Raw genomic sequence first — 117,835 nt, forward strand, 5'->3', positions numbered from 1 at the left:
AAGATTAAGAAAATACAAACACTTTACTTAGGATATGCCTCTAATTTGTACACACAAGAGCTACACAACTGAAAGGCACTTCTGTCAACAAGTGCTCCAAAGTAATCAGTTCCAAAATTGAATACGAGAAATTGATGGTTGAAGCATTCTAGCACTTGTTTTGGGCCCCCCAAGTTTTTTATTCCTTAAAAATCACATATTTACTTAAAATCTCAGAAAGCCCTTTGCAGGTAGATGCTCTGCAGCAGCATGCACACCTCACAGAGCAACTCCATTACAAAGTTCAACACAGAGGACACCTTTCTGTACAAAAACAGCACACACGCTTTATGTTCTCGTTACTGATCAGGGATCGTTTTGAGTATAAAATTAGTATTAAAGGATAATGAGTTACTCCTTCGGGAAACCCAGAAACTTGAGTTACCTCTCCAAAAAGAAAAAACAAAGAAAGAAAGAGGAAAAATGGAAGACTGCCTTCTGAGTGACTGCTTCAGGACAGGAACTAGGAATTCGTTCATTTTAACAGATGAACACAGTGACACGTTCAGATGTCAGCCAGGCTCACTGCCACACACAAGGAGGAGGCTGTGCTCCCACAAGGACAGCCTGCTCCTCTTCGAAGGACTCTTTGAAGAGACAGACAGAGATTGCATGCACAGGATACATGGTTTATTTTTAATCCCCACCTTTCCTTTTTTTAGTAACAAGATGGTAACCATATAATTTTACGGTCTCCTCCAGAGATAATACATATGATTTCCTGTTCCATAAGTGACTGAGGGATTACTGGGTAAAAATAAAAACTCTTGCATATTGCAATTACACTGATGCAACCATATAATGCATTCCATACAAACCCTAAGACAGGATCCCTACAGAAAGCAAACCAGGGACTGCTCTGAGCAAATTCACCTGAAAAAGTTGCATGGATCTTTCCCAAATTCTCCTCTGAAGGTCAGGCTCCTGCAGCCACCTCAGGATGAAAAACCAGGAAGGAAGGGACACATTACCAGGGTGATATCCCAGACTCTGACAGAGGTACCACCTCCAACTGCAGTACCTAGCATGGGTCATAGCTCAGGCAGGCAAGACATGGAAACACCCAGTGTCCCAGCAAAATCCCAGACTAAACAGCATTCAACTTCGTTTTAATCAGGGCCATCAAAACCTTCATTGTGTTCTGCCTGCTTCTTTTTTATTACAAGTTAATATATCTGTGTACAAAAGCCTGGACTGGATGAAGTCTCCATGCACTGAGCCTGGCTGGTGATTAGTGTTCCCTGTGGGCATTTAGGTTTGGATTTAGGAAGTTTAAGAACCACCAAAACTAGAAATTTTTCTATGGGAGCATTAGCACTGTATTATCACTGTAGTATTCCAAGGGCTTCTTGGGTAAGAGAGACTTTTTTAGCCTGGTCACAGAATATCAGCAATGGATGAACACAAAGCCCTTGGGGGGGGGGGCTTTACCTGTGTTGACTTTTAAAAAAAAAAAATGATAATAATTAAAAAGAATTGATTTCTAAGTCTGTCAGATCTCCTATGGAGCAAGACTGACAATGGTTACAGATGGAAAAGAGCCAGTAAGTCACTGAGTCTAGACTGCTGCAAGTTCCCAAAGAGTCACACTAAGGACAGGCCAGGACTTGGACTGTGGCTGATCTCAGCCAAAAGGGCAAGAAGTGGTGATGGGATGAGGACAAAAGTGATCAGCAGCTGCCTCTGTACACTCTACCAAGGAGAGCCAGGGCAAGCCTCCTCAGAGTAGAAGTCAGAATTTCTCAGGTTTGGCAGATGGTGTTTGATTTCCTATTATTACATAATCCTGAAAGGTCTGTCCCCAGTTTTCTGCTGTCCTAATAACGCCGTTTTGCATGTTACAAAAAACCTGAAGCAGCATCAATAAAGTATTCTCACAGGGCCAGTTTGCTGACACACTGTTCATGCTTTTGCAGTACACAAGGTTATCTTTAATGGCAGAAAATATCTTTTTATTGCTCCCTGATGACTTGGAGGAGATAGATCCACTGACCTTACCGCCCATGCAACTTGTGCTCTGGCTGAAGGATGTTCTAAGCAAAACTTTTGCTTCTAAAGGAGGCTGAGCTGTCAAGAAACTCAGAAGCATCTCAAAAGAAAAAAGAAATTTAAAATAATGTCAACATGCTTTGATTTTCAAACTTCATTCAGAGCTTGTAGCCCCATTCACAGGGCCCAGAGTTCATGACTTCGTTATTATTACAGCACAACCAATAAGCATATTTGTACTTCACAGGGAGCACACCAACAAAAAGGACTTGATGAGAAGTGTGCAATCTCAGACCTTTGTACCAACATGTTTGCATGGTAATAAGCACTTGTAGTGGGGTGGATAGCCAAAAAGCAGTAAGACTTGGTCCCCCAGACTGAAAAGACTATAGTCACTTCAAATATATGAATGTGAGTAGGACTGGAGTCACTCTATACTTAAAAACCACTTCATTGCTGGACAGGTGTTCTGCTTATGAAGAAGCAGAACCATTTCCAACAGGTTCTTGGCAATACCAAGTACTTGCAGGTAGGCCAACAGACATAACAAAAAGGAGATTGGAACTCACCCAACTGGTGAAGGGGCTCTCTAGCAGTGCAGCACTCATCAGGAAGCAGCCCAGGTACAAGAGATGCTCTCCCTTCAGTAGCTGGCCCTTATATGAGCCCAGGGCAGCTCCCACCTGGGTCCACTCCTGCTCATGTGCAGAGCACAGGTGCAAGCAACGTGCCTGTGCTCCCCAGGCCAGCCACACCCCTTCACCAGGTGCTCAATCACCAGCTCAAGCCCTGACCTAACAGTTCCCCTCCAACAAGTAACTTAAAACGATGGAAAACCTACACCTATTTTTTATTTATTTATTTATTTATTTATTTTTACACATGGGTAGTACCCTTTTGAAGCTATGAAAAATGTTGGGTTTCTTCTTATTGTATTACAGCATATGAGAATTCTGTTTGAAATATTTAACATGAAATGACATCATTTAAGACAAAATGAACAGAAATAAGGTTGCAGTTTTAGTGAGAGGAGGGGAGCAGAAAGACTCGTTTTCAGACACAAAATCTCAGCTGATGTAAAAGTCGCAGTGTCACCACCCAGGAGAGCAGAACATTGGAGAAAGTACAGAAAAGGTCTTCTTACCCAAATCCCCTGCCAACTGCAAGCATGCAGTTTGCCACATGCAGGGTGGGGGTAACACTCCTGTGCACTGCCACGAGGCGTGCAGCTGCACACACACTGAGCACGAAAGACACAAGATTCACCAATTAACTGAGGAACTGACAGCAACAGTTGGTTAAAAAACGTATCATAGAACGTCACTGATCTGGCTGATTGACATTTAGTAACTCGTTCATTGAGAGGGATCTATGTTGTTAAATCGCTCTTTCTGAGAATATATTTTTATTTGTGAAAAGTTTTGGAAGCTGCTGAAACATTCTGTGTTGATGTTCTTTTGAACAGAAAGCCATGTTTTTAAGACGAGTGGCTTTTCATTTCCGAAGTTAAGCTCCTCAAGAAAATCAAGAATGGGAAAACACAAAAAGCAAAATAAAACATCACCGTTCACTCAAAACCATTCCTAAAGCCACCACCTTTCAAAATACAATACTTGGCTTTTCAATCTGACTTGAGACAAGAGCGTTTTTAAGTCCTGAAGTTTTTCCCCAAGGCAGAAATGATTTTCCCTTTTCCTCTACCCAGAGGGACCAGTCAAGAAAGAACACTCTGTTTTCTACTACTATTTTTGTCCCTCAGCTTTTCTTCTTTCCACCTTTTTAATTATTTTCTCTTAGTTCCTTTCTGTATTCTTCCCATTTCTTTTCTAAAATGCCCTATGTACTGTAAAACAGAAGAAACTTGAGCTGGAAAGCCAAGATTCTTTGCTCTTTCTCTCCTCCTTTCCTCTGTTATTCAGAGGGAGTATGAAAAGAGCTATATTAAGCTGAAATTTTATTCTGTCGTCCTCTATTCAACAAAAGATAGTCCACTAAAGCCACTAAATCACAGATAACACTTCTTTGGGCAACATTATTAGGAGCTGACAGCTGGTGATGGATGAAGATCTCATCTTTTAAAGAAAAAAAAAATACATTTAATTTCCTTTGTACATAAAATAGAGAGCACAGCATTGTGTATCTAAAGATAAAAAGAGACCCAGCGTATGCAGGGTGCCATACTTAAGGGGATATAATAATGGGGCTGTGTTTCAGAGCTTCCATTTTACAGGACATCTTCAAATTAATTTAGAAACCACCATTCTTCAACTCTCAATAGACAGCGAACACTAAAAAAAGCAGAGGACATTTTGCGATCAGCTCCATTAGAAATAAGCAGCGCAGAGCCTGAGCTGTTACTTTTTGGAAAGAACACTGGGAGAAGGGAGGAAAAGAAGAGAATGCATTTAGAGGACAGACTGATGGGTTTCTCCCTGATTATTCCTGGGATTAAGCAAGACTCCTGGGAGCCAGTGGGCCTCCCCAAGGCTGACAACGGAACAGATTTGATACAGAACACGCACAGTAGAGCCCGTATCGACGCCAAGGATTTCATCTGCCACCTTGAAAGATGGCTAAATGTTAAATTAAGTACAGCTATTTGTCCATCAAGTAAAGCACCTCAAGCCCAACCCCAAGTATGCTGGGTGAAAGCACATAAATTCCTCCAACAGAGACAGGTAATACACAGTGCTGCCTTATTGCTAGTTTGTTTATTTTTTCCCCTCAAATGACCTGTGACCACAACACATTCTACTCTTCACATTTGCAATGTATAACTGTATTTTACGCGGCCTTACTGAAGCACTAACAGCTGCTCCTTCAGTTGAATTTAATTTTAGCGCACCTCCCAAGCAGGACGGAGTTGGTGAGGATGAAACTTTAATTACCTGTCTGTGCTAAGGAGGACTTTAACTGCACATGTTCAGCAAGAAAATACAGTCAGTCTGATTCCAGTGGTAGGAAAGACTGCTTTGGTTCTCCTGGGGTATGGAAGAGTTTAAGAAAAGCATCTGTATGGAGTTCTTGTTTCTATGTCCAAAATTTGGATGTATCTGGCCGCAAGTCCTCATAGGAAAAGAAGGCCCAACATTGAGCAATGTGAGCAATTGAATACAAATTTGTAGCCAGTTAGGCTAAAATACAGGGGACATTTACTGAGAACCTTTCTCCAATGAACGATGAAAAGAAACTTTCCACTGAAAACACTGAGAAAAAACAGCCTTTCCAAAAACAAAAGTTGATGGAAAATTACGTGCTCATCTTCAGGTCAAAATGGTTCTTCTGCTTTCTCTAAGACTCTAGACCAACCCTTTCTTTCCTTCTTATTTTTCTCCAGAGCACATAAGAAACATTGCTTGAATTGAAGGATAATACTTATGTTTTCCTCTTTCGTACAGAAAGAAAAGCCCATGGAAAACACTGGAAATCAACATGCAACTTGTCCTGGGCTTGTGCTGGAAATTCAAACACAGCAACTTAAAGCAAATCCAAGATCATTGAGAATTACGAGAATCTATGTATGTACCTCATAAGGTGAAACATACCACTTTCAGTTTCACTTATAAACTTGTACACGCAGTTGAGCAAAAACTTCCACTGAACACTCACCTTTAAATCACTCCAGGCTGCAGCTTCTCTGTGCAGAAATGGGTTTCTCCCAGTCTGAGTGCAGAGCGCTGTGCACATGTTGCTGCCAACACCAATCAGTGTTTCCAACCCTCTGTTTCTCAGCCTTGCTCCCCACCTGCTGATGGGGTGTATCTAAGACATTCTTAAGAAGTTTCTGCAATATGTACACTGGTTTAAAAACTCCTCCACTCATCTCTCATTAGGTCACTCCAAAAGTAATGCCTATTTGTTTCCATGCATACTATAACAAAGAGCACAATAACGCTATTTAATAGAGCAAATTCTCAGCTACAAAACACTGTTTTTCAACACAGTCACCACCATTAGCCAACGAGCTGATTGAGAAGCTCTTCATTTTGTGGTACCACAGCTGTGCACAGCCACCCAGAATGCAGCTTGTCCTTTTCACTGCTGTCCCCACTGCTGAAACAGTGCTAACAGCTGGGAACCATCCAGTTGGATACTCACAGGTGCTACACTGAGCTCACAGATTCACAGGGGCTTGGAAAGGGCCTCTAGGGGCCACCCACTCTAACCTTCTGCTAAAGCTCTCCCGGTCTGATATTACAAATATGCCCTTGGAAACTATAAGAAGTACAGCACCTGTGAAAGTGAAGTAGGGGAACATCGCAACCCATGAAATAAAATCAAAAGCCAAAACCAGGCCCTAAACCACAACTTGAAAAGTGTTCTCCACAGAATTAATTGCAACCACATCCCCAAAATGTTAAAGTAAGATTACTGATCCCCAAATACCCCTTGTATCAATTTCCTGAAAACACATGGGTTATTTTCAGTGTGTGATTTAGCCATGAAGGAACGTGATACACATAAGGGCTTTGTGAAAGAGAAATATCTTTTCTTCTTCCCATGAAGGAAGAGGTAACTTTTCCTATGTGCTGTCCCTAGAAAGCTATTATTTCAGGGGTAGTATTCATCCATAATGTGAGCCAGTGTTGCAAGACTGGGAGCTACTGATTCCTCACTGTCTGCAAAATAAAGGCAACTTCAGTCAATGCTGCGAAAGGAAGACACTTCCTCTGGAAAAGAAATAATGAATCTGAAGAATCCACATAAGATGGGCCTATACCACACAATGTAAAGAAGCAATTCCAGTGGCCCAGCTAGTACCTTAGCAGCTGCTAAGTAGGAGTTAGTAGGAGCTCTAGCTCAGGGAAGGCTGTCACTGCACTTACTGCACTCTGAGCAATCAATCTTGCTGCTGCCAGTGGAGCTGCACCAGAATTTGAATTTAGGAGCTGAAGAGATGCTTAGCAAGCTAGATAGTTTGAGTTGCTCAGTATTTGTCCTATTTTATATCTTACTTGCCTGAGAACATCATATTAACTTTTAGGTAAAAAAGAATGTAGAAACAATGAAATGTTCCTTCTTCTCCAGTTGTAGCAAAGCTTAATGTCCCCATATTCTAGGTTTTTATAATAATTTCCTCATAGCATATACATTTGCCTTGTCTTGTACTGCTCCTCTTGGTCCTCTCATGGTTATTTACTTAGAAATAAAGGTATGTATGTTTCTGCACAGGGAAACACACAAACACACAGCTGTGGCCTTATTCCAGATAAGATAATGCATTCTGATGGTCTTCACAACTCTGTCAGGAGAAAGCCTGAAGAAAACATGGGTAAGACATTTTACTTACCACTTGATGACTTGCTTCTCAAATTCTTCAAAAAACAAGGTAGATTCCTCTTCCTGAGAGAAAGACTGGACCTTACCACAAGAGACTAAAAACTACACGTTGAGGGAAGATTTACATGAGCACAAGGAAGCTACCCCTAAATAAAGCGTCCAAAAGGACATTCGGTTGCATTTGACAAATCCCCAGCGGAGAGAAAAACCACACATTTGTGAGTCCCCAAGGTTTTTACCTATAGGCATCACTGAATACTCTGAATCCAGAATCTACTGTTAATCTGTGCTCTAGTGCTCCATTCCTCTGAGGAAGCATGTCCTCCTCTAATAGCAAATAAGTAGCGAAGACAAAAAGACATTTCAGAATAATTCATCAAAAGGTAAGCATTTTTGTGCATGTGCACAAATACACATGTAATCATACACGTAAGATGCGCTTTACCACTACACAGTGCTTCAGGAAGATGCTGCTGCAATGCTTGCTCACATGAAAACTGCACAGGTCATGGTAACTTAAGCTGAGAAGCTCCAACACAAAGATTCTGCCTGCATACAGTGACAGTTAAACTAATAACAAAATCAGCCCATAGCTAAATAAACGCTACTTGACCAATTACAAGCTGACATTGCACATGCTCCTGTGCAGACAAGTTCCTGAAAATGAAACACAATAATATTATTTAGCAAAAAACAAGCTCACTGTTTCTGAACAGTTCATATGCCTGTGGAGTCCCTTCTAAGCTTAAGAGCTTGAAGTCACCCCTTGAAGTCAAGTGGCTCACCAAAGCTGCACTTATCTGGTCACACACATCAAGATGACAGCACTGTTGTTTTCACTGTGGCACTGAGAAATGACTCTTGAAATGTGAACTCCTGCCGAAGCAACTCACTTTTGAACTTCAGTTGTCAAAAAACAGTGAAAAATGAAAACTGTGATATTCCCAAAATCAGCTTTTTTAATTGAGAACTCTCATATACAGCCTGTGGATATCTGTGCAAACATATGCAAACAAAGAACTTCATACGACATAGTGCTTTTTGGTTTGATCTCACATTTGGTTATATACACAGTGGCATGAATGGCTCAGGGCAATTCCTTTGTCCCAAATCTGTTTCTGATGCTGGATTAGAAGATAAGGTAGTCCAGCCTGAGACTTGGTTCTTTAGACAGCAATGCAGACTTGCTCAATCACTCTGCCTTGAGACGGGCAGCCTCCCGCCGCTGTTTCTGAACCGTCCTGGAGTCTTCCCCCAGCTGGGGTCCTCTGATGTTCTCCCAGTTATTCAAGTCAGATTTTTCCAATTTCTGCAGATAAACATCAAACAGAAGTGTCACCTTGTAAGCATTATGATTTAAAATATGCATTCATCTGAATTATTTTCTATTTGCACAAGACACAGCATCACCATTGAGGTGATGAAATGCCACCAACCCTCCAAAAGTTGTTCAACAACAAAGAGAAATAATTTGGAAGTATTCATATAGCTACCTAAATTATTAAGGTGGGCATTACCGCTACTGCTTATCAACAGATAAGGAAAGGCAGAACAGGAAAACCTACAGCATCTGAATGTGACTGAAGGCATTTTTGTATTCATTCTTTCTTTGCTCACCTTGTTTTCCAGATCAGTTCTTCATGTGCAGGTCTGCCTAGTGCTGAGTTGGGAGTGATAAGCGTTAGTGTAGCTGCATTGCTTTTAGTAGTCACCTGAAGTATTCTGTCAGCACAGATACAAACCTTGCTGGAAAAGAGGAATCATCCAGCAAAATGAGAGACAGTAACAGTGCAACTCCCTCAATTCCATGCAGTTTTAAATGGAAACTGGAGAGAAATGCACAACACCTTCTGCTGCCCAGCTTTATATGGTACTCAACAGAGACAGGCCTCTCACAAAGTCATACATAGGATGTGCTTACTGGCCAAGTAAAAACTAGTTGGATTTTAAATGATCTCCTTACCTACTCCTATTATCCCCACTCAGATGAGGCACTCACCACAGTCTTTATCGAGCCTAAGAGGAGAGCAAAAAGGAGGAAGAGGAGCTTCACCCATCAAGTGCTGCTGTTGAAGAAGCTGCTGCTGTCAAAGTCAAACTTCACCTCCACAGTCCCACTGCAAGATGCAGAAGCACCTAGCAGGTGCAGACCCAGAGCCCAACCTCACCCAATGCTCTGTAGATGAGAGCTTGCTCTATCAAACTGTGTTACTGTGCATGCGTGGCCCTCACTCACAACCTTACACATCTTACAGCTAGCTGCTTTTGATTTCAGATGGAAGGGATCTGAGCTGACCTAGGAGAAGGAGAGTGCTGAAGGAAGGTAGGCATCATCCGATGCATCAGCAGCTATCCACTGCAAATTCTGACTTTAACACCTGATTCAAGTAGAAGTTTCAAGGAAACTAGACTAAAAATAACCTTGTGCTCTAGCAGATGGAAGGCATGCTGATTTTATTAAGCACAGAGGTACCACACAGCTGTGAAGTTCTAAACTATTCCCAAGGGTGCTCAGTTCACCAAATCTGAACAAGAAACGGCATTTTAAATATATACCACAAAGTTTGTAGTACCCAAAGATACACTATATAAGTCTATCAGGAGAGAGATGCATACTGGAGAACCTTACCAAAAGTTTGTATTAAACTTCAAAATGGCTTTTCAAAGAGTTTTATAAAACTCTTCCAATGGAAAGAGAAGTACCTGGAAAACACAACATGATGTACTGACAGAACAAAGCTATCACAGCTCTCTGCAGTAAACTCAATTGCCTCAAACTACAGAACAAATGAGATCTATGTAGAATTCTTTTTTTTTTGTCAATTAAAACACAAAGAATTAAAGAGTCTATTGAATGCAGAAATAAACATTTTTCTTCTTTAATTTCTTTCTGTTTACATCAAAGAAGGGAAAGAAGTTGCCTGTTCAGAAGAAGTTCACTTCTTTCCCTCTTCTGATTAGGTGCAGCACATGATACAAAGCTTCTTCAGACTGCCCAAGCCATGCCGTGCTGTGAGAATTCAGGCACAACGGTGGTGTTTCTTCCACGTGAAGTGAACCTGGTTGGATTTGTTTTATTTTTTATTAATTTCAGTCCTTTTCTTTTTAGTCACCTGTACTGTGCCCACCTCATTTCACCATAAAGACGGTAAACCACTTCCAGCTTTTACTAAATTCATACAGTCTGGCAGTTTTAAAAGTGAAAAGCTTTTTCTCCCAGTCAAATGTACCTAAATAGTCAATCATTGGAAACTACAATGAAATGTAATCAGATCAGACCAGCCCCGTTTTCTCTGCTCATCTCAAATAGCCCCAGGGATAATGAAAATTAGCTGTTTAAAGTAAGATCAGTGTAGTCCATTAAATCTACTGATTCACTTCCTAAATCAGCTAAACTGCCTCTTAAAAGTACAGGACTGACAGAAGCTGTAAATCCAAGAAAAAATGCAGTAATGTAGGCAGGCATGGTGAACAAAAAAGAACGTTCAACTCTTTGCCACACAGCTGACTTTTAGAACTTTAGTTAAACAGCCTTCCTGGCACCAGTGCACCACCGAGGACAGAAAGAAGCCTTCATTTCTGAACTGCTGGTTCAAATATCTGTCTGCTTGGTTAATAAGCAAAAGCCATAATCCTCTGTCAACCTTGCAGCAAAATAAGTTTTTTCCAAAGAGTTGGAGTTCTACTCCTGAAGGATCATTGTCATGCCACAACAAACCCAAATTAGCCAAAATGCACTTAGAGCCTTGCTGCAGTGATGGACTTAATTCAGAGTTGCCACTTGCAATAAATGTTTGGCTGTAGTCTGCTTCCTACATGTGAAAGTCCTGTTTATTGCATAGCGCGTTGCAATAAATTCTCTGACGAGTGCCATAGAAGGAAATGACTCTAATTCAAAGAGACAATTATTTCCCATTATGATAGTAAGCAACCCCATTTGCAGATAAAAGCTTAGCTAGGGAAGAACATTCTATGGCTGAGAGAAGCAATGAAAGAAATGCATTAAACCTGGCCATTCTTGCTAGACTGTCAAAACAGCTTGAGGTCCATGAAGGATAGATTGAGGAACTCCATTCTGACACAGGGATGCAGAGGTGCAGAATTAAGGATAACACTATATTTCCTGTCCTGTGAGGGACTGAAAGCCTCAACTTTACCATGACATTGCTCTGGCCTTATTATCATTTTTTTCCACAGCACTTTCCCAGAGCCACGTCTCTGACATCTCATTTTTGTAATAAAATCTCGGTTTCACTCACTTTGCTTAGGATGTGAGAAAATTTTATATTTAATTATTTGTGATTTAATTGTCTATCCCTGATTAGCATCCCTCACATTAAAAAGAACTACCTCTCTTTTTTTCCAACTAGAAAATGTTTAGTTTTTATATTATTAATACATAAGCACATTAGGAAATTGAATGCTATGGCCAGAATGTTTTTGTTCAGTAAGGCAAGAAATGTGGAGTTTTTCCATTTAGGTCTCGGCAGGTTTGGTTCTCTTTTCAGCTTTGCTGAAGACTGGCAAAATCCACACAGATGAAACCAACAGAGATCTTTTTGCTACCTTCAGTAGGACTCAATGCCATTCAGCTACAGCACAACCAATGAACTTATCATGAGCTTGGTTATGATGCTCTTCCCCCACAGGTTATTTTCCCCTTAATTTGGCAATTCAGCACTGTGTGGCTGTGCCCCAAATCAGAAAAACTGAACTACATTGGGACATACTGTTTACAAATTAACTCTATTTAAGCATAAGACTATGCAGACACTCCAACTGGCATGGCAGAAAGAATCATAGGACTGACAGCAAACAGAAATACCTTTAGTTGACAATATTGTAAAGGATTTGTACCACAGACTTGCAATCCCAAATTGTCTGTTCCTTTTTTTGCCCCCAATTTGAAGAATGAGAAGTGCTTGTTTTCGTCTCAGAGGTATCATCAAGTTTAATTAACACTCGCAGAGTGTCCTCATAATCTTGTATGAAGATGCTACAGTGATACAAATTAATAAAATAAACAATTAAGGTAGTTGGTTAGAACTATATGTATATATATATACAACTTTGCCATGACTTCCTCCTTCACTCTTAATGTGAATATCTTGGAATTCACACTAAATCTCACAAAATAAATTGCTATTTATGCATCACACCCACACAGCACCCAGGATGGCCTTTGGGGTTCAAAGAATTTACAGAGCACTATGGATAAAGTCAAGAGTGCTCAAGCTGCACAGGTCATTTGCTTTATCGTTTTTTCCTTCATCAAAAATGAAACTCTGAAACACTCAACATATAAAGAACAGCACAGGTGCAATATTACACCTGCAAGATCAAACGTCCAAAATTCATCAAATTCCACAGTCAATTAACCCATGAAGTACATTTAGAATGGCTTCCACTTCCCTGGTATATGGAAGTTTTATTAAGCTACGGTTAACATGCACTTGGAAGTAAAAAGCTGCTCACGGAGGTTTATTTTATGAACTCACACTTTGGGAGACTTAGCCAAATTAACAGCAGTGAGAAATTTCTGGATGTTAAGTGTCTGATCTTGCCAACTGTGCATCATAATGAACTCTGCAAACGTCCATCCCGGTTTCTGCAGCAGTACCCTCTAAAAGAAGAACAGACACTTGGGATGTGTGCAAGCTCTTTTTCAGCCATTGAAAGCTGAGCTTGGCTGAAGGAGACACAAGATCTTTTGCAGTGCAAGAGTGCAGTAGGAGCAACAAACCACACCTGAACCTTCCAGGTCTGTGGCTAGGAGGAAGAGCAGATGGATTTCCACAGCCTGTCCCTTTCTGGAGCCCACAAATGCCAGCTGAATTTATAGGGTGACAACATAGAGAAGGTTTCTTTCAAGTATCTTATTAAACTAAAATATACTTTCAAGTGTGAGCTGTTTTTTCTGTGTGCATCTAAAGTTTGGTAAAATATATCTGTCTAATGATTATTAAAAAAGTATACTCTTGAACATCTAAACCAAAAAGTATTGTACCAGGATCAAAATACACTGGACTTGCAAGTCACAACTGGTGTTTTTCCCTCTGAAGAGATCTGAAAAATAGGCTTTTACAGGCTTCTTATGTGAGAGAAAAAAAGCTGTAATGAGTATCAGAGGGAAAAGGCTAAGAGACTACCAGAAGAAGAAATGATCAGGTAACACTGTGAAACAAACTGAAGTGTGTGGATGTAAGAAAAGAAATAACTAGAGGAGTTTTACAACAATAATGTCAAATTAAACTTCAATCCAAGCCTTCACATGACTACCTCAAAGTAACCACACTCTTTCAAATCAGCAGCCAACTACATTAACTAGTGTAGCTCTCCAAGCTGCTGAGTTAAACCCATGTCACACACAGCACCGTCCCTATCCTGGCCTCTGCCAGCTCAGGCAACACACAGAGTTGCTGTTCTTTACAACTTCCTTTCCTTTCTATACCTTCCTGCTGATTTTCAACACATCTCTCCTCCAGAACTCGCTTGTCAGTTTATATGCTGAAGCAGAATGCTTTTCTCTTTGGAAAACTAGGGCTTTGGCCAGCTGTTTGCAAAGCAACTTCAATCCTTCCAGCCAAAAACAGTTTTTCTAATGACATCAATGGCAACTTTTGACTTGTGTTACTGGCAAATGTTTGATGAGGGCACTGATATGGGTGCTGGTCCCTCACTGTACTGCCAAGGTCAGTAAAGATACTTTCCAGCAATACTGCTGGTGGCATAGCAAACAAGTAACTTGAAATACTCATACCATTCATTCTAGCTGAACTTCAAAATGTTGTACCTGAGAAGGACTGAGGCACCTATCTGAACTTTCCCAAGAATAAAGAGGAAGTTTTAGGAGGTAAAGTCTGGGGTATTACTTTGCTTGGAGCGGGTTCCTCCATTTTCCTGTTTGAGCTATAAGATAGCACAGGGAATGCTGCCCACCCAGTGACCTGCTGGGAAGATGTCATGAACAGGATGGAGCGTCATGGATCAAAACATTAACAGCATTCCCTTCAGCATTCTAACTTACTCTATGGTAAATATATATATATATATATATAAAATGAATGGCTTCTTCTTGGGCAAAACTCAGCTCTAAGCAGACATATCACGACATCAGAGGTTAAACAGGGAATGTGACTACTCAATTATTAAAACCTTTTTTATTTCATTAAAACCTGTCCAGTATCCATGATCAATCTCCAGCATCAGCTCATTCTCCTGCTTGAGCAATACATCTTTTAAGACACACAGCATTCCACTCTGGCAGTAACTTGCAGTGCATGGTACATTTGTACTGTGCAGTTTGAGCACTGAATAAAGATGGTCAACAATAACTTGAGAAGCAAGCAAAGGCCACGTGAGAACTGCACAGCAATCTTCTGAAGTATTTCAAACAGCTGGGGGTGCCTATATGGGCATCATCTGGCAGTCACAGAATATTCCAAATAGTTTCTAAGGAAGCTCTTATCGCATTGACCTGGCAATGAGGCTTTTCATTGGCCACTTCATGTTAGTTTTGCTTTTCCTTTTCTTTTTTCGTCCATTCCATAAACTTCTGCTTTGCTGTACTCACTTCAGAGGCAGTAAATGCAAGCAACGTATAAAGCCTCAACTGCATGGCTAAATTCCCATACACTATATTGAAAGCTACTTTAGAGCTATTTTATACCAAAGATCTAGCAGTTCTCCACCAGGGGCCCAGTAATGACAGATGTGCTTTACATTTCTACACAGTCAGCTCCACAGAAGAATGCTCCCAGTGCTGCCTGGTAGAAGACAGCAGCGACCCCCAGGACCATAAGTGAACAAATTCAGTCGTGCTGCGTGGATGCCACTTTCCCTACTCCTATTTATTTATTTATAAACTTCTGGTGACAGAAAACACACAGAGTTGTCTTGTCTGTGGCAGTCTCTACGGCAAGCTAACACCACTTTGTCCTTCTCTACAAAACCAGAAGTGATGAGGGCTTATAGTGAAATAAAGAGTCTCTGTTTCATTTGATGTTTGAGTAACTGAAATGCAAACAGCTTCATCCAGTGCTTATCCAATACACAACCTGGAAGATGGGCAGAACCTGTGGTTGTCCAGAGCAGTTTTGCTTAACAACACTCTGACAAAGAAAAAATGGGAAGGGGTTAAGTGGGGAAGGAACAACATCTCATCTCACTTGGTGTCATAAACCAGTGTGGATTTTCTTCCCCACTATTTTTAACATCTCTCAAACAGCTGAAGATGCACAGCCACTGTGAGCATTTAGCTCCCAGACACTGAAGTAAATCGATCAAACAGGCCAATCCGTTAATTCTGAAACAATAACAACAAAGTCAGTAATCCTCTGGTATCAATAATGGAACAAACAAGATGCTTGCAGATTTCAGCCTCTGCTATGGGGGAATTATTTTCCAGTACAGTCCTCCCATCCGTATCTCTAACGTATCTCCTGAATACTCTTAAGAGAGAAAACACTCTGGTTATATTCCCAAACCACCTCACCATACATCTGATTTTGATTTTTTAACTGTCCTGGATAAACATTTTAGCACTGCGATTATAATTCCACTGCTATAATTCCCTAGACAGTTAGATGTCCGTTCAGAGCTCATGCTGACCTTTATTTGATCTGCGAAATATTCAGACACATTAAGTCAGGAGAGCGGTGTTCTCTGACTACCACACAGCACGGTACTCACTCGTCCTGTGTCAAGTCCAACAGCTCACAACCAGTTAAAGGAAAACTTTAAAATTTTGCAGTTTAATCTTCTGTAAGACAGACCCTTTTTTTGCTGTTATGTTTAAACGATGTTCCTATCAGTTAATAATGGCCCTTGCTTCTAATAACCTTGTTTCAGCAGAGAACTAGTCAATAGCTAGCATTTTCTTCTAATGAAGGTATTTATATACAACTAGCATTCCTTTGGGTACCTTTAAAGGCATTCAAATCTTTAAAGTTTCTTTTGAGTGCACATATGCAGCCTTTTCTGCAACCTATTTGATTATTAAAGTCCCGTTCAAAACGTGGACATCAGAAGCAGATACGGTGCTTGAGTATGAGCCTCATCAATAACACACTTAGAAGTAAAAGTCATCTCTTCCTACTATCTGCCATTCCAGTTTATATTTATAAAGTCTGAATTAGCTCTTTATGCCACAGTACCACCGTAGAAGATCAATCTGAATTATTCATTCACTGACTCCTAAATCTTTTCCAGAGTCGCTGCATTTCACAGTTCACTCCGACCTGCATTTCCAATTTTTTAGCAGATAAGTGTGGCTATTTTAATGAGCACTTCACTCATCTGATGGGCCCAGCTTACCAAGTAATGCTAAAGAGGTCCCAGCACCTGCCTGGCCACACTTTGACTACTTCAATACTTCGGTGTCACTTGTACATCAGTAATGATTTTACAGTTCTTTCCAGATCACTGAAAAAAGTACTCAATATTGCCTAGATATGTCAACTTGTCAACTTACTTAAAAGAAAACTCTGTGATGTCCTTTTATCAATCTTCTCTACTTTCTCATTTACTATTTTCATAGCAATAATTTTACATTATTTAACCATACTACAGTACCCCCTGGTTAAAAACATCTCTGATTTAAGCTCAACTGATTTTTCCATCATAAAATTATAATATTGTAGGTTATTAATACGTTCCTTTTAAGGTTGGTTGTTGGTTTTGTTGCTTGAAAAACCCTAAACAACAATTCTTTATTTCAGGGTCTGATGTGATGAACTGAAGCAGGATTGTGTGTGCGTGTGTGTGTATTGGTTATTAATATACAGATGGTAACAAATGTACAGAAGGTATAAGTAAATATAAATAAAGGAAAACTCACCAATGGTGGTGCCTTGGCTGAAGAAGCTGGGGCAGTCCTCACTGGTGAGCGATCTCCAAGAGATACTGCTTCAGTGGGAGTCAGCCCTTAAATGAGGTCTCAGAGGGGATGGAGTCGAGCTCCACCCCTCCCGGGAGCACAGCTACATCACTCTCACCTGTGCTCCCACAGTTGACCCCATACTTGCCTCAGCTGATTAATCAGAGGTTCAGGCTGTGATTACCAATCTCCCATACAGTGTGTGTGTACTACATCAATATTTTCACAAAAGTATGGAAATAAAATGCCAAAATAAGGAATGCAATTTCAGCATTACATTTAAACAATGACAAGGAACATATTCTGATTGTTAGATACCCACAAAAAGCTCATCACAATAATTGCTTCTTTACCCCTCTCTTGCAAGCAGCATTTTATGCACTTTCAAATACAATACTCCAGACTTTTGTCACAGGTCAAGAACTTGACATTTTTTACAGTGTGTTCTACAAGGCACAGCTCAGCAGCAGAACTACATTTCCATTAGTACCAGTGTCACTAGTGGACAGAGCCGTGATTTATTAGGCAAAAGGGAGCAGCAAGGACTAATTGGCTGGATGGGGACATACGAGTGTGTGAGAGGAATGCCTAAACAACAGCGAACACACGCAAAGGTAGGCTTGTTCCTCTGGCACAACCTCATAACAAATGGCATTACTAACAGATCTGACATATAAGAAATGCAGGATGTAATCCAGATGCAAATTCAATCTCACTCAAATCAGTACACTTTCCAGAAACACTCCTATATGAAAAAAGGTAAACTTTGTTTCGTTTGAGAGGATAGCACTTAGTAAACAAGAAGATAAAAACATCTTCGTTAGTTTCCTTGCTGTAAGTTGATTATATCTGTGATTACATCTTTTCTCATCACCACCACACTGCAGAAAAAGTGCACACTTCAACAGGCATGAAACAAGAGCACTGTTGTTGTCTTTTGTGAGAATCCAATAATGGTACACCCTTAAGCAGGAATTATTACATTCTAAAAGAATCCAGTATGACATGTAGACTTTTGTAAGGACAAGAAGATAACTTTAAAAGTCAGGGGGAGGGGATAAGTGATGAACATTTGCATGCATCAAGCAATCATAACTCAAAAGAGATGATTGTAACAGTAACAGCTGCAGACATGATGAATAATGCTAAGAATATCATAAAATAAGGCTTCATGTATTAAAACTGCAACTCTTTTTTTTTTAATTGCCCTTGATCTCTTCTCACGCCATATTTAGTAACAGCCACCACTGCAATCCACCAGTGTGACCTATATATAGGGTGAGATGTTCCTAAGAGCTGGACCACATGGGGTCTGCAGAAAACTACTCTCCTAAATGTCAGTGGTAACTTGGTGATTGGTTAGATTTTATCCATCAGAATAGAGAGGCAGTAAGTATTGATTAAAACTGTCAAATACTGACAGAGAGGCCGTGAAGTACACGCTTGACTGCCAAACTGCTGGTGGTTCCACCAGCTTCATTGAAGCAAGGAATGAGTAAACCTCTTGCTTGCAAGTCAGTGCTCACAGTAAAGTACGCGTTGAGACCAGAGTCCAAAACAATGATCCGGATCTCTTCTAATTATGTGGAAATTCACATCCATTTGTGTTCCTGTACTGGTCTGCCCTCCCTGGAACACAGGCACTGCTTTGGAAAAGTTTCAGCATGAGAACTCTCAGTGGTTTAGATTAAGAAAAAATAAGATTGCTACTGTCACTTCTGTCCATCAGGAAGGAGCCTCATTACCTGAGTAGGCTTGTAATACATTGTTATGCCAGCCACATCCTATTACCATTGATTTCTCCATAAAGCTGATGCAATTATGGCCATTTAAATATTATCCTTCAACTATTTACTTATCTTGCTGGAAAGATATCTAAGCATATCTGAATACAGATCAGTTGATTTTGTGGTTAGGCAGCAAGTTAAATAGAGAGATGCGGTTCTTTTTTACTGCTTGTGGCTCTTCCATAAAAACGAATCAGAATGGACAAACATATATTCTATGGAAATGAGATACAGAGTAATTGCAGAGGCATTCAGAATGGAGTGGATATCTATGTTTTGAGTTTCCACTTAAGTTTTCCACATGTATTTAAAGATCAAAACTTTTTATTTCCCACACCACAGAACACAGTTTATTATAGAACAGGGCTGGCCCCAAATTATTTTCAGTAATAGTAGAACACTGTCACCAATGGCAGGCAGGCAGATGTTCTGCAAAATTACATACGTAAAAGTGCAAAAGCTTGAGCGCTCTTTCATAGAAGAGTAATGGAATAGAAAGGTTTTATTAGCAAGACCACGTGCCACCATTCGGACACGTAAGTGTGAGAGCTATGGGTGCAATCAGGCTTTTGAAGGGCTTGTGACAGGAATGTTGAATGCTATATTCACTGGAAAGACCACAGTGACAAAGTGATAACTGGACATCTGATCCATGCAATTTTACAACATTAAAAATCATCTGAAACAGCTTCATGCTTTGCTTCTGGATACAAGGAGCCTTTTTCCAGTTCTCCTAGCAAGGCTTTCTTCAGGCCTGAAGATTTATAAAACTCTAAATATTAAATTGGCCAAAACAGACATTTTGGAGCTCAGTAATGTTTGAAGAAAACATATCGTGGAGGACAGAAGGAAATACCTCTCTATAAAATTTGCTGAAATAGTGAAAAAGTAATCACAGTTGTTTGAAAGCTATACAGAAGTTTAAGAAGCAAGAAATGGTAAGAGGCAGCACATCAGTACATTGCTCAGGCTAAAGATCATCAAAACTTATGCAGCAGAAGTGTTGACATACACACATGGCACCTAAGCCCAGCATCAGCTCTACTTTTATTGACCAGGTAAACCACAGACATACTGAAATTCATTTGCAGCACTGTACTCGGCACCTGGACATCAAAGTAAAGCTGTGTTCAGAAAGAAGCACTGCATGTTCAAAAATCTTCCTTTACATAAAACCTTGTTTTTATTGGACATCAGTGAGTCAAAGGCAGATGGCTGATCTAATTTTAGATAGGGACAGACCCACCCCACCAACAGCTAGGGTAATAAAGGGTAGCCAAGGTTATGAACCCCAAGCAACAGATTTATTTTACCTTATATTCAGACTCCAATGTCACATTGTTCTGCTTCAATTTTTCCTTCAAAGCAGGATCAACCTGTAAAACAAATATATATATATACACACACAGATATATACACACACACAAAGTTTGCTTGTAAGATTTATTTTTAAAACAGATTTAAACCTCAAATAAACTAAGTATTGGTACCTGTAATCCCTCCTCTCCTCTAAATATGTGCTGTCTGTTCAGATATCAGTATGATGAATATAGTGCAAGAACTGGGCTGAGAAGAGACAAGCCAATAAACTTTCATATCAAAACCAGAAGCACATCTGTAATTAGACCCACACATGCATGACATTAGATACTTCCACCTGAAACTGTTTAGATTGACAGTTTTCAAGGAAACAAAGCCTTAAAAACCAACGAAGAAAAAACTGCTATCACATTACATATTTTACTCCTTTATGGCTGTTCAGTGAACAGGCATATAACACACTCTGCTTTACAAAGCCTACATGAGTCAAATTTCCAGCTTTCTGGTGAATACTCTCCTCTTTCCTAGTTTTGATTCTCTAACAACAATGTTGGCAATCACTGCCAACCTACAGTTAGTCAAAGAATGAACACCCAAAACAGAAATGAGTGAACAACAGTGGATAAACTTCATGCAGTTGAGCTCAGGGGGAGCTGTGCTCATCCCTCTCCTTGCTAAGCCTTTCTTAAAAGGCCTAAGAGCAGAAACATTTTCATCCTTAGAGTGTTTTATCTTCTTTCTCCTCAACAGAAATCAACCAAATGTGCAGTACTCAAACACAGCCTTTAGGGTAATCAATTAAAATATCAAATCTACCACGACAAATCATTCTCATTTTTAGATCTTAAATACAAATGCTGTTAAACAAACAGACGTGTGAGGGGACTAGAAATGTATTTATTTCTACAGCTACGGTTCACTCATCCAACTATGAACAGTTCAATGAGCGTAAGTTGTTATTCTTAATTTGCTGCTTCTTGATGTGACTGAAAAGTGCCCAGTTATCCTTACCGCTGTCAGCTTTGAATCTAAAAGCAGTCTAGAAAAGAAGGAGGGAATACAAGTTAGAGAACTTATCTGGCTTCCACCTTCGGATTCCGCCCTATATTGGCCTCCTACACCAAATAAAAAATGAGATGCTATGTCTGTGCCTTGCTATTCAAGGCCTGCACAGAACTGCCCTTCACTGCAGACAGATTGCCTCTCACTCTGCCTGCGACTGTGACCTCCAACAACAGCCATGCCTCATTAGAGCAGCGAACCCATCCATCACAGGCGCAGAAGCGGGACCTTGCTGGGCGGCCAGGCACACCATGGAGCTTGTGTTTGCCGAGATGAGAGCAACCGCAGACCTCAGTGTGTTAAGAACTAAATGCAAACACCATTTGTTACGCTTAGTGTTCTCACAGCACACATATGGACAAGAGGAAATAAATGCTCCAGCAGGTGAAAAAGCAAGAAAGAGGGAGTTTCATTTCCTCCTAAGTTCTCCCTTCAGTTAATAAGAAGACACCTGAGATAACACGGTTGGAGCACCATCTTTATTTAATTAGCTGCAGCCATAACTTAACTCCTACAAGGTAAAAAGAAACGAGCAGTGAAGGTCCTTCTGTCCTCATACTTCCTTCCATATTTATGCTTTCCTCTAAGAAGGAAGAAAGCTGGCTAAAGCAGAGACATCCCAGAACTTGTAAGTGTTCCACATTGCCTTTGTAATACTGACAAAAATGCAAAAATGAAAGAGGACAGTTTAAATTTCTCAGAAAAAAAACACACCACTATTTCATAAACAAGAATCAAAGAGAAACTGCTTCTTTAGATGCACAAATTTTAATCAGTAAATTAATTTACCGAAAAAAAAAATAGCAGTTAAACCCTATCTCGAGGGCAAACCATGCACACATCTCGGCAAGCACTTAATATTTGCTTGACAAGTCGACAGAAGACTTAAGTCCAACCTGCACAACATGGTATTTTGCTTGAAGATGCACAAAAATACCAGGGAGCAAAGATGTATTTCCTCTTATCTTCACCTTTCATATTCCCTACTTACTTACCTACGATGTATAAATGAAACACACTTGACTGCACAGAAGTGGAGTCACACGTGCTCTAAAGCCTTGGCTGTGAAGCCCCACTTTGTAGTTGCCAAATCTAAACAGAAGGTCACAAATAATTTTTAGAACTGACAGGGTAGTTGAGGGAAAGTGTGCTCCAAAGCTCTGCTTTCCCAGCATTTGTACCGTGCTGCATAATCCTTCTGACAATACAGTAAGAAAAAAAGGGAAACACAACATTCCTATTGTCATTCTGAACAGGCAAAATAACCATCAGCATGAGCCACAATCCCAGATTATAACCAGGAACTCTCACAGAGTGCGTAGAACCAGAGAAGTGCCACACATCACACACCTTCCACAAGAGCCAAGCTCAAGCACACACATTTTGCTTCATGTTGACTGCTGTGCCAACACACGTGCTGCTGAAAGAGCTACAAGCATTCAGCCATGTGCCAAAATGAATCATCAGCTATGCTGTGAATACAAATCCCCATTGATAAAGCTGAAGGGAAAGGGAAAAGCCCAAATGCCCTCACAGCCTGGCACTGGCAGTAACCTCTGCACTATCATTTAGGAGGCAGGCAGAAGCAGAAGACAAAGTCCTCTTGCACCAACCTACTGCCTGTCAGGCCACATCTCTGATAACTCCTTTAAAATCCATTTAAATCCAAGCTCTGTCACTAAAAATGGAATTCAAAGACGCATGTTGTTCTTTCAATTATGGTATGACTTTCAATTATTGCTGGAAAGCTACTGAAAGGCACAACAGAAGTATCTGGACAGCTTTCATGAGAAGCCATCAGCAGGGCTTGGATATCAGTACTAAAGATACCATTCCCCAAAGTGGATTATCCCCATACTATTTCTGTGTAGAGCTCATAGCAACGTGAGCGAAACATTCTCAGAGTATTTTGCTCTATACAACTTCATTTTGCATTACATCACTTGGAAACAGAAGGGCGGGTACACAGACAAATCTCAGCAAAAATTTTTAAGAGCAAAGTTATCAAACTATAATTTTGTCTTATCTCACGAAGTAAGCAGCTATTTGAAGCTGTAAGCCAGTCCCCAAAATCCTTTTAAAAGATGGCCCACTCCTCACATTAAGGCTGACATTCCAGCCTTTCAGTTCAAACCGGCTGATGTATGTTCCTCCAAGCCTGGCTCTGGGTGCAAACCAGGAGCATCTTCTCAAGGCAGGTAGGAACACCTCAAGCCCATGACCCCTACCAGACTGGGGCCTTCTGCAGCATGCTGTGAGAAGCTGCCAGCCCTCTCCGTGTTCCCTTGGGTAAAGGGTATATTTTATTTGTGACACAAACATTCCTGGCATGGTTATAAACCTAAGAGCACTGCTACTAAAAATTCTCTAGCTAACAGCTCTGTGGTGGTCCTCAGTGACCACAGTTCATTTCAGTTTAGAAGCAAATATTAAAGACTGTGACTGAAAGCTGTAAACATTGCTTATTTTACCTCAAGGGTACCCAAAGGATGGCTCTGACACCAAGGAGCCCAAAGAACACCACCACTACCCTCTGTCAGTGCATTAAAGCAGGCAAGCAGCTTCACCTCTCCATTCAGTCTTCAGACAGGCATGAGTTGATCCACGTTCTGATTTTCAAGGCAGCATCCTGTCACTCACAACAAATGCACACCCGGGTGTGTAGTTCAGACAGCACACCTTCACAATCGTTATCCTCTATTTACCCATACCTTCTCACTATTTGTAGGCTGGGGTTTTAGGGCAAGCCAAGCTGTGAGTACAGTACATCTTTCTAAAAATGTGGGCTCCCTCATGCTACACAGCAGTGCTGTCAGGGGACAGTCGTGCCATGAGGAGAGCCCTGTGCCTAAACAGGCCCCTCTCACGTCAGCCATACATCACTGTCCAGGGCCAGACCAAATATTTGCACACCAGCCTCAGAAAACTTTCCCTCTAGCAAACATTTCCAGAAGACTTGCCTGCCCTGAAACTAGTTATTTTTACTAAAACATGGGTATTCTTTCTTACCCAGTTCTCCACAAAATAATATCCCACTGAAAGATTTCAGCTTTTACTTTAGAAATGGGAAGGGCAATGGATAGGATTTAACGAACATGAATTATGCTTTTTTACCTTCCCCATCTGCTCACACCAGCATAAACAGATGGGCCACTATTCTCCTACAGCATCCACAACACAAACAGCCCACAAAATTGACTGCTTACACAAAATCCTGCATTTTGTTCTCCACACCCATTTTTTAAACCTAGTATAAGGCAAAAACCACCAGTTCAGGCTGTCCCATAGAATACCATCTTCAAATACACAGATTATGTCTACTCCTCTAGATGGAAAAACAGCAGCCTTAAGCAGAACAACTTACATTTTCCTTGTGGAAAGACCCCAGTAAGTTGTTACAGAAGTCTGTGTCACAAATATTCCAACCTGTGGCTTAGAAGCAGCCTGGGCATCTGTGGATACAAGATGACACATCTCAAGACTAGGGCAGAGTCTGTAATCTACAGCTATGTATTATTCTGCTGAAGGCTGTAAGAGAGAGAAGGTCAGAGCATCAGCAAGAGCAAAGGTCAAGGGAAAATATACTATTACATGAGACTGCAATTCCAGCAGCCTTTAACTACATCATTCCAAGTTTGTAATACACAGAAAACATGTATGTAAGGCTATTGCTCAAGCCTGGACAGGAATACCTCTGCGTATGGAGGCGATACTGAGAACCAATCTAACTCAAACTCACATCCTTTGACTCTTTCCTAAGATCTGCACAGAACACAGACAGTTAAACAACAACAAAAAATATTTAATCCAGCCTCTGACAGAAATCAATGCAGACATTTCCAAAGGAGCAATATTAAATCTCATTACAGAAACAGTTCCCACAGTTTTGGTACACAATGTGCCAGTGGTCTCTCAAAATCCAAATCTTCGATTTGCTTCCAGATGGAATAAAAAAACCCAAAAGAACAATAAAAACCCAAACGCCTACAATCTCAAGCTCTGGACCACGCATTTTCATATAATAACATAAGGGCAATGCAAGCTGTTATCTTAAAAGCTAATACGGAGACCAAACCAACCCCTTCATCAGCAAGCACTTAAGCACATCTAGATTTCTTCATATAAAATCATCATAGCTAACAAGAGCTTTCTAGCTCTGATTTCTGAGAAAAGAAAAAGTACTCAAGCATTTAATCAATGAATGGTATGCCGTCATATCATGCCTGATTTGCAGGTGCACATTTATTTGATATATAAAACATAAATTAGCACCTTAAACCTTGGCTTTGAATATGCCACCACAAATTTCATTTCACAGTAAAATTCAGCACAAAAACTGCTCTTTCTGGTACAAAACTCTGGAAACAACAGCAAAACCCTTCAAGTTTCTGAAAGGTCCCTGCAAGAAAATGAAAATTTTGCTGTGCACATGAGGATGCATCAGCCCTGTGCACAGACCCAACCACCTCTTCAGGACAGAGCTTTCTGGTATGGGTTTTCAAGGGTGGCACTCCCAAGCTTCACCATACCCTGGCTGGCTCCCCTGTAGCCCCAGAGTTCAAAGGGAGGAACTTGCCAACAATCGGGTGCAACTTCCCCCAGTCTCTTTTTTAGTTTCTTCTGAACAAGAAACAAAAGTCTAAGAGCTGCCAGGTGAATTGGAAAAACACGTTCAAGACCTCAGAGTAAACTATGCAAGGAAGACAGAAATGGCTCAGCCTGCTTTTACTAACAGAGGATTTAATGCTTTAATCTGTCACTACAGGAAGGGGTGAAAAGCAAAGCAGCAGCGTGCTCCGGCCTCTGGGCCAAAATGTGGACACTTAACCTGGAAGAACGTGCTTGGAGAATTTGCTGAATCAGCCACCACAAAGCATTAACAGGCAAAACAGCAAGAAGAGCAAGATATCTGTATCAGAAATATTAAGAGTTTCTCAAGGTGCCTTTGTGAAGCCTCTTTAGTATGCAATAGTCGTCCTGCTACAGCCACTTAAACAGTGTGAAGTACGCGATACAAACTAAATGCCCTTAAGGTATCAGTCCAGAAAAAGGAAATGTTACAAAAGCCGTACTTAAAAAATTCCTTTTCTCCTCAAAGTGGCTATAATTTATGAAAAAAGTCATAAAATCTACTAAAAGATGTTACCGTATTTAATATGAGTTTCATCACACCTTAACTTACCCACGAGCACTTTACAATACCTCAACAAACATCCAAAATTCCCTATCACGCTTCAGCTGTTAATAAATAATCTGACATTTGCAGCTTTGAATGCAGTTTCTGCCATTTTGGTTAGCCTGCCACTACGTTGTTTATCAGTGAATCACTAAGGTTAGAAAAGACCACTAAGCTTATCTGATCCAAGCAACAATCCATCACTTACACCAGCAAGAAAATACACGCTGAAGACTTTTGCTGAGTCCAAATGTTTATCTGTATAAAAGAAAAGAAAAATATTTTGCTGGGTTTTAACCTCAACAATTGATTTTGGTTTTGTTTCCAAATGCCATTTTCATGCAAAAGCCTCAAGACTGTCTGTAAACACTGTAATGATGTTGGCATTTTTTTAATGGGTATGTTAACAGGAACAACTTCCAGAATTCAGTGTGAACTTCATGCAATTGCTTTGGTTCTCTCCAACCTCCATCTCTGCAAACAAATTGCATACTGAAAAAACCTACCACGTTCTAACAACTGCCATCCTAAAGATCTGTTCTCTAAAGGAATTACTGCCTTTATAACAGCTTCCCACACTACAGTAAAAGATACTTTCCACACTGACATCTAGTGAAGTTTTACAGAAAAAGAAAAATCCCGTTCTTATACTTGTACACAGCTTACTGCCTTTCAAATAACCTATATTTTAATTACTGATGCATGCACTAAATAACTAGAATTTGTATATCGTGCACTCTTCTTCTGAAAGATATTTTGCCACAGTTTACCTGCCAAAGGCTCAGACAGTCTGATGGGTATATTAGAGGAATGATAAGACGTGGAGTAATTAAAATTAAACATGACTAATGAAGTTACCGGCTTTCCATTATGCCGGATGAATATTTGTAGTTCCAATTTGCCATCAGATATTCCAATTAATTGGATCTTCCTACTTACTGTATTGTTTCAAATGTGACATATCTATTTATAGCAGAGAAAAAACACAAAAGCAGCATGTAATGCTTCCAGTACTAAAAAAATATGATAGGACTCAACAACAGCTGTGCAGAAGGCAGTCCCTGAGCCCTCTGGCTACTATTGTACTTATAAGGACTAAGCATCCAACATGAAAAAAAAAAACCAACCATAAGTTCAATGGGAATTATGAATGAGAAAGATTTTAATTCATACACTGCAGATATTAATAGGGCAAGTTCTCCCTCTCTGCAGTATTGCAAAGCTTGCATTCCTACATCCTGTATCAGTGAAGAAAGAAAAGTTCCTTTGGGAATACCTAAACTAGCAGCCTCCTGCTCCCATTAAACACAGAGCACGGAAGGCTGTGTAAGAACATACATGTTCTCTGAGGGTTCAGATGTGGATGGGATTTAAAGAGACCTTATGAACTTCTTGACCTCATGGCCACCATTCCTCCTGCACCAGGACAACATACAAACTCAAAGACCTGCCATCCTGCAGCTGCACTCCAGGGAGGCAAAACACCGCGTTACACCAGCTACAGCATTCATCTCGGCACTCATTACTGTTCTCATTTTTGTGTATCATCAAAAAAAGGCACTAAGCACAGCCTGACGCAACACACAGGAGGCTCAGTGCAGACTCCATGGAAAATATATCACAAGCAAAACTATAAACGGGTTGTGTAGTAACAGATACTTGGAGAGATACAGATCGTGTGCTTTCTCATTAGTGACTGTACTCCACATACGAGTTTGGGTTCTGCTGTTTCAGTCACACAGTAGCTAGCAACAGAATCAAGTGAGCTGAGTTTTTCCAGCCTCAAAACACAAAGGACTCTTAGAGTCCACACTTAAAATGGGAACATCTCCAGGTAAAGAGTCAAGAGCAACAAAAAATCCTGGTCTGGGACCTCAGCCCTTGTGCTTAAGCTTCAGTCTGCTGGTCCCACTGCCAGGGCCTCACGAGAAGCCTGCAAAGTTCTCCTGGTGCTTGAGGGAGCTGAGGGGAAAACAGCTGAATGTTATGTTAAAGCTACCTGAAGCTATGTTACACACTTGCAGTCCCTCCAATTGCATGGTTAAAATTACCAGTAATTAACTGTGCCAATGTGACAGGAAACAACAAAAAAACCAAACCAAACACCACCAGCAAACAAACAGAGCACTTAGTACTGCAAAAAATGTAAGATTTTGAAATCTATCAACATTTTATATACCAAAATTAGTTCCACTTGCAACGGCACTATAATGAGTCTCCCCACTTAAGTCTTCTCTTCATCTGAATCTAATCTTGACAACAGAAAAGAAACACCATAAAGAATTATGAAATGGAAAAATGGCTTCTGTTTCAAAACGAGAAACCCAGAAATACTTGCATTCTATCCCACATTTTGTCACAGAGAAGCTCAATAAGCTGAAATAAAGCTGCCAGATGTCCAGCTTTCCCCAGACGTAGCCCTTTTTTTTCCACCCAGAAATTCAATCCAGACCCAAAAAAAAGAGAAAGATTTGGCCACTTGCCTGGAATTTCCAGATGCTGGGCAGCACAGTCATGCAGTAGCTCTGACGCAGTTGCTAGTAGCTTGGAAATCCTGCTGAATATACAAGCACTGGGACTCTCAGCCATACAAATAGCGTTACCTTGTGTGCAACCATCCAGAACATATGCAGCAAGCAGCCTGTACTGAGAACTCCCAAGTAAGATATGCCAGGTAGGACAGAATTTGTGTCCTCATTTTCCCGGACAGAAACACAAGAGCCCTCACATGAAGTATTCACTACGTGGCAATCTTCTAAGTGCACCCACACAGGAAAGCTGTAACAACACACCAAGCCACCTGACATTTACTAGTTCAGAAGAGGCAACATAGCAATAGCCACTCTGCTGGCACACACATCTCAAGATACAGAAGGAGATGTACAGGCACCTAGCACCTGGTTGTGCAGAAAAATCCACAGCCTGAATTAGACTTCTGAAATAAAAAAATAAATAAATTAAAGAGAGGAAAAAAAAGGCAAGATGTATAAATCGCCTAGCAGGAAAATTCACAGTGGGGAGCAATTAGAGCAACAGTAGCTACAGAGCGACAACAGCAAAGGCAGAGGAGTTTCCCCAGAGAAATGAAATGTGCCTTTAAACTCCTTTCCGCACCCTGGGTGAAGATGTGCTGACCAAACCAGAAGGTACCAGAAAGCATCCCTAGTTCTGCAGTCATTCTGTACGAAGCCTTGGAGGCTGTACTCATCAGTTCACTTAATGGAGATCACATCTCACCTAATATAGATCAAGGAATATATTTAACCAAGCCTAAAAGATTTTCTATATACTCTGCAAATGCCAAGCTATACAGCACTATAAAACCCCTGGTACCAGAGAGTTTGGCCTAAAGCAGAATATTAAGCACATGCAGGACCTTCAGGGCAGCAGTAATAAACATCCAGGCAGCCACAGAACAGAGGAATCACAACTTCGGATCTAGTCAGATACTAAGCCCGTGAATCTTTAAATCAATTATTTCCAATCTGCACTAAAAACATATCACCTTTCTGCTTCTTAAAGAGACAAGCCATTTCTCATTCAGCAAAGCTCATTAAGGTATCCTTACAAAAAGGTGTAGCATAGCAAACATCTAGCATGGATGATGGGGAAAAAAAATGAGTATTACCAATTAATATTAGTATCATCATATCCCAAGACTGTTCCAACTTTCAACAACCATATTGTGATTCTGAGAGCCCACATATAGCTCAGGTTAATAGCAGAAGTCTTTTGGTGTTCATAGGTCTCCTGGTACCACTAGGACTAGGCTCCCTTCACCAGAGTCTCATTTTCCTTCAACTTGGTAGGGATTATGTAAAAGGTCAGGTATGGGCCATAGGTTATCTCCAGGCTGTCCTACAGTGCTTTTAGCTGTCAGTGGTGGCAATAAGCAGTGGGTATAGGTGACTGAAAACCATCTGAAAGCATGCACACAGAATCAGCCTCTGGATGCAGAGACAAAAATCTTATCAAACTCGGGACTGGATACATATTTGGCTTCTGAGTGGTTAAAATGCTAAATGGAAAGGATGTCTGAAGAATGAAAATTTACATATCCGTCTGGCATAGCAAATTCAGTAAACACTGTTTAGAGATGAAGTGGGAAAGTAATCTGAGCTGCAGCAAAATTGATTAATTTCTCCTGTAGTCGATGCAAAATACACGAATCCAATGCTAGCAGCTGAACCTCAAAGATTTCCAAGAATAGCACAGATAGACAGCTTATTTCCATACAGTCCCTCTGCACTGAACCGAAACAACAGAAAACTGATGTCTGAACATCTGGTACCACCACAATGCAGCTCTGCTACCTTTCATTTCTGTGCCATATTGCAAGGCAGAAATTACTGCCTTGGACGATTCTGAACCACAGGCAAAAGATGTAACAAGCTTCAAATCCCCCTGCCAAAATGAACCAGGCTGCTTCACTTAACATCCAGTTCTAAAACCCTCCACTAAGCAGGCCATGCTTGAAAGCAAGGTTTACTTTAATTTAGCAAAAAGTGCCCCATTACATAACGAGAAATGACTGACAGATTATTTTTTCCTCCCTACAAGCAGCCATAAATGTATGCCTGCCAGGGCCTCTAAAGCATCAGAGGTTTCAGTGCATTATTTTCTTAATTTCTGGAGGACCTAGGACCAAGATTCATTAATGACTTCACTCTTTGAAAATCACTTAAACCAACTTACACAAGGAAAACAGTTAAAGTTTGTCCTCGTTAGGTGTGTGACTCAGGCCAACCCAACCCACTTAAGTAAAAATAAATACAGAATCATCTGCATCGATCCCTTGACACACTGCTTGTGTCAGTAGCTTACCAAAACCAATCAAATGCATAAAGGTGCATTGCTAAGTAAATAAACGTTAGCCAAAAGCTTGCTGAGAAGACTTAATTACTCCACCAAGCCCAGCGACAGACCCTAAAATGATTCCATGTTTCCTTGATGATAGATTTAGAAAAGACACCTACCCCATCCAGAACAATTAATGGAACCTTGATTAAAGAGGTTTTGATCTGGTTTTGTTCACACTTGCATCCAACAGGTTCTATTTAATGCTACCTCCTATGACATCGTGGGAGCAGAAAAGGCAACTCTCCTTAATCCCCTTATACTTCAAAGGCCACCAGTGGATCAAATTAGCATTCCTTCTGAAGGAAGGCACGAGGCTCCAGGGAAAGAACTGTAAGGGCAGGCTTCTGATTTGAAGCATGCACAATGTCTGGGCTTCTGCTACAGTCAACTGAATAGAGATGGGTATTTCTAGAGGCAGTAAGATACGTGTTCAAAATTGGATCTAAGCCTTCCACAGTTGAAATTACACAAATGTTTATCTCACCTACTATTTACCCGTCAAACTAAATATATTGCCAGGCTAGGGATGGCACATCTCACTAGAATGTGGTAATAACAACGTTTTGAGCTTAATCTCTCTGCTTTTTCCCGCAGTCAAACAAGAACATCATTTTCAAGCACTTATTTGAATAAGGAAAAGAAGCATATCATAGAGGCATTCCTGGCTCAAACCATCTACATTGGGCTGCCTGGATAGCTCCCAAACTAGGCTCCGCATTCAAGACAGTGGAAACATGAGCAAGGTGAATCCCAGACAATGCACAGCATCACAATCATACATTTAGATTTAGCTGAGCAGATACTGAATGTTTTAATTTCACTTACATAACTCTAATTATACAAATAATCCAATTTAGACTATTTTAAGTACTAGCAGCGCTAATTTAATTTGACCTTAACACTGGAAGGAGGTTCTGGCACACCTGGAAGTCCAAAGGATGAGTCTATACACGTTTGGAACAAAATCAAGCTGAAAGTCTGCAGAAAATAGAAGACAACTGAGTGTAAGGAACGACCGGGGCTGGCAGCCATAGAGTCATGCCCATCAGTTATTGTTAGAACAAACCTTGTGCTTCTCCCATTCAGTCCAATTGCAATGACCTCGCCTGGTCAGATTACTCTTTTACAATGGTGAAGTCAGTCAAATTTTAGCCAGAGTTCTGTAGTCTGGGAACACTGAGCTGTAATACGATTTCAAGCACGGCTCCATCAAACAGAAGCAATAGCCAACAGGCAGTTTTAGTGGCAGCAATTTGGGGCATGGGTCTGCCTGCAATTCCTGTATACACATATGAGCCGGTCTGTATAACAGCAGCAACATGGATGTGCCAGCCAGCAGCACAGCCTTGTCCAATCACTCACAGATTTACTCCCCTTTTTGGGCATGTATTGCAGCCTCATATGAATATCAAGCTGCTGCAGTTGTCATGACCAGTGCTTTCCAACAACACTCAGTGCACATCGGAAGCAGAGGAATGTTTTTGACTGCAACACAAAAGCATTCTAATAGGCAGATACCCCTTGTTGACTGTCCACCCCCAGCAATTAGCAAATGCTGGGCTGATTTACTGGACCTTCCTGAGGCAATTGCCAGTTGCATACCCATCTGATACAAGGCCTTAATGGAAACAGGATGTTTCTCTGCTCCCATTTCTGCCCGCACTATTTCACCCTGACCCAAAACACTTGAACTAATGGATCTCACCTGAGGAAATGTTTTTTTAAATACTCATTTGAATTCAAATAATTCTATTTGACTTAATTAAGTTGCCTATTCCCTACATAAAGTAGAGCAGCGTTAATTACCTTCCTTTCACAGAGAAAGTGAGACTCGCTAACATTCGCTAACTGCCTTTTGCAGTCATTTAAATCTCAGTAAAACATTACTGAGGCAATCTCTTAGCATTCTACTTCTGGAGTGCACTCACTTTGCTTGGGAGAAAAGGAAAAGAGGAGCAAACCAGGATCTACATATCTTACAACCACTGAAAAGGTCAGTACAGTGATGCACTCTTGCACAATGCATGGTAGGAACTCTTCGCAGACTTGAAAATCAATTGATGCTTTGCTTCCTGACCTCAAGATTCCAGCTTACCTGCAAGTGCTCTTGCTGCACGTACCCTGAAGGAATTTGCTTGGTGCTATCTCCTCACACTGAGAACCTGCCTCCCACTAACACCTCCTCAACAAAGCTGTATCAGAGTTTAAAAACCCTGTTTTATTAGTCAAAAAGGTTTTGCTGTGGGCCTGAAAGCCTGGACTTCCCCAAGTAGTTGCAGCTCTTCAGCTGTTCACAGTAACTAGCAGCCAACAGTACAGATCGCTTGTCCATTACTTCTGTCCAAGATTCTTATATCCAAAATTAGATCTGAATTAGCACGTCTCTAATCATGCCTTGAATGACAAATTGGGCACATGGTAAATAAATACATTTTTTTTAAAATGTTATGTACTTGAAACATTTTTCTGTATATTAAATAGAAGTCACATTTTCTCTTTTAAAGGTGTCTCTGTTCAACTACACGTGCAACATTAAAGTAAGACAAAAATCAGGGCTTAGTTTTCCTTTTGAGAATGAAAGTGCTTGGAAACATGCCTACACAAAGCTGCCCGTTGCTTCTCCACTAATTCAAGGTGGTTTTCCCATAAGCATATCTGGTTTTCCATATCCAACTGCAATTTACATAAGCTCTTCCCAGAAAAGAAGCAATTACCTAACTTGCATTAATGGCTATTTTGGCAACAACAGATGATGGAGAAATCCTTGATTCTGTCTAGCATAAAAGGCATTTACATCAATAAGCATCTCGGCACAAGTTTATTTAAATGCAGACTGCTCAGCATGCTTGCAGAATACAGCTGGTCTTGGTATTCCAGGTAAAATCAAGGTATACCCAATGAGCTTTCTTTCTGTTGAAAGAGATAGACGTGAACAATGCCCTGATATCCAAGGATGCTATTCTAAAAGGACAGAATAGCTGTCCTTGCTGCTAGCCCCTCTCCTTATGCAGCTCTGTTTCTGTTCCAATCCTAATGCATCAGCTGAGCCGTCTAAGTCCTGTCTATCTAGCAGCAGAAATAGCAAGAACACAAGTTCAGCAGTCATGCTTGTAATAAGCGATATACCATAATTTGCACATCCTTAATACACAACCAGAAAAAACAGGCACTCAGGTATTACAAACCCTACCCTATATCTAGATGGGTTGCTTAACTTTCCACAACCTCCATTTTTTCAGCAGTAACACGGAGATAATAAACCTGCCATGTCTGACAGCAAGGCTATGAGGCTTCATTAATTTAAATTCTGTGAAAGCCTACTGAGCTCCATATAGAAGAAGTGTTATTTAAGTAAGGTTTTTATTCCAGACGAGCAACAAAAAAATATTCCATTCATGTTATTGCCTACATCAATTTGTATACAACTGTCCAGCTCCCCAAGAGTGCACTCTTCCCTTTTTCTGTTAAGGACTTCTGTGTGTTACATAAGAAAAACATTCTACTCTAACAAAAGATGTCTCAACCAGCGACAGATCTTATGACCATCAGGATTTTTAATAGCATTTATAAATTACACAGATTATTGTTATTCACCTGAGTTACACGTATTTTAATTTGCAAGTATTTTAACCAAAAAAGAGAGAAGACTACATACTAATTCCTCATGCTCTCACAGTTACTGAATTAGAATGGTTCTTAACTCTATCTTCATGGACATAGAAACAGAAACTAATGGAACACATCACTTCCATTTGTCTCACTGTAATTAGTAGCCTGAAGTTAGTGTTGCTAGATTGCAGCTAATACTACACTGTTCTTTATGTAAATTTCATCTATTCAAACACAAAATCTCGATGAAAAGAAAACACAAAAGAGATGCTGCAGCCTTAAGTAATAGAGGCTGGAGCAGAATCCAGATGTCCTCTTTTAGCTTGTCAGAGAACTCCAGGGTTCAGGAGCTTCCCCTCAGAGCTTTCATGTACTGCTGTCTAATTCAATGATGCTTCCCTTGGTTATAAATGCTGAGACACAGAGCCTCATAGATCTGAATAAGCATAACTATTACTGCCTTTTTACTCTGTGCTGCGGTCACTGTTCAGTTAATGGAGGTCCAATGTAACTTACGGAGTACAGATCTGACTAAGAAACTGACAAGAACAACAGACAACTTCTCCCCCCTCCTGTGATCCCCACCTGACTGGAGCAAAACTTGAATGCTACAACTAGCCCTGAAAGCCTAGGACTGGAAAAAGTAACCAGAGCACTAAGGTTCTTCTCCCCTGTCTTATGGGCTACGTCAACTAAGAGACTGAGCAGCCTGCATGGTGCTCCACAGGCCATAGCCAGGCATGCATGCAGGAAGCAATGAATAAGAACTTAAGTAATTCAGTTGGCCCACAACAATTGTCTAAGGCAAAACACGAGGGTCTCCAAACCTTGAACAGGTGAGGATCTGAAAGATTTTACAGTAGAAATTTACCGCAAGCCCACTCCCACTCACATTACAAATTCTGTAATGAACCCCTTATGCACGGTGTCTGGAGTCTCACACAGACACTTTTTATATGAAGTACTATAAAAACATTAAAAGAAGCTTCACACTTTCTGCGAGTCAGCAGCTCTTGGACCAGAATGATCCTCTGCATTGCAATGGCAGGCTTGCATATAACAAAGCACCTCAGCCCTGAATGCACACTAGGCCAGGCTGAATGGGGCCATGGGCAGTCTCAACCAGTGGGTAGCAACTTTCTTTGGTGCACCTTTTAAAATATGAAGTCGTTTAGTCGAAATTAGATACAAAATCTTTTTAATAACCTCCTTCCTGATGTGCTTCACTTCCTTCCTCCAGATTCATAATTGCCACTTACAAACAACAGCAGGAACCGAACTATTCGTTGATCACTTTCCATAGCTGGCAAACAGATTTGCTATTATCTCAGCCTCTATTATCTACACTGCTTGCTGCCTAAGAGCATATAATAATACCTAATACAAATATTTTGCTTGTCCTAGCAAACTATCTTTTATGAGTCAGCACATTTGCAAAATGAAATGAAGAGAAAACCACTTGAAGTACCTTGCCATGTAGCTTGTGGACATCATATCTTATCTGAGCAAACTCACGGAGTCCAAAAGATCCCCCAACAAGGTAGAGCTGAAAAACAACACAATGAAAGTGTGTGTTAGGAACATCACAAAAAAAGAACCACAGAATCACCAAGGTTGGAAAAGATCTCCGAGATCATCCAGTCCAACCATCACCAATATTTCCTACCGAACCAGGTCCCTCGGTACAACAACTAAACATTTAGGTGTTGTGAAGAACATTCCACATACCAATACAGAAACACAGAGAGCAAAGTTTTATGATCTGGATGTTTATATCACATTGTTACAGTGTCAAAAAGTTGTTAAGAAAATCCCTATGGGACAGCATATGACTTCCAGAGGCCTACCACAAATGGGACAGCCCCGTACTTGTAGCTCAAAGCATTAATCCTGTTCACCTGTACATACAACAGAGAAGGAAGTATTAATATAAAGAATATTTTCTTTATGTATAAATATTCTGGTAAGAACAAGTAACAGGCAACAGAAAATAAAAGCATCCAAAATGGTTAAATAGAATCTGAAAATGCTTTAAGACTTATTCAGCCGTATCAGGTATGTCAGCCGATGATTTGCTATCTTCACACCATAAGCTGAAAGTCTCAAGGAACAGACAGTAAATGAATCTTAATATGGCTCACATCTCAGCAGAAAATTTCATTAGCTGATATTCTTTAAGTTCTAATGAGCCTATGAGTTAACAAATGTCATGTCCTAACAAAAGAAATCAGCAGTTCTGTAGCCAAGTTTATAGTTACAAACAGCCCTTGATGGTTGTGGTATCAGAGTGGTTGTGAGGAAGCCCAAGCAGATGCACCAGTGTATGACACGTTTAACTAGGGAGAAAGCAGAAATTCTTGCAGCATCACTTCAAGATTAGCCTGACAACAAAACTGCATGAAGTATACTGTTATGAGATGTAATATGAACAAAGGCACGTTCAACTATGAAGCAAATGTTTCGGGGGTTGGGGGGCGAGCTTAATCTAAAGCTCTGTTAAGTAGCTAGTGGAAGTAAGGCAGACAGCTGCTGCATAGAATAAATCATGTGCTACTCTCATTTGGCCTCACCACACTGTTTCACTTGTTTGACGGCAGTCATCTATTATACATTAATTTCATGTCTGCAGTTATACACATGATAAAGAAGTTGATACACACATGCCTTCTCCTTAAGACAGGTTCTGGCCTGAAACTGTAATCTTACAACATCTTTATGCTGCTACTGGGGCAAAAACCACACTTGCATTCTGGTTTCCTTTTGCTCTTCATACAGCATATGCAAAACCACCAGCCTGGCAAGCTGGACGCATTGCTTAAGAGCCATTCCCAATACAGATGCCATAAACTTCCAGTACTGCGATGATCAATTTCTCTTTTGATAAAACATCAGATCCTTTCCAACCCTGTTGATTCAATGGGCAGCTCTTTAGTTAATTATATATTTTTTCACTGCATTCAAAAGTCAATAAAAGCAGCAATGCCAGTACAAGAAAGTATCAATGAGTTTGTGCAATTGTTATAGCATTAAAGGTAACAAAGTACCTAGAGGCAGACAGCGTGTTGAGTGGAAGTATTGGCCTTGGCTTAAGTAATGTCCTTCTCTTTTGTACTATGAGGGAAGATGTCCTCACTATGTTCATATAATTGTATTTAAAGGGAAGAATACAGACACGCAAACAATGATAGATCTAGATTTGGCAGGCAAACCAATCCGAAGTGGGGTAAGACATTACAAATTTCAGCAGCGTTCTTAGCTTGCTGGCTTTGCATGCTCCATATTTCTCACTCTCATTTCTAGTTTTGCAATTTATAAAATGGGGATAATCTCTACGTTCCTTGCAAGATAAAAAGGCATTACAATGAATTAATTTGCTCAGTGTAAGTCAAGGGCAAAGCAAAGTCCAGTACGTTCCAACCACAGCCCAGACAAAGGAGACGCAGGGGAAATCCTAGCAGAAGCTATTCGGGATACCATACAAATAGAACAATTAGGCTGGCAACATTTTGATGAGGTCAGATGCAAGGTGACACTCCAGTTAGACTGATAACTGGGAACGTAACTCCACACAAAGTGAAAATCAAGTACATTTTTCTCCATTCTGATTTTCCAGTCAAACAGATTACTCAATCATAAACTGTAAATGCATGGGCAACTGAAGACTGCTCAAGTTGGAAAGCTGAGATACACCAGCATTCTGTGAGGGAACTTTTAGTTTTACATGCTTCAGATACAGAGCACGAACTTTATTATGTAGTGAACACAACCTGCTTAATTACTCGAATGAATTCAGCATTCAGCAGAGTGATGAAATGCTGTGCTCTCTCCTTTCCACATGAAGTTTACCTTATGATGTAAAACCAGGAAACACACTGTTGAAGCAGCACTCAGCACACATTGGGTTGAGCAGCTCAGCAGCACCGTGAGCTCAAACCCCTGTCAAAGAACTTGTGCTGGATCTTTCCTTTATGTTTCAGTGACTACACAAACACACACACACACACACAAAAACACACCCTACAATGTTGTAATGCAATTATGCATGCATGGAAGACTTGCGTGTTGCAAAACAAAACGAAAGATAGGATGTGACATAAGAGCACCATCTGTCACATACACTCAGCAGCCTCAATAAATGTCTTATGTAAAAAAATGACATAAAATTCTCTTCAATTCTTTTTAAAAAAGCTATTTGCTCACTTCTCCGTTGGGAAGTATGTTATGCAATTAGTTATGGATGGCACCAGGCTGATCACTTGAACTGTGTCACAGGATGGATAACGCTTGTGTTTGTCACCAGTTACAGCGAGATGTTCACCAAGGACTTGTAACAGCACAAGAATACAGTTAAGAACAGATCCCTACTTTTTTGGAGCCATTTTCAGTCTCTTGGGCTAAAACAATAACAGGAAACAATTTCTCCAGCTGCAGCAATTGGCGGTGTTATAAGCATCCCTGTTGCTAGAGAGACTCATCCCTGCTACAGCAGTGACTGTGAAAGGCAGACCACGAAGGTACATTACATTTGTTGCAGAGCCCTACATGAATCAAATCACACTAATTAATGCTGGCAAAACAGATTATGGTGTAAAGAAAGCAGGAAAATGTTATGATAAATATCGCTGGTGAAGAAACACGATAATTTTCAGCCTCTTCTTCAGGACTGCTGCTTCAAAAGCCTCCAGCTATTCATCGTGAGCTTCAAAACTAGAGCAGCCATGAATGATTTTATTTTAGTTTGCAGTGATCACAGTCAAAAGGGTTTGGGGGTTTCCTTTCTAAAGAACTGCCGTGCATGCAGTGCAGGGCTGATGAAAGACAGCAATTTGGCAGCGCGGGGGACTGAAGTCTCCCATTTGTTCCCTAAATAAAGCAGCGCTTTGCACTGCCAGGAAAATCAGCCGAGCCTGAAGCGCCCTCCTCTGCCAGCTCCCACTCAAAAGAGTTGTTAGTCAGTGCTGCACGGGCTGCTGAGGAAGAAGTGGAGCAGAATCCTCTTAGAAACTGACTGAGACCTCACCACGCACCCAGCGGGAGCAGAACTGGGTCCACCTTTCATCTTGTCTGCAACTGGAATCACTGCAAAGGGAATCACTGTCAGCTCGGATCAGAGGAGAAACAAAAATACAAATCCCTTAATTTGATTCAAGAGCACAATCAAGTAAGGGAGCGCTCTGACTTAGTGCGTGCATTAGAGCTCATGAACTGCACTACATCCAGAAACAGATTAAACATGCCAGTAGATGGCTGCATCCACAACTGGGGCAGCACTTGGCATAAACCAGAGGCAGTCACAACCAGCCGGTAACACAGACCTGCACAGCGCTACACAGCGTGGAACTCCAGAGTATTACACTTGGCCCAAGTACTGCCTTAACCATCTCAAGGTAGAGCATGTTCAAAGCAGTCCGTTTGACAGTTGTAAATATGGGTGTCTACAGGCCGCAATACAGCAAAACCAGTCCATGTGCTTAGACTCATAGAATTGTACCATTTGGAAGAAACCCTTAAAAGCCTTCTATAGTCCGACTCCCCTGCAACGAACAGGAATACCCACAGCTCGATCATGGTGCTCAGTGCCCATCCAGCTTGACCTTGAGTGTCTGCAGGGATGGGGCATCCACCACCTCTCTGGGCAACCCACGTCAGTGCTTCACCACCTGTATTGTAAAAAACTTCTTCCTTATATTCAATCTAAATCTCTCCTCTTTTAGTTTGAAACCATTTCCCTTTGTCCTATCACAGCAGCCCCTGCTAAAGAGTCTGTCCCCTTCTTACTTACAGCCCCTTTTAGATACTGAAAGGCTGCTCTCAAGTCTCCCTGGAGCCTTCTCTTTTCCAAGCTGCACAGCCCCAGCTCTCTCAACCTGTCACTTGCAATGCTGCTATTCTGTGTCTTAGGAAGAAAAAAAAAACCCAAACCTTTGTTTATTAAAACGCCCATTTCATAACAGGTTGGAAAGCGCGGCAAACGCATGAAGTAGAAACCAACCTAAGAACAACTCAGAAGAGACAGCAAGCCATATGTTCCTCAGTTTGAGCAATTAGCAAAAAAGGGCATTTTCAGCCACAGCCCTGTCACTTTGCATTACACACATTGATGGCTCGGGCTGCTCAGATGACCCGGGAACTTCACCCAGCAGCTGCAGCTGTCTGAAAACCAGATTTGCCATGGTGGCCAAGCTGCAGCTGCTAGATACCATGTCCGCCCTTTTCCAGAAGCTCCTAAAAGCCAAGATTTGGATTCCTTCCTGAAATTACCATTTCGGGCACTCACAGGTTCAAAAAGTAGAAAGGAACACCTATTTGTTTAACACTTACCTGGAAAATACTCCACAAATATTCAGAATCGAAAAGTTGAAGGCACTGATTCAAAAGGTGAGCTCAGAAACACATGAGCAGACAGTTCTGCATACGTCACATCTCATTGCAAAGCTCCACAAAGTAATGGATGCTGATGAAAATCCTGCAATTCCCCAACCCTGCATTCCCCCCACCACCACCCCGAGCAATGTGAACGATGTTAACAAGAGCACTGACATATCTAGAAGTAACAAAAAGTACTGATTGCAGTAATCCTTTTCCATACGCTACCAGAAGATAATTCAACAACACTTTTTTTTACACAGACAGCATGAGCTGCAGCTTCCAATTGAGCCAGACTTCACCAGTGAAGGGAACTAATCCACAGACAGAAATCCACATCCTGATGAGTGGAAACACACGTTTTCGGAGCAGGTCAATAAGACTGGGAGACCAGTGTTTCATTACATGGCCTGGGCTTCTCTGTGGGCCTCCTGGGTGATGAACACATGGCCACAGCATTACCCAACCTCCTCTGGTGCCTGGGACAAAGCGTCTACCAAAGAAAACCTGCACTGCTCAAGGCAGCAACATAGATGGCAATGTAGGACAGCCTGCACACGTGAACACTGGGGGAAATACATCTTAGGAAAACATTTATTCAGAGAACAGATCTTTTCCAGGCTGCCCACATCTTTTGGCAACACTGCATGCAGCACTCCAAACACCACAGATCCAGAGAGAGGGAGAGACCTACAAAGAAAGTACTCGTGAACGCACAGTCAATGCATGACAAGGGAAAAAGAAGAAAGCAAAAGATGTGGAAATCCACACCTACAGATATGAAGGACTCTGAAATGTGCTACAAGCTTGAAATACGGAATACCGCCTGTACAGAGCAATATGCTTCAATAAGTGTGAAACAGAAATCCCCACATGAGCACAGACTGTGGCTCCTGCCTGCAAAGACACTGAGACATTCATATTTCCCCCATGCTAAGCTGACAGGAGAACTGGAACCACAGCTGCACGTGGCTTTTGCAGCTTACAGGGTATGAAAGACTCATGCCTGGAATCAGCCAAAGGCAGAACCACACACACACAATGTGAAGTGTTGTGAGAATGCAAATTAATGGTTTTTACCATGTTTTTTAAAGCAGTGATGAAGCTCTCCTGGAACAGAACCAAGTAGCTGAAAATGCTCGTGTACAGCAGACTTCACACGATAAGGAGAGATTTTACATCCTGATAGGAAAGAGATGCCAACGCAGCTGGCAAAGACTCTTAAGTCACCACAGCACAGCCCTTCATCCTAATGGTGAACTTCAGAGCTACATCCATGCAGCCAGCCTGGCACCCACACAGCTGTCACCACCCCCACTGCAGCCCTCATGCTGCCCGGCTGGCAGCACACAAGCTGTGCCGACATCCCCACAGCAGGTGACACAGCTCTCTCCACACACACTCCCTTTCACACCGCACAGAACAAGTGACACGTATGCAGAGTTAAAGAAAGCACTCACAGCTCAGGGCTTCCTGCAGGACTAAATGCCATCCCCTGCAGACTCCTTGGTGCTCACAAAGAAACGTTACCATCCATGGAAAGAGTGTGACCAAACACCGCGACTGACACGTTTTCCTGCCAAAGCTGTTGTCAGTTTGAGGTTTTAAGGATCAACCAAGAAAATCCCTTCCAGACTACAATATTCTAACAACTCCCATAGGAACACAGGGGAAATAAAAGGATCAAGATGATAAATTACACTAAAAATGAAGGAATACTTTATATATATATGTGTGTGCATATATGTTTGCTACGAGAGCCTAACCTGAGTTACCACCTCTTTAACCTCAGAGTCTTTTTAAAGAGTTGCTACAGGGGTTTTTCATTCACATTTGTGGTGCAAGGAGGCAAGACATGAAATTCATTTAAATAACAAGTACAGTTTAAAAACCACAGCGTTGCTGAGGTCCGGCAGCACTGAAGAATATACCGTCTAGCACAGACACGTACAGCACACAAGATTCCGGCAGGACCTCCCCCGTCAGCTCCACCAAATTCAGCGCAGCTCGGAGGTCACAAAGGCGCTCCTGCACTTCAGTGCACGCGTTCAGCGCCTCTGCTGCTGCAGCTGATCTTTTAGCAGCACTGTGCTCGGCTCCGGAGGTGCTGCCCCCAGCTGCGCCTCCCCACCGAACTGGATGCGCTTATTACCGGAAAGCTACGGCCACGCTTGTCCATAATGTAACCGCCCGGCACTTTTCCCCGCCCTGCCGCACCCCCTGTGCCATACCCCCCTTCCCCGACCGCCCCGCTCACCAGCAGCGGCACTCCGAAGGTCATCGTGCGGCCCCGCCACACTTTGCGGAGCCGCTCCATGAGTTCCCCCCGCACGCCCGTCGCTGCCGCTTCCGGCGCCGGGCCGCCCGCCACACCGCTCCCTCCGCCGGCGCAGCCCAGACCCGGCGTTCCGCTGTGCTCCGCGGAGCCGGCATGCCGCTCAGGCCTGCTCTGGGGCCGGCCCCCCGTTGCCTAGCGTTGTATAAACGTACCGCGTCTTTGTATTAAGGCGTCACGCTCGTGGGTGCCAGTTCGCTCCGTATTCCAGCACAGCGACCGTGCAGAGTTGCTGCGGCGTGGTTGTGGTGGTATTAAAGCACCATCTGCAAAACTGCAGCGACCCACGCTTGGCCCTGAGTTATCAGGCTGAGATACAGTTAATTCCCTTTGAATGCGTACAGGGGAAGGAGGAGGGACTTTGCCTTCACGAGAGATAGCTTTGAAGCCACAGAAATGAGAAAACAAAGTATGGAAGGCTGTGGCTGAATTGAGATCAGGGACATTTAGGGAAAGCAAGAGGCACTGAGAGACCAGGAACTTTGACCAGCATTGTGCTGTCATTGCTCTCTCACCTGAGTGCGATTTGCTCTCTGTTAGAGAAATAATCCACAGCTGCTGATTCCCACATGCAGATAAGGCGCCCTCGTGTTCCAACTTCTGAAAGGGCTCAACAAGTCTCGGGTTGAGGGGCTGTGTTGGTGCCACTGAGTGCTCTGGTCACTATAAACTGCTCTTTTGTTTCCACTGATAACTACTGGTTTCTGATGTTACTGGTAACTGCTGGTTTCCCAGGATATTACAATCCAAAAGAATAAGAGGAAGTAAATACAAAACTAAATGCAAGTGCTGTAAAATTACATGATAATAACAATAATTTTGTGTTCAGAAGGATAAGAAGAGTGCCTAAATCAAACATGCTGTGCCAGAGATGAGCAGTAAATTAGACTTTAAAAACGTTTTCATTTTTAATAATCTAAAATGCTGTTAAGTTACAGAGATAAAGCTATCAGCAATATATATTTTATTTCCACAGTGTCCCTTTGTTCTTGTTGTTGTTGTTCAATCTCCTTGAACAGAGAGGGGTGAGGAGAAACCTTTTAGAAGAGTGGAATATATTCTCATTTTGAATTACAATAGATGTTGCGTGCCTCCTTGTTATGACCCCTACATAAAAGACTGACAAACATGAAAGTAGATAAACATCTAGTTTTTATGACACCAACAGTTCATTACTCTCAATACTTCAAGCACTTATCCATGACCCCAAGAAGGTTGAGTGCAGCTTTCTTGTCCGTGTTACAATACAGCCAGTTAAATATTTTATCTTGTAAAATACTGTGAGAGGGTTTTCCTTGTGAAATGTGCCATTGGAGCCATAGTTCTCTCCTAAATGTAACACGATGTTTTATCTGGAGCTCAGGCGCAGAATGGAAACCTGAGGGTGCTGGTTGGCTGGCTTTTGTCACATCAGGAATGAGGCATTTCTGAGTGCAGTTTCCCTGGTCTATGCAAAAGCTCAGGGAAAGCCTTTTCTCACTCAACTCCCGAGAAGGACCTACAAAGTGATTTTAAACTTCACTGCACGTACTGTGCTGCTGGCTATTGGCAGGCACCCTGGGAACTTCAGACGAATGGAACTTGCATTGCTGGTTTAGGTTACAGTGACCATGACTGCAGGTGAAGAGAGCACACAACAGTACATTGTGTAATGCTTCTGGGCAGCAGAATGGAAAACATGATGGAAATCTTATTGAACATCCCTGAACAAGCCAGGGTAATCAAGACTGGTGCTGGATTGGATACCAGGAGCTGTAGAACTGCTCACAGTGCAGTATTGGCTGTGAGTAGCCAAGGTTAATAAGGAGTATAACTTTAGTTCAGTACAGAACTTGCAGCAATTTGTTCAGAAGATGCAAACGGGAGGCGCGTTGTAAAAGGCTCATTGTCCAAACACGCATCACTCCAGGAAGTAGTGGAGTGGACCATCCCATGAGTTTTATTTCCATACAGTACATCTCTCCAGAGTCTGCTTTTTCACTGGAGGTATGCACAAAATATGAAGCACGGGCTGTGCAGACACAATGTGCATCGTAGCCAGGACCTTCAGCACTGAGAGCATGCAATTCTATATACCTGAGCTAAAGAAACAGCTGGTTGGACTTGGCATGCTCTTGGTCTTACTGCAACCAGTAAAAGGAAACAACATCTCTGAAGGACTTACAGTTCTTTCTGGATGGAGGGGAAAGTCCTGACTTGAGAGCAGCTGTTGAGATGAGAACAGCATAGCAACCTCTAAATTAGCAACCACCTGTCATCACCAGGCCTGTTCCTTTTTATCCTCCTTTGTGTGGTCAAGAGGAGCTACAAGGGGGAGAGAGGCTTGGATTTCCCCTATGATGCTCTCCTGCATCTTCTGAACTCTTGGTGAGGTAATTGAGTGGAAGGGTTGGCACACCTGTCCTTTTCACCCTCCTCAGCTTTCTTATCAGCCATCGAATCAGCAGAAATACATCCAAGAATCAGATTCGTATCAAGAACCTGCCTGGAGAGACCAAAGAGCCAGCTCTGCCTGTTTTTCATGCTAGTGAAATAGTGCACACAACAGAAGGCACAATGGTGGCCCATGCATGGGAAGGGTCATCCAATGCTTTCTTGATGTGGCCCACATTTTCCCCCTCCACCTCCAGAAAGGGAGGAGGAGGAAACAGGTTCATCACTTATTTTTTACCTTCTTGGGTTGGCTCTGCAATAGTCTGGGTTAGGGTGGCTCAGGAGACATGTTTTATGTTTATGGGCTCAGAAGAAAAAGCTGAAGGAAGTACTGATCTTTCCAGTAGATTTCCTCCCCTCATCTTACAGCTCCAAAGGGCCATTTCCCTCAAAAACAGCCAGTAAATGTCAGCTAGGAGATAAATTTCCAGCCTGGGGAAAGGGAAAAAATGGTAACCAGGAACACTGCCTAGAAGTAGGGGAACAGAGAGGGGTTTGTGCCAAAAAAGCACCAATATGGACAACAGTCATCTCTGCACCTACTTAGTAGCTGCCTCTAAGCACTAGCGCCATTCTTTTTTCTTTTTATTTTTACCCCAAAGAAAAGCCATGGTAAGACATTCATTTTCTGGGTTCTCTTTGTTATTATTTTCAAGAGCAGGACAGTCATTTGAGCTCTTAACTTTGAATAATGAAAACTGGTGGTTATAAGAACATCAGCACCTTTCATTTCCTTCACGTGAGTTAGAAATCTGATAATTACAAAAGGGATGTGGCTGAGCGGAGCTTGTTGCTGGTCTAAGAGATGAGGTTGAGTTCTGGCTCTACCTGCTTCACTGGGTGCAAGCAGGAAATTTGCCGTGTGGCAACCCAAGCCAAAATACAGAGGAGGCTGCTGGGCTCAAGAGGGTGGGGGAAGAGATAAAAAGATAAAACTGTCCTAGTGGAGGGACATCACAGTATGATGCTCCCTGCTCCTGCATGAGCTCTCGTGCCTGAGAGAGCAGAGTTCTCCATGGATCGAGGAGCACGGGGATCCTGGGAGGAGAGTCCAGCATAGTTGCCACACTCCTCAGCTCAGTGTTGGAGTTCACAATCATTTTGCCAAGCAACTGTAGTAGCAGCCCTTTGAAAAGGGTCTGAAGCTTCTCCTCCTCAGTAGTAGGGATCTTCCCTCCCCTGTGTTGTCAGATGAAAAAAGAGGAGAGAAGCCACGGTGTGCAAAAGGGTGACTGAGGAAGAAACAGCACAAGAGAGAGGAGAATGTTACTAGAGGTGATAGAGGGCACAGCTCAGACCCTGGTGTGTCTACAGGTTCGTGAGGTGCCTGAGGCTGAGGGGGTGGCAGAGGTGGAGGGAGACTCCTCGTCTGTTGTGTCTCCCTGCTCCTCCTTGTGCAAGCCAAGGCTGATGTGGCTCTGCAGGGCTGCTGGGGTCAGCCACTCCTTGGGGAGGCAGCTCTGGAGGAAAGGGATACAGGAGCTGAAGTAGGCCAGGCGGTTCACCCAGCGGGGGATCTCCTTCCCACACAGGATCTGTGGAGCAAACAAGAAAAGAACACAGTTAGTAGTGCCAAAAGGCACCTGTAGTGGCAATGTTATTTCCATCTGCACCATCATCTCAGCAGGGTGAATTCCCTGTTGCTCCGAAGAGAGCTGTTTGAATGCAAGGAGTATCTTCTACAGCTAAAAACAGCTCTAAATGCAAATGACTGCACGCAGTGACTTCTCAGCATGCACACAGAGCTCTGCCAGCCATAGCCCCTGTCAGCATCAGAGCAGTGACTGGGGAAAACACCTCATGGCCCTCAACATCTTCAGCTCAAAAATTCTGCAAAAAGACTTAGGCTGTTGCTGGGCAGACCTTGAGGAGTTAAAAAGTCTGAAGAAGCAGACAGAGACATCTAAGAAGCTGTTCTTGCTGCTCATTTTTCATCCTTGTGCTGACACACCAAGTCAGTCAAACCATGGCATCTAGGAGTCTTTTTCCTATTGTCATACTACCCTTTAATTTCTCTTTGTGTAGTATTTCCTAAAAGGGGAAGAGTGCAACAAACATAACAATCATAGCTTCACACTAGGTCTGGATCCTGGCACCAATGTGGGTTACATTTTGCTAGCACTAGTACTGATTTCCTTTCATACCATATTCAGCGCGATGAAACAACTTTCTGCCTACTGTAGACTTTCTCCTGCAGATTATGAACACAAATACATACAGGTGTCAGACTTCAGTAGCTGTATCCAGCTTAGAATAAATATGAAAGAATTTCCTTTGCATGTTACCATTTCTCTTAGCAGACACAGAAGAGGCACCTGAAACTAATCAGCCTGACGGAGCTGTCTGTGGTAAATATACTGCCAATGCAGCCAGTCCCACACCAGCATTCTAGAGCCTAAAGCCTGTGGCAGGTACGATGGTCTTAATACCTGAATTCTCCTTCCAGCACAGATTACAGGGAAGACTGGAATCTCACATAATGTGGATTAATGGTTGTCCTTCCTGCTCCTTCTGCCAATCCTAAATTACTTTACTCTTTCTGACACCCGCTTCCTCTTTAAAACTACACTTAATTTAATACTAATTACTGCAAAAGCTAAGAGGGTGTTTGTCTCCAGTCCACTGAACATCTTATCTGGTGAGATGTCTGTTATTGACAATGGAAATGCAGAGCTTGCTTAGAGATTTCAAGAGATTTGTCGGGGAGCAGCACTGGAGCAGTTGCTAGAGGACAGGCCAGACTGCTTTATAGTTCTAAGGGTCGATGACCATCTGGTTATTCATGCGTACTGTGGTCTGGCCAGAACAATCTCTGTACCTCTCCAGCAGTTGCCTTGAGTACAAGTAAATTAGCTAACTCCAACAGCATGGAATTTCCAATAAGGTGTGGAGAAGGCAGTCAGCCCATGACCACGCTAATTCCACTGCAGAACTCTGTTTATTTTTACATACATGGTTTAAAAATCAATGGGTGGAACTGAAGACATTAGCATTAGGTATCAGAGAATGAGCAGAATCATTTGGCTGCTACGATTACTTGCAAGCATAGCTCTCCATTCTTTACCGAATACCCCATAACTTACAATTCAAATGTAATTTCTTCAATTCTTAACAGTGCTGCATTCTACTTAACCTTAGATACAGACATATGAATCTGTATTACTGATATTTTTAACCTGTGGCTAATTCCTTCATTAGCAGTTCTCCCATGCAGATCCTAGGTTTCCGTTGCTATAACTAGTGCTTGATTCAGTAAACGCTGGCTCTTTCTACCTGCATTTATGACTGATTCATAGAAAATTGGCTGATCTATTCCATTTTCTTACCAGACATCTCTGATTGTTTTCACAAGAATATTCCTTATTTTTAAAAACTGCATTCAATATCTTAAACTCAAACATTGAATCTGATACAAAGCCAACAAATGCAGCAGAACTGCCTCTAGATTTTGTAGTATTTATCATTTTTCTTCCCTGAGAACTTAAGCAACATACTGCCAGTGTAGAAAGTGACTCAGTTCAGGTTCCTTGGGATGTATGCACACATGTGAGTTTCGTTCTCAAGAAGCCATAAGTCTTACTAACAACATGCCCCCAAATATTAATAAGAAAACAAAAACTGAGTGTGATTCTGATTTCTTCAGAAAATCACCAGAAGCAACAGAACAGCACAAGGTTAGACTGCCTGAAATGGAAATCTTAAAATCAGATCTGGTTTTCTTTTCTAAGCAGATCATCTAGCAACTGAAATAGCCCTTCCCAAGGTGGAAGCGATGCTGAGATGTTTGCAGTTTGTCTACAGGAGCTTTGTCATCAAGAATGAGGAGAAGAGAAGCCTCCCTGAGGGCAGAGAGGTGTGTGGACAGCAAGGCATCAAGCAGAAAAGGGCAGGCTGGAGAGCTTAAGGATATTGATGAAGTCAAAGTGGTTTCCCTGTCCTCAGTTGTGCTTCTCTCTTGTCAGAGAAGACTACAATTCCTCAGCAAAATACAATGCTCAACAGGAGCAAAAAAGCAACTGCAGGGAATGCCACTAACACGACAACCTGCTCCTCTGTTTTCATCTCCTTGCCATAAAATGTACAGTGCTTCAGCACCCAGCAGTACTTAGCTAATGGAGAAACATCAAATAAACCTGACTGCAATGGGATTAAGCCAACTGAGCTTAAATAAAACAACAGAAGCAAGAGGAAAAGTATGCTTTCCAACTGGATATGAGTCCACAGAAAATGTACTATGGCTCTTCAAGGCAGTTCTCAACTGAAAACCACACCCTGGAGCAATGAACTAACAGGACCCTGTTAGCATCCATTGATTCCCCAAGCAGAACTCTCATCTTTGTTGAAGGTTCTTGGAGTTTGGAATTTTAGAGGGTTTTATTCTTGCCTGACAAACAAGTGGGTTTCTGTCTTTTGAAGGAGATAAGTCTGCTTGCTTCCTGAGACCAGTTCCCACTTCAGGCAGAAGCCCCTGCGCAGGCTGCATGTACACGCAGATTCCACTGCGTGGCACCTTGTGACAGTTGCAGACGCCTCCCGGAGCTTCAGCTGCTTCCTGGGGACTCGGCATTAGAGATGCGAGTGACCCAGCTGGCATCTGCAGAGTCGAACGGTAACAGCAGTTCAGACATTTGGGGATGAAGCCAAATCTGAGGGACGAACAGGACCTGACAGGTTGGGCGCTACTTCTGCTCAGCTGTCGAATCCACACCAGGATTTCAGCTCATCAAAAGGCAGCTCATTTAAAACATAAGATGAGCCTCTCAGCATCTTAAGCCATGCCACTTTGCACTAACGAGTCCCTGGTTAAAATGTATAAACAGCTCTGGGAGTAAAAACTGCAACCCATGACTCTTCCCTCCGTTAAATACCCTAAGAGCTAGGGTTTATTTCTCAGCAAGACCTTAAAGTTCCCTCTATACTTAAGTCTGAGCAGGAAAGCAGATGGAAAACACTGGTTTAAATGCCATCCAGCAATGGATGAGGTCGTCTTCTGCCTTGCAGAGTACAATGCCATCAGTGAGCTGTTTTCCTCCTCTTTCTTCTCTTTCAAAAGAAAGTGATGCTCCAAGCCACACTCCGCACTCTGTGTCTGTTGGCATATATGAGACATACTCTGAGGTAGTTGCACAAAAGGAGCCCATTTCAAAAGAGGCCGAAGGGCTGAGTAGTTGCAGATCCTAAGACAAAATGCCTGAGTGCAATAGTTTCTGTGCTGTGCTGGATGATGAACCTGGGGCAGTTCAGACCACGTACAGAAGTCAGGCATGCCCAACCCATGGCCCACAGTGCAGCCTGGCATGTCTCGCAGTGTGGCCGCCCCCTGGCCCACACCATCATGGCGGCAGCAGCACCCCGGTGTGCACCCATCACTCAGCAGCAATCAAAGCACTGGTGTGCGACTGGCACTGTTGCTGGAACCAGGGGAAGGGGAGGGCGCAGTTTTTTGTGCCCATGGCATGCACTCAGTCACATCAAACCCCACGTGTATTACACATGGCACATGCTTGTGCCGCTTGCTGAGAACAGCGCAGTGTCAGGACAAATAACATGGCGCTATGCTTAATTTGTAAGGAAATTGTGTCAGCTCTCAAAGATTACAATTTGAAAAGACATTATCTGCAAAAACATGCTGCCAAATTCGATGCATATCAAGGAATGCTTCGTAAAGACAAAACAGCGGAACTGAAAAGATGTTTGTCATCTCAACACAATCTTTTTTTAAAAGTTAACACTCAAACGGACTCTGTTATAAAAGCTTGTTACGTGGTAGCAAATCTGAGTGCAAAAAAAGAAAATCAAAACCATTTAGTGATGGTGAGTTTATTGATCAGTGCTTGGAAGGTGTGGCGGATGCAATGCGTGCTGGTAAAAACCAGATTGCTCTAAAATCAGTCTCACCAGACTGTACCCAGGTGCACTGAAGAAACAAGAACTTCTGTCAAAGGAAATCTGGAGAGGAAAGCTGCTAATTTCAATTACTGTGACTTGGCAATAGATTGAAGTACTGATGCCACAGATACGGCACAAGTTTTCGTTTTCATCAGAGGTATTGATAATGAATCACTGAAGAAATAGTTTCTTTGGTGCTATTAAAAGACACAACTGAATCTCTTGTATGAGGCAGTAGAAGTTATGTTAAAGCAATTTCTGTTAGCTCTTGTCAACAACGTATCTGGTATAGCTATTGATGGTGCCCCGACGATGATTGGTAAAAAAGAGTAACTTCTAAAATTAACAGAAGATGACGCAATTACCACTGGCAACTCATTTTGATGAAACATCACTGCATCAGACATCAAGAAAATTGATGTGCAAAAGCTTTAAAAATGGATAACATCAAGCAAATTGTCATCAAGGCTATGAATTTCATAAAGTCCAAGGGACTGAATCATTGCCAGTTCCAGGAGTTCCTTAAAAGAATGGATGCTGATTATGGGGACTTCATTTACTTTTCTGAAGGAAGGTGGATAAGTCAGGATAAAATGCTAAAAAGATTTGCAAAATGAAATCAATTCATTGTTTATGGAACCAGAAGGAAAATTTGTGCCAGAACTTGAAGATGAAAAATGGCTGATAGGTACAGCATTCTTGGTGCATTTGACCACTCATTTAGATGACTTAAGCATGTGTCTTCAAGGTGAGAATTAACTTATCTGTGTTATGTTTCAAAGCAAGAATTTGAGAATAAATTTCAGATTTCAAAAAAAAAAATTTTTTTTTTTTTTTTTCATATTCACAGCTCCATTTCCTTTTGACATAAATACGTTATCGACACATTTTCAAATGGAATGTATGGAGTTGCAACCAGACATTCGACTCAAAGAGCAGTTTGATTATGTCTCTTTACTAGACTTTTATAAGACCTATCTTAAAAGACAGAAATATCCCATGCTTCACAGTCACGCTTTATACACTTTCTGGCAGTACATACATTTGTAAGCAACTGTTTGAAAGGATGAACCACAGGAAGAGTAATATTTCACCAAAGATTTCTGACAAGCACCTTGAGAACGCACTAAGAATTGCAACCAGTGCCACTGAACCAGACACTGATGAATTATTTTCAGAAATACAAGGTTGCACATCCAACTAATTTTGTGTTTTTGTTGCATTTTTTTTTTTTGCAATTTGTGTTTACATTTAAGTAAAACATAAATAAAAAAACAAGCTTTGCTACTTAGATACATTAACTAAATTATATATTTGATATGTGTCTCAAGACAGTTCCTCTTCACTCGGTGTGGCCCCAGCAAGCCAAAGCATTGGACACCCATGGCATAAGTCAAGGAATATTTTTTAAGTGAGGCCTCCCAAAGGCCCCCATCTGTGAAAATCGAGATATCCAGAGGTAACATTACATTCTTCTAACAATCCATGCTAATTATTTCAATTCTTATCATCAGGCTGAGCTCTGAGAGTTCAGCATTGAACATCTGCTAAGGCACGCACTGCCACTTCCACTTTAGCAGTCTTGCTGAAAATGAGGTAGCATCCACACAGGGCACATATCCATTGAGTTTCTTTACTGTATTCCCCTTGACATGTCTTACAGAATGCAAAGGGTTTTACTGGTACCTGAGGAGGTGCTGTTTCAAGACCAGTGTCTGAGAACAGCTGTTGCCCAGCATGGTCATCCATATGCTATAACATACATAAATATATATGTGCACACACACAAAGTGTGAGTTGAACATGTCCAGGCCAATCCACATCCATGGATTAAAGGACATTAACAGCATCCTTTTTCCTGAATAGGTAAGCAAGAAAATCCTGTGTTTCCATCTCAGTCTGAAGCCTTCTTAACACTGCACAGCAGCAGGTTACTAAGGATAGCAATGCAATGAGTAAAGAGAATACAGGAAGCCTTAGGGACAGGGGAAGACTTTGTCTGGCAGTGTTGGCAGGACTCCTAAGCAAAAACTTCCAGTTTCAAAAGCCTATCAACACACTTAGACAGTTCATTTACATTTCTGACACTTTTCATTTATCATCAGGCATTGGTGAAAAGGACGTGCTTTTTCCTTGCCATCTTTGTTTGTGAAAAGGAGACATATTCTTAGCATTCCTACACACAGTCACGCTCAAAGGTGTGATGGTGTGACTAGAGATGAACCCCCCAGAGGGGGTAAGAATTAACCTAACTCCAAGCTGTTATGCTCAATTACAACAGAAAGGCCACAGAGCTTTTGGTTTGGTAGATGGAGGAAAGGGAATTACTGAGAGACCTGGAAGGTGCATGTTGGATTTATTCTGTTAACCACTTTCATTGGGATAGAGCACTCATTCAGGGTAGCAGGACTAGAAAGGTTAATGATGGAAAAATGATGGACCTTTATTGTAGCCTTCATTCCAAGAACTCCCCAAACTCTTCATAAATTTCAACTGATACACAAACTACCTTCAGAAATCTCATTTTGTCACTACAGAATGCAGTAGCACATCTGGAATGCAGTGTAGCAGTTCGCTAACAGCATATAGTCAAATTCATGCATATTTACAAGCAGTACTGAGAGAAAAATGACATCCATCTGAAACCATGAGGATAATTTACGAGTGCAGGATGTCGTCATTAGTAACATTCTTCTAGATGTATGTGGTGTTTTAAAAGCAGAAAACAAGACACATCCTGTTCCTTACAGAACTAGCAACAATCAAAGGCTACTAAAATAAAGCATGTCTTTTCATCAGCTTGTGTGAGGACTGGCTCAGGTGCCAGGAAACCAAGGCTTACTTGTGCTTTTTCATACCCTGTGGTTGCTTATGGTTTGTTGGTTTGTTCATTTCTGTCTCGCTTTCCTGCCTGTCTGGAGTGCTCTGTCCTCTGCCAATAACAGATTAGCATGTATGGTTTTGCACAACAAAACACACATCTCCTCCTCGCAACAGAGCTGACTTTTTAGCATCTGTTGACTAAGGAAAAATAACATGGGTATTACTTGGCTCCTTAGGACCTGCTGCAGAATGGCTTATAAAAGCTTCTCTTGCTTTTGACTGTGACACAAATGTCTCCCACAGTTCCCTTCTCTGATGTTTAATCCCTTCTCTCTGAGCTTTCAGGCTAAGGAAAGCTTTCTAGTTTTAATAACGTTACAAGAGCTCATGTGTGTCTGGGGATGGACCTGGAAAGCTTTGGGGTTGAATTATTCATTGTGATTAAAAAGTTGCCCTCGTTTGGTCCTTGACTCAGCAAACTTGCCTTTCTCAGCAAATTTCCTGGAAGTCAAACTACTTTAAGGGATGCACGATTCTGATGCAAGTTTGTTATATGCTGTCAGTTCTGCCTTAGCTGAAAAAGGACAAGTGACTAGACAGAAAGAAAGGAGTATGTACTGGCCACCATTGCTTGTCCCTTCAACACAATGCAATTTGTGTGGCTTTACCAAGCATGCCCACCCAACGTGACATGATTTAATACTCATAGTGTAGTGTCAGCAACCAACTGTAGGCAGGCCAGATGCCTGCATGAATCCTCACTTGCAGGATTCACCACACAGACTCCATCAGTTAACCTTCAAATGTTCCATTTGGAGAACATTCTTAGCAACTGAATTGAGAGTCCTAACGACTTCAGGAGAGAGGGGGCTATTTAATTCCCAGGGGAACCTCGCAGTGCTGCATCAGTAAGATTCTGACTTCTAAAACCACAAATACACTCATTCTGATTCAGGCCCCCCTCTTTTCCTCCTGGAATGTGTTTTCTGTGGATGAAGAAATACTGAGCAATAACAAAATAGATCCATTGGTAATTCAAAGGAATAAAGGGGTGAAAAGGATCAGTGAGTATGAGAGGAAGGTGGATATAGAGGTATCAGTCTGACCCTAAAGAGCCTTCTGAAGGATGAACACATATGGAAGTTAGCTTTGCATGCTAACTTCAGTGTTGGTTCTAGTCAGTTTTAATATTTAGGAAAATTCAAGAAGCAGATAGAGATCATGGAATAATAGAATCATTAAGATTGGGAAAGACTTCTAAGACCATCTAGTCCAATCACCTACCACTGATGTTGCCCACTAAATCACAGTCCTTAGTACCACATCTACATCATTTCTTGAACATCTGTAGGGACAGTGACCACCAGCTCCCTGGGCAGCCTGTACCAGAGTCTGACCACTCTCAGATGTTTAATTCTGCTTCACTGTCAGCAGGGCACATGGATGCAGCTCCTTCAGTCCAGGTGACCAGGTGGGATCTTCTCAGCCTGCAGCCCAGCCACCAGGGCAACATCTGTATGGATATTGATTAGCAAGCCCACAGCCAAGTGAGGAGGTTAGGAAGACCAAACACGGCCATGTAGAGTGTGGCTGTACACCCCAATCCTAGGGCCTGTGTGAACACATTAACTCTCACATCAGGTTTACGCCGGATATAAAGAAAATCTTCTTTACAGAAAGGGTTGTTAAGCACTGGAATAGGCTCCCCAAGGAGGTGGCTGAGTCACCATCCCTGATAGTTTAAAAACAGTTTAAAAACAGTTTAAAAACTATTTGGATGTGGTGCTCAGGGACATGATTTAGCTGAGGAAGCCTAGGAGAAAGCTGGATGTAGAGTTTGGGTAGTATGGTTAGATTGTGGTTGGGCTCGATGATCTTTAAGGTCATTTCCAACCAGAGCAATTCTCTGATTCTATGATCAGCACATAGCTATCAAGTTCCAGCTCCCACTTGGCTTGCGGACACAGAGAAGTACAAGTCACAGGCCAGCTAATTCACCATGGCAGCTAAGACAGCTTTCATCAAAAGATTTCAAAGTACTTTTCAAAGAAAGAAAGTAATCCAGCATACAAGATGTGATTCTCATGCACAAAGCAGGGATGTGACTTGCCTGGCATTAGTTAGGAGGCTCAGAACAATCTTCTCCTGAACTCACCACGCTGCTTATGCCCCAGGCAGATTTATTCTGCCAAACAAAGCTTCTAACACCCTTTCTTTTAATTCTTTGAATACTTGTTCCCATTTTCTGCTTTTAACTGCCACATAAGGTAGCTGTGCATAAATAAATGCTGATTAGTATTATTATTACTCCTTCACAGAAGAAGAGCATGAAAGGATAATACAAACACCAAGACTAGACTCAGCATTGGTTTAGAGCACAGATCTCAGTTCTCTTTTCTACATTTTGTGGTGACATACTACCACAGTCTTGAGAGACACTTGTCACACAGTTAATGCATTCTGCTCACTCTACCAGCTGAAGGTTCTGCCTTAGAACTCTACATGTAGCTGGTTGTTTTTTTGTTCTGTTGTGTGGGTTTTTTTATGGGAACTACAAAAACAAAAGAAAGCACTAAGGCAGCGAAGTAAAGCAAACATTTGGATGTTGGGAAATGAGAACAGAAACTTGAATTGCTTTTAGTTCCGAGAGGTTCTATCTCATCAGATTTCAAGCAGTCTTTAAACAAGTGGTCAGAATTGTCCTGAAATAAGCTACACTACTTCTATCTCACCTAGCTCTAAAACAGGGTGATTGTCAAATTAGTGTACCTATAAGAAAGGATGGAGACTTCTGTCATAAGGGAGCCACACGTAGTTCTTGTATTGCTGACTGAGACATATTGAATGAGTTTAACTTCTTAGTATCTTAACACTGGCTACTTAAGATTTCTAGGGTCTGTTTTCTGTATCTTAATGCTAGAGACCGTCCAGGGCCTCCTGCTCCTCAACCTGAAGTGCACCACCCTTATTTTTGCATTTTTAAGACAAGGGTAATGAGCACAGTCTTATATGAAAAGCAACAGCAGCAAAATAATCCTGCTTGCCTATGAAGGATTTATTAAATTGACCTTTCGAGTTCTGTGGTGGTTAGATCCTGCTGTTAATATTTTAGATGGATTTCCCACCTCCATTTACCCATTTCATATGAGTAATGAAGAGGATGAGAGCAGAAGTGTCAGAACTAGCTATTTAGGCTTTTATTTTATTACCTGGATGTGTTAAGGGGCAGCAACAAGTCCACGCAGATGGGTATGCTTATCTGTTAAGAAAGTAAATGTAGGAAAACCTGAACCTAAATTCCACTCCTGCAAAGGCATTCACTGAAGGTTTACTTCATCATCACTACAAATCTTAAACTGTAAAATACGCTGGTAGTTTTCTATTAACATCTATCTTGTTCGACTCACATTTCAAGGCAGAATCAAGGGAAAAGGGCTTTGAGCTTATGGCTTGGGCATGATACAGAATTTTTACATGTGGAAGTATATAATAAGCAATATAAGCAATGGCCTTATTTCACTGCTGCATGAATAGCTTTTTTTTTAGCTTTCACTAATAATCATACAGCTTTCTCCTAGGCTTCCTTCAAAATATTTAAGTCTGCATTCTGTTTTAATAATCTGTAAGCTTTCTCTTGTGATTTAATGATTGATTCCAAAACAGTAGTTCAGCCAACTCACTGATGTATCACTCTACTGCTTCAAACTCATTCTGTACCAATACATTTTCTTCTTGCTTATTTTAACGTGGCAGCATTTACTGAATGGACTCATGTCATTTTTCCTCCCAGTAATTAGCAAAGGTGAAATCAATTAAGAACTGGTTTTCTTATGAACGTTTGTGAGTCCCTCACAAACTAATCGCAGGTTCTCAGATTCATTAGAGGCTTTCTTAAAAAGATAACAAACATTATCATGCATGTTTTGTTGTTGTTTGTTGTTGTTTTTTACAGACTCATCTCACTTGGGATCCATGGTGGGCCTTGTTTGGAGATGAATGCTCACTTGTCGCAAAAGAAATTATTATTATATGATGAGGAAAGTCAGGAGATTTGCAGTGACTGAGGATGGGGACACCAGGAAAAGCAATGGAAGTTTCACAGTTAAAGGAGTTGAACTCAGTAAAAAAAGTTTCTATCCTTGTATTTGCCACGCAATTCCTACAGAAAACATAGAAACGTGGTCTTGGTTTTGGATAGAAGGTCACATGCATTTTCTTCTCATTTCTTTCCTTGCACTGGGTCAAGATCCTGAATTCAGATTGACAGAAGGGCTGAATACACACACCTTAATGAAACATCAGCTTTGAACATCTCAGGGGGGAACGGAGGAAAGGCAACGTTCCCTCAGACCTGTAAGATCTTGGTCAATTGAAAAATGGAATATCCCAAATGAACAGAAATTCACGATAAATTTGCACTTTTCCATGTTTCAGTTCTCCCTGAATAGAAATAACAGCTCTGTTACAATTCAGTGTTTTTGGCAAAGTGGCAATGTGTAATCATCAAAGAAGTCTGAGGGAAAAAAGAAATCAATACCTAAAAAAAAATGCATTCTAAATAGTGCATGCTAAAGAAAAAAAATGGAACCTCACTTCTTGAATACTGCAAGATTTTGTTAGCAGAACACTTAAGCCATTTTAATTCATTTTCAGATCATGGAGGGTTGTTTATGCTCTTGCTATTAAAATGATATAAGTTTGAGTGCCGGCCAGGTTTTCTTTGCAATTTCTGCTCAGCAGCCTATTCACTGAGCTTCAATGCAGGCAGTCCAAGCCTTACAGGCAGTTTAAACCAAACCAGTAATAAACCTGTTGCATCTCTACCTCCAAACCCTTTCTTTTTGAACTTCAACAGGCTTTCAAAAAACATTAAGGGCTGAGACAGGAGATTTGACTGTTGGCTCTGACTTGGCAGGATGTTCTGATCCTGTTTCCCTTTCTGTAAGTACTACTACAGATCTGAAACAGCAAAAAATAAGAGAGAAAGAAAATAGTTGTGCCTACCTCAGCCAAAGCAGCAGAGAAATGATTACAGTTCTTGTGCATCAGGTGGTAGGCGTTGCCTTTGTATTCTTTGCCCAGCTCTTCCATAATCTTATCCACATCCTCTTCTGTGAAGTCTGTGGTGCCCAGTGCAATGGATTCTCTAGTAAAAACAAAGCACAGCATGAAACATGGAAAGATACAGTGAAGAGAGTGATACGTCACCAGGGAAAAGGAAATGATAAGGCAACAACAAGAAGGCCAGGTGTAAGTCATGGACACACATACCTGGGGCTACCAGACAGATTCTTACCAACAAAATGGCATGTTAATATCCTCAAGTTTATCCGTAAAGCAGATTATGGCACAGAAGCAGTCCCCAGAGCCTTCTGCTCACCACAAGAGACATCTCAGCTCTCAGAGTCTGCTTGCTTCCCCCTATGTTCATAACTTCTCAGCAGAAAATTGCAGTTGGACAGTGGAGATAGTTTTCCCATGATAGAGACGTTATCCGTGGTATGGGCCAGAAAGGAGCAGACAGAGCTTTATGTGGGAACACTGCTTCTCTCAGTGTTCACTCAGTAATGCTTGCTCTTCTAAAGTCCCCAACATCCCCCAGTGTAAACCCACAGACTGTGAAAGTCAAGTTCCAGCTTCTGTGGGCAGTTTCTTGAACCACAGCCTCAAAGACTGAGTACCTTGAACGACATCTTAATGAAGTATCCTTTCAGACTCCCTTAGTAGCTGCTCTGTCTTATGTGACAGTGTAGCTATAAACACACAAGATGACTCCTGCAATATCCATAACTAGGTGATGCTCATAAAAAGAGTAGTTTATTTTCCCACGTACTGGCTCTGTATAATGCAGTTACTCCCATTCTTGCTGACAGGTAATACTGGGAGCACAGAAAACAAAGAAAATGGGAAGAGAGAACTGTATTGATTTACAACTATACTTTAAACCCTGCTAAACACACTTCAGCACCCCTCTTCATTTAGTGTACATCATTTTATCTGCCATCAAGACCCCTGCAGAGCTCCCCTTGAACAAGGATCACATAAAGGAGGCAGTGAGAGTGTTAATGAGGGAGAAGGGGGAGAAGGACCTCTCTGTTCTCCCTGCAGAGACAGCCAGTAGCAGGGAAAGAAGATGTAGAAAAGTGCCCTTACTTGAATTTAAAGGTCTCGCCAAGCTCTACCGCACTGCCAGGTGTGATCTCGAAAATTCCACTGAAAGGGTAGGGATGCCCTCCATAGGCAAACTCTGACAAGGAAAGAAAACAGACAGACTGTGAGTAATCGAATGAACTCTGTGTCAGGATGGCAGCTGTCTGCAAAGCTCAGCATCAGCACCAGGGGCTGGGCTATTGCCAAAATCAGCTTCAGCCAGCCTCTGAAAGACATCTTCTCTGCCCAGTTACCTAGCAGCCTGAGGAGTATCCCTCACAGTCTCAGCTCCAGAGCAAGCTCCGTCAATGCTAATACCACTGGTTGCACTGCTAATAGTATCTAGCACTGCTAATCTATTTCTCAATGGCAGAAAAGCTCTCTGGGCCCATTTCTCTGTGCCTGTCCAGGTGGCTTCCTGTCAGTACAAAGTTGTGTGGCAGAGGCATCTGAAAATACTACAAGAGGCTAGCAGCAGTGATACTGATCTAGGAGAAGCCTTTTCTAGAGTAGGAAGAAATCTGTCCTCTTCTTCCAGAAGGATCTGCAGGCAGCCATGAGGAATTCTTTGCAGAAAAAGCCCAAGCTGATTACACTCTGCTGCCTTAGCATGTGGGTTGAGCCTGGAGGCCCCTCCGTGTTATACGGGCCATCTCACACGACCTATGAAAGCTGCTGTGCTTGAGACAGAACACAGCACCGCCAGCATTCTATCTGCTACATGGCACTAGCTAAAAATACCATGAGTAAGATAATTCCAGTCACTCCCATTTAACATTTTCTGAAGGGGGATACAGAAAGTCTGTGATGCTGTCTTGTCCTTTGGCTTCCCTGTGCTGCGTCTTTTCTTACAGACACCTTGACCGCATCCCTTGGGTGCTCTGCTCAGCTTCAAACCACTTGGAAGAGTTCTTGCTAATTATCTTTTAATTTGAAAACTTATGGACCATAGGCATTCATAAAGAGCTACCACAAAGCTGGTTTACCCTGACACAGAATTAGCACCAACTTTCCCTGTACAGGTTTCAATACAGCTACTGATCCATCTATCTTCCCCCACCCCAGACTTTCCCTTCTTTCACTGCAGGTCCTTCCAATTTGACTGGTCCTTCCTGCTATTCTGCCACATGCCTGCACTAGCTCTGGAGTCTGAAATTACGCACTAAGGATCAGAAGAGCTACTTGGTTCATGGCAGAACTGCACAAGTTTCAGCTGCACTACCCTACAGATTAAAACAGAACTGGCACAGTTTTTTGCTGCTCAAAACATCCTTGCCAAAACTATAAATTTTGGATTATTTTCCATATCAGACCAGCCACGCTGGGTTTTTCTCCCACTTTCATGATAATGAAAAGGAAATACTTCATACCTCTGCCGTAGATCTCAATGCCAGAGTGGAAGACACCAATGCCCAAGGTGGAGGTGTATTCATTTATCCAGTACTACAGTAAGAAAAAAGGTCACATTTGGAATTATTAGCAGGAAAGAAACACGCAGTCTTGCCCGAGGGCATATCTCCATCTCCCTTCCTAAAGGCAGCTTCTCTTAAGGACATGAAGTATTTTTGTAACTTTTCTGAGACAAATTATGCCACTTTATAGAGCAACAGAAGTGGGCACCTTGTTTATACAGCTGACTGGGATTACTTCTCCTAAACATGCTCATCTAATCCTTGCCATATCATGCATTTTCCTATATTAAGGTACAAACAGACCTGAACCTTCATAAACCCAGCTCCAACAGGACATGGTCATTCATCTCTCTCCTCATTTAAATGGCTAACTTTTTGTTCAGATTTACTTGTCTTTATCCTCAAGATCTTGAACGGCTTGAGTTAAAGCGCTCCCAAATATTTTCTGCGCACTATTTTGCATCACTTCCCAACAACTTCTGCAAGTTTTAGGAAGGTTTATTTGGGCAGCCAGATCTTGGAAACAAATCCATTTCTCCTGTATGTCAGAGAAGCACCACATAGTACTTACCTACATCACCAGTAATAGCTTTATAGTAAAAAAGGAGTTCTGAACAGACCACTCAACATTTTGTCCAGAGGCACATCACACTATCAACACTGTTTCAGAAGAGAATAAAGTCTGGCAGCTCCAAAATCAGGTGCAAGGCAGCCACATTACCCAACTCTGAGACATATTTTCAAGAGGTGCTATTAAGTGACTGCTGCTTTGGAGTCCAGTTGTTCCCCATTAAGTATAGAGCAGAGGAGCACCACAGCACGCATGCACCACTCCTCCGCCAGCACTGCTCAGGGCCTGTTTCCACCACACCGTGAAGGACAGTGCAGACATCCAGAATTAGCTTAGCTGTGGCTTGTTTGGAGTGGGAAGCTGTACAGCCATGCCAGGGCAGTGCTGCACTGGAGATAATGAGCCCCGCTCAGCACAAGTATTTATTAGGTTAGCTGCAGAGCTGTGCTGCTGCAGAAATGATGCTTTCAGGCAATGAGTGGAAATTGCCAGTGCCTGGTATATTTACAGTTCACTTACAGCTAGCATGCAGTGAAAACACATCTCTAGTAAATCTCAGCAGCACAATTCCTACTGTAATCAAGCACTGCAAGGGAAGAGAGTGGTGTTCACTCTTCCCTTGGCATGATGAGGAGTCAGGTTCATTAAGTGAAAATTCTCTTATGGGTCAGGTAGCAGCTTCTGGAGGAGCCGGAACAATCTGCAGCATTCCTGGTGCCCGGAGTTGCCACATGATGAGCAAAACCCTCTGCTCTCAGGCAGCCAGTGTTCTGGCACCCTCCATCTTCCTCCTGCACTCTGCTTTCCTATGTATTTTTGATGACTGCCTGTAATGCAGTAACTCTGTAAATCACCTGGAAATGCTTCCTGCATGACCACTGCTACTCTGGAAAAACAGAGTAGCTTTGATAAGAAAAGTGCTGCCCCCAGCCATACTTGATATGGAGTTGGTCAGTATTGATACCTTTCACCGTGCTCCCCAAAACTCTCAGGTTTGGATACACCAGAGCACTGAACTAGAGCTAAACCAAGCAGTCCTCAAGATCCATCGAAATGAGACATGAGCAACATGTCCTCTTCTTGAGCAGGACACCTGGTGTTTGGGGATGGATGTCCCCTTGTCTTCTGCTGCCTTTCTCCATAGACCTCTGTCTCCCTGCACACTGCAGGAGGGACATCCATGCTCCTACTGTGGAAGGAAATGCATATGGGAGGAATCCATATGACACCAATCACAACTGCTAAGGAGCCCAAGACCATCTCACATGGGCCATGAGGGCATGCCCTCAGTTCTTTCATCTCCCAGTGTTGTGGGAGAGGTTCTCAGCACCAGTAAGACTCAGAATAACACTGGTTTCTGCAGTCCTATAGCCACTGCTTCCAGAAGGTAAGGTAAGTAGGCTGCCTTTCCCCTCAGGCTGAGCTATTGGCTCACAGCAACAATATAAGTGTAACACACTTGGGTCACACCAGCTGCTTTGCTTATAGAAGTAACTAATAAGAAGATCTTTTTAAGTCAGAAATGTTCTTGCAGATTAGCTAGTCAGGGCTATCCACAGAGGCCATGCTGCATCTGGCTTATGTATTTCAAACAAAGAATTTAAATTGAAATTCATTTTCAAATATAATTTTCTCTTCTTCCTTGTTAAAGTCTATGTTGTATCCAAACAAATAAGCAATCAAAGAGGAAAAATAATGCACTAAATACAACCGCCTCATATGAGCAGAGCATTGTCACGTCACAAGCCCTTCCTGTCCTCCACCTGCCTGCACCATTCTTGTTCCCAGCATGGCCACAGCCCCAAAACCTCTGGCCAACCAAGGGAGCTGAGAGAGGCTGCAGACAGCAGGACAGCTAGTGACAGGGCTCCACCAAAGGGGAAGGGAGAGGAACAGAAGCATTTCTCTGCTGATGCCAGGTGCTGAAGGACTACAACCATAACACAGACTTTTCTGTATTTAAATGATATGTCATGAAACCTTTTTCTGAACAATTACAGACAGAACTCAGCCACACCTGAATTTCAACCAAGCAAAAACACTTGTTTAGAGTTTTCTTTTAAATAACCTTAATAACGCAGGGATGTTATTGAAGTAGGATCTGATTTACATCTTAGATAATACGGAAGATTTTTATTTGCAGTGAACTGTTATCAGGACCAAAATGCAAAGCAGCTCTGAATCATTGCTGCTGTCCTCAGCTCACCCCTATCTCCAGGGTACTGCAGAATATGCCTCCAGTGTATGAGTGAACATGCAGCAACCACTGCCTGGCACTGGGGCACAGCCCACGGCTTGTCTCAGGAGGAAGCTCTGCTGAAGTGAACATGTCAGTCACTTGCTGAGCTGGAAGAGAGAATCCAAGCCAGATTTGAAACCCAGTTTGTAGACACAAGCACGAGCCAGCCTCGTTTTCCAAAGGCTTTGCAGTTCTGAGCATAAGAATAGCAGCAACAGTCAGCAAATAGTCATCTCTTGAGAAAATTGGCTATTGCTTAGATTAAAAAGAAAAATAAAATTCTGCAGCCTGTTCTGAGCCAGATGAAAGAGCAAGGGGATTGAATTCAGCAGGATCTTAAAGGGACTTGTGATTCATGTCTGCATTGCACACTGCCTGCAAAATCACGCTGTAAAGCATATACAGAAGGACTTGGAGCATTCTGTCTTATTTCCGTCACAAACCAAGACAAACAACAGCTCAGAAGGGAAGAGAGGCAAGGATGAAGGAAAACCAGACTGCAGCTGCTTCTGAAAAGCAGGAGACAGCCCAGGAATCAAACTGAAACACAGAGAGGAACCTCTTCCCATTTGCATTTTGCAGTGTATCAGTAAAAGTCTTTCAATGCAGGTCCCTGATAAAGTAGAATTTGAAATTTTCCAGTTTTTCTTCAATCCGTCCCTGATTTCATGGTTGGTTTACTTCAGCGATCTAAGCGTCTGGTGCAATAGCTTAGATCCTGGGAGCTGCTCTGAGTCAGTTGTTATGCTAACCACTTCATTAATCAGTTTCCAGAAAGGAGAGACCCATCCATACCCACTTTCAACCTTCAATCGATATCACACTATAACATCAAAGTTTCTATCATTAGCTTTCTCTTTACCTTCCCTATTTCAGTCCATTATTTTCCATGCCATCATCAGATTCTTTCCAGCATCCCTGTACTAAGCAGCCCAACCTAACTAGCTCCCCTGAGGCTGGAGACAAGACTGTCCATAGGACACAAGGCAGCTGGCTCACTGCAGAAGAGAGCCTTGGCTTGTCAGATCCTAGTGCAGGACACCCAGGGCTCTAGCTGCTGCTGGTATGCTTCATGAAAGGAGTCTGATAATAAGAAGCATTTCTTCTTTCCTCTGCCTTTATTAGATACCATGTAGCCTTTTCCTGGTGTTGTACTTCTTGGCCCTGCCATTAACTTACCTAAGGAACTTCAGAAAAACATGCAGCAGAGTGTGAACAGTCATAAATGTACTGGTCATTCATATATCAAACACCAGAAAAATTCATCTGTGCCAGTTAAGCTCAAGCCAGAAGCCAGTATTAAACAGAACATCTGATGGATGCAGGAGACCTGCCAGAGAGCAATAAAGTGGTACCTTGGCACTATTTTCTGACGTGTATTGATCCAGATCTGAAAGATGAGAGCACAAACAACAAAGCTACAGGGGAAGCTAGAGAACATCATTTCAGGAAATCCATGAGTGAAATCTGAGCCCTATAAGGCCAGATACAAATGCTCAGCAACTTCAAACGAGTTTCAATTTCCCCCAGTGCATTTTTCTAAACCAAAATCTAGAATCCTGGGCTTGCAGAGGTGAAAGGAAAGAGCCTAAAACAGCCCACAGAATATTCTCTGAATAATGGTCGCAGTATTGAAGGAAGCATTATCTCAACTATAGACACGAATGACAGCAGGCTTCCTATAGATCTTTGTCAAGGCACTTCAGCCATGTTACAACAGCATTCACTTATGTCCCACAGCCCCAGGCATGCACACAGCTCTGCCAATATGTCCAAGTCCTTGTGCTGTTCATTCCTTCTGGCCTAGAGCACTAGTAATAAAAAAAACTAAAAAGTCACTATTCATGTGGAATGACAATTATCCAGCATGGCTGCTGTAAGTTTTCTTTGGCAATTGGATGAGACCCAAGCTCATTTCAGTGTGACCTGTGTCTCTTTTACGCTCACTTCTCCAGAGGGTCAAGGTTTTTATATTAACCAAATCTAAAATGCTATTTCCCTAATACACTGTGAATACAGATTAAGCATAAAAGGATTTAAATGCATGCAGGCGGAACAGCAACAGAAAAAGAAGCTTAACAGGATATTGAGAAGAAGAGTGATGACACAGACCTGTCTTTGGTACTTTATACATGGGAAAAGCTGTCTGGATAGGTGCTCACCCTGCAGCACTCGCAGAATAAGACCCTCCTCAGTTGGAAGATCACTTTCTATGCCAGGCTCTCTTTGCTGCTGGCAAAAGGGATCATCAGACTGCAAGTCTCCTGCTGCATCAGCTATCAGGTCACTCTAAATCCTATTAGCCAAAAGTGTCTATTTCAGTCAGGTAAGCTAACTTCACTTAAATTCCAGAGAGTGTTAAAGTAACACAATACTGCAGTAAGCAATTCTCTTACAAACCAAACCCACCGATCAGTCCCCAGTTGTGATAGTTAATAGTCGGTGAGTCATAGGGAGCAGTCGCTGGCATCTTTGTGCACCACCACAGTGGCAGAACTGATCAAAGCCCAAGGAACTCCATAGTTTCCTATAGGAGAGCAACCGAGTGCAGAGAAGGCTCTGTGCAGCCAGCAAGCTTGATGTGGCACTTAGATGGAGGGTCATACAAGAGAAGACTCCACTTCAGATTTGGGCATGAAGACTTTTTAGAAGAACTGGCTGGAGGTACCTCAGGAGCAGAGTCACACTGCAGAAAGAAAAATGGAAGGTACCTCTTTGTGCAGCTGGCCACTCCACTGCATTTTGAATGAAAGGGGCTTTAACTTCCTAGACTGGCCCTTCTCAGTTTCTGTTGAGGGCAGTTTCCCACTCTTCTTGGTAATATATCTCAGCAAACAGGAAATCTTCCAGACAGCCTGAATTTACAGTTTGTGTTGCTAAATGTATTCCCTCCTATAACCTCATAAATGCTAAGCTAAGAGAAGAGACAAAGCAACACAACATGTCACAGTGGCCATTTGCCAGCACAGCATCGCCTGTACTCTGAGGAGGCAAAGCAGGCTAGACACCTACAGGACTGTGAGAGCCAACTATCATAAACAGCTCTTCTATTTTTCAGCCAGACTCTGCACAAGATTCTTTTCCTTTCCATCTAGTTTAAATACATTCCTTAGCTGTCTCTGCAGGAGGAATTTCTTTAAAGGTTGCTGTGGTTTTTCAGACATCATGATGCATTTCTGAATTGCCTGATGCATGAACCAATGCTAAAATCTTAGCAATCATAAAACATAAAGGGTTTATTTCTGTGGCTTCTGAACTCCGCATGTGGATTAAAAACTGATGTTGCTGCTGAGGGAGAGTTGGAAATCTACTTACACTTCAATGCTGTGACGTAATGTGATTTTACTGGAAGAACAGCAGGACAGAACAACATTAATCATGCTGCAGAAAGGAAACAACATGCATTTCAGCTGTTAACTTCTGGGTATATCCTGAACATTGTATGCTTAAAATTATGAAAAAAAATTAGCTGTGAGAATAAGATATCTTCAGTGTTTCCACTTACCACTTCATCCTACAAAAGGGCAGGCATAGTCCTGGCTCAGCATGCTAACATCACTTGGAGTCTCTCACTATCATCAACTTTCTCCATTGCCACTCCACTTTCCACCCTGTTGCACTGAAGGCAAGCGTTGTCTGGAGCAGAACTTCTTTCCTGCAGCCATACCAGTGAGAAAGCTCACCCATGTGTAACTTTTCCCTCAAGCCGTACACAACTGTAACCTGCTGCTCAAATGGTGGCTGATCTGGCAAAATCTGCATTAAATGCAGCCAACTCCTGTTGGGGATTGTGAATATTCATTTAACCAGTGTTCTGGAACTTGGGCAGGGTCCTGCCTTACCAGTGGAGAGAGAGAGCAGGTAGCTGGCTAGATCAAGCAACTGTTTTCTGTCCCTGCAGAATGAACACCCCTGCATCTTCTGCTGCTTGCAGGTGCACACAGAAGCTAGCAGGAGTCAGCCCACAAGATCAAGGGTTTGTCACAGCAGTCGTGACACCAACAGCCCAGTTTGGGCATCTGTGTTCATAACATGAAGTTTGTAGTAAATTATTTGTGCCGTATGACAAGCAATATGCCATTTTCCCAACCTCTACCTGCTTCCCTTAACCTCAGTTTTGAGTGTGCCTGAAGGAGGCCAGGGTGGGTTTGTGGGCATCTGACGAAAGCACTGAAAGGGGTATTGCTGGAGATGTGTGCACTCAGTAATCCTCGGAGAAAGACTATCCCTGCTATTGCACATTACTTCATGTGCTCCATCTCCTTAGTTCTGAGAACGTCCCTGTACAATCAGCCTCAAGAATATGAAGATAGAAGAAAAAAAATGCATCCATTTGTACAATGATTCTGAAGTGTTTTAACTCCTAGGTTAGCCTTAATACTCTGTCCCCCCTCACAGTATACCACTGTGTGCCATTAAAGTCAATGCTTCAAGTGATACAGTCCATATGGTTGGAATAAGGACTGTTCTTAGTCTTAGGGCAGCCATATTTTTGAGCATATTTTCTGATAAAGTTTCTATGGACAGTAAATCCTCCGCTTCAGAGATGTGCCTTGTTTGCTGTCTGCTTACTAAGCAAGAAATTCAGACATGATGCACGTAAGTTGTACAGAGTATTTGTTCACATGCAGTAGAATCCTTCTCATGTTGCAGGACTGAATTAGTGCAGTATGACTCACACATATTAGTCATTTACAACTTGGACAAAAGAAAATGAGGTTAAAAGGGGGGAAAAGGCAAGAAATATAACTGGAGAACTTGTGTGTGCTATGAACTCAGCTAAGTGCCAGTACCTTTCCCTGAGATGCACTCACAATGACAAATTGAGAAGTTCTCAGAAAACTCAAAAAACAGAAAGTCAGTCACAGACTGACTTAAGAGAGTTAATACAAAAGAGCTAATAGCTTGGCAAGGCAGTGACTACAGATGAGAAATTTGCAAACATTTGACATGAATTATGCAAGAAGACTTTCGAAGAATGGTACAAAAGAATTCAAGTAGGAGTAGCACACTCAGTTTAAAATGAAGTGAGACTTAAGCTAACAATTCTGGAGTTTTTTGGCAGTAAGAAGGCACAAGAACAGATTTATATGACTGAAACCTACATCAAGAAAGTGTTAGTGTGCCTGTGCATGACAAGTGTTGAATGGCCTGAAACATTTTCCACTGGTAGTATCTACCAACCTATCTGGCCAACCTAGAGCCAGCAGTGTGGCCTCAGGGCTCTATGCTTCCTCTTTCCATCCAACATCTTTCCTCAAGAGCTGGCACATCCAAGAGGCTGCCCAATTTCGAAGCTCTTCACCACCCCTGTCCAGAAGCTAGTCCTTTCTTTACAGACAGTAGTACAGAAGGAAAAGTGACATTTAGTGCATCCTTTGAAAATGTGATCTCCAGTTTATGTATTGAGCTTGCTTAGACCCAAATATCTGCCTTTGTTGGGTATGTAACACACACCCTGAGCTCTCCATAGAGCAGCTAATTGTCAAATGTGCAGCTTGGCTCTGAAGTGCTGAAATGCACAGTGCATCTCTCCACTCTGGCAGATTTGTAGCAGGAATTTGAACTTCAGCCTGTCACATCCAAGATGAACACCCTAATCACCAACTATAGCTTCTCCACCAATGTGATTTACGTGCACATAAATAGGTCCATCAGGAGAGAAAGATCCATGCCACCATATAAACAGGCAGTTAAGGATTTTCTGCCAGAGTCCCTCACCCTACTCAGGTACCTGAATTTCTCTCCTTTAGTGGCAAAATATTCATACAACACCAATTCTTCTGCTCTGTCCTGTTCTCCCTGAGGGTCCTCCTGCCTAGCCAGAACACACATACTTGTGTTGGCACACCAACTGCCCATGTCTGACCAAGTAGGGCAGATTTTCTTGCATCTTTTTTTCTTATACACTCTCCATCCATTAGTAATTCAAGAATGAACTACTGCTCAGCGGGATCTGATTCACAGGTACAGACATCAGAGCCTCTTGGAGAAAAAGATAATACCTGTTAAAAAAATCTGTATGCTGTTAACATTGGGCAGAAATCCATTGCTGTGTGACTGCAGAAGTGGCCCTTCCACCCAAACAGTGCTTCTTTTAGTTATTCCCTGACATTTACCTAGACAGCCAGATCATCCAAACATACTCAGTCCTCATTTCACATCAACTGCCTTGCTTATTTACAAGACTACCATCATTTCTGCATTATAGCTTACTCCATAAATATTTTCACCAAGGACAATGGTCTCCTAGATACTTAAAACAGTGACATCTGCTCTCTTTACACTAAGAAACTAGTTAAAGCAACTTCTGACTTCTGCTAAGTTCTTAAATGGATAACTACTAGGAGAAGGTTGAGGTAACAAAGTCCTTGTAAATTACAGCTGTCACAAAGGGACAAGAAGTCTCTTCATAATGTCACCAAGGAGCTAGGAACACCACAGGCAGTGAAACAAGCAGACCTTTTGTTCCATTCCTTTAATAAAAGATACAACAGCATACTATTTTCTACCTGTTTTGCAGAGACTCGAGGGAGACAGTGGACAACTTCAAAGGAATCTGCTGGCTGGCAGGCTAAGATCTGTTAGACAAATGCTGACTTCTTCAGCAGTAAGGGATTAAAAAGAAAAGGTACATCAACTTCAAAGAAAATCATTGCCCAAAAGAAATCAGGAAAATAGGAGAATAAAGTGCATTCATATGTCCATAGACAAACCACTAAAGAACTGTATGGACAGTCCCATAGTTAGGATGTCAGAAAAGGACATATGAGATTCATATTCTGCTGTAAGTCCATGGACATAGACTTCACCTTGGAGTTCCTAATGGCAACAGCAATATCTCACAGCCAGGAGTTATACCTACTACTAGTGAATATGATTCCTGTGGGCAATAAACTAACCATTTAAAAACAAATAAACAAACAAAACAAAACAAAGAACAATGCATCCTCTAGATCTCCTCTCCATGCAAGTGCTGTGTAAGGCCCAAAATCAAGTTCAGTGTTTACATGCCATCCAGGCCTGTAAATTCTCACTCTGACCATCTCACCCACTTGCCAGGATCAATGTCCCATGAGTCAGCAGCAGCAGTGTCAGAAGAAGGGTGGGATGTGGGCTGTTTGCTCCCAAGGAAGTCATACTCCCTGTTGGCTTTGGTGGAACTCTTTCAAAATATCTCACTATGCCCATGATAGAAATTGGCTGGGTGCCACTAACATTAATTTGCTGTTGCAAAAATCAATATTTATCCCTAAGCTTCTAAGAAGGGAATCTGTTCTCCAGCATGGACGGGGGAAACCCTTTCACTGTGTGAGCTGAGATTTTTCCTGGAGAGGTTCCAGGGGCCATGCCTAGCTGGCAGTGTTTCTAACCAGCTTAGCTTAGGAAAATACAGGGAAACACAACCTTCCTCAGCAAGTGCCTTGTCCTTTTTTCCTATGATGCTTTGTCCTGCCTTGGATAAATTTCTTCAAATACAGTGCCAGTTTCAAACTGTGCCTCATCTCTCTGCATTGTCTTTTCCTACAAGAGAAAGGATATGGGTATATTTGTGCCATAATCATAAAGCCTCTGTCTGCATCACAATTACTGAAGAAGTGCATTGCAGTAACACTTCCATATTAAAATTTAAGGGATAAAGCGGAAGCCAAGGAACTTAGCCATTGTAGTGATGAAATGTTGCTGTGCTATGGGAATTCAAATACACCTTCTCCAAAAGGCCAGTTCCCGCTGCTTTGAAGAAGACTATAAAAGAGCAAAGCAAAGAACATTTCCTCTCGAAGGTCACTGTCTAAAAAAATGGGTTGTCACATAACCTAGTCTAATGTCACACTGGTTTTTGCAGTACTTATTTACTACAAAGCACAAATCTGATAGCAAAACAGCAAGCAGAGAAGTGCAAATAGAAACTCCTTTATAACCCATGACCAAATGGCTCTCACAATGGGTAATTTTAGCACTATTTGGAATGACTGAAAACAACACTAGCCACTAATACTGTAGGATGTCTGAGTAATTGTTTCTAATTGGTGACACTCAGCTATTGGATGCTGACAAACAGCTCTGAGGATACTTTATCCCCCATATGAAGATGCAAGAGAATGATTAATACATGCGGCATGCCATGATGGTTAGGAAAAAATTAAAAAGCTGTGGGAGTTTCTTAATGACTCTGATACAATATGCTGTACTCTGGTTTGCTGGAGGGCTACAGGGGATTTATTTTTCTTCAAGGATCCCCACTGTCTTTATTTAATAAGCAGCACTGGATATGTGGCTTTAATGCCATTTAACGGCAATCCATTATCAAAGGATGGGAATGACAGATAGCCCCAGAGCTCAGCAACAAATAGTCAGCATTTATTGCTATGAAGACACTGTTTTGGGTGAAAATCATGTAATTTCAGGTAGAAATGTGGGCATCTGCATAGCCTCTGTGATTGTTTCTCATTAAAGTCGCACACCCCCACACAAAGGGACAGGCACAACCATGACACATGTGCAGCTTCTTTGGAAAATTAAAACATTAAACCTGTCCGCTCTCCTCCCTCCAAACACCACAGCATTTGTGAGACCAGTGTTGAAATATCACTCAAGCTGCTTTAAGTAATTCCATCTGCTGGGTATGGTAAAAATTTTAGACTTGTGCCAAAACACAACTTCTATGCTAGTCCACTGTGCACATGCCTAGAAAAAGACCTGAAATGACCATGCAATTCACACAACTCATAGTACCTGTATGTCTGAAACACAAATGGTGAGGTCAAGGATTGAAGGGGAAAAACAGGATAAGGATACAGTTCAGGAAGATCAAGGAGAATAGTTTGCCTTATGTAATAAGTTTCACCAGGAATATCCCTACTCACTCCACCAGTTTTATTTCTCTATCAAAGTCCACTAGATACTGCAACTGTATTTTGGCTTCTATTTATTTTAGTTAAAAGGGAAATGATTGCATATCTGTACCACGGCAGGCAAATGGTACCATCTGCCAGATTATTCAGATGCCTGCCAAAAAATTTTCCTGCATGCAGAATAGACAGCTAATCTGAACTGCGGCCAGGATAATACAGAATGAGGTAAACACCGTAAATGCCTCATCTAGCTCACAACATCCTCTAGTATCAAAGACATCTGCTCTCAGATAAAACTCTCCCTATGATTTAGTTCTTTTGAGAACTGTCTAGATGCTCAGATACCTATCACAGGAAAACCAAGGCCTTCCTCAAGCCCAGCTGACAAGGAGCCACAGCCCCCAAAAGCAAACTTAACTCATTTCTAGGCATGAAGCAGAACACTCCCATTTTGATTAGGACTGAAAATAAAAACCCATGCAATTAATAATAGCTCAGTAGACTCAATCGTCAGGTTCTGTGAGTGCTCAAAAATGCTGCCCTGAGAAGAGATCTGAGAAATTACCACTCCTTCTAAAGCGATCCACTGGCTCTATACAACATTCAGACAGTAAGGCAGGAGAATACAAGCAGAAGTCCACACAGCTGGACCTTGTCAAGATATGGACATAACTCTTATAAGAGATGAAGAGGATTGTGCTGCAGATGTGGATCTCATTCGTTTCACTAAATCTATAAGTTAAGGTAATTGTCTTGCAGACCAAGAGAAAAATAAAGATTTTTATTCCTATGTGATAGGGAAGTATCTGGGCACTGCAGGAATGAAAGTCATTGAAGTGATGAATGGGTAGATTTGAGATCATTCAGTTCCCACTCCATATATCTGCCTTCTCCTGAGCTAGATGAATGCATGTAAGAGGTAAACAGATTCATCAAACAAATTAGATCAGCAGCCCAGATGCTGTATTTCACCTTACAGTAAACTTCCTTTTGCACTATGAAATGCAAGCTTGGTATCATCTATATAATGCTTTTACTGTGCTTTCCCTTAACAATTCAAAATATTCTGCAGCCTCTCTGCCAGTGAAAAGGACCCAAACAATTTAAAAAAATAATCCACATAAAACTTCAGAGAGGGAACAAACGTGTGATTGACTGTACACTGCAACCAAGGAATGTTTGAATCTGGGCAAGTTTTCTTCTTCCAAGTGGTTAGAGATGCCTACTCAAGCTAATAAACTAATCCCTGTTTGCATGCATCTTATCAAATCTCACTGAAAAGCAGCATGTGATCTCTTTGGAGCCAGAACTCTCTTGTCCCATTTGCTACAGTACCTTCATGAAATACAGAGAAAATCCAGTTTATAGCTGGGTCTCATAGTTACTATCAAATAACTTATTAACAACAGGAGAAGGCAGATAGCAGCATTAAACAGGAGAGTGTTAACTCATCCAACTGAAGAACGCAGTTAAAACTTACAGAAAAAAAAGAGATATTTGTTCACATGTACAAACACACACCAAACACACATACAATTGTACCAAAATAGTGAAGGTCTAGAGAACAGCAGCAAACAGTAAGAAAACCCACCCAGAGTGTGTTCAAAGTCAGCCACAGCTAGACTGACAGTCAACCTCCTCTCACGTGCACTTTAGAAACAAAATCTAGAATCCCATCCAGCATTGCATCAAAGGTGCAGCACTATATAACTGTCCTTGGCAAGTCTCCTTACGGGAACAATTTCCTCCTAACCATACCTCCTCCATAGTGCTGTCACTCACACAGGAGTGTTGCTGAATCTCTAGGAATGCTTGTGCTATGACAATGGTTAGCCTGCTCAGAGGCCAGCTTCCTTCAGCAAGGAAAATACAAACAAAGCACTTTTCTCAACTTTGTCCCTGTTTACTATATCTTCAAAGGTCTATCTGTATACTGTGAGCCATAGAGAACAAGTACACAGCTTGGTTTTCTAACCTCCAGCAGCAGCAGTAGCTTCCAGGTAACCAAGCATGAAAACAGTGCTAGATGTATAAATACAGGCCACCAATGCATCTTCCTCTCTTTGCAAAACTAAAAAATATTGTGAAGTCAGCTGCATTTCAATTTCATACAGTCTTGTAGCCATGGTTGTTTCCTCACTCCAACACTAATGCCAGTGGGGTTTGAGCAGTTGTGTTTATAGGTATCTTCTTGGCTTTCCTTTCCAACTCAGTGTTAGCAGGGCACAGACTCTTCATTTGTCAGATAAGATGGTCAAAGATAAAGGATAAGAGCAAGACCTGTTTGATGCTGAATCGTTGTTGGTGTCAATTCTAAAGAAGAAATACTGCCTCGGAGAAAAAGAATACCAGCTACATTCAGCAGAAAGGTGAGAAGGAAAACAACATGCTTCACATCATAAGCAGGTGTTGGGAAGATGTCTGAAGTAAACAGGAATCAGTACTGAGTTTTAAAGTTTTAGTTCAGTATTGATCTTTAGTGCCACTGCTTATGGGAGCCTCCACACAAGTTCTTTAGAGCACAGAATCATTCACCATTGTAACACCCAATTTTTAGCTCAAATCCAGTCACATAAAAGATTTAGAGAGCACAAACCCATACATCAGGGGTGGGAAAGCTTCTACATATGCAGAGCTCTTTTACTGATCCAAATTTCCTCATCCAAATTGTCTCAGAACATGGGCTTTCAATGGCAAATACAGACACTATCACTGACAGCTTTTAGATAGACCTGAAGAAGGTAAGGATAGCTTCTCCAGTAACATTTTAACTATTCCATCCATCCTTCCTTTAACACATCAGAAAAGTCTGCAGGGCTAAGCAGTAGCAAAGCTGTAAAACAGGGAACTTAAAACAGACCTGCCTATTGCAAAGAAACTAAATAAAATCTTTGCATCAGAGCTTTCTTGTTTCCACTAAAATAAAACCGGTGAGATCCCCATGCCTGAACCTCCCACTTTTATTTTTGCAGAAAGAGTAGGAAGAGTGTGGAAATCAGAAGAGGCTCTTTTTAAAGCTGACACAGATGAATATATGTTGCCGTGCGCAATTATAATCCAAACCCCAACTTGCCCAGACAGAACTGGTCCCGAAAAATTCCAGGGACAAAATGATACACGTGCAAAAGTTTCAGAGGAACCACAGAGACAGAAGAGTAAAACAAGGACATTACTAATTATTGTGGGCACCCTCTGTAGTGTAAAGCATCTTTGGAATCAAACACTAGAAGGAAGCAACTGTAATACCAATCTTCAAATTGAGGACTACTTGAGAACCAGTGAACAACATATTTGTGAGCTGGACATCTAGTCAAGATGAACTAACAGAAGCTGTAATAAAGGATGGAATAAACAGATCAATGAAAATGATTGTTTGAGTACGTGTCAACATAATTTCTGTAATAGGAGATCCCATGAAATCCACTTCACGACATTCCTTGGAAAAATCAGGGAATATCAAGAAAACAGTCATCGCACTGACTCAGTTAACTGCAATTTCTAAAAAAACTTGTTATGACCTTCTTCAGGAAATGTCTTTAAGGACACAGCTAGTTGTGAGCCAAAGGGATAGGACAGGGTTCTGCAGGTGGCATGAAAAATGTAGATAGAAATTGACGAGTTACTGTCAGCTACAAGATCCATCAAAAGAAGCCAGTGGCAGTCATTTCAGGGCAGGGTAGTTGGGGGAGCTTTTCACAATAGGGAGCAGACCTGCCAACTTCTTAGCAAAGGAGGGTTTCTGCATCTGCTCAAGGGAACTGAAAGGAAGAAAGAGCCATGGGTCACAAGCTCTGAATTCGCCAGAAATGATACACACTTGTCCTGCTCTGTCTCTAGCAATGGGAAGAACAAGCCTGGAACTAGATGAACCTTTGTCCTGGGCCAGTTTGTCCATTCTTGTGTTGGTGTGTTCTCTGTAAAGAGTAATAAAAACAATAAAAATAAAATAAATAAATAAATAAGGAAGGAAAGAAAAGCAAACCTCTTGAAAATGAGTGCTCATATTATAACAGTAATTTCTAAAAGGAGCGAAATTTTATTTCCCAAAAGAGGGAGAAAGATAAAGAGGAGACCTATTTCAAACTCCTATCTGAAAGACTCAGGAAAGCCTTATGAACTGCTGGAAGAGAGTCTGTCTCACTCTTTGATAGTCAGGATACAGTTTAAGCAGTGGCTTTAAGATTACATGGTAATTGCCCAATTAGCTCTTGCATGCAAAAGGGATTCTCTTGCATTTATCCATATCCAGCAAGGCAGAAATCCAAAGCTTTCTGCCCACTGTGGATTTGCTCTTCCATTTCATTAGGATTAATTTCTCCACCACCCACACAATTCTCTGAATCTCTTCCTCCCCTCCCTGCCCTAGTGCCACCTGTCAAAGTTATAAAGATGATTGGTGCTTCTTAAAAGCAGCACAGAACATCTTTATCCACCTATTTACTGACAGATGCTCTCTCCCCTCCTTTGCTAGACTAGTTCTTCCCAAAAGCCTACAGTCTGTCAAGCCATCCACAGAGCATAGATGTGCATGCAGTATTTAAACACACCCTCTCCAGTAGCCCCAGTGTGTAATGCAACTGTGTCCCAATCCCCCAAATCTTAGGTTGCTTTCTGTTTTGACAAGTCTCAGATGAAACACAAAACCACAGTAGCCACCAAATTAAAAGATAATCTGTATAAACTGGCCAGCATACTGACTTCAGGCTGGCTCAAAGCAATCTTTTTTGCTTCTAAAGCAGAAGATGAGTTTGGGTAGATTAACATACATGCAAATCCTGTTGCCTAGCCATCGGGCAAAACTAGGTCTGTCTGTTTCTCCTCATCTCTTTCTATTTCAGTCCAAGGCTTATACAGGGTCACGGGAAACAAGCGAGGCATTAATTCTTCTAGCTCTAGCTCATCTATCCCTGTAAATTAAGCGACATCTTTTCAGAAAAGCCTCTTGAATTATATTACCAGAGCTGTTCTGTAAGTTAATTGGTCTGGAAAGAACCATCTTTGATCCTGTTGGTGTCACAGTACAACATGAAATCCTAGGAGTTTTCTTTAAATTGGAATCATGATAGCAGTACAGAGCCTGCAGTTTCATTTTAAGAAAAATGAGCTCTGGAAGAGTGCTTCTGACCCACTATCCCCTCCACTGCTGGAAACTATCTGAAATCCATCAAAGGAAAGCACAGGTAAACTGGGAAGCTTCAATAAATGCCTAGCGTGGAGACATCTGTCACAAACCTTAAAAAGAAATCGGAGTACTTCCAGCAGCCACAGCTGGACAAAAGGAAGAACAGTCTCACAAACATAACCCTGAATCAAATCCCAAAAGACAGCACAGCAACGAGACACCTAGGCATTAGACAAGGCATTCTCCTTGCATGCTAGCTGCTCAGCTGTGGGATGAGGATAACAGCTTTTTCTTCTCCAGGGAAGAATTGGGAAGTACAGTAGAGAAGACAGAAAGAATCACATGCCATGGTTGAAAAGACCAAGCAGACCTCCTGGGTACCCTCCTGTTACAGCACCTGCAACAGCAGCACAACACAGAGATACTCAAAATTGCTTTAAACTGGAAGGTATCAGCAGCAACCCCAGAGCACAGAACTGCTCACAGGGAACTAATGTATCCTAGCATGACAGGGTACATGGCCCTCTGCTCTGCCTTGTTTTCTTAGTCACTGCACATCTGCAACAACACCAGTGTGTTGCAACATGCACATCTGCAATTTGCACACCATCATTTCAGATTGTCTGGCTTTTCCTAGCATAATTAAATGAATAGCAAATCGAATGACATCTTCCCCTCCTCCTTACTTTGCTCTCCCATTCCTTCTGTACGTGCTAAAGCAAAATGCTCCCTCTGATTCAGATTTCAGCTGTCACAAAGCCAGCAGTGTTCTCCTAGGAAGCCTGGACGCTAATGACAGATACAGCAGCTGCCTCTATACGCTTCATCTGCGCTACGCAATCGAAGGCCAGTAAAGCAAAGGCCAGGAGCAGGTGCATAGGCTGATCAATTAAAAAACATCCCCAGGCAGGAGACAAGGGCAGGGGAGATCACCCCATGCACGTGAAAGCCAGGGGCAGCCAGTGAAGTGGCAGGAGCTGGGCTGTACCAGGAAGCCCACTCACCTGGGCATGGGTCAGGCAGGTCGCATCAGCAGGTCCCCAGCCCACCTCCCAGAAACCCTGCTGCTGGCTGCCCTTTCTTCAACCCATGCCAAACAACATCATCTCAGATTCCAAGCAGCAGTTTGGGTTTAACTCCTCTGGCATCTCACAGTCATCTCCTTCAGCCTCAACAAAAGCACTCTTTTCCTTCCAACAGGTGAGGCAAACAAAGGCAAAGAGATTCAAGCACCCTGCTGTGGGTGTGACTGAGGGGGGAACTAAGACTATACTTTTCTCTCAAAATCCAGTGCTTTAGTCAAAATGAAGGTTTGGCTGTTCTCGGCTTTGGTCCAAGGACATGCTTTGTTGGCAGCATTACACAATCTATTTAGAGCTTTTGATTCCCACATGTTCAAAGCACTTGTACTTTTCACAAAAACATAGTGGTGTCATTGAACATCATGTTATGTTTGAACTGAAGAGAGGAAAATAACATCTCTCCTCTTCTATTATTACACACAAATTCGAGTTAGTCTGCTATCATGATATCTTAGGAGAGAATGAAATATGAGCAAACTCAACCCTGGCTATGCTAATCAGTGACAATCCATCATCGATTCGCTGAGAGGAAAAAAGCATCCTGTGAGATTCACCATCACTTCTTTCACTCTGCACGAAGGAACCCTGGGACAGAGAGAAGGATGGAAGAGAACTGGAGACCCTAGAAAAGCTGAGCATTAATTGTACCACAGTGGAAGAAAAAAGTACAGTAAGTCACACACATGATCTTGTTTTAATGGCTCACTCACTTGCATACCTAAAAATTCACACAGTGAGATTTTTAAATGGTGTCAGGAAACATAACATTGCTTCTGCTTGTCAGCTCAAGCAACTTATTAGAAAAATGCTCTTGCTATTGAGAGTCTTCAGAGTATCCAGAACACTTTCAAAAAGAGCTCAGAGATGCCCGGTGTTTAGTGAGAATTACCACTATGTCTACCAACAGCTGTGGGCTCCAAAGTATTTAGTAAAGGAATCCTGTGTCACACTGCTAGGAGGAAATATCAGTACCTTTCTTTTTATTTGGGTGACTCTCACTCTACGATGGTATTCAGAACTCTTCTGCAGATAGGAGGAAGGAAATAAATTCACCCCCTATAAAAACTGTCCAATGAATAAATGAAAGTGAGTTGGAATTTTGATTGCTTTTCAGATCTGTGTCAGTGTATGTAAGCAAAAGTAAAACAGAAATAAGGTGCTGGTGCTATTCCCTTCCCACTAGGATTGCTCCAGCTAGGAGTTGGATGTCAGTTTCTCATATCTGAACACTCCCAACATTCAGAAACAACCTACACATAGACACAAGCTGAGTGAATTTCTTCTTTTTTCATGCCTGCTCTTTGGTCTCTCTGTTAAGTCCCTCCTACCTAGCCTACCAGCTGAACACAAACCACAGGTGCCTCATACAGGCTCACTGTTCCTTGAGCAGCAGTAAACAGCATCTCACAAACAGGTATCTAGTTGCATGCCCAGGATATAAATGTTATTTAGGTGCCTTTCAAGGGAGATAAATACTTACATGCTTTTACTCATAAAGGACAACATACTTACACAGCAGTAGTATTACACTTCCAAACACACCCAGTGGTATAGCACCAGCACTGCAGGATCCATGACACAAGCTTAACTTTCTGTTCCATTCTCCCTGTTCCTACACGTATTGCCCCGCTAGCATGTTTCTGGGGGTACTAGGTCATCAGATGTGGGGTTCAGATGAGATTACCATTACTTCTGGGTGTTTTTGTCCATCCTCAAGTACTTAAGCTCTTTGAGAGAACAACAGTATCACAAAAATGAGCAGCAGGGCACTGAAACCTTACTGACTTGACTGATGAAACAGCTCTCTATGCTTCACGAGCAGTTCAGATGCTTGACATAAGGGATATTGTGATGATTAATAATTAACTGTCTGGAGACACAGAGCTCAAGGACAGATGCCTTCCATCTGCAAGCTCTGTGAGCTGAAGCTGCACTTTGCAGGAGGAGGGTGGGGAGCTGGTAGGAAGAGAAGGTGACGAGGTTGGCACACCCCTAAGGAAGTCAGCAGCCTTTTCCAGACACTTTGCTTTTTGTATCCCAGCACACAGAAGTTATTATTTTGCACTTCTCAAGGTAGTTTCACTACCCCAGTCACTGGAGGATCAGAGCAGTAACAATCTCAGCCAATTCCTGGTGACAACTCTCCTAAATGAGATGCATCCTTAGAAGCTACCTTCATGTATTTAATAGACTTTAACATCAGATTTAATGAGACACCTCTGAGACCTCTGGAGAGGTAACAGACAGATGGAAACATGCTTCAAAGTCCTGTGGGTGTGAGAAGTAAAATTCAAGTTCAGATGCACCAAGCACAGGCTTTTTAAGCACCTGATATGTTAGAAAGTATTAATTTGTTCTTTACATTAACTTTAAAATTTCCATTTGCATATTTGTTTGATCCAGCAAGAGCTTTAACTGTATCAAGATAATCCAAAACAACAGCTGCAACAGGAGCTGAGCTGCATATCTCAAAGTAATTACACACTACAAAGGGAATCCTTGGAGCATTTCAATGACATGCCATGTAGCAAACAGCACTTAAGGCCACAGATGGATGTGTTAGCTTCCTGGAATAACTTCATTGCGGCAAAGGATTTTGAAGAGGTCAGTTTTATTGCAGCTTGTATCTTGCTCCTTACTGTCCTCTCAAGAAATAGGGTGAGTTGTAAAGGATGCTGAAAAGTTCAAATTCTGATTGGTTACCATAGGACTGAAGAAGAAATACTGCGAGGGAGTGAAGTACAAGCATCTCCCTCCCATTCTCCTTTTCTCTTGCCTCCTGATTCAACACCCAGAAGAAATGGTCCCCCTCATTAGCTGTGCCTGGACACAAGGGACAGGAAAAAAATCACTCTGAAGTGCTGCAGGCCGGAAGGACTAATCCAGTTAACAAGGTGTGGGACAGATGCCTTTTTTGTCTTCCCTTTCCCATCAAGAAGCATCCTGCCTGCTTGCCTGGCTCTGTCAAGGCCTCTGGCCACCAAGGTGTAGTGTCTCCTACCAGCAGCAAGGGAAGAGCCAGAACTGTCCACAGACAGAAAAAGAAAAGCAAAATTTGCATGGATTCACGTGGTTTGCTTTTGTTTATCCCTCAGAAAGCTTTTGCTCTGGAGAAGCCACCTTTCTCTTATGCTTCTAAGGCTTTAGAGAAAAAAAAAAAAAAATAACATTTTGTAGCACTTTTCTTTTAGTCCCAAGGTTTAAGCTTGAAATGGAATAATTCAGCTTGCTTCTCTTTGATCTGTTTCAACTCGGCTTACACCAAAATTATTCTGTTTTGTTTTAGTTTGGTACAATCCATTCCTCAAACATTTGACCCCGGTATCCACACAGGAACAAGCCCAAGAGGCCCAGTGCTTCAGCAGCAGGAAGTGGAGTTGGTCCATTCCACATTCCAACATCTGCCAAAGAGAAGATAGCCAGCTGCCTAGGATAACAAGCAGCCATAAAAATTAGAATGAACAAAGGCACAGCAAATGACACTGCAATCAAAAACAATGAGTACTAGAACTGAAGACAGATCAGCCAAAGCCAGTGGGCAGATTTCAGCTCAGAACACGCACTTCTAGCTCTGGCATCTACAGATTCTGAAACATCCAACGTTGCCTTCCCACCTTTCAATAATACCCTCATCACAGGGGTAGTTCAAGATGATGCATTAGCCTGTGTATTCTTAATGCTAGGGCAGACTCAGAAGAGAGGCTGCACAAGTAATTGATCTTACAGGTTGCACAGTTAACTAAGGAATCAGGGCAAACAAAGACTGACTTCTGTCTGAAAACATCCTAAATGGAAACAAAGAAATAGGAGTACAGTTGACCTATATTTACAAGGAGTTGCAAGTGCTTGCTGCTTGTACCCAGTAACAATGACTGCAAGCACTTGTTCAGGAGGACACAGACCAAATTCCTAAGCTCCTCAGCCTGCCAGAGGGGATTCAGAATGAAGCAACATGGCCATACTCTCATAGTGTATCTGGAGTTGAGCCTTCTCAGCATTTCATGGTAAAGTAGTTCCCTTTCACATAAAGCAAAGATCCCTTCCTGTATAAAATACATGTTCATTGCACCAGAGAACAAGTATGAATAACACCACAGCATGGTTCCAACCCAGACACCCTCATGGAGCAGCTAGCTCCCATTGGAAACATCCACTCTTTACTGAAGGAACATTTCAAACAAATATTACATGTTTTGACACAACAGGCCCAGAATGACCAGATTCTGAGTGTCCTACTGTCTGCTTCTGTGGCAGACCAGCATGAAGGGGCCGTTTGTTTGACTCCCTCAGGGATTTTAACCAGGTCTCTTGTCACTCTAGATGAACCAGCACACTAGATGGTAGCAGTCAAATGCAGAAATACCACTGATCCTCCCCCAGCACACATCTAAGAGTTGTGTCAGAACCTCTCGACATAACATGTCATCTGCAATGCTCCAGAATGCTCCAAACACGTCTACAAGTTTGATAGTTATGGAACAGGACTCATAAGAGAAGAGACCTGGACCTTCATTGAGGTGAAACCAGACATCAACTTGATATCCTACATTGGCCCCTGATGCCTGTGCTTAGGCAGGTAAAGAGCCCTTCATTTTCCATGTAAGTGCTTTGCTAAGAAAGTATTTCAGCTCCATCTGGAAATACCTAGTTGGGTGAAATCTGGGCTGTACAAGCGTGCCAAGGTTTGTCCTACAAATCACCCAAGAGTACATGTTAATGATAGAGAGAATGATCTCTCAGACTAGCCTCATTGCTTAACCTCCTGATCTTCTCTTTCTGCTATATCCAACATTCATCAGGCAAATCCAAAGCTGGAAGAAGATGACAAATATAGGGCAAATATAAAGTTATCTGCTCCAAGTAGTCTTAAAAAGTGAAAGACACACAGATAGGCCAAGAACAGATTTCTAGATACACTCAAGGTTTCCTGCATCATACACATAGGGAAAGCTAACCTATAGAAATGCCACCTATATTCACCATTGAGGTCCTCATGCACTCTAACTCCTGGGCAGCAATCAGTACCAAGGAACCTTTTCCTACATCAACACAGAGTATAAATCACTAGTAGAAGATACTGAGGAGTTCCTTGTTGATTTAAGTAAGACTAAAAATGAAGCACAGTAACAGATCTAGGGCTGACATTTAAGCAAAGCACATTGTCAACAGAGCTTTCACGGTGCCAGATCCTCCATCTCCCAGAGATGTGAACCCATCAGTATCCACAGGGCAGCTGACCTATGTGCTGACCCACATGATGAAGGCACTTACTAAACAGGCTGAAATGCTTTCAGCATTTCTAGCATCTGGCAATCCCTTATGTAAATAAGCATCCCTGCCTAACAAAAGTCAGTTGTAGACAAAAGCATTTCTCTTCACCTTATCACTGCTTTTCCATACACCTTAATATTAAATGCTGAAAATTTGATTTACTGATTAAGACAAATGTTCCATCTTAGGACGTCGCCTCATATTTTGCCCTGAGAAATCTCACTGATTGTTAAGCAAAGCTCTGAAGTAATGGGACATTTTCACTTGTCTGGACCTTTCACTCTCAAGAACATCCACTGTTTACACAGAACAACATCAAACCCTCCCCCCATCCCACCAAAGAATTTGAGTCAGCCTGTGAAAGCAGTCAAGAGACTTGTGAATTTTGCTTCTCTTAATTCCCAGCAGAAATACAGATTCAACACACTGATTGATTTCTGCCTCCCCTCCCCAGCTTCAGCTACATCATCTTGGCATAACAACAGGAACGAGAAAAACCAAAATAAAGAGTCAAATTAACACAACCCAAGTCAATAAAGTGATTTGGAGTCTTAGGACATCCATATAAATTCAGTCCATCTCACTAATGTACAAGTATATACCCAGCTGCCCACCACCACCACCAGAAACAGATCCAACAGCTGTTCCAACTTAGTGGCTCTGTTTCTGTCACTGGTCCTCAGCTCTCTGCAGCAGAAGCCCCCTCTGCATGTATAATTGATCCCCAGGGGCTGTCTCAACAGGAAGCTAGATGGCCAGCTGAGCCCTGGCACCAGAGTGCCTCAAACTTATAAACCATAGAAGAGGCACACGAAGCAGAAGAGCCTGCTTTGCTACAGACAGAGCAGGTCTTTTTGGTTAAGAGTGACAGTCTCCAGTGCTGTCAACCCATCAACTTTTAACAATACTATGATTTATTTAAAAATTAAAAAAAAAATATCTGAGGGTCATTAACAACATTGACTGTGTAATGACCCAGAGGCTAAACCTCGCTGCCAGAAGTGTTGTGTTCTAACAGGAGCCTGCTTTAATGTTTGGTGAAAACACAAAAAGCACCAGAGAACATTCACTAGTCACCAGCTTTCACACAATTTCATAAGAGCAATCAATCATTTCTCTCAGAGTGGCCCAGAACCATACTCAGAGACAGGTTAGCAGATTGAGACTTTGCCCACTGAAGAGGTTAAAGGACAAATCACAGCAGCAAAAAATATATATATATTCTTTATATCTCCAAGTTAGAACTGACCTTACACCTGAAATCCTGCCCATAAGTAAGCCAAATCCTTCCTCTTCAGGAACCTGAAATTACTTCAGAGATACTAGGTCAGATTAGCACCCGCAGGAACTGCATTAAGAGCACTGTCGTGGGAGTCAGCCTTACAAGAGGACCTATGAGGTTTTGCTCCAGAAGAAGAACTCATGCATTTTTCATACTGTGTTAGCCTTTCCTAAGCACTCCGTTCTCATCAAAGCTTCTTATATTTGCCGATGCTGAAGTAAAGGAGAGAGTGTTCTACAGCAGTTTTTCCCAGCACATACAGGGCTAACAGAAGTGAGAATTCTCACATAATCCTTGTTGAATCAATTCAAGTCAGTTCATGGGGCAACAGGTTCAGTGAGCTGCTGATGGGGTGAATGCTGTAATCAGAGTCAGCTTAAGCACTGCAGTGCTGGTGAAACTCAGCAATAACATGGACAGGTAGACAGCCTGTCACCGTGACAACATCAAAACAGGCTGTTCCCTGATGGATAGCATCTTCAGGCTGTTGCTAAGACAACAAAACCCTGTTTATTATGCATAAATGGGCCCATTTCATCACTGGACTTATTAACCCAGGCCATGCCACTTACTCTGCAGCTTCTTAATTTCTTTAGATCAGATGTTGCATTCTGCATCCTTCTTCTTGAACTGCTGACCTCAGCTGCAGATCAGTGTGTAAGCTGCTGCATCTTTTCATCTGCCAATTAACTTCCTCTCTCCAAAGAATCAAGAGAGAAGGGATGTCTAGTTCCATGTCAACATTTTTCTCACATGCTTGAATCAAGCACTGACTTGATTCAGTGATCACCAAACTGCCTGCATTCTCCTTTTCCCATGCTCAGGCAGAGCAAGGCAGAAATCCCAGTCTGTGCCTGGCCTGTCTGTGGTCAGCCTGTCATCACTCTGATCAAATTGATGTACTCTGGGAGAAAAGCAGAACAAAGCCTAGTTTTCCCCACCTGCACACACTACAAGGCTGCTCAGCTAGAGCTTTGACTTATTTGAAGATTTGAATGTACTGCCAACAGATTTGCCATAATGCCTGATTTATGCACTTTTAAAGTCAGACACTTGCACCAGGAAATAATGCAAGAGATGTGAAATAGTCTCTCCTACCTTGTACTAAGGATTCTGCTGACATCTAATTAGAGCAACTTTCTCTACTACCTGCCTTCCCTCAGTCACAGTGTTGGTCTATCCAGCCTCTGCTTTCTAACCAAGAGTTTTCCCAGAGATTTTGCTGGGCCCAGAACAACAAGTATCTTAGCATAATTATTGCCATTACAAATTTTGCACAGGATAATTTACCTGACTTACTGTGAACCCAAAACCTATTACGCAGCAGAGCACAGTTCAACAGTCTAAACCCAGTCCTGTAAAGGAGCTAGCACAGAAGGCCAATGAAAGCCCCTGGAAAAAAGGAAAACAAGCATCTGAGATCCACCTGGTCCTCCTCTCCCACTGCTGCTTGTAACTATGGGCAAGTTCAATTACTCAAAGAAACAGTTTAGCACTTATGTAGGGCGCACTACAGCACTGTGGGAAAACCTACTACTAGACACCAGGCAACTGTTATCTCACCATTCTGTCTTGTTACACAGTATGGTGTATGTGATATGATTTGAATACAGAAGATTAAGGCTCTGTATAAATGAAGTCAGCAATAAATTAAAATCCCAAAACTATAAAGTTTCCTTTGTCATTTAGAAACTTAAAGATTTACCTTTAAACTTACTCCATAAGAAGCCTGCAAAGAAGAGAAGACGCCACAGAGCTTCCTAAGCCAGATCTTGTTCATGGAAGATGGAACTCCTATGAGCTTTGAGAGTGGTCACAGAATAAATAAGGATCTCATGCTCCTATCAAGCTTTTCCAAGAATATGGCAAACTTCAATGAACAACACGTTTCTGAGAATGGAAGTGATTCAGATTTGGCAAACAGTTTCGGCAAGAGATGATTGGCAAACGTTTTTTAGAAGAGTCAAAACATTTCATTTAGTGTGTTTTAAGAAGTGGTGGGTTTGTTTCAGAACAACTATATACATATATACATATATACATATATATATATATTAGGAGTTGCCAGAATTTAATTAAAATCTCCCAAAGGCAATATTTAGCATTCTGTTCTCTGTTTGATAAATTAACTGTTTGGCCAGTATATGAATGAGGAAAGAGAAAGCACAGATCCCACTGACCCTATATCACTTCATCATTCAAGACCACAAGTTGCTGTATTAACTTAGAGCTTCTCTTTAGCTCATCATACCAAGAAACACTGCACCTATCAAGCTATTTGATGAAAAAAACCCTTTTCTATTTGTTTTCTTAGAAACAGTCAGGTGAGGCTGTATTTCTCTACACAGCTGCTCACAAACAACTAGTGAGTAGTGCAAGAAGCAGGGCCACCACCTACAAGAGGATTTCTCTCTCTTCTGACTAAGTGAGCTGAAAGCATTCAAGACCTCTACTTACAGTAATCACAAACATGTTGACATTTATCTGAGGAACTAGACTTACCCTTTTCTCCAAACAGAGAAATAATAAAATGTTCTGTGATCTAGTCAGTGCTTAAAACATTCACACCAGAGAATGAAGTGTTCTGCTTGCAATCATGCTGCTGCTTCTAAAATAGATTCAAAGACTCCTTATATACTGAAGCTAGAAATACAAGGAGCCTCTAATTCCTTTCATCCCAAAGCATGTAATTGTAGTGGCCAGAGTCTCATGCACTTGCATAGAGAAACAAAAAGAGATGCTAGTATGGCAAAATTGTGTTGGTTTTTAATCACATACACAGGTCACTACCTCCAAATCCGATGCAATAAATACATATTAAAAACAAATGTTTTTCAGCTGCAAAGAACAAGCAGCAAAGGAGCTCCCATCTCCTGTTCTCTCACACTGTTCTGTATGAGAAAAATTAGCTTAAAGCACTAAAACATTCTGGATTTGTAGAGCAGCCATACAGACCCTCTAGCTTCAAGCTTTTCCTCACAGAGGCCTGTCCTCACTTTTCAGAGCAGATAAATTATACAGAATCCAACTCTCATGCTATCTCAGTGTCTGCTGTAGAACAACACCACATGCAGGCTTCCCCACCACAAGCTGCTTGTCTGAGAATCCTCCCTACCTCCCTCCTGGAACTGAGAAAAGAGCCAGACGGCTTCATACACCTTCCTCTTCCTGATACAACATCATCCTGCCAAACCTTGCTCCCTAGGCAAGCTGAAAGGCATTGATAAAGTCAGAAATAAGCATTCTCCTCAAAGCTTTTCTCCCCACCTGAGCCACTCATGGGCTGTGATCGGTTTCTGATCAGCTTCTGCTGGGTGATCAGAAGCTGACTGTCTATACAGAGCATGGTCCATATTCCCTGGTGGTACAGCTAGATCTACTTCACTTCTTCCAGGGAGAACGTTGGACTATTACAGCCTACTCAGCCCTGATGAAACACTGCAATACCACTAACAGAGAAAGGACAATTCAGGTTAGCTCTCACCTTCTGCCCCCATCGTGCTCTCTGTAACAAGTGCACCCACTTGCAAAGCCACTGCGCACACACACACTTCCTGGCAATAGGACTGAGGTTACAAAAATGTCACCATCTAGTTCACCTGTATTCACAGAGTGAGGGAGTTACTTTGGTACCTCCACAGTGCTTCTTCATCTCTCTACAGGTAGGATATCAGCCCATTTGGCTAATACTAAGAGCCTACCCTACGGTCACAGGGACAAATGTAATTTTCCCTTAGCCAAGGAGGATTCCTTGACTTCAACAAAGCTTTTGACACTGTCTCCCACAACATCCTCATAGATAAACTTAGGAATTGTGGAACAAATGAAAAGATAGTGAGGTGGACTGAGAACTGGCTGACTGGCAGATCTCAGAGGGTTGTGATCAGCAGCAAGTCTAGCTGGAGGCCTGTAGCTAGCAGTGTTCTCCAAGGGGCAGTGTTATTTGACATCTTCAGCAGTGACCTGGATGAAGGGATAGACTGCACTCTCAGCAAGTTCGCTGACACTGCAAAGTTGGTTAGTTTGGCTGACACTCCAGACAGGTTGGAGAGCTGGGTGGAAGGGAACCTTACGAGGTTCAACAAGAGCAAGTTCTACACCTGGGAAAGAATAACTGCATGCATCAGTACAAGTTAGTGGCTGACCCGCCAGAAAAGAGTTCTGAAGAGAAGGACCTAGGTGTCCTGATGGACAACAGGCTAACCATAAGCCAAAAGCAGGCACTCTTGGCCAAGAAGGTCAATGGTATCCTGAGGCCTTTCTGTCAGGGCCACTTAGTTGGTCCATTCAATGGTGTGATGGAGAAATCAAAATGACAACACTCACCCACTGATCAGTGAAGCAAGAGAGATCCCATTTAGTCTTCTGCAGGGCTGCCCTTTGCTAACATCCATTAGCCTTTCAGATAGCAAATGATATATAGGATGTAAAGAACTGGAAGACTTCAGGAAGGCCATTATAAATAATTACATTTTTGGTTACTTCTCTAAAGTTAGAAATCACAAGAAGAAATCTCAGAGCTACTGTGCCTACTACAACCTCAGTGCTATTGGCCTGAGAATGATAAGCAATGTCAATAGGATAAAGGGGGAACAAGGAAGAGAAAAAGACTCGTTCTTCTCATCCAAACAGATGCTGCATCAACACTGCCCCCATTGACCAGGGCTCTCATTCTTCTCTGCAAAACAGCTCAGGGTCTCATTTTCACCAACATAAAGTGTAAGCAAAAATGACAGCAGATCAAAGAGAAAGCTTTGTGTGTTATCAGCTACAAGGACAGTGGAAATTCAGGACAACTATACCTGCAATAGAAGAGGGACAGCAGTGATACATTTATATTTTCTTTAAATTCGGTAGCATGAATGTGTTGCGCAATAAGTGGAAAACATCACAAGAGCCCCAAACCTGAACTTCTGCCAAATGGACTAATTTTAGTTGAACGTGTTTAGATAGTTTGCTGAAGATTTAAACCCAGGCAATATCTGCAGTCACTCTTGTTTCTGATTAAAAGGAGTGACATTTATTAATGTTACAATGATTTGGTCAACTATTCCAAAGTAAGAGGAAAAAAAAGTAGCAATAAGGAAACAGGATGAGAATCTTGTTGAAGAAAATCAGTCCTGTGATCCAAGTAAAATGATCTACAATAAAGAGCTTATTAAGGGGAGCTGAAGGAAAGGGAGCTGCAAGTAATAAAGAGGAAATTGATATATCCTTCCAAAGGTAAAGCACTAACTGACTAACCAGAGCAAACTGTCATAGATCTTATAGACCCCAGTTATTTCTGGGTGATTTCCTGATCTGTGTTATTTTGCATTCACACTTAAACTAGACTTTAGTATCCTATATACTCCTGCAAAGTTCTCCCTTCCTCTCTTTTTGCAAGCACGTACAATTATGTAGAAGTTATTTAGGAAGACATAAATAAGATCTAATCATCCTGCATGCTGGGGGATTAAGAAATTGCTTTTGGTATAGATATTCTGAACACTTGGAATGCCCAGTGATTTTTGCTCAGTTCTTTGATGCTGAAGAAAATAAGCCTAATAAATATGTTTACCTGCTTCAGTAATTTGTGCAAAGCACCTTATTAAGCTTTTTTTTTTTTTCCCCCTCTTTATCAAGCCTAGCACTATCCAATGGGTAAAAGGATAAATGGCTATAATCTTTGAATACATGAGACTACACAGAGTGGGTATTTCATAGCTGCACAAAGCCCATAATTGAACTTCTGCCCTAAGGGTAAGCTTTCCTGCAGCGTAAGTGCTTCCAGATGCCATACAGGGGTCATGATGCTTGTCAGGGAAGCAGAGCTTTACATCCAGTTAATTGTTATCCCCAGCTGTCTTTTTTTTCTTCAAGACTAGTTTTCCAACAGCCATTCAAACAAATGTGTTCATTTCCCAGTTCCCCCACAATTCCCCACCACAGTGTAACAAAGTGCAGATTTTGCATGGCTACATTCCAAACTCCATGGTGTTAAAATCATAGCAGCAATGGAAAAGCATGTAGCCTCAATAATCATGATGTAGAATTTGAACTGTAGGTGACTCAGTGGTAATCAAACAGATGCTACATGAAAATGTGATGGCTCCTATGTACAGAGCATTAACTTGCGCTTAACCCAATGGAGTTAGCACTGACACATGAAGGTTTCTGCGGCTTGCTAGAAAATAAAAGTCATTCTGAATTAAACTGGTGACCCCAATTCAGTTCACTGTGCCTGGGTTTCCATCTCAAAACACAGTGACCATAAATAGCAAGTTTCTTCTTTCCCAGCTTCCTATGGGCTTCATCTTAAGCAGAGACATTAAAAAAAAAAAGCAAAGACAGTCTGTCCAGTAGTCATATTTTTTCAGCTCAGTAGAAAAATATTTGCTGGTTTGGGACAGCTCAGTAGCAGCTGAGAAAGTTTAGACTACAGCCTGCATCAGAACAAAGTAAAAAGTGCAAGGAAGAGAGCGCATACAACAAAAGAGTGACGCAACCTCTTTACCTGCTTCAAATTATTAGCTAGGAACTCTTTGACATTTGTAATATTGGCCTCTGGTTACCAAGAACTTGCCACCAGATGCTTGGGTTACCAGCCCTTGCTTGAAGAACAGCTTGGGGAAGTTCACAGTTCAAGCTGCCAAGCATCTGTAGAATAGAATCATAGACCACTAAGCATTCAAAACCAACATCTTAAGGAAAGACTTCATACCAACTTGTTCAATTTGCCTATAGCAGCTCTGGAAAAAGCAACTTCAAGCTATTCCTACTTGTGCTTTTCAGACTGTTTTTCAATACAGACACAGACCTATCTGATTAGTCCTCACCACACCCTCTTCCCATGAAGAAATAACCCAGCTTTTCCAGCCAACAAAAGACCACTTAATTTTTGTAATAAAGTTTGGCATTTACCAGAGCCTACTCTTTGCTCTTTGGTGGCTACTTTCTGGGAAAGTATTTATCATTTTTCAGCTCATCAACAAATGCAGGAGAGGAAGTAAATCACTATCAAAAATATTCCTCATCTGAACACACTTATCCTAAGCCTGCGCTAAGCCAGAGAGCAAAACAGGTTGAGCCAAGCCATCTTCTCTTTAGGTCTTCATGCCAATGATAGGATTCAGATCTTCTGATTTTTTAGCACAGGTAGTTTCCAGTTAAAATTCTCTATGCAAGAAGAGAGCAAGAGAAACAACTTGCTACACTATGTTCTTCCAAAAAACATTTCCAAGGAGGATGCCCCTATGCTCCTCCCCATGATGGAACTTCACCAGTTCTGACTTTTTTTTTTTTTCTTTACTCATTCTGTTGCAATTAACCTTCAGAGACTATGATTAACTATGATCTCATGCATAAGGGATTGATCCAGCTTATTATTAGCCTGGAAACAACATCCTTAATAAAATTTTACAGATGTTTCACATCCCTGGATGACATCCCGACCCTCTTTCCACAGCCTGGTAGTGCTTGATCTCTCAAAATTAAATGAGAATTGGCTCCTGCAAAGAGAGAGAGGCGATCATACGTCCTTCCTTAACTGGGACACTGGAAATTAAAACATCCTCCCCTCACCCATTGCTGCTCCTGAAAAATTCTGCAGAAAATCCAGTACAGTTATACCTGTAGTCTGGAACAATATGCTAAATGTTTCAAAGGAAAATGCTATGGTCAGCATCATCTTTGGCAGACAGAACATGACATGCCTAGATTAAAAGATTACTGGAGGATGGTGGATATCATCATCTCTGAGGACCTGTGTTGGGCTCCTCTTCATACAAGGTCTGTTTCCAAGCATAAGCTCCCACCCAGCCCCACTGCTCCCCATAATCAAAACTGTTTCATACTCACCATATCATACACATTCAGAATCACCGGTTCATTGGCCATTGTTGATTCCTGTGGAGGCTGGATTTAAACCTTTCAATCCCTGCCTGCCAGATGCGTGTTGCTGCCCCTAGGGTATCCTTTTACCCTGAGACAGAGAGAAATGCCTCATCCTATAGCCTCCAAAGGAAGGAAAATGAAGGGAGGAGAAACACTCACGGTCAGGAGGTGGGGGTAAAGTTGGTTATAGGGAGGTATGAGGTTTGGGCTTGTTTTGCTGGTTGTATATGGTTTCTTTCACCCTTCCACAGCGTGACAGATCCCAGATTTCTTTCTAACTCAGTAGCACACCTTGGAGCCCATAGATTTGTGCACCACTGTAACCATGCACTGCTCAGGCTCATAAATCCCAATCTACAGAAGACAGACTCCGAGCCCGGAGATAAGCCACCTTCTACCGCCGTGGGTAGCACTGTGACTTGGGGGAGGAGAGGGGGGAAGGAGGTTGTCTCTCGGCGTCCTCGGCAGAGCAACGCGCTGCTACAACGGTGCTGTAGAACGCAATGAACAGCGGCTCCGAGGCGCGGAGCCGGGCGCGCTAGTCCGCTGGGAGCTGTCCGCGGTGCCGGAGCTCGGCCCGTGCTCAGGCGCTCCGGAGACGGCTCTCCGCCTCCGGCAGGACGTGGCGAAGCGACCGAGCCACAGTGGCCCCAGCACGGGGTCCGGCGGTAGGACGAAAAAGAGGAAGGGGCTGGCTGCCCCCGGGGCAGAGTGGGGATGGCGTAGCCGCCATCCTGCCCACAGCCGGGCGGGCAGACCTGGCGTCGGCGCCGAAGTTAGTAGGCGAATTCTCCGAGGGAGGTAGCAAGGGATCAGAGGCTCCAGAGGGAGGAAGATGCCGAGCGGGCGATGCTTCTAGGCACGGTGCGGGTCCGGGCGCTTCCCAATGCTCCTCTGTTCGCAGGGGCGAGTCCTTATTTCGGTATCAGCTCGTCCCGGGCCAGGCAGCCCCTGTTGACTGACGGCCGGGGAGACCTACCCCTTCCTCTGCTGGCTGGATGCATCTCTGCACGGCACACGGTGGGAGGGCGGGGAAGCGATGAAGCGACTGGGCACGGCGAGTAGTTTCACTTCTTTTAGTGGCAAGGTCTGGAGTTTCTTCTGTCCTGGAGCTACTTTACACTCGTGTTAGACCCCGTACAGCTCTGCAACATCTTTCCAGCAAGCGCTTCCCTTTGACCAGAACGCAAGAGTCAATTATAAAATCCACTGCGGTAATTTCATCTTCCTTTTGCTCCTCCTCTCCCTTTAAAGGGAGAGAGGGGTCTATGATAATGCTGGGAACGGGTGTAGTAAAGGGAGAAACGAGCTCCTGCATTCAGAGCTACAAGGTAGTGTGCAAATTGGCATGATGACCTTAAATGTTCAGACACCGCAGACTTTCTGGAGCAGCTAAAAAAAAAAAAAAAAAAAAAAAAAAAAAAAAAAGCAGAGATGACCTCATCTGCGTTGGAGGCGTATCTGAGGCTTTCTGCCAGCTCCCAGCCAACCAGATCTGAATGAAAATTGCTGGGAGCCTGTTACATCAGCAAAGCCCAGCATGCCCCAGCCCGTCCCGATACTGTCTAGAGTCACACGGGAACCATCCCGTCTGTGAGAAGGGCTCACCTCTCTTTGTCATGACCAGAAAGAAAAGACCACAGAGCTGCAGCCTTGTAAACGACTTGTTATGCAGTCTGCAGGAGGACTTGCGTTGGAGGCAGGGAAGCCTGGAAGGAGAGTGCATTCATGTCCTATATAGCTAACTGCCAGCTCCAGAGAATCAGCCATGAAAATTAACCCCCAGCTGGTGCCAAAGGGGACCTAGAACTACTTTGCCCTAACCGTATGCATTTGCATTTTGAAAGGGGAATATCACAGTTCGGTCTTGAGTATGTCGCATGGCAGGGACTCCAGCACAGCAATTTCATCCAGGCTAGTTATTGCATGAGTAGGCTAAACAGTAAGACACATGATGCTGCGGCCAGCATCCCAGCCCACCACCCCCAGTTCCCCGGTTAGGCACCTTTAACCAGCTGGTTGCAGCAGTCTGAGGCTGCAAGAACAGTTTGTGCAGGTGAGAGTCGGTGCCTCCTCCTCCCTTCCACCTCAATGTCCAGATATTGCTTAGAGGACAGACTGAACCCGCAGCATAATTCTAAAGACTGCTAAGCAATAAAAGGCTCCCCCTGAAAGGAGCTAAGCTCCATCACTTGTGCCATCACTTGTAAAGCAAACCTCCTACTGAATCCCACAGGGCTCCTGCTAAACTGTCAAAGATATCCTGAGATTGTTACTTTCGGGTATCTCTGCTGTTCTGGCAATGGTGTTTTTAAAATACAAGAAAGGAAAGAGAATAGATGATATAAGATCAGCTGATGTAATTGGAAAAGATGAGCAGCACACAATCTCTTCCCATATTTGTCCACTTGCTAAATTAACTCTAGCCTGCAGTACCCAAAGTTCACTAAAATAAATGAAGAGACTTAACCAGGCCCACATTCCAGTGACAGACACCTATAAATATTTAGTAGCTCAAAAGGGAGACAAACAGTCACAATCTTACATGTTTTATCCTAAAATCAGTTCTCAAATAATCACCTATAGGAAAAAAAAAAAAAATAAGGCCAGAAACCCACTTACAATTTTAGAGACAGAAGGAGGAAAAAATATATATAAGTTTAAAAGCTTGATTTTAAATTTAGGAGATCGAAGCCAGTCTAAATGTGCTTTTGTTATTTAAAGGACTTCTGCTGTAGGAGAGACAGTAAATATCACTCACACGTGAAGACCAAGATTCACTCCACCTAACCTGAAACATAACTGCAAGAGCAATATCATGAATGTACCTGCTCTAAGCTCTCTAATGTTCATGAAAAGAAGCTGTTCCACACAGTGATCAGTGTTTGAGGGACCCTTCAAAAATTCCTTTTTCACCTCATTCTATCATGGCAAACCTACTATAACTCCTGATAGAAGGGCCTGAACACAAACATTCTGACATTAATATAAGCTATTTAGCAGTCACATAAATTGTTTACAAAGCATGGTTTACTTTGGGCTGTGTTTAAATGTTTTACCAAAAGCTCAGGCCGATATCACTCATGAAAACAAACTATTCTATTTCAGAGGTATGAGTACAATGCTGCTGATTAGTCTCACTGCTAACAGGCATCATGGTCTAAGCATTAAAAAGCATTCAAATTAATCACAAATACAAAAGGAAAGGGAGATTCTTCTTACTTGGGATCTGCTTTGATCCCACAGCTGTTAGTTTGTTCTGTATCCTAAAAGATCAAAGCAGATCCCAAAGCTACTGTTAGGACATTGCAGAAACAAACATCTTCCCAGATTCATGTCTAAATCTCACATTTAAACAGCCTCTTGGAAGGTCTAGTTTTCTGAGTTTCTCCACATCCTTGCCATCTCTTTAGAAGGTGTTCATTTATTTATGTTCAATTTTGGTCACCCACACTTAGTATTTGTAACATAAAACCGTGTGCTGTGTGTACCCTCCAGAACCACTGCCTGTAAATCAAATAACGCATTCTTAGATTAAGAAAAAAAAAAATGCAGTGAAATGGTTAAAGAAGATAGTAACGCTACCAACCAACACGAAATGGAAAACCAAGAATCAAGTATTACCTTCAGTAATTACATAGTAACAAGGTCATAACTGAGAGCACTTCAGCCACCTCCTCCAGGTTCCCAGTCAGGAAAGTGGCGCTGCTGGGCACTCTAAGTAGTACTGCAATATTCCACTGGGGACAAGAACAAAAGGAAAACAGGAGTGCAAGAGAGAACTAATGGAAGCATTAGAGTTGATGGTGGTACCTGAAGGTCTGTCTACTTACATTACTAGTCAGGAATTGCAGCTTAAATTAACACCTTTCCTTAACTTACTCTCATGCACTTTTCAAAGCTCCTTAGAAACCCAGTAGACAATGGGGATTTCAAGTATGTTTCACAGTTGGGCTGCCAAGTTTAAACATCAAGACACATAATGGTCTTATCTCCAAATCAGGTACACCATCCCTGGCTGTCCATTATACTAACAACTTGTCATCTTGGATTGTATACAGTGCTTTTGCCCACATCAAGTTGTCAGTCAGCCCATTCTGAGTACATTAGCCAATACTGTTCTTTTTAAAGGAAGTAAAAAAAAAAAAAAAAAAATAGCATTTTAAAAAGTAGATGGTATTTTATCAGATCCCTAAGGATTGTGGAGGATATTCTAGAACATAAAGAGAGTTGCATTGCCTTTCCTCCATCTACAACAACAAATCACCTCTTAGGTGGGTGCTGGAGCTTTGTAGCTTTGTTCCAGGAATGTCACAGGGAGCATTTTGATTGAGAGAATTTTATCTCACTTCCACTTGAGACACTCAGCATATAACATGGAGATGACTGATTCTGCTCTGGTTTTTGAGTGTGGGATATGGCAAAATAAATAAATAAATGGAAGAGGATATCAGCACAGGATGCCAGCAATGCCAGAGGGCCTGCGCTTTGCTCTGTGTTAATGCAATAGGTAAAGCAGTTACCCTCAGATTATACCAAAAAGGGAAAGAAAAACTGTCAAATTAGGGATTTAAAGGATTTCACAAGACTGTGGGGAGCCATAGCTGAAAGCTAGGTATATGTCAGTAGCTCAAGGTAGCAAAAGTAATATTTGTATTCAACTCCACTCAGTTTTGCATTTTGTCTCCTTTTTCACTGCAGATACAATTCCCAGCTTTTGAATATTACACTATTTGTCAGGGAGCACTGAAGGCTGGCTGTTCCTAAAGGGATGGAGAGTCAAATGCAATAACATGACTGGCAGGGCAGAATCTTCACTGTCCAGGGGCCCATGCCATAACCAGTGAGCAAGGTGCACAGGGCAGGCCTGGAGCTGGCAGCCACACTCAGCCAAGTGTCCATATCATCAGACAAGTTCACAGGGATGAAGGTCCAATGTCAAGCTGGGACATCAACGCACAGGTCCATCCCAGCAGGGCAGGGCTGGAGTCCAACATCATACCAGGGCAGGCGTAGCTAGGGCAGAGGCTGGCAGCCCCAGGCTGGACTGAAAGGTGGCTCCTGGGCGATGGATAGGGTAGGGAGAGGACCAGGGGAGAACAGGCAGGGCCATTAGGGCCATTTGTGCCCTCAGGTCCCTGGCAGTTCAGACTCTGTTTACATGAAGCAACACTGTCAGCTGACAGGCAATCAATAGACAACAGGGAAGCTGGGGTGGAAATGCTGAACACCCATGTTCATTCTGATGGTAAAGATAAGACAAGTTGTTGTGAACGTAATTAACAAATTAATGGCACTAAGTAATAGCCCGAAATCAGCCTCTGCATGCAGCTAGGAGGAATATCAGTAACTTTCTATATACCTGAGAAGATAAACAGGTTTAGTTTCGGAGAGCTTTTTGTCAGTCTTAAGACTACTTACTTGCACAGTAATACAGTAATGCTGTGCAGTGGATAATGCAGTGAGGGGAGCAGGGACTCCTTACACACTGTACAAACACCAAAAAACACTACAATAATTTAAAGATGTTCCACAGGTAAACAGCAAGAGAAAAGATGCATCACCAGCCCCCCATCACGGAGGTACAGGGAATCAACATGACCAATATTTAGCTGAACAGAAAACTAACAGCGCATACAGTCAGGATCAAGAACTGAAATGATGTGCAATGTTACACTTGTGAAGATGAGAGCAAGATCCAAAAAGCTAGCTGCAGCTTAGCCCTCTGTACGTGTAAGCTGCTTCCTTCCTGGACCAGGACAATCTCTATTGTACTGCAGGGCAAAGAGGGCTAGAAGGGGGGGAGGGAAGGGTCTTCACTGTTGGCAGAGACCCAGCTCATCAGCCCCCAGCTAACTTGGTCAGCCTGATGTGCACCAATCCCTCCTCCTCCATGCAGCCAGTCAAGAATGCAGAACCTACACCCTGCTGGGATCACTGACTACTTTTTATATAATAAACTAGTGGTTATATTACAAAGAGCAGGAAATGTGTACTCTTATTTCTGTAGACTCCAACAAGGACAGCACCCAAAACTTCAGATTATGGCATTTTATACCCTTTTTGGCATGCTTGGCCAACTGTTCCAATACATGTTTATTAGATGCTAAGCTAGGCTAGTCCAGCACCTTCAACCCCCCTACTGATTAGCACACAGGCATCAGATAAATGGGTATTCAGTCTCTTTCTGTCTGGCTGAGTATCATATTCTGCAGTCGAATCATAGCTGCATTCCATGAAAGTTATCAAAGGTACAGGATACCAATAAAAGGATGCATGTAAGCATCATACCTTATTCACAGAATTTAAGTATTCCTTTCTCTATATCTATCTTTTTTGCAGTCTGATCAGTGCCTGAACATAAAAGTGAAGAAATCATAAAAATACTGAAAGATGTGCAGTGTAAAATGCAACTTGTAAGTTAGTATGTATAGCATTTTACAATTCTACAAGACTCAGCTTTGCTTAACACAGAGATATATCTTGGGAATTCTAGTATGCTTTTGTACATTATCTGTGTATGAACAGGCCATGGCTAACCATCAGATACACACGCACTGCTCAGCTGATTATTTAGTCAAGCCCAAATCCATTGCAGTACCTTCTCAAACAAAACTGCTCACATTTAATAAGATAGCCAAACACTGAAGGCAGATTTACTGATACAGAGGAAAACAGAGCAGGATTTGGAGGTGGAACTAAATAGATTTGTTTCTCACTCTTCCCACCCACAAATCTAAAGCAGCCCGCTGTGGTACATGTGACATATCTATCAATTTATTTTTTTTTTAATACTGCTACAACATAAGCCAAAAACCATATCAAAAAAAACTAGTAATGGTGCCCCACCTCACCCATATTCATTGGACTTGGTTTGACGTTTTACTTGGCAATAGCAAACTAACTGAAAGAGTCCCCAGTAATGCATACTTTCTGCTTATTTCTCTTTACATTTTTAGTAAAGCTTGAGCTTTACACACCATTTGTTGTCTTACACAAAGAACCTGATGTTCTAATCTCCCTCAGCTCCAAATGCAAAGTGATTCAGGTTAATGGTGCCAAAGCAAAAAGCTGTGCATTTGTTTCCACAGTGCCACACGTAATCAAAACTTTAGATTAATTGCATCTGTTATTTAGAAAGGCAGAAGCTATCACAGATGCCCTGGAAGTGGTCAGAAAACTATTATTTCACTTTTCCCCTCACCTACTAACAACACACAAGTCAGATCAACACCTGAACAGCAAGAAAAAATGTGAACCTAACCACCCAAAAGGTGAGGAAAATAGAATTCTGCCTTTTAATAGTGATGGAGAAGAGTCAAACCGACAGGATAGAGAGACTGGTGGAGACACAGAGCTGTGCCAGAAGCTGACAGTGATCATGAGTGTAAAAACATGTTTCTTGTCTTTCATTAACCTCCTGCATCCAACCTGATGGGGGCTATTGTTCCCATCCTGCGTTTGTACTTATATCTCAGCCTTTCTCTCCAGGAGAGAGTACTTCCAGGAGTACGGCCCCACAATAAACGGAGCATTAGTGGTATGTTACTAATCACTCCAGCTTCACCACAGAGAAGGTAACTCCTGACAGGACAACCATCAATAGTGTCTGAATCACTTTGGGATGAATCAGACTGTTAAAATATTTAATAGTCATGCACCAGCTTGGCTGCTTCCTCACCAAGCTCAGACCTTACAAATTATGAGTAATACTTGTACTGTGCAAAGAACTAACATTTTCCAGAGACAATTTTCAATTTTTTCCCTATTTCCCCACTGCTTTTTCCCAAATCTGGCATGATTTTCAGAATGCTAATGAAAACCTTCTGATGAGAAGGAATTATATCTTTAAAAAAAGGAGGAAAAGGATCATTACACAAATGTTTTCCTATTTATTTTTAACTTTCTAAATAGTCACACCATACTTTCTGCTCTCCAAAGGATGAGAAGTCTAGGTGGCACTGCAGGCTAATGGACTAGCTTATTATTGTAGGAATTAATGAAGTGAATTTGCATCCTTATCAACAAGCTCCAACGCTAGCATAGGTTTCTCCAGCTCTGAATCACCGAAAAAACTCAAAGCAACAGACTTAAGCACATAATTTTGCGAGATACAAATAGCTCACTTGTTCTAACAGCTGATCATCCTCATAACTGCGCTTGAAGAAATTAAGTACATAAAAAGGGCAGCATTGCTTCAAACATATCAGAGTTTGACTATTCCCAACTGTGAGTGTCACAAACACTGAAGCACACTCATAGATGACCACAGCCATAACCAACCGAAGACAGCAATATCAACTTGTTTCTGGTAAAAGCCTTGAAACGAAACTAAAATAAGTAACATATTTCTTCCTGTTGCACATTCTAGATAAGCAGTTTACTAGTCTCAGAGGCCTATCCATGATCTTATTAGGCAATAGGATTGTATCAGCAAAGGAGTTCTGCAGGTGCAGTCCTGACAGCCCACAGAGTCACAAGCAAAGTCCTATTTCTGCCAACAGAAACAAAGTCCATAGCAGGCTTGCTCCTCCCAGGGAATTCTGTGACTCTCTGCCTTGCTCTCTGTGTCATTCCTGACACCTTCCATCTGGCTCTAAAGGATAGGCTACACACAGGCTACCAATGACCCAACCTCCCCCCTTAACCTCTTCTGGTTTTCAAACACTCAAGACTTCATGTTTCAGTCTTGCTCAGACTCACCTCAGAGTGCACTGCTTGATACTTGCTTCCACTGCCTCCAGAGGCTTCATTTATCTCTCCACGTGCTTTGAAAGAAAAATGTGGTGCTTGTTTTGCCCTTACTTACAGCCTTGCACAGCAGTAATCACAGCCACCATCCATGACAATAACTCATGTACAAAATAACTGCAAGGAAGGTTCTGTAGCTCTGAAATGGGGAGGAGGTGTTATTTTGAAGGACAGAACTTCCTAGAATTAAAGCTACTGTGTGATCGTTACTTGGAAAAATGCTCCTTACTGAAAAGCAAATATGCAGCCTTAATGGTATTCCAGCTGAGGCAAGGTAAGTACAAGACAGCACCTGGGAAGAAAACAATAGATGGAGGATTTTGCTCTCTCCAGCTTCTCAAATCTTACATGACTACTCGCATTGTGTAATTTTTCTTCTAAGCTTTTAATTTACATTTTGTCACATGAATCATGACATGCCATACAATAATACAAGGATAGTAACTTTCTGTCCACAACAGATCTCATCTAAAGAAGTTGTGCACTTAAATTAAGCAATCACCTGTTCTTCAGAAGGATAACACTATGGTTCTTAGAGCACATCACACATGATATGTCTCCTATGAGGTCTGCTAGTTTAGGAAGAAATTGCCTCTACATACTTCCTGCACCCCCCAACCAATACCACTGCGCTTTCTCAGCATCAGAACAAGAAAATATCTTCTCTTCTATGGACTTATTCATTCTCCTCCTAGATTCTTCTTGCCATAAAAGTTATCTCTGAATTCAAGAGGAAATTCTGGCCAGAAAGCTTGTATTGACACGAAACAGTTCTCAACAGCTCCTCTGCAAGGACAGAGGAACATCTCCACTGCTTCTGTGATCCTGGAACATCTGTAAGAGGGAGATGATTTGTAGAGATGTTGATGATAAGAGGAGAATGGGAGGGGAAAATGAGGCAACAGCTGAAAAACTGACCTTTTTTGATTCCAACAGTTTTGACTTTCACATCTAGAGCATTCTATCAGAGTCCTGGCATGCCTAAGTCTCAGATTTTCAGAAAGAGTAGACATCAGAATTAGCTTCTAGTCTGTTCCTAACATTTCTGTTGATTTCCATAAAGAACTCCTTTTAGTTCTTGTTACCTATTATTTGATGAAGGGCAGGAGACCAATCCTGTTGATGGTACAAATGTGACAGAAAAAAAGACATAAATTGATTGAATTTCAACTAATAGAGTTGAACAGGCAATCCTTACTGATCTAAAGTTGTCAAAGTATCAGTGGAAACTGCAACTGCTTCTAGCTTTCCTCTGCAATAGTTAAAAACTTCCAATTATTGCACCACAGCAACACTGCCTGTATTCTTCATGAAAATAAAGCCTTGTGAGATACATACATCTAAATGGTGTGTCCTGTATCATTCACTGCTCAGCACTAAATAAGATAGTTGACATATCCTGGCAGGCAGTAACACACCGGTGTAAACTCTTTGTTGGCTGAAAGTGCCAAAGTGATAGATGATAACTATGCTGCCTTAGCACTACAAGCAAAGAGCTTGGGCTTGCAGACACACTAGCCTGCTAGTGCTGGGACAAACCTCCTTTAGTAGAAAACAATGAAGCCTATAATTAATGCATTTACACCAAGGGAAAACATTGCTAGCTGGATGAGAAAGCAAAGACAGCTCTTCCCAGCACCAAACCAGCTAAACTCATCCATGCAAGGCTTTACTGCAACACAAAGGCACACAGAGAAAAAGCCTATAGAGTAAATCAAGGGTACAATCTGAGAAGGCAGGAAAAAGATGCAGTGGGAGGACATGCTGTGCTGAACTGGGTGGATGGAAAGGCACATAGTTTGAATTCTTGATGCCTTCCAAGCCTGCCTTGGAATGACCATCTGTAAAGCCCTGGATGCCCCTATAAGAATCAGACTGCTACCAATTTTAACACACCAGGATGCGGAAGTTATAAGCCTAACACTTCATCAAAGAATTAGGGAAAGAAGGGCTAGACCATGAACAGCATTTGTTCCAATGCAAAGTCTGAAGCCAATTGAAGCGTAAAGTCACAGGTACAAATTTCAACCATCTGTAAAGGAATAAGAATTATTAGAGCTGATCCTGAAAAGGGATGTCTGAAGAAACTGAAAATACTGACATAATAACTTCTCCTCAAAGGAGTTCAGGGTTTTATGATATATTTATATACACACACATAAATGAAATACTAAATATGGGGGGAGGTCCATGTATTCATATGTACACACAGATTCACATACATATAAATAAACTTACTTTTTTAATTTTTCTTAGCATTATTCACTTTTGCAAAACCCCCTGTACTGCACCCCCCAAAAGCCTTTCTAGAGAGAATGGAGATGAAAGGAATTTGCTTCTTTCAGTAAATCCCACCAAGACTGTATGGGAAACGAACATGTCCTGAAGGGGGGAAAAAATAATAATAAAAAAAAAAAGAAATTAAAAAGCAAAACAGCCTTTGAGATGAAAAAGGCAGCTTTTAGTAAAAACATTGCACAGTAGAACAAGTCCTGTCATTATCAAAAAAGGAACTGCCTGACAAAATGGAATCTCAGCAGGAGCTCAACCTTTCCCTTCTCCCAGCTTAAAAGCATCCCAAACCCCATCAACAATCAAGGACTCTACACATTCATCCTTACAAATTTAAGCAGCACAATTTCACCTTAGCTATCAAATCACACTTACACATCCTATTTCTCCCTCTCAGAGAGCTAGCATGCTAATAAATGCAAGGAAGTTAGCGGTATTTTGTATTCCAGGCATACTCCAAAGGTGCTCTTGAGATCTTGCTCTGCTGATGGAATTCAGCTTGGCCTCATTTGCAGCTGTTACAGAGATCCCAAATGGAATCAGATTCAGGTCAGGTGTTTTCCATTATTTTGAACTACATTGCTTTTGAAATCTCTTTGCCAATCTTATCTCTTGAACATAGTATAAGAAGAGAGATTCAGATGGTAGATCATGAAAATATTGGTTTGAGGGAAATTTCTTAAAATCTGCTTACTAGTACCTCCTGTCTCTGCAACTCAATCAAATTCATCCAACCCTGAAAACCTACTCACAGCAGCTGAGGGACAGACAACAATATCTTTTGCACCAGTTCAGCAACATATAACAATTCAGGAAAAGAACAGAATTTCGCAGCTATGAAACTCACTGCTGGCAGTAAGGAGTCATTCACATAGGAGGTCCTTTTAGATATGCATAAGGTGTGCACCAGCACAGGATTAACCCTACCTTCCATTCCAACAAGGTTTTCATCAGAGCTACATCCACATCACCCCTCATAACTGTTCCATTACTCACCACTAGCAAAAGAGCAGAACATTTCCCCTAGGGCAGCAGCAGAAAAGTGGATCAATGATTCATATAAGAACTGAACTACCCACAACAGAGTCCTGTTTCATATGTGCAAAAAGACCAGTGTTATGCAATGCACACAGAGCATTTCCATCCACTCTAGCCTATGAGGGACACACCTTTGTGCAGACCCTTGCCACAACTTGAAGTTTGTAACAATCAGAGAGATCAACATGATGGAAGGGTGACATACGAGGTGTAATGACACAGGGAGAAATACAATAGAAAGGTTTTGTTAAGGAAAAGAAAAAAGACCATTCACTTACCAAAGACCAAGGCTCACAAGACAAAGCTCCACCAAGGAGAGATCTCTGGAAAGAAATCCTTTCCCAGTGGCAGTCAGCCCTTAAATGAGGTCTAAGAGAGGTGTAGCCAGGCTCCACGCCTTCCAATCACACAGCTGAATTGTCTTCACCTGTGCTCCCAGGGCTAACCGGGGTCCTTTCCACAGGTGCTCCATCAGTGGCTCAGGCTGTGACTCAGCAGTTACCATACTAAGCTTCACTCTTTTCCTTGGTGTGCTTTTCAAGGGAACATTTACACAGACAAAATACCAGCACCTCACCATTCTCTGTGAAGAACTTCCCCTGATATCCAACCTAAACTTAACCTCTTTGAGCTTAAAAGAATTCTCCCTTGTCCTATCACTGTCCCCCACTGCAAAATTCTTCCTGTTAATAACCCCCTTTTGAAAACTGGAAGGCTGCAATGAGGTCCCCCATAAGTCCTCTCTAGGCTGAACAAGCCCAGTTCCCTCAGCCTGTCTTTGTAGTGGAGGTGATCCAGCCCCCTGATGACTTTGTGACCCTCCTCTGGACCTTTTCCAACAGTTCCACATCTTTCCCCATACTGGGGGGCCCAGACCTGGATGCAGTACTCCAGATGGGGCCTCAGGAGAGCAAAGCAGAGAGGGACAGTCACCTCCCTGTCCCTGCTGGCCACCCCTCTTCTGATGGAGCCCAGGATACCATTTTCTTTCCAAGCTGCGAGAGCACACTGCTGGCTCATGTTCAGTTTTTTACCCACCAGGACCCACAAGTCCTTCTCCACAGGGCTACTCTCAAGTTATTCCCCCAGTAAGAATATGTATCTGGGATCACTCTGACCCAAGTGCAAAACCTTGCACTTTGCTATGCTGAACTTCATTAGGTTCACATGGGCCCACCTTTAGAGTTCGTTGAGGTCCCAGGTTTGTTGATTTTTCTCAGGAACAAGCTCTGTGGTGACATTAGTGAGAAGCTAAAAGAGACCACCAGGAGATGCAAAAACTCGCTAGGAAACTTTATCAGACCCAAGTCCTCTAGGAAATCTTTCACCTCTCTCAGAAAAGCCCTGGAAAGACAGGTGACAAAAGCTTTTCATCGAATGTCCTTTGCTCTGTCTGAATGTCTGAAACCTCTTCTGTTTGCTAGAGAAAGGCCAGGATGGAGCTGTGAGTACTGACAGAAGAAACCTACTCCCACTCAGCTAGGAGTTCTAACCCAGCTCATGCTGCACCTCTGACCTGAACAGGTGACAGATGTGTTCTGTTTATTGCTTACCAGAACAGAGCCAAAAGAGAAAGAATTCCTTGATCATACCTTCTTCCTTCTCAACTACCAAGGAAAATGTTATTTATCCAAATGGAGAGGACACAAGACAGCTGTAGGATGGTGCTCAATGAACCAATACACTCAACTGAGCAACATAAAGAGTATGCGTACGCAACAGAAGCCTCCCTCCTGAATAAGCCATACCTGCCAAGCAAGATATCTTGTTTTAACACATGGTATCTTTGACATTTACCTTCAGTCAGGAGGAGACTTACGATTCACAAGTGCCATAACTATGTATGATTCATCAGCTGTCTCCACAGGACTGACAAATAAATGTCATATCAGATTGAAACCACCATCTATTTTATAGATGCTTATTAGCACATTATTTAACGTGCCAAGTTTGTTCTGCTTTGAGTAGCCTAAGACTTTTTTATGATTTTTCTTTTCATAAAACAAATCACACCTTAAAAGCATTTTTCTTTTTAGAATTCATATTATTTGCTTTAAAAAGAACATCGTTCTTCTAATATACTGAAGCTACAGACAGAAGCAACTCTGACTTCAGGAAGCAAGAGCAGATGCAAAAGACACATGGAACAGAGCAGGTTTCACTGATAAAAAACAGCAGCAATTTCCTATGGGAATCATGGCACAGGGGAAAGAGGAATTGTCCTACCACACGAGCAACACAAGATCTAGGGAAGAAAAGGAAGAGACCATACACTAGTCCAATATGAAGAGCTGCAGTCCAAGTCTTCTAGGTGCTGAGGGCATCTTGGACAGTAATGGTAACATCCTCCGGTGCCAAAATCTCTGATTACTGAAGCCTAGATTCTCCTGTAACACAATGATCTTAAAAGAGAACTGCAAATGTCTCCTCCCAGAGAAGATTTTCTTCTACATAAAAGAGGCACAAATACCCCTATTCTCCCCACTACTGGGATTCATTGCTGTCTTCCCCATGTACCCAGTCAGCTTGGCTGAACTCTTGTGCTGTTTGTGTACAGGGGCAAAGGCTGGATGTGACCATGATTGTGGGGCGGTGAGACAGAACAAGACTCTCTTCATCAACATCTTTTAGACAGCTGAGTAACAAAACCCAGGAGGACTGGGTGCCATCTGCAGGACCGGCATTTCATGGCCACTCCATCACAGGGAAAGAATAAGAGAGCCAGGAGGAGAAGGTAACAGGGAGCAAAGTGAAGGTCTGAACACAACAATGCAGATAGCTCCAGCTGCAGTATTGTAGGATGACCCAGCACCAAGAACAGTGTCTGACTGTGACTGTAGAAGAGCTTTTTGTTGATGCATACCTCCACACAATTTGACATATGCTGAGCTGGCCTTACCCACTACTGCTGACAACAGCTGAAGCTTCTTACAGCTTCAATTTGGAGGGTATTCTTGCATTGATTCCTGTCATTGAACATAGACACAAGCACAGATTCTCATATTCTGCATACCTAAGTACTGATTTTGAATAGTTCGCAGTCAAATGAGTTTTGCAGGTAGTCCATGTAGAGTACAGGCATGCAGAACTCTATATATTTAAGCAATACTCTTGCAGGGGAAGCTTATACACACAAAGTTGAATGCATGAAAATGGAGATGAAGTAGTTGTCAGCCAAAAGTGACAGATTTCAAATACTCCTGGTTTAACTTCCATTAAAAGTGACAGGATAAAATGGCTCTCACACAGGCATGATACTATAACAAGGATACACTTTCAGTATGGGTATCTCCTACTATACAGAAATACTCTAAAGAGAAACTCAGATTATGTGGCTTAATTAAAGAATTACTAGTAATTAGGAAACCCTGCTTGCTCTCATTCACTCTTCCTCCCAATCCAACCCATTCTTGAAATTCAAATCTGAACTTCCCTCAAGTGTGGAGAGTGTTTCAACTCAGTATGACTTTCAAACAAGTATGCAGGTAAAGACAAGCAATTGCATTTGGATTGGAATTCCAAACAAAATATCTTTGAAGTTTGGGAGAAAGAGTAGACTGAGATCTGAATTTTGGAGTATTAACCCTTGTTCAAAGATACTAAGGACATATCCAGACATTCAATGCCTTTCAAACACTTAAAAAATGAAGTTGACCCACGAGACCTGGTAAACCCTTTCTGCGCAATCTAAATCTGGGGTTGAAGTTACTAATTGTTTTTTACCTTCCCGGATGATCGACTGTGAAATACCATTTTTGTCCTGTAACTGGAAACAGTATGGAATAAGAAAACTCAGTAGACAAAGACAGAATGCACTGAAGCACAGTATAAGTGTATCAGAGTGAAGGTTGAACAAAACTTCATCTTGTTCTGGGAGCAGAAATGAATACATAAATAGGAAAGGCATTTTAAGACCTTAGACCATATTTTCTGCATTTGTGTACAACATGCTGATCAGTTCTGGTAGAAGGTTTTGCATGAGTAATATCTCACCTCATTAAATGCAGCTACCCTGAGAGCTCAAAATGCACCCTATGTCACCACTAGCAATTCTGCTGTGATTCTACCACTGTGCCGCTGAATTCAGGAAAGACTCCAGCCTGTGTTTCTGCCCATCAGGAAGACTGTCAGCAGCTTATTTGCCTGCAGCCTTCCTGTTGCCATAACTGTTGATGTTTGAAAGAGGGAAAAATAAAGACAAGGAAAAGAGAGCACATTTTGCATTAAAAAAAATCCACCAATATTCTTAAGAGATCTTCAACTCTGAACAAGATACAGGAGTGGAAAGGAGCTGCTAAACCCAATTGCTCAGTTCTGCACGGAAACAAGTAATTACCTCTAAGGGGTGCATGTATTATTTCACTAACACTAGAGGGTTGTAATAGCTTTATGAAATTGTTCACAAAGGCAAAGCACTACCTGCTATTCTGGGGGCTCTCCCACTTCCTTTACAGAAATGTTACTAATTTCTGAATCATTTTGGCCATCTATACAGGGTTGGCTTTGACTGTTATACAGTTCCAGAGCTTGTGGGATTCACAAAAGCCCAGTCAGTGAGTTCACGACAAGCTGAGTCCTGACAGCTGCTCAGAAGGGTCCTTTAAAAAGGAACATAATGCTTTCCACAGGGAATCTTTTGGGTTAGCACTTTACTGACCTGCAAAACATCAGCACAGATGGCAGCTTTTCTTTGATAACCAAAAATCACATTCTCTCTTAAGGTCAATTCTTGTTCTAGAGTACAGGAGTGCAGAAAACATACTGTTATGTTCTAAAGAGCCACAGGAAGATGTCTAGAAAATAGTAAACAACGCAGATCCCACAGATAAATTTGAGCGATGAGAAAAGAAAAAATGAAGTTCATGGAAGAGTGGAGCAATTAAGAGTCCCTATCCGGAGCTCGTCTGCAGAAGGTGGACCAGAATTCTCACTTTAGAACAACTTCTGCATTCAATAACACATCTACAGGTGCTGATACGCCTGGAAATAACTCCAGATGTCGAAGCGCATCAGAAATTTAGTTGCCTTGAAGCTAAACAGCAAAAGTAAGAGCCTACTATAATCAACATAAAACATACTGAAACCAGTAGAAAAACTGGGACTTACTATTTAAGACAGCTCTAGAAAATCATGTAAGGTACATTGCTTTTGTTAGAAGGTGGGATGTATACAGCTGCAGTCAGGAATCAGGAGAAATAACGTGGGAACTAGCACAGAGTTAGAGAAGAAAGCAAAAAACTCTAAGGAAAACTTCAGCAAATGGAAAGGTAACATTAAAGATTCCTAATTCTTCCACTGAAATTATTAGTATAAAAAATCCAAGGGGGTTTGGACTGCAAGCATAGAATCACAGAATCATAGAATTAGCCAGGTTGGAAAAGACCTCAAAGATCATCAAGTCCAACCACAGCCTAACCACAGTACCCTAACTCTAACAACCCTCTGCTAAATCATGTCTCCGAGCACCACAAAAGCATCAAAGGATGAGGCCTGTATGTTGAACTTCCAAGTGACGAGATATGGAGGAAAAACATGCAGCCTCATTAAGACCAGCTTCTCTTTCAATGAAGTGGAAACAAGTTTGTTTTTCTTAATTTTAAAAGGCTCAGACAGTAATCTGAGCAAGTTAAACCTTGCGCACCTTCTTAATAAATCAGCTGAATAGCTGCTGGAAAGCAGAATTCCAAAGATACTCTTATCGGATTACAGTGCAAAGAAAAACTAGTGACCAACTTCTATTTTTTAGAAGGCTCCCCATAATGAAGCAATAAATAACTATAGTTTCAGTTGCAGGAATCACAATTTGACCATTCTGACCTGTGACTGAGGGCAGAAAAATAAGAATAAACACCGAGTTCTCAGTAAGAGAAGGTTGACAGCAGAGTACATCAACTTTCAAAACCTGGATGTTTCTTTGCTTAAAATACATGCTACTCAACTGGTAAAGAAAACGAGCAATATGATAGCAACATTTCAAATGATACTAATAGAGAAGCAAACTTCATACAGGGAGCTGAGACCTTTTATTTGACTAATGGATGAAGCAGGTAGAAAAGAGCCAACAGACAGGTATGCTAACTCTTGAGATCCACCTGTCTGTTTACAATTCTATTAGCTGATTGAATTAAAGAATACTGGCTATAACAGTACCACCAACATCAGTATTTAGGAATAGGCTTATCAGAGGGAACCCGATGTAAGGTAATATCTCCACAGCTTTATAACTCTCCTTGCATCTTTTTAGCGCCTCTCATGGAGTCTGTCTGAAATAGCCAGTACTGGTCCCAGACACAGACCAGAACCACAATCACCTCTGAGTAGGAAAGATCTCTAATGCAACTCAGAGCAGCAGCCACTCTGCTCCCATTACTTGCATGAATGTGCACTCAGATCATTGCTGACTTCTCACATAGACTTTTTAATATTACTTTATAATAAGATGATTTAACCCAAGAGCCCCAATTACCACATTTTCTTTGTCAGTAACAGAAGTTGCATTCGGGGTTCAAAATAGGAATTCATCCCTTAGTAGAAAAACAAATTCTATGCTGATATATCTCAGGATGAAGTTCAGTAATTCAGTTCATTTCTTTATTAAGCATCCAGTCAACTTTAAATTCAGTACTGAAAAGCACAGCAAGAAGGGATAATTGAGACTTAAAAATACACTCAGCTTATACTGCATGCAAGCCTAAAATATAAAAATCACTTAGGAGTTTTTCTAGTTAATGGCTTCAATTTTCCCTCTGCTAAGCCTCTCATCTAGTGGAAAGTATCACTTAGTTAGCTCAGTCACTAGGTCTTCCTGTTAGGAAACCGCTGTTCAAAATTTCCCTGTTAGCTCACAGAGTGCAAAAAGCAGCTTTGTGGTGATAATGGCTAGGGTTGTAATAAAGAACCATTTGCAAAGCTGAAAGTATTCTTCCTGCAGCTTTTCAAAGATCCCCCTAGTAGCCACGTTTTGTTTGGATTTCAGACAAAACTTTACTCTTTTAAGGTAATAAAAAAAGAAGAGTTTTATGAAAGGGGCAACTAAGACAGTTTGTCTTGTCTTCAAAGTAGGAATTTAACTGCAGAAAACACCAAAAGCTCTAGATCTTCAAGGCTGGTTTTCAATCCATGCTACCAATGGGCAAAACAGCACCTGCTTGACGTGGGTAACTCTTTCAAATCTCTTTGCACTAGAGGATAGATCTTCACTACTGCAGGACAGTTGCACCCTTCCCTGAGCTACCATTAAGTATGTGAGGTAACCTTTTTCAACAGCTGACCAGAGGCAAAGTTACCTCTATGAAGGTCCTCTCTGTGCAATGGCAGGGTGAGGCTTCAAGAGAAGCTTAGGAAGTAAGCACCAACATAGAGTAAAATAAAGATCAGAGCCCTAGCATATATAGCTGGTGTCTACAAACAATTGATTAGACAGCTCTGACTCTTAGATAAGTTTTTCAGAGTCACCACTGTGAACAAACACTTGATCCAACTATGTTTATTTGAATTTGTAAGACATTTGGATCTAATTCCCTTGTTTGATGTTGTTCCTCCAATGGCAAAGTTCATTATTAGAATCCTGAAAGAAGTACAATTAAGAATATTCGCTCTCTTGAATACAGATTATTCCACAGACAGTCAGAGTTTCCTCCTACTACATATAATTGGACACTTCCAATGTGACCAGTAAGCAGACTTGCAAAACTAAGATGTGCTGGTAAAATTTTAAAGCATTCTTCTACCTTCTTCCTGCTCTTTTGGGCTATTTAAAAAATCAACACGTTCTCTTAGCCAGAGGCAAACAATGCAGACAGTCACCAATTCTGGCACAGATCATCTTGCTGGAGACCCTCTCCAATAAGCCATGTGTACAAGCAACTGTGAGTTATGGCTATGAGCCTTGAGCTCTTAACAGTCTGCTGTTAAAGTCCGGGGGTGAACACACAGGTCCGCAAATGATAAGCTTAAATCATACTAACAATTGCTTGAGAAGGAGTTCCATCATCATTAACAGCTATTAGCACATCCGAGTCTGACTCATCTCCTTCACCATCTGTGACAACATTTTGTTGGCATGAATTCCTCATTTTTCCTTGCTTCACAGTCTTCTGCATCCCAAATTGTAAGAACATTCTTGACCTTTCCTAATTAAAACAAAACAAAACTATCGACATATATTTAGATTAGTCACTAATCTAGACTAGACTTTTGGGCCTTCTGGCCTTTCTACTCATTTGTCTCCCTGTCCACACTCCCCTAATGTGGGAAAGCCAACAAGGGGTGAATGCTTCCCCTCTACAGCCTATGGTACTATCTTTACCATTACAATGTGTGACCTGCATGCCTTTTGTGTATCAGCTCACAACAGCCTGAGGTGGAGCACAGCTGCAGCACCAGCAGGTCTTCAAAGACATGCCCTAGACTGGAGGCCGGACATTACTACTGATTCTAGGACATCTCTGGGCTGCTTGGAGATGACCAGAGCTTGTTACCAGTCCAACTTGACAGACTCAGCCACATCATATGAGACAATGCTCACACTTGGTGTTCCAGTCTTCAGTCTTACACCAGATGCACCAGTCAGAAAGAGGGCTGTCACACAGCTGAGTGCTAACGTTTGTTTCCAATAGGAAAAGGAGTAAGTAACAGCAAGTCCAACAGTTGATTCAGTGCATAAGTCAAAATCTGCCAGTGCATTGGACATAACTTCTAACCACCTGAAGGGACATCGCTGAATTAACAAATATCAGTATTTGCTGATACAAGGCAAAAGCAGCAGTTTTTCTAAGAACAATTGCCTTTGTGTCATTGCAAAAAACGCAAGCCAGGCACAAATGTTACACAGCTGAGAGGTGGTGAAGAGGAATGAAAGGGAAGAGAACCTTACCAAAGGGAGACTTGGCTGGAAGACCTGCCCAGGGAGTGAGAAAGCAGAAACGGTGCCCATTGACAGAGGTTTTACTTTGCACACAAGCACAAAAGCAAGGCAAATAATTGCCAATCAGACATAAGGCAATTTGAATAATTATCCTGCATACTTAGTGCAGTTGGCCTCCCATAATAAGAGCACTATTCTAGGAAAGCTGGTTTTAGCAGCCAAGTGAGAGACACACAGCTCTACCTATACTGAAGTTTGTCAGAATCAGTTACAGATGCAGCAGCAAGAGCAAAAGCTCCCCGCTATGACAAGGAAAGCCATGGTTCAAGTCCACACAGCAGTGCTCTTCATTTGAATCAATGCACATTTCCACAGATCCTTTTTTGAGGAAGCTCTGAAAGGCATGGAGTATCCCTCAGCTGCATGCAAAGTCACAGACAGAGCTCCTAAATGGAAGCGTTCTGAGAAGGCAGCATGGATGCAGCATCAGTTTGCCTCAAGCTATTCACAAGGAAAGCCATAAAGGTACAGCTAAGGCTCTCCTTCAGACTTCTCCATGGAAATGTTCTCTTGAGACCACAGCTGTATGACAGAGTCCCATAAAGCCACATTAACAAGTAGGGAAAGGAGAGTGAGACTAATAAACTCACCTGGTTAAATTACAATGGTAATTTAGTATTATCCTTGTATCTGCTTCTTCCAGGAAGAAAGCTGATGAAGTTTAATGACTCGGATGGAATCTACTCAGCACTATGCAGCATGCTGATACATGTTTTTTTGAAAAAGGATTTTATATGGTGTCCAACAGTGGCTGGGGCTGGCAGGGACATCAGGGCCCATCTGACCCAACCCCTGCTCCTGCAGGGACACCCAGAGCAGCGTGCCTATGTCCATGGCCAGGCAGCTTCTAAATACTTCCAGGAAAGACAGCCGGCAGCCTCCAGGTAACTTGTGCCAGTGCACAGCCATCAAAATGTGTCTGTTAAATATACAAATAATCCAATAATCAGAAGATACCAACAGTTATATAGGGGGGAAAAAATGATAACCAAGTTGGGACACTTCCTCTGTACCAAACTCCATTCAGGACTTTCACCAGTGGTCTGGCAGAAGACAAAAATCAGTACTGCTACAGATAGTGGGCTGAGCAAATTATACCACAGACAAGGCAGACAAAGAATAATCTTGATCTATTATTAAACACAACCAATTCATGCAGGATATGCATTCATTCAACAAAATGCCAATGCTGATACTCTTACCCACACCATGTAGGTCACATCTGGGTATTGTGGAGGTTTTAGAAGTCAAAACCCATATGGCAGTTAACACAAGTTCCTCGTGTCACACAAAGACCAAAAAGGACTTCTCTTTTGGTATAAAAAACGAAGTTAATCCCTCTCTCTGTGTGGCAATGGCATTTGTACCGCGATCTACAGGTTCTCTATGGCATTTCAGAAAGCAAAAGAATATGGGAAAAACAGCCCACCATTTCTAAAAGATCTGTAAAAGTTATTTCATACAAGCCAGTTCTTGTAAGTTAGCTGAAGAATCCTAAAGGGTTCCATTGGCTTAATTTCTTAAAAGTAATACATGAAAGGTAAGACAATTACAAAACACAAGCCCCCTCAAAGGGAAAAAGCATCAGTTATTAGAGGCCTCTTTCATATAACAACTAACAAAACAGGTGCTGGAACCTGAAGGCAAACTGAAAGCAAGATATCTTCCCCTCCCACGTACTCCCTTTTAGTTTGTTTAATTAAGAAGTGCCAGAAGTAGTGCATCTTCCTATCTTCAAATCAAGCCTGGCTGCTCTTTCTCACTGCTGTGTCTAAGTCAAATATACATCATTAGCATATATAGTTCAGTAAACCTGATGAGACATAAATGCCTGGAATATACAGAAAGTCGATCAAATTAAGTGGATCAGTCTTTACACTGTGGATATAAAACACAGGCCTCAGCAGGTCAATAAGTTCACAACAAATTGAGGGAATTAAAGAAAATGAAAAAGAAATGGGGATTTAAGAGTTTCATCTATCTTAAGTGTTTTCCCAAACATTTTTTTTGCATGTACACCCTGTCATCATTAGCTTTTTTCTTTTCATTTAATTTATTTCTTCAACAATGACAGAAAAAATTATGTATACAGTGCTCAGAACAAAGACAAAACTCAAGGCTATG

General features: G+C 42.0%; 2 protein-coding genes across 2 annotated transcripts; both read right to left on the reverse strand.

The window, feature by feature from the left end:
- Positions 1-2,906: 2,906 nt before the first annotated feature.
- Positions 2,907-43,813, reverse strand: COX16 (cytochrome c oxidase assembly factor COX16). Its single transcript, XM_072337317.1, has 4 exons — positions 43,623-43,813; positions 36,468-36,545; positions 20,286-20,348; positions 2,907-8,617 (listed from the first exon to the last, which is right to left on the reverse strand). Exons 1-4 carry the CDS (start codon positions 43,680-43,682, stop codon positions 8,501-8,503), a joined length of 318 nt encoding a protein of 105 aa, XP_072193418.1. The 5' UTR covers positions 43,683-43,813; the 3' UTR covers positions 2,907-8,500.
- Positions 43,814-44,585: 772 nt separating this feature from the next.
- On the reverse strand, positions 44,586-95,114 carry LOC140253617 (deubiquitinase DESI2-like). Its single transcript, XM_072339318.1, has 5 exons — positions 94,669-95,114; positions 62,366-62,438; positions 60,999-61,092; positions 59,850-59,991; positions 44,586-47,668 (listed from the first exon to the last, which is right to left on the reverse strand). The coding sequence occupies exons 1-5, from the start codon at positions 94,705-94,707 to the stop codon at positions 47,426-47,428; spliced, it is 591 nt and encodes a 196-aa protein (XP_072195419.1). The 5' UTR covers positions 94,708-95,114; the 3' UTR covers positions 44,586-47,425.
- Positions 95,115-117,835: the final 22,721 nt, after the last annotated feature.

The sequence above is a fragment of the Excalfactoria chinensis genome, chromosome 5 (genome assembly GCF_039878825.1).
Source record: "Excalfactoria chinensis isolate bCotChi1 chromosome 5, bCotChi1.hap2, whole genome shotgun sequence".
NCBI lineage: Eukaryota > Metazoa > Chordata > Aves > Galliformes > Phasianidae > Excalfactoria > Excalfactoria chinensis.

Excerpts from the sequence above, each read along its gene's own strand:
- COX16 (XM_072337317.1), bottom strand. The coding sequence starts at position 43,682 with ATGGAGCGGCTCCGCAAAGTGTGGCGGGGCCGCACGATGACCTTCGGA. Across the intron at positions 36,546-43,622 it reads CCTTCGGAGTGCCGCTGCTG|CTCTACCTTGTTGGGGGATC; the intron begins GTGAGCGGGGCG and ends GTTGTTTTTCAG. Across the intron at positions 8,618-20,285 it reads CATTGGAGTCTGAATATAAG|AAATTGGAAAAATCTGACTT; the intron begins GTAAAATAAATC and ends GTTTATCTGCAG.
- LOC140253617 (XM_072339318.1), bottom strand. The coding sequence starts at position 94,707 with ATGGCCAATGAACCGGTGATTCTGAATGTGTATGATATG. Across the intron at positions 61,093-62,365 it reads CATTGAGATCTACGGCAGAG|AGTTTGCCTATGGAGGGCAT; the intron begins GTATGAAGTATT and ends TTTCCTTGTCAG. Across the intron at positions 59,992-60,998 it reads GGCGAGACCTTTAAATTCAA|AGAATCCATTGCACTGGGCA; the intron begins GTAAGGGCACTT and ends TGTTTTTACTAG.